The 134,355-nt window shown below is 41.0% G+C and overlaps 2 protein-coding genes, 1 long non-coding RNA gene and 1 pseudogene across 6 annotated transcripts; all 4 read left to right on the forward strand.

The window, feature by feature from the left end:
* The first annotated feature begins 2,555 nt into the window (after positions 1 to 2,555).
* On the forward strand, positions 2,556 to 3,511 carry LOC138428346 (zinc finger and BTB domain-containing protein 6-like; annotated as a pseudogene).
* Positions 3,512 to 17,734: 14,223 nt separating this feature from the next.
* Positions 17,735 to 27,599, forward strand: LOC138428186 (uncharacterized). 2 transcript variants are annotated; one of them, XR_011252318.1, is made up of 3 exons: positions 17,735 to 17,887; positions 21,336 to 21,414; positions 24,444 to 27,599. It is a non-coding gene; the product is annotated as an uncharacterized lncRNA (long non-coding RNA). The 2 variants fall into 2 exon arrangements; XR_011252317.1 differs by having other exon boundaries at positions 17,751 to 17,887; positions 24,447 to 25,640.
* A 4,086-nt stretch (positions 27,600 to 31,685) lies between these two features.
* On the forward strand, positions 31,686 to 85,717 carry ME2 (malic enzyme 2). The gene is made up of 16 exons (XM_069568587.1): positions 31,686 to 32,269; positions 42,981 to 43,100; positions 49,897 to 50,030; positions 52,623 to 52,772; positions 55,131 to 55,206; positions 56,830 to 56,991; positions 57,274 to 57,377; positions 60,122 to 60,231; positions 60,330 to 60,427; positions 60,725 to 60,838; positions 63,196 to 63,310; positions 65,675 to 65,817; positions 71,444 to 71,546; positions 80,570 to 80,640; positions 81,136 to 81,234; positions 85,303 to 85,717. Exons 2-16 carry the CDS (start codon positions 42,993 to 42,995, stop codon positions 85,468 to 85,470), a joined length of 1,755 nt encoding a protein of 584 aa, XP_069424688.1. The 5' UTR covers positions 31,686 to 32,269; positions 42,981 to 42,992; the 3' UTR covers positions 85,471 to 85,717.
* An 11,026-nt stretch (positions 85,718 to 96,743) lies between these two features.
* On the forward strand, positions 96,744 to 116,824 carry ELAC1 (elaC ribonuclease Z 1). Of its 3 annotated transcripts, none has more exons than XM_069568591.1 (5): positions 96,744 to 97,002; positions 101,659 to 102,602; positions 103,815 to 103,979; positions 110,700 to 111,167; positions 112,804 to 116,824. In XM_069568591.1, the coding sequence occupies exons 3-5, from the start codon at positions 103,823 to 103,825 to the stop codon at positions 113,268 to 113,270; spliced, it is 1,092 nt and encodes a 363-aa protein (XP_069424692.1). In that variant the 5' UTR covers positions 96,744 to 97,002; positions 101,659 to 102,602; positions 103,815 to 103,822; the 3' UTR covers positions 113,271 to 116,824. The 3 variants fall into 3 exon arrangements, with proteins under 3 accessions (XP_069424692.1, XP_069424691.1, XP_069424693.1); XM_069568592.1 differs by having other exon boundaries at positions 96,905 to 97,002; positions 101,659 to 102,413; XM_069568590.1 differs by lacking the exon at positions 101,659 to 102,602 and having other exon boundaries at positions 96,750 to 97,002.
* Positions 116,825 to 134,355: the final 17,531 nt, after the last annotated feature.

The following is a 134,355-nucleotide window of genomic DNA, read 5'->3' on the forward strand; positions in this document are numbered from 1 at the left end:
TGAAGAAGCAGAAAAGGAAAGAGAGCTGGGTTTAAAAGCCAACAGATAAGTGAAAGGGATTATGTCTAAACAAACAAGGGGCAGAGGAAGTGGGGGAGAGGGATGCAGCTGGGAACATTTTCTTTATGGAAGATACTTTGTTTCATGATCTTCTCTTCTCTCTCCTCCTGCCTTTGGAGTCCACTTGCTCAATGTGTTGACCTGCTACCAGAAAGAAGTTAGAGTTAGGCATGTATATGGGATAACTGCAGACAGGCTTGCACTCTGAGAAGCCAAGTTAATTCCTTCCCTAGAATGTAAGGACTACTCCTCTGAGAGCAATCAACTGACTGACTCAGGAATTTTTCTCCACTGCCTATGAGCAGATTCGTTCCTACAAGGAAATCACTGGAACATCTTGTTCAGCCAAATCATTTCTTCTTCAACAAAGTCCAAGCCAGTTCTCACAATGCCAGGCTGTCCCTTGCTCACCCGGGACATTGTCTGGATAAATCATCTTAGTCTGAATCAGCGGGGGGTGGGGCAGAACCTTCTGTCTTAGATAGAGGCTAATCACCCACATACCTCTGTGTGATCATCCTTGCCAACTCAGACCTATATTCATTTAACAGTAGCTTCGTTTCGACCATTGAGCCCATCAGTTCAGGTTTGGTCTTAGAGCCAGCACCTCAGACTCAAATGTCCAGAACAGAACACTTTGCCTTTTCACACATCCTTTGCTTTTCTTCCTGATTCCTCAAGCCTTGATTTAACATCACTCTCCTAGGTCAGGAAGCCTTCAGATCTATCTACTAACCAGCCCTAAAGGCTCTTTCTCTCTTGGGCCTAATCAGATGCCAGGATCTCTACCCATCTCTGCTGTAAACTCCAGGGATGAAGCCAGAGTTCCCCTCCTTATGCAAAAGTTGCCACTGAAGCCAAAATTAAGTTTAAAAAAAAAAAAGGAAAAAGAAAAAAAAATCACACCTACCATATAGCACTGGGAACTATACTCAGTATCATATAATCTACAGTGGAAAAGAATCTGAGAAGAAGTGTATATAAATATATATATATATATATACATATTTACCTGTCTATATATCTGAATCACTTTACTGTATACCTGAAACTAACACATTATAAATCAACTCAGTTCAGTCGTTCAGTCATGTCCAACTCTTTGCAAACCCATGAACTGCAGCACGCCAGGCTTCCCTGTCCATCACTAACTCCCCGAGCTTGCTCAGACTCATGTCCATTGAGTCAGTGATGTCATCCAACCGTCTCATCCTCTGTCGTCCCCTTCTCCTCCCGCCTTCAATCTTTCCCAGCATCAGGGTCTTTTCTAAGGAGTCAGTTCTTCATATCAGGTGGCCAAAATATTGCAGCTTCAGCTTCAGCATCAATTCTACCTCAAAAAAAAAAAAAAAAAAAAGATAATGACTATTTATACCATACAAAACAAGACAAAGCTTAATCAGTTTTCCTAGGAAGAGTTTTATAGCCACTCCCTGCACAAGAACACTAGCTATCTATAAATAAACTGCATAGTTTACAGCGTTCAAAAGTCACAGCCTTAGGGAGCTCCCAGGCTCTGTTTCTAGAGGCAAAGCTCACCACCCAGGCCCTTCCTCTGGCTGGATCCTCACCCCAGGAGTGGACAGGACTCACAGAATAGTTGAGCTGTCCTCTATCAAGAAGTGGTTTGCATTTCTAAGACTCTCCTGTTCCATGTCTCTGATCAAAGAGTGATCACTTTCCATTTTCTTAGGTCTATTTTCTTAGCTAACTAGTTTTAAAGTTTGGAATAATTCCTCCATCTCCCACAAAACTGCAAGCTCTATCCTCTATCCCTTCCTTTCCATTCCATCCCCATTGTCCTGGTTTAGGTTCTCTTAACATTAATAGGTTCACTAGTTTAGCTCATCCCTCTGCCCTCCTAACTGATCACTTGATCTCTGATATCATCCCAGCATGATATTTCTGAAGCACATTTTCATTCTGTGACTAGTTTCACTCCATCCAGGTATGACCTCTCCTAAAAGTTTCAGCAACTCCATTGCTTGCAGAACAAGGACAAGATTACTGAGCAAGGCTTCCACATTTGAGCCCCAATCCGGAGAAGGCAATGGCGACCCACTCCAGTACTCTTGCCTGGAAAATCCCATGGACAGAGAAGCCTGGTGGGCTGCAGTCCATGAGGTCTCGAAGAGTCGGACACGACTGAGCGACTTCACTTTCACTTTTCACTTTTCACTTTCATGCATTGGAGAAGGAAATGGCAACCCACTCCAGTGTTCTTGCCTGGAGAATCCCAGGGACAGGGGAGCCTGGTGGGCTGCCGTCTATGGGGTCGCACAGAGTCAGACACGACTGAAGTGACTTAGCAGCAGAGCTGCCACTCTTACATTCTCATAGTCTACATTCTGGCTATTGGAACAAGATCTAAGATTTCAAATCTATCTCTCTGTCTGGAATACATTTTTACTTATCAAAGTCCTAGCAATCATTTACACAAAACCTTGCACATGGGTGTTCTATAGAAACTTTATTCATAACCAGGGAATCTGGTTATGAACCAGGGCTCTGACTACGGGGTCCTTTCTCTCGTACCAGTGGGGTCATGAAATATTACTGGCTTTTAATCTGTTTTCCAGATATAAGGAAACCTCTTCCTTCAAACTCATTATGACTCACAGCAACTTGGTAAATTGTAACTTTGTAGGTAAAATCGTGAGATCATTGAAATTTCACAAGATAGTCCTGTAAACAGAGATTTCCATGTTAAAGAAGAGGAAAGCAACGTTTTACAGTCTACAGTAGAAAGCCTGACAGCAGGGAGAGAGAAGAAATGAGATCACCAGAGCTGTCTTCAGTAGACATGGGTTTTAAAGACAACGAAATTCATATCCTCCATGTGGAATCTATCAGTACTGGGGGTGTAGAAAATGGAAAGTTTTCACAGCCTTGTACCTCTTCAAAAGCAAGCATGTATGTCCCAGAAACACAGCGTTCACTGATCAATTCTACAGTTGAGAGCAGAGTGGCAGAAGTTCCTGGGAATCAAGATCAAGGCTTACTTTGTGAGAACACTGAAGGAAGTCATGGTCCAGTGAACGAGATTCAGGATCTAGAGGACGCTTTTTCCCTGAGGCACCAGTGCCCCCAGTGCCCTCGAGGGTTTCTTCACGTTGAGAACTATCTGTGCCACCTTAAGATGCATAAACTGTTCTTGTGCTTACAGTGCGGGAAAACATTCACACAAAAGAAAAGTCTCAACAGGCACATTCGAGGGCACACGGGCATACGGCCCTTTCAGTGTTCTGTGTGCCTGAAGACATTTATTGCGAAAAGCACACTTCAGGACCACTTGAATATACACAGTGGGGATCGGCCATACAAATGCCACTGTTGTGACATGGATTTCAAGCACAAATCTGCCCTCAAAAAGCATTTAACCTCTCTCCATAGCAGAAGCAGTGGTGAAAAACTAGCCAGGCATGATCTGGAAAGGCAAAACCTACTGTAACTAGAACCACACCTTGTTATGTAAGCTGTATATCATTCTGTTGGGCAAGTCTTTCTATAGAAATGCAGCATTTGACATATTGCATTTCCACCCCCATCTTTAGATCTTATGTTTGGTCTGCCTACATGTGGTATGATTTCCCTTTCACTTCTCACTTTCATGCATTGGAGAAGGAAATGGCAACCCACTCCAGTGTTCTTGCCTGGAGAATCCCAGGGACAGGGGAGCCTGGTGGGCTGCCATCTATGGGGTCACACAGAGTTGGACACGACTGAAGCAACACAGCAGCAGCAGCAGGTAAAATTGAGACATTTATCTTTTCTGTGTACCGGATCCCTCCAGAAATTGGAAACTTAGGTTCCCAGCAGCTTTAAGGTGAATAAGAAAGATCACCGCCTGACAGCTGCAGGAATCTCAAGAGATTTGGGGGAACCTGAAAAGAGATGAAGTCACCCAAATCTATAGAACCTGGAGGCAAAGCCCTTGGCATGGCTCTTGAGAGGCCTTTTAAAAGTTCAGTCTGAGCAAACAAATTAATCTTAATTTGTCTATATTTGGCAAAAAATGAAGGTAATTTTAGAGAGAAAAAGATTATGTTTCAAAGGATATTAAATTCTAGTTTTCTTAGTTGGGGTCCATATCTAAGACTCACCTCCCAGCTAATTCTTTGTTATGTTACACAATTGTAAAGTTTAATTGAATTATTAAAAGATAATTTGTTTCTAAATTTGTTTCTGAAGCTTATCACAATGATCTATCTTTGGATAAAAATCAGATGCCCCACAACCTGCAACCAGGAGATTACGCATACTGGAAAGGGCATAATTTGAAGAAATGTCTCCGTCCTACCTAAAAGGACCCTTACTGGGAGAAGGAAATGTCAACCACTCCACTGTTTTTGCCTGGAGAAACCTGTGGACAGAGAAGCCTGGCAGGCTATAGTCTATGGTGTTGCAAAAGAGTCGGTCACGACTTAGCTACTCAACAACGACTGGGTACTCTTCACTAGCTTATTATGAATTCCCAGTTAGAAAGGGCCACTGCCCTGGACTGGTCTATAGAAAGGACTGCTGACCTGAAATGACACCCATATAGTGGAAGAAGATAGCGGTAGGGAGTTGAGCCCAAAACACATACCAGGCCTGTAAGACCCATCCTCCCAACTCAATTGAACTGTTTCTCAAATGTTTGTCTCCCTGTAACATTAAGTGGTATTGCTGCTAAGTCACTTCAGTCGTGTCCAACCCTCAGCGACCCCATGGACTGCAGCCTTCCAGGCTCCTCCGTCCATGGGAGTTTCCAGGCAAGAGTGCTGGAGTGGGGTGCCATTGTCTTCTCTGTGCCTGGCGTACTTTCCTTCACCACAGCATGGTGTCAGTCAGTTGGCTTTGCTGCACCATGGGGGTAAGTGGACGCAAGTTCAATTCAGCAACAAAACTAACTCTGCATAACATCATAATCCTGGATATATGTTATCCATTTGCACAAACCCAGAGAATGTACAACCACCAAGAGTGGACCTTAATGTGAACTATGGACTATAAGTGATAATGATGTACTGACTTTGGTTCATCAGTTGCAACAAATGGACCACTCGGGGGTGGGGGGGATGTTGATCTTGAGTGTGCTGTGCAAGTATGGGGTCAGAGCATATGGAAACATTGTACCCTCCTCTCTGCTTCAGCTGTGAACTTGAAACTACTCTAAAATAAACAAAGTCTATTGAAAAAACAAACCTGAGCAATCCTTCAAGGCTCAGAAACAATGACGCTACTTTCCAAGCCTTCCTTGACGTTCACTACCTGAAAAGCTTCCTCCCTGCTCTGTGCTCACAGCACTTGCACACACCTTCTCGAGCACTCACCTGTTATTTGTGTTACAGTAACATGTTTGTTAATGGAGGTCTGCATCTAGTAACACTCATCTCTTAGATAGTTCTTTGCTGTTATGTGATATTAATGTAAAATTTAATTGAATTCTTAAAGAACACCCTAAGTTGTTTCTGAAGCTCATCTCTGTGATCTCTCTTTAGATGAAGATCAGGTGCCTCATGACCTTCAACCAGGACTGGAAAAAGACATAATTTAAGGGACTGTCTCCAACCTGGATGGAAGGACTTTTTTATCAGGAGAAACTACACTACACCAGGATGAGAAGACGGCGACATCAGAGGGAGACAGCTTCCCCAAGATGCTGGACCTGATTCATATGATCATTTATGTTTTCTTGACTTCTTAGACCTTTGCATATAAATCAAATGCTTTTCTATCATAGGACTGATTCTATGCTAGTTTTAGAAATCAATTCAATTTCTAAATTTTGTGGTTTGTGGCCAATTACCTGTGTCTAGTTCTGGGTTACCTTGGTAAATTTCTCTACTACAAGACTCTTACTGGTTGGCCCTGAGAAAATTTACTTAAAAAAAAATTATAGTCATATCACTAAATGGGATCCCCACACCGGGCCAATTAATAATGCTTGCTCTGACTCTGGCCATAAATTTGAGCTTTTTTCTATTACTCAAGCTCAATCAGAGCAACGGAAAAAGTTTCAGCAAAGGAGGAAAAAATCTCCCACAATTATGGGATGGATTTATGTAGATAACACCAGGCTATGGTAATTTAGGTTTAAAGTCTCCTCTGTGTTGGAAACAATTAAATCATACTAAGGGTAATCAGTCTAGTAACACTAGAAGACTGGGCTACGTGCCTCATAGACGGTGGTGCCAATATATAATTTCCCTGGAAGATAAAGATTCTACAGAGTAAGAATGACTAGGTCAGATGACCTGAGATATACTGGGCTACATCCACATCTACATCTACATCTAATGGACTTCTCTGGTAGCTCAGGGGTTAAAGTGTCTGCCTGGAACGTGGGAGACCCGGGTTTGATCCCTGGGTCAGGAAGATCCCCTGGAGAAGGAAATGGCAACCCACTCCAGTACTCTTGCCTGGAGAATCTCATGGAGGGAGGAGCCTGGTAGGCTACAGTCCATGGGGTTGCAAAGAGTCAGACATGACTGAGCGACTTCACTTTCACTTTCAACATGTTCTCCAAGCCAGGCTTCAGCAATATGTGAATGATGAATTTCCAGATGTTCAAGCTGGTTTTAGAAAAGGCAGAGGAACCAGAGATCAAATTGCCAACATCCTCTGGATCATGGAAAAAGCAAGAGAGTTCCAGAAAAACATCTATTTCTGCTTTATTGACTATGCCAAAGCCTTGGACTGTGTGGATCACAATAAACTGTGGAAAATTCTGAAAGAGATGGGAATACCAGACCGCCTGACCTGACTCTTGAGAAACCTATATGCAGGTCAGGAAGCAACAGTTAGAACTGGACAAGGAACAACAGACTGGTTCCAAATAGGAAAAGGAGTACATCAACGCTGTATATTGTCACCCTGCTTATTTAATTTATATGCAGAGTACATCATGAGAAACGCTGGACTGGAAGAAGCACAAGCTGGAATCAAGATTGCCAGGAGAAATATCAATAACCTCAGATATGCAGATGACATCACCCTTATGGCACAAAGTGAAGAGGAGCTAAAAAGCCTCTTGATGAAAGTAAAAGAGGAGAGTGAAAAAGTTGGCTTAAAGTTCAACATTCAGAAAACGAAGATCATGGCATCTGGTCCCGTCACTTCATGGGAAATAGATGAGGAAACAGTGGAAACAGTGTCAGACTATTTTGGGGGGCTCCAAAATCACTGCAGATGGTAACTGCAGCCATGAAATTAAAAGATGCTTACTCCTTGGAAGGAAAGTTATGACCAACCCAGATAGGATATTAAAAAGCAGAGACATTACTTTGCCAACAAAGGTCCATCTAGTCAAGGCTATGGTTTTTCCTGTGGTCATGTATGGATGTGAGAGTTGGACTGTGAAGAAAGCTGAGTGCTGAAGAATTGAATGTTTTGAGCTGTGGTGCTGGAGAAGACTCATGAGAGTCCCTTGGACTGCTAGGAGATCCAACCAGTCCATTCTAAAGGAGATCAGCCCCGGGTGTTCTTTGGAAGGAATGATGCTAAAGCTGAAACTCCAGTCCTTTGGCCACCTCATGCAAAGAGTTGACTCATTGGAAAAGACTTTAATGCTGGAAGGGATTGGGAGCAGGAGGAGAAGGGGACGACAGAGGATGAGATGGCTGGATGGCATCACCAACTCGATGGATATGAGTCTGAGTGAACTCTGGGAGTTGGTGGCGGACAGGGAGGCCTGGTATGCTGCGATTCATGGGGTCACAAAGAGTCGGACACGACTGAGAGGCTGAACTGAACTGAACATGTTCACATCCTATTTCCTCTTCCAAACCACAAACTCCAAAGGCCCAAGAAAGTACTATTGATTTTTTAAACATTTATTTGACTGCTCCAGGTCCCAGTTTCAGCAGGTGGGATCCTCGTTGCCTTATGCAAGATCCTTAGTTGAGGATCAGGATCCAGGTTCCAGACCAGGGATCTAGCTGGGACCCCTGCATTGGGAGCACCGAGTCCCAACTACTGGGCCACCAGGGAAGGCCCTGATTTTTATGTCTTTCAATGTCTAACACATTTCCTTACATAAATTTCCTTAAACACTACTTGTTAAGTCCTTTAATACACCAATGTTGAGTTTAGTCAACAACTTTGTGTGTCAATAAATAGCTCTCAGTTCAACCTACAAACACTGGGACTTTTGCCAGGAATTATGTTAATCATTTCTCATATAACTGTACTCTCAGTCCAAAGGTTGATCTATACAAAGATAAACTTAAATAATAATAAATCCAAGTACATTCCTGATAATGGTATGCTTATCTGGCATTTTACATAAGAACTGGTTCTTTTGTATTCCCCGAGTCAGAGGAGGAAAGGAAACCAGACAGATGAGGAACAAATTCAAGGTCCCAGCAAATGAGGGATGAGATTAGATTTAGAATTTTGCAAGGTTGAAGGAAAGGTTCTTGCTGAGCTCCCTGGTGTGCCAGCTGACGAAGGTGCTAATTGATAAACAAGGTGATTTGACCAGCATCTTGCACATAACACTAAAGAAAGGTATCTAGCAGGCAGACGACTGTCCCAGCAGTGCTGGACGTTCTGGGTGAGTTCTGGCCCGGCATTCAGAGGAGCTGGGTGTTAGCTGGTCCTCACCCACTGAAAGGGCTTCAGGGGACACATTTAGTCACCTGTCTGAGTCTCACTGCATCTTCAGAGAATGATGATAGCAGACTCAACATCAGATCGCTCTAATGCTGCGATCTGGAGCAATCCCTTCGCTTGATCAGATATTCTGAGTGACTTTGTTGCATCTGTGAGAAGTATGAAGGGAGACTAAAACTAACACAGTTGAAAAAAATTAACAAAGTGGGGAACAGAATAGGGAAGAAACAAAATGAGCTCCACTCATGGAGAGTCTGGAGAGCTGGGCTATAAAATCTGACCTTGATACAGGAAAGGGAAGAGGGCAGAAAATACTGGATTTCAGACTTTTATAAAACCTCCCTTATCTCATCTGATCTTCATACTAAGTACCCTAAGAGTTGTGTGAGACAAAGGGACAGTGAGCAGGTTCATCTACAGGTGAATAAAATATTTCAGGACCCCACCCCAACAATAAAGTCCATGAACAAATCTTGACAAGCCCCCTTCTGCACCTTTAGGCTCCTGTAATTTGTACTGGCTTGTTGCTGGTGCCGGCTTTACTCTGTGACTGCCTGGATTCCAGAAAGATGAAGAATCTAAAAATAACAAATTAAATATTTGCTAGACTTATGACTTGAAGTTGATTGCTTCTTCCCACTACCCTGACATGGGGACATAATGTGACAAAAGTGTTATTTTTGGAAGATAAATCAGACAACCATTAGTGAGATGGAAGAGTTCTGGAAGAGAAGGGAGACAGAACTGTGACCAGGCAGGAGTTGTGGCAATTCCTGAAGGCTAGAGAAGGCAATATAGAGAGAAGGAATTGGGTCTTGGTGATAACTGGATTATAGGAGATGAAGGAAAAATATTCAGATTCCACTGTTATCTATTGAGCATTGATTATATTTCTTATTTTACAGTTGGGTAGGTACTTTCACATGCCCATTTAATTTGCTCTTCAGAATGACCCTGCAGAAATAAGTTTTATAAGAGATATTGAGGAAATCACCAAGGTCCATGGCTAGGAAATGATAGAATTTGAATCTAGATGTCTTAACTCCAAGTTCCATGTTCTTTTCAACACATTATGGATCTATGGGACTTCCCTGGTTTTCCAGTGGTCAGGCATCTGCCTGCCAGTGCAGAGGACATGGGTTCTATCCCTGATCCCAGAAGATCCCACATGCCTCATGGCAACTAGGTCCATGTGCCACAACTACTGAGCAATCTGGAGGCCACGTGCCACAACTGCTGAGCCTGTGTGCTGTGACCACTGAAACCCACGCAGCCTAGAGCCCATTCTCAGTAACATAAGAAGCCCATGCATCGCAACTAGAGACAGCCCTCACATGCACAGAAGCAAAGATCCAGTGCAGCCAAAAATAAAATAAAATAAAATAAAATTTTATAAAAAGACATTATGGATCTAGAGAAGCAGGATTTACAGAAACAGAATAGCTGGAGGAACAGCTCACAAAAGGGACACATGCTGGGTTTGATTCTGGATCCATGAATGTGAGCCCTGGTGGGACATCCTGGAGATGTTCTGTGCTGACCTGGCTCACAGTCTTGCTTTCCATCCCCACTCACTTAAATGCAGCCCTTCCCCAGAGCCCAGGCCCCCACTGCAGCTCTTCGCCAGGTCATCCTGGATTCAGCCATTTCAAGCAACTGCTCCACCCAGTTACCCTAGCTGCTGCCCATGACTGCTGAGCCTCCCAGGTTTGCAGTTTTCTCATTCCCATTCACTTCAGTTCAGTTGCTCAGTCATGTCGAACTCTTTGAAACCCCATGGACTGCAGCATGCCAGGCTTCCCTGTCCATAACCAAAACTGAGAGCTTACTCAAACTCATGCCCATTGATTCGGCGATGCCATCCAACCATCTCATCCCCTGTCATCCCCTTCTCTTCCTGCCCTCAGTCTTTCCCAGCATTAGGATCTTTTTCCAAGGAGTCAGTTCTTTGCATCAGGTGGCCGAAGTATTGGAGTTTCAGCTTCAGCATCAGTCCTTCCAATGAATATTCAGGACTGATCTCCTTTAGGATGGACTGGTTGGATCTCCTTGCAGTCCAAGGGACTCTCAAGAGTCTTCTCCAACACCACAGTTCAAAAGCATCAATTCTTTGGTGCTCAGCTTTCTTTATAGTCCAACTCTCACATCCATACATGACCACTGGAAAAACCATAGCTTTGACTAGATGGACCTTTGTCAGCAAAGTAATGTCCTGTTACATATGCTTTGACTTTCTGGAAATGTTGGTCCCTTGATCTTTCTAATTTATTTTTCTTTTACTTTTTCTTGGTGCCTCCATCTCTTCAAATGGCCCCAGACTCCTTGGCTGATCATTTAGATCCTGCTCTTACCAGCACCTTTTATTCCCTTGCACCCTCTTCCTCTGTAGCATCTCAAACAACACTTCAAGCCTGGCTCAGTGTTACAATCTGCTTTCCTGCTTTCTTAATTACTAGAGAAAAATGTCTCAATCTTGCAGAGAACAATTACAAATCCTCCAGCTTCAGCTGGACCCTCAGCAACTACCTCAATCCTTTCCCTGCCTGGTTTCCCTGTCAACTGTTGTTGTTATTTAGTCACTAAGTTGTTTCAAACTCTTTTGTGACCCATTGGACTGTAGCCCGCCAGGCTCCTCTGTCCATGGGATTTCCCAGGCAAGAATAACTGGAGTGGGTTGTGATTTCCTTCTCCAGGGGATCTTCCTGGCCCAGAGATCAAACCCAATTCTCCTGCATTGGCAGGTGGATTTTTCACCACTGAGTCACCGAGGAAGCCCCTCCTTCTCTCTTGCCTCCTGTGTTACAGAGAAAACCTTAAGAGCGCCGTGCACGCTCTCCCTGTCACCCTCCCACCTAGAAATATATCAACACCCACTCCCTTCCTTACTGTGTTTCCTCCCATGAGAGAGAATGGACTGTCCCTTCTGCCCAAGGCCAGGCCCCAGCCTCCTCTGCTCCCTCACAAGCTACACGCCATCTCTCTTCCCCTGCCGGCTCCTTTCTTTCAGCTTCTAAACATGCTCCAGTGTCTCCTCCTAGACCTCCCCTGCCCTCACCGTCCCCTTAGCTGTTGCCCAACTTCTCCGCTGCTCACCTAGACTTCTCGAGAGTCAGTCTCCACCGCCTCACCTCACACTTGCCTCTCAACCTGCTACAGCCTGACTTTCACCTCCAACCAGCTTATAAAACAACGTTCTAAATTAAGAGTTTTTATCTTCCTGGACCTCTCTGCTCTATTCTGTGTGTGTGTGTGTGTGTGTGTGGCAAAACACTCATAAAATGTACTGTCTTACCATCTTTGCGTGTGTAGTTCAGTAGTGTTAAGTATTTGCACAATATTGTGCAAGTATTGTGCAACCATCTTGTAAAACTGAAACTCTGTAACCGTGAAACAACTCCCCATTCCCCGCAGCTTCTGGCAACCACTATTCCACTTTACTTCTTTAAATCTGACAACTCTAGAGAACATATATAAGTGTGTGTGTGTGTGTGTGTGTGACTTATTTCACTTAGCATAATGTTCTCAGAGTTCATCCATGCTATAGGATGTATTAGAATTTCCTTTCTATTTAAGGCTGAATACCATTTCATTGTGGGTTTCCCTGGTAGCTCAGACGGTAAAGAATCTGCCTGCAATCACAGGAGACCTGGCTTAAATCCCAGGGATGGGAAGATCCCCTGGAGGAGGGCATGGCAACCCACTCCAGCATTCTTGCCTGGAGAACCCCATGGACAGAGGCGCCTGGTGGGCTACAGTCCATGGGGTCGCAAAGACTTGGACATGACTGAGCAACTAAGCACAGCACAGCACACGATTTCATTGTATGGAGAGACCACGTTTTCTTGATCCATTCATCTGTTGATAGACATTTCAGTTGCTTCCACCCTAGACTACTGTTTGCTGCAAATACAGGTATAAAAATCTCTCTCTGAGACTCTGCTTCCATTCTTTCCATGCCCAGAGAAGCGGGGTTGCTAGATCAGACGATCTCCTCCATGTTTAAAGCCTGTCCTTTCCTCCTTCCTGAAGCTCTCTGCTACACTCTTTCTGTGAGACATCGTCCTTGTTCTCACATCCAGTTCTTTGTACTCTTCTTTCTCCATTTCCTTTCTGGCTCTCCCTCTGCCTGCCCTCGGGGTCTGCACCCATGGGGTCCATTCAGAAAAGCAGAAACTGCCTTTCAAAGAGAGGGTCTTTGATGCAGAAAGTCGGTTATAGAGTCAATGGAAAGTTGAGAGGATGTGAAGGGGGATGTCAAGATAGCCCAGCTCAAAAGCCACAGGAAGCCATTCCCAATCCCAGAACTGGGGAACAAAGGAGATGAGGTGAACCCTCATCATTGTTGGGGCTCAGGGTGGGCCTCCCCAAAATTTGCCACAGTGGCATATTATTTTTAATTAAAATTACTTAAGAAACAGGCTATGGGGACGTCCCTGGCGCTCCAGTGGTTAAGATCCATGCTTCCACCACTTGCGAGTTCTATCCCTGTTCGGGGGTACTACAATCCTGCCTGCTCCAAGGTGAGGCCCAAACAAGAAAGGAACAACCTATGAGAAAAAGACACCCAGGCGCTCCTCCCTAGAAGCAGGAAATGAATCTCCCCTGAGAAAGGTGCCCTCCTTGCACCTGGAAGAAGGAGACCCTCATTGCCAGAGCTGGGAATTCAGGCAGACAGGTCTGTATACACAAACCCTGTTCCTTCTTTAATGTACTACCCCGAGCCCAAACTCTGTTTCGGGTCTTCACTAATTACATACCCAAAGTCTAGGTTTCTTTGTCCTGTCAATTCTTCACAAATTTATCATTTATCTAAAAAGTTTTAAAGTGCTTTGACCATGTCTATAAGACCTCCATGTATAAATTGAACCTGTTTTTTCCCCCCCTCCTGTTAAACTGTGTTATATCCATTTTAATTATTGGGCCAGCCAAAAGTGCACAAGAAGGGTAAGGGGGAAATGTCCCCTCCCCCACATCCCCAAGGGGCGACTAGAAGTTCTCAGAAGGCCCCTTCCATGCAGTGCAGCTCGTACCCGGACCCTCACCCGGGGTGCTCAGTGCTGAGACTTGAGTGATAATAGTAACAATTAGAAGCAGGAAGAAACTCCATTCTGCCCGCTTCATGCCTCCCTGTCTCCCTGTAGTGGTCTCACTGGCAGAAGCCAGCAGGAATCCAGCTGGTAAGGGAGGCGGGGGCGGGGGCGGGGGCGGGAACCGGAACTCCCAGCTGCAGCCTCAGCAAGCAGAGTCTAGGCGGATGTGGAGCTGGAGACGTTGCGCAAATGCTGAGCCTGGGCTTCTAGCCTGGGCCCACCGTTCTCACTAAACACGCTTGAGGGGAAGCTTTTCAATTTTCCAGGAGTCAACTCTCACGTGCTGCCATGCCAAGCTAAGTTGCTACAGTCGTATCTGACTCTTTGCAACCCTATGAACCTGTAGCCGGCCAGGCTCCTCTGTCCATGGGACTCTCCAGGCAAGAATACTGGAGTGGGTTGCCATGCCCTCCTCCAGGGGCTCTTCCTGACCCAGGGATCGAACACGCATGTCTTAAGTCTCCTGCATTGACAGGGGGGTTCTTTAGCACTAGCGCTACCTGGGAAGCCACAGTAAACTCTTATGGTGACACCCAAACTTGTATCTTTCTACTGAACTCCAGACATGTTTTTTTCTTCTGTTGCCTGCTAGGAATCTCCAGTGCGGTGGCTCACAAATTGAACAGGCTACAAGCTGGACTCGTCATCTTTCCCCCTCAGCCTGCTTCTAACCCAGTGTTCTTTGTCTCTACCAGGCCCTACCTGAGCCCCTTAGCTCATCCAGAAGCCTGCAGGCTCCTCCTCTCAACAGCTTCTTTGCCTCTCAGATATCTCTTCAGATCCTCCCTCCCTTCTGCTCCGTCTCTGCTCCGTGGTACCAGTTTAGGCGCCCATTCGGTTCCCCCGGAGGATTCCATAACCTCCTCAGTGTTCTGTTTCTTCTTGCCCCACATAAACTCACACAGCTGCCTAAGTGGTCCATTCAAAACCCGTGTCTCTCCCTTCCTTTAATAAACTCTTCGGTGGCTCCCACTGTCCTTCCCTCCTCTGACTCTGCCTCCTCCCCAGCATCATCTCTTGACCCCCACCCCCACCCCATCCTGTCCCCTGCTCCGGCAATTCTGAATTGCCCCAGCTATGCTGTTTCTTGGGCTTCCCAGGTGGTGCTAGTGGCAAAGAACTGCATGCATCCCATTTCTCATCTTTCGTTTCCTCTGCCTGGAAAACCTTTCCTCCTCCATGGCCCCTTGGAGCTAATGCTGCTGCTGCTGCTAAGTCGCTTCACTTATGTCCAACTCTGTGTGACTCCGTAGACGGCAGCCCACCAGGCTCCTCCGTCCCTGGGATTCTCCAGGCAAGTATACTGGAATGGGTTGCCATTTGCTTCTCCAATGCATGCATGCATGCTAAGTTGCTTCAGTCATGTCCAACTCTGGGCAACCCCATGGACAGCAGCCCACCAGGCTCCCCCATCCACAGGACTCTCCAGGCAAGAATACTGGAGTGGGTTGCCCTTTCCTTCTCCAGGAGCTAATGCTACTCATTTAAAACTCAGGGCAAACAAACAAACTCAGGGCAGATGCCTCCCCCCGAAACCTTTCCCCAGCACTCAGAAGATGCTGGAGTTGTGAGGCATGACAAGTGGGGAGGCAGGCGGAGAGGTATCTCCATCCTCCAGTCACTAGTCCCCAGGCTGCTCCACCCTCACTGTCAGAGCCAGAGCCACCGCTGGACTCCCTGGGGGCCCAGTCCTGCTGAAGCAGGAGATGGACAGGCCTGAGGCTGAGTAGCTGCTGATGCTTCAAGATGGGACACCAGCAGGAGCCCTGGTCCTGACTGGGTGCATTCTTGTGGATTTCCCCACCTGACACATGTGCAGAGACGCCCTCATTCTAGGGGAAGTTCCTAAAGGTGGGGGAAGATGCCAACTGGAAGCCATCTTGGCTGACAGAGGCACGCTCACACCAGGGCCAAACCTGGAGATGACTGGCTAGAAAAAAACCAGAAAACTGCCCCTTTATAAGTGACCTAAGCCACCCTTATTGCGGGTAACTCACTCCAGGCTCACTTCTGTGCTCTTCCACATGTAGTTTGGTTATTTTCCACATGTACTTCGCTTCTTCCACACATACTTTGCTTCTAATAAATGCTTTTATCATTTTCATAATTTTAGTCTCTGCTGAATTCTTTCTTCAAAGAGGACAAGAGCTTGGGCTCCTGTCCACATCCCACTCTGCCTGCCCCCTAACATCCCAGCTCTTCCAGGTCTTGTTCCTCTACCTTCTTGTCAAAGCAGATTCTCCCGTGAGATTTTCTACGTACACCTCTCCCTTACCAACAACATTCAACCTCCAGACTCTAGAGTTTCTCCCTCCGACACATGTCTCAAATCTGAACCGTTCTCTAAGAACAATCTAGAAGACTGTTAATAGCCTCTCTCCTCACTGGTTCCTGCCTCCCTCAATCTCTTACTGTCTCTGTAGTCAAAATGACCTTTTCGGAGTGGGAATCTGATCTTGTCAACCCGCTGTTTAAAAGTGGTTGGTTGGTGGATCTTTGTTTTTAAACAGCAATTTGTCTTTAAAAATTTAAAGGCTAAATTATTGAACTTCAAAGTCCTGCAAATCATCTTGGGCTTGTCCTTCTCATCTCATCATCTTGGTATCAACCAAACAGTCCTCCTTCAAAGTCTCCTTCTGCTGGGTCATCAGACACCCTGAATACTCTTTCTTCACTTTGCCCGTTTTCTACTCCACTTCAGGCCTCAGCATAAATGTTTATTTCCCCAGGAAAGCCTTCACTGATTCTCTTTCATTTTGCGGGGCAGGGGGCGAAGGGGGGGAAACACTGTGTGGCATGAGGGAGCTTAGTTTCCCAACCAGGGCCAGAACCTGTGCCCCCTGCATTGGGAGCACGGAGTCAACCGCTGGACCATTAGGGAAGTCCCTTCATGGATTTCTAAGCCAGTTTATCTCCCCATCGTAAACACTCTCTGGGACTTTGTGCTTCTCTCTTTGGAGAAAATGTCTCAATCATAAAATTGTCTGACTTGTTTAATGTCTGTTTCTCCCACTTAGTAGCTGGCAAGCTCCACAGAGGCAAGGACTAGGCTTGTCTTGCAGTCTTCGTGCCTGACTTGATAACCAGCACATAGTAGGTCCTTGCTATGGTTTGTTTCTTGCTATAGTTTGTTGAATGAATGTCAGTTAATGTTTGAATTAAAATTAGTGTTTTCCTTTAACTTAATCTCTATATGAGAGGATGGATGCTCATTAAACTTATTGTGCTAATCATTTCATGATGTATGTAAGTCCAGTCCTTAGGCTGAACACCTTGAACTTACGCTATGCTGTGTGTCAACTATATCTCAGTAACACTGGAATAAAAAATAATATGACACAATTAGATGAAATTAAGGTTTCCTCACGCTCATCTCAAATGGGTTAGGTGTGTCCTCTCTGTGTTCCCATTATACATGGTTCTTGTTCAGTTGCTCAGTCATCTCCAACTCTTTGTGACCTCATGGACTGCAGCACACCAGGCTTCCTTATCCTTCCCTGTCTCCCTTAGCTTGCTCAAACTCATGTCCATTGAATCGGTGATGCCATCCAACCATCTCATCCTCTGTTGTCCCCTTTTCCTCCTGCCCTCAATCTTTCCCAGCATCAAGACTTTTTTCTAGTCTGTGGGATCACAGAGAATCAGATGTGACTTAGTGACTGAACACGCACGCAGGCACTCAAGAAAAATGTTTACTGAATGAATGGAGCCTCTTGAGGGGAAAAGAACAGGTTCAAAAGTGGGAATTCATTGTAGGACCCAGATTTGTGCATCATCTCAATGGGTTACATTTAAGATTGAGCTTTGGGGGTCAACCTTCAGAGGGGCAGGAGGGAGAGGAGATAGCAAAGGCAAGGCCAAAGATCCAGAGGATTACTGTGCCAGGGACGTTAAAAAAAAAAAAAAGAATTTCAAGAAGGAAGGACAAGTCCACTGAGTCGTATTCTGCTGAAAGAATGAGGAAGTTGAGAACTAAAAAAAAAGGGGGGGTTGAATTCCTCTAAAAAGAGGAAGTTCTGCACAGTTTTTAAAAACATTGTGGAAATGGAAGCCAGATTTATGAAAAAGAAGAAGGGAATGGTTTCCCAGGAGAGAGCAGAGACGTGGGCTGTTTCTTGAAAGGGCTTGGCATCGTGGAGGTGAGTCCAGCTCCCCTATTTGGATAAAGTAGAAGGAGCTCCAGAATACTCCTTCTCACATTTTCTCCTCGCTTCTCCTTTCTGTCTTTAGAAATACAGAATGGGTTGAATTCATGACAGAGAGTTCAATTTCCCATTTCTCGCTGTTAGAATATTGTTTATTGAATGCTATTTTCCCTGCTGGCATAAAATAACATGCTCTTCCTTCCCCAAACTTGCATAAGGACTCTGGTGACTGTTCATGTCTATTCAGAAATTGTGAATGAAATCTAAAAACATAAAGTCTTTTTTTTTTTCCACAAAAGGTGCTAACATACATTTTTCTACCAAGAAAAAAAAATTGAAAATGCTTTTTAAAAATATCTTCATGGACTCTCTAAAAAATGTATTCTAGAGCAATTTTACTCCAAGAGTAAGAATGTGGAGAATAAATTACCTTCTTAACATGTCTAACAGTATGTGCCTCTGGCAACAGGGAGAGACGTGAACAAATGCCTCTTAAGAAGGATCAGAAGATGACTAACAGGAGTTTTCTAAATTACACACCTAGGAGGCTGGGAAATCTAGCCAGGTTTCAACCTGAAAGCAACCTCTGCAACGCTAGCCCGGTAAATCTGCCTTTGAGTCATAAGGCTGAATCACCAGAGTGAGGGAAATCCCAGGCAACACTGTCCCAAGCAACGCTCAACAGGTGAAAATGGAAGGAAATTTACTGAAAGTCACGAAAGACCTTTTGACAGAGAATGTCCCAACATAACTCTGAAATTGGAGCTCTGTGAAAGAAATTGCTACAGGAGACTATTTTCCAGTAATGAGAGTTGAACTCAAATTGCCAACAGGTGGAACAAGGTTCTTAGCTGAACTCAGACAAAAACAGCCTTACTGGGAGTATGTGAACTCGGACTGAGAAAAGTTTATTCATTTTCAGTAAACTCTACCTGGAATTTAGCATTCTCTTCAATTATGGATGTAGGTAACAAACTACTAGGATTATAGAAACCATGAATTTTTGTACCACCTTCCAGCTATTGCAGGTACTATGTAACATGATTTACATTCATCATTACTAGTTATTCAGCCTATCACTATATTTTTATTTAATGCATTATAAAGTAGCATATGTATCATTATGCCAGAAATTTGAGGTTTAAAAATATTTTGTAGTTTTATTTTATTATAATTAGATCTTCAGTGACTCCATGTATTTCATTTTATGCATTAAAAAAAAAATTCAGAGGAGTCTGTAAACTTCACCAGACTCTCAGTGCTGACCATTACACACAAAGATTAAGTACCCTGGTCTAGTACTTTATGAATAAAGCTTATGGTTCATCATTTCTAGTTTCAGGCACAAAGATATGAACAAGAACCATTTGGTGCCTTAATAAGTTAGAATCCAGATATAATTTTTGCAAGTTTGTGTTGTTTAGGACTAATCATTTACTCCATGTTGCTCTGTGCAACTTAATTTTGGTTTAAGCGTAATAAAGGAAAGATGTTCTACCTCCCTTTGGATGCCTGCTAAAGTAGAATGCTCCCAATTAATTGCTGGAGCTGGTGTAGACCCTGATGTGAACCATCAGAATGGAATCAAATCTCCAGAGAGGTCCCGGGGTCCCCCAGACATTCCTAAGGCAATGAATGGCTATGTTAAGAACACCTAGACTTCCCAGGCCAGGAGTGCAGCTTGGTGCTGGTTGTGATTCATTCTGGGAAGCATTTCAGAATGCCAGTCAGTCTAAGGTCAAAGAGCACTGGAGGAGAGGCAACTAGGTTTTCTTTGTGGTTAGACCACATCTTGTTGATGTAAAAAAAAGGTGAAATATCCAGCGTAACAATGTCAGAGCTGTTTTAGGTTTCTGATATTCCATGTACCAAGCACTCACCATTTATTGCTCAGTAGGAAAACATATTGGATAATCAAACTCTCTTTATGAATTCAGGTTCTGTAGTTACCCTCTTGACCAGAGAAATCTTCAACACTTTATAGAAATATGTCCCTGTACTGCCCCCAAGAGATAGAACCGCAGAGCTAGCTTTTTATCCCATGTAGTCAGAGAAACACGAAGCCTGCCTGGTCTATTAAGGACCTGTATACAGAATTATACTCAAGATACCAGGAACACTATTTGGATAATCAAGGCAAACATTCCTAAGATTTTGTTCCTAGACATCACTCAGAGACTTTGCATGTGTTCTATTCCGTGCAAACATTTCACCTGGTGCCTAGCTCATAATTACACATCTGGAGAATTAACAAAAAAATGGCACTGCTCATGATTTAAGCATTACAAATCCTCACTATGAGAAGGAAAGACTAATTGTGTTTTCCCTGGCTCAGGAAATATTTGAAGGTATACAAAGTAACACTGGCTTATTATTCTACACTTAGAAATAATAGAAAAGCTATGATAAACCTAGGCTTCCCAGGTGGCGCTAGAGTAAAGAACTCACCTGCCAATGAAGATGTAAGAGTTGCTCATTTGATCCCAGGTGGGGTAGATCCCCTGGAGGAGGGCATGCCAACCCACTCCAGTATACTTTGCCTAGAGAATTTCATGTTCAGAGGAGTCTGGCAGGCTACAGTCTATAGGGTGGCAAAGAGTTGACGTGTCTGAAGCAACTTAGCTCACATACATTCATGACAAACCTAGACAGTGTATTGAGAAGCAGAGACGTCTCTTTGCCAACAAAGATCCATATAGTCAAAGATATGGTTTTTCCAGTAGTCATGTGTGGATGTGAGAGGTGGACCGTAAAGAAAACTGAGCACCAAAGAATTGATTCTTTTTGAACTGTCATACTGGAGAAAAATCTTGAGAGTCCCTTGTATTGCAAGGAGATCAGATCAGTCAATCCTAAAGGAAATCAACCCTGAATATTCATTTGGAAGGTCTGATGCTGGAGCTGAAGCTCCAATGCTTTGGTCACCTGATGCCAAGAGCCAACTCATCAGAAAAGACCCTGATGATGGGAAAGATTGAAAGCAAAAGAAGAATGGGCTGGCAGAGGATGAGACGGTTAGATAGCATCACTGACTCAATGCACGTGAATTTGAGCAAACTCCAGGAGATAGTGAAGGGCAGAGGAGCTTAGCAAGCTACAGTCCATGAGATTACTAAGACCCCCCATTCACAGCAACATGAGTTCACAGAATCTAGGACTTCAGGAGTCTTCTGTGCTTCTCAAATGCCAATGTGTGTGGAGCCACCCGAACCTGTTCTAACAAGCTCCCAGGTGATACCAAAGTTGCTATTCCTGGAGTCCTCCCTTAAGGGTTTATAGACAATGATGGTGCCAGAATGAGGATTTAGAATAAGTAACACCAAGCAGCCAGTTTAGGAAGATCTTAGGGGCAGCCTTAGCAAGACCGAATCACTTTGGATCACTCAGAGGGTATTTTCACAATGACAAGGACAGTAGTAAATTTTTGCCTTTCTCTTTCCAGGTTTCTTGAAAGTCCTAGAGAAAAATCAATTGTGATGCAATATCATCCATAAGCATCAAAATGCTACTTTTCCTTGGGGGTAAGGGTTCTTCTATTATTAATAAGCCTATGATATTAACCTCTCTGTTCTTCACAAAGATTTCCAGAACTTTCCTTAAAATATTTTGGTAATGAAGACACTGCTTATTATGGTATTAGTTGACTCTTTCAGACAGTCTGCAAAGTTAGATTTATTTTAATTATATAAGGAGTTGTTAGCACTTTTTTGGAGGTAATTATCATCATTAGCATGGCACTGTATTTTGGGAATAACAAAAACATTATTGTTTCTTAATGATAGTATTTACCTTCACCAAACGTTTTTATGTCTCACTCCCAGACTAGGCTAACAGATTTGTTGCTACAGTGTCTAACACAAATATCTCTTGTGTTATACTGTTTACTTTCTCTTGTATTTTTAAACAGTTTGCATTTTTAATAACCCTGATTTATTGAAGGATAACTCCCAGTGCCACAGTCAGTATTCATTATTAATACTTCCTAGTCTAAGGCAGATAGAGTTGTGTAAATCTAAATAGAGTGATTAGGACAGTCTGTTTTTGCTATAGATAATGTGCCAACCTAAAACCAATGATACTGCTCACATATATTCTCATTACAAAGAGACTGACCTTCCATAATTCTCTGGAACCTCAATAATATGGATTTCCCTTATGGAAACATGGGCTTCCCTGGTGGCTCAGACAGTAAAGAATCTGCCTGCAGACCCAAGCTAGATCCCTGGGTTGGGAAGGTCCTCTGGAGAAGGAAATGGCAACCCACTCCAGTATTCTTGCCTGGAGAATTCCATGGACAGAGGAGCCTGATGGGCTACAGTCCATGGGGTCGCAAAGAGTCAGACACGACTGAGCGACTAACACTAACGCTATGGAAACACACTGTGGTGCTGGGATGCAATCAAGCTACTCCAGAGAATGCCCTGGCAGTCCAGGGTTAGGACTCGGTGCTGTCGGTGAGGGGCCTGGGTTCATCCCTCCCTGGTTGGGGAATAAGCCGCTTGGCGTGGCCTAAAAATAAGTAAGTAAATCAAGCTGCTCTATTTCCATGGCATGTTTTTCCAAGCATTTTTCATGGGTTTGGAGAAAGTGGGCAAATGTGTATTCATCTCGAGATAACTGGCTATACAACTCCTTAAACTCTGCCTAAGGAAGAGTTTTACAGGAAAGTCATGTAGCTAGGTGTGCACTAGCAGCCTGCCCCTTTATAGCTCCTCCCGCTTCACAGGTGAACCAGCCAAACCAAAGGCAAACCCAGAGATCCCAGCCTCTATTCCCAACAGTGCAGGACTCACACAAACCAATCCCCACCCACGTCCTTCTCTATTTGTTCAGTGACGTAGCCCAATAACCTATTTCCTCCTCCTTGTTTGCTGTTGATTTGCGCCTTGGCACCATGTTTTACCTGATCATCTGCTTTGTATTTTATCCTTCCATGAAAAGCTTGTGCCTTCTTTTCAGGCTCAGCATCTCTATTTTCTGCATGACTACTGTTTTTTGGCTGCTTTGCAAATCTTGTGAGATCTCATTTCCCCTACCAGGGACTGAACCCAGGCCAAGGAAGTAAAAGCATGGAATCTTAACTGCTAGGGCCCCAGGGAACTTCCCCTCATGGCTATTTTGACAACCCTACAAGGCCTGGTGAGCCACATTCTGGGCACCCAAGAATGGTCCCTTCCTTTTTCTTAGCCCATCCAGTGGAGGACAAGGAAGAAGCCCAGAAGAAAAGTATTAGATCCACAATAGTTTCCATGGGGAATATCTGCTCCAAAAGAAACAGTGATGCATAATGCAAATAGTTTACTTTATGATCCCCTGGAGAAGGGAATGGCTACCCACTCCAGTATTCTTGCCTGGAAAATTCCACAGACAGATGGATACAGTCTATAGGGTCACAAAGAGTCAGACAGAACTGAACGACTAACACTTTCACTTTCATTTTTTTCGAACATGTATTGTTGGAGTGGATATAAAATTCGTGCAGTAAGGTGTATAAGTTATGTCATTCAAATCTGACAAATGTTTAAACATGTATACACTTGTGTAGCTCCTGTCCAGGCTGTGATAAAGAATGTTCCCTTGTGTCTCTTTTCAGCCAACCCCCCCTTAAACCTGTTTTACTGACTTCTATCACCAAAAATTTCTCCTTAAGGAATTCTCTGGAAGTCCAGTGGTTAGGACTTCACACTGTTCCCGCTGTAGGCCTGTGTCTGATCCCCAGTTGGGGAACTAAGATCCCATAAGCTGCATGGTGTGGCCAAAAAGATTTAAAAAAAAATTCTCCTTAAAAGCTAATTTCTTATAACTCATTCACTCAGTCATTTCTGTGCTCATTGCACAAAGTAAAGTGTCATGATTACGATTATCTCTCACCCACATTAAGTCTAGCTTTTTAAGTATCATAATAAGCAGTATTAAAGTAAAAAAATTATTTGCTTAACCCCAGCAAAATCAAAATTAAGAACTACACACAGCCTTTCCCTAACTTCTTGTTCCATAAGGATTGCACTTTGGGATGATACGAATGGGTGAAGTGCTTGGAGCCAGCTGTGTTTCAGAATCTAGAAACCTTGGGATTTGGGAAAACATTCCAAGGAGCATACACTGTATGTTTTACAATATCCTCAGTGGGAGCTGAGGTAGTGCCATAAAAATATTCATATTACTGAATAGAAATATATGAATACTTACAACATGTTGGGAAAACAAAGACTATAGACAGATGTGACAATTTATTTGTCACCAAATAAATTCTGACACCACCAAAGTGACAGAATCCCCTCAGATGGGAAAAAACATTTTGGGTTCTACAATTATGGATAAGAGTTAGTGAACTTGTATGTAATATATTAAAAAACTTCTCTGCTTAAATCAAGATTCGCTTTTATGTTGCATCCTCCACCAAGCCTTCTAGATAACATACGTTGAAGAAATAATTACTTCTGGGAGTATCGCTCTGTTTGCCAGATGAGATGCTACTGGATTCATGAATAAAGCCGATTAGATCTTCTAATTTACTCAGTTAAATGTTGTGGGTTTTTTTTTTTTTTAGCAGATTGGAGACAATGATGGGCTCCAAAGTGAATTTCCAAAGACCTTTGGAGACAAGCAAGGAGAAACATAAGAACAGCACCAAGAACTCCGAGTTCACTGTCATTTTCACCGTGCATGAGAGTTGTTGAATGAAACGTGTTTCCTAGTATAGAGGAAGCCGGTCAGTAGTAGGGGGCAAGAGGCTTTGTGCAGGGCGCAATGGTTACCCTCAGAAGCTTCTCACACTAGCAGCCTCTCTCTCCCATCAAACTAAGTCAGCCCTGCACGCATGACCTCTGCCTGATGACATGGACACATGCAGGAGATCTCACGCTTGAAGCTGCCTGCTCCAGAGCTATATTGGGCTTCCTTAGTAGCTCAGACAGTAGAGCATCTGCCTGCAATGCAGGAGACCCAGGTTCAATCCTTGGTTCGGGAAGATCCCCTGGAGAAGGAAATGGCAACCCATTCCCATCTTCTTGCCTGGAGAATTCCATGAACAGAGGAGCCTGGCAGGCTACAGTCCATGGTGTCGCAAAGAGTTGGACACAACTAAGCGACTAACACACAAGCACGCATGGGTGCGTGCACACACACAGCTATATTACACAATTCCATCTAATCTGATTTAGGTGATACAATGGTTATGTTGATGAAAATAATCAATAAACAATCTATGAGAAGAACGAAAAAGAACTTCATCTGAGCCAAACTGAAGACTATAGCCCAGAGACAGATTTGAGAGGCACTTGAGTTGTGTTCTGCCAGACTACAAAATGAGGGAGGCTTATAAAAGGCAAAGCCCACAAAACTGATAAGTTGTTTGTCAACAATTAGGATTGGAGCTGGCAAAAATTTAGTTTGCTTATTCAGCGAGGATTGGTTGGGGTTCAAAATGGTGACATAGTTATGGGGGAGGCGTTGAGACCATAAAGTTGCAGCTGCTAGCAGCCATTGTTTTGAGAAAGGCTGGTGGTGTCCTTGAGTCTGATTACAGTTCTGAAAACTCAGGTTCTCAGTAACGCAGGAACGTGTCTGAAACCACATCCACAATGGCCATCAGACTTTGTTCTGAATGCCTGAACCACATTTTGAGTTTTCAAATGCATTGTTTTCTTTCATGGTTATAGCATATGCGCAATGCACGTTTAATAGGCCACAAAATAGGCTGTTCTAGGTAGCATAAGGTTTAAATTAAATCAAGTTTAAGACAAAATGACTTTCTCATACCTCAGTGTGAACATTTCTTCCATCAGTAACAAAAAGGAAATATTTTTTAGAAGCTTTTCATTGTGTTTAGATCGATGTGGAAGCACGTCTGTTTAAATTTATTATAAAAGTCTTCAGAAAGGGAGTCAAATTATAATTGCCATTGCAGAAACAAAGACTGCTGGGATTTTATATTTTGGAAAACCTAGAGAAGCAGGAAAAGAATTTTAAAATGTTCATTTTGAATTAACATCTCAACATTTCAATTTATGAGGTCATAAATGCAATTAACGAAACAAAAGAAGTAATCATTTCTTTTGAGCTACTACAATGCTTTGAGCTCATTCTTTACATATTGCCTTTAAATTATTTTATACGGAAATGTTCAATTATACACAAAAGTAGAGGATATAGTATAATAAGCCCCCTTAAAGACAGGACTCAGTCTTAATAAATGGTGACATTTTGCTAACCTTGTTTCAACTATCACCATTTTTCTCCCTAGAACAATGTAAAGGAAATTCATGACATCATGATTATGTCATTTCATCCGTAAATACATACCTAACAACCAACTTCTCTTTGAATTCACCCATGTGAAAAAATGCTTTATCTCCATATTGTAAGGTAGACTCCTTGAAGACAAGCAGTGTATCTCTTCCATTCCTGTTTCCCAATTAGCTCATCTCAGAAGAAACTTTTTAAATTTAATTAATTAATTATTTTTTGGCTGCACCGGGTCTTTGGTGCTGCTCTCAGGCCTTCTCTAGTGGCAGCGAGCAGGGCCTACTCTCTGGGGGCAGTGTGCAGGCTTCTCACTGCGCAGGCTTCTCACTGCGCAGGCTTCTCTTGTGGCAGAGCACGTGCTCTAGAGCCTGCAGGCTTCAGTAGCTGTGAGGCGCAGGTCTAGTTGCCTTGAGGCATGTGGGATCTTCCTGGACCAGGGGTCGAACACATGTCCCCTGAACTGGCAGGTGGATTCCCAACCACTGGACCAACAAGGAAGTCCTCACCAGAAACCTTGATATACACACAAAATCAACTACCCTCTGAGGATTGCCATGAACACATGGCCTCAGACAGTGGTTCTTAAATTTGAGTATGTATTCAAATCAACAGAAGGACCTGGCAAAACACAGATTGCTGGTCTCCAACCACGGAGTTTCAGCTTCAGCTTGGGTCTAGGGTGGGGCTTGACTATCTGCATGTCTAACAAGTTCCCAGGTGATGATATGACCATCCAGAACCACGCTTTGAGAACTCTTTCATTAGAACAAAGAAGACGTCAATAGTCTAAACCTGCCCACTAATTATTCAAACATTAATCATATGTGAGGACTTAGAAGGAATACAGGGAGAAATGATTTTTATAAACCCCCACTTTCATAAGCTTATATTGGATGAAAAGTACTTTAAAAAGAAATACTTGCACAAGAACTATTAAGAAACACAGGAGCTGAAGTCTCACATCAGAAGATTCTTATGTAATTGGTATAGTGACAGCAATGCATTTTTTGTTTTTAAGCTCGAAGGTAATTCCAATGTGCATTTACATACTATTACACCAGGGCTCAGACTTCCCCGTGACTCAGCAGTTAAAAAAAAAACCCACCTGCAATGCAGGAGATGCAGGTTTGATCCCTGGTTGGGAAGATCCCCAGGAGGAGGGCATGGCAACCCAGTATTCTTGCCTGAAGAATCCCATGGACAGAGGATCCTGGCGAGCTATGATCCACAGGGTCACAAAGAATCAGACACGACTGAAGAGACTGAACATGCACGCACGCACGCACGCACACCGGGACTCACTGAAGAGATCAGAGTTTGAGTTATGAAAGAGATTTTAATAGTTTAAATGGGGAGAACATTCCTATTTTCCAGGCTGGGGGTAGGGGTGCCATTAGTTCCAGATGCTCTTTCTGGTCTTTCCAAGACAGTGAACTGCACATAAAAATACTCAAAAGTATTCAGAGTGTACACAGCATAATTTGTTTTTCTCTTCCACTTATTAGCGGTACCTTTGGGCAAGTCAACCTGTAACTCCTTTTGCAAAATGGGGATAATGATTATACCCACGTCATAGTGTTAAGACAATTAAGTCATTTTAATATATATACAGGGAGACTGAGAGCCACACTTAGCAGATAATAAGTGTTCAGTGAATAATTCTTTATTGGGCACCATCTACATGACTGGCAGAGAGCCTGAGTGAGAATGCTTCCCTTGCATCTGTATTCCTTTAACTTTCCAAAGCCCTTGCTTATTTTTCATCACATTTCCTCCTTTCAAGGGCCTTTGATACAGGAAGGGGGAGTTTAATTTGGTCCACCCGACAGGAGAAAGATGTTGAGTGATTTTTCAAGAGTGTGATAGATAGAATCGTGTATTCAAACCTCCCAAAGAGTACTCTTTCTTTTGTTAGAAATAAGCAAACAAAAACAAAAACAAAAAATTGAACTGAGGAATTTGTTCAACTCCTTTTTGCAGATATACCTTCCTGTATACACATACATGTTCACAGGGATCTCGACCACCTTCTATCGTTCTCAGATGATCTATAAATGGGATGTCTAATCTATCGATAATTTATGTTCTACTTGGAGTTGTATTTCTCATTCAGCTGTATTTCCAGTCAAGGACTGTCAGCTCCTAACTCCATTTTCTGAAGAGAATTCTACATTTCAGAGAGGTCCTTTCATTCTCTCCAGGAAATTCAGAAAGTAGAAAACGTAAAACAAGTTTGAGTAAGAAAGTCCTCTTTTGCAACACACCCATGCATACAGAAAGTTGACATAGCAACTAACATGTTCCTTTCATGTCACAGGTACTTGGAGATAGGTTACATAATGAAAGCATAGGAAAAAGACAGATGTAATTGGAAAACATGAGTAATCATTAACAGAGATGTAAAATCTAAAACCTTCCAAACTTTCTCTGATGGTTTCTATTAGCAAGGACCACCCCCAAAGACACAACCCCTGTAATACAATGGTTGTTATTCTGTAATACATTGTTATCCTGTAATACACTGTAATACAGTGGTTGTTATTCTGCAACCGGTGGGGAATTTTCTGTATAATTGCAAACAAATATATGGAAACTCATTCCAACACTTTAAACACAACAATCCTTTTAAGCTTTGAAAAACACTGCTCTTTTGAATTTACCTTTTTAGCCTCTATCCAACATTCTTGCTTGAACTGAGCTATTTCATCTGTAAGTGATGCTATTTTGATACAGTAATAGTTAAAGTGAGACACTAAAATGTCTCAGTTCAAAGTTAAAAGGCTAAATGCGATCACATACCACATCCCTAAGTCTCCAAAAATAATTTAAGCATACAAATTTCAAGTATAGAATTATTTTTGAATGAATTTAAAGGGCCAGTATCTAATACAGTAGGTTAGTGGCACACAAAATCAAAGCAGTAATATTGTTATTATTAATACAGTAATAAAATTTTAATATTAATACAATAGTATTAATGCAGTAGTAAAATAGCAACTTTAGATCTGGCATCCTTAATTTGACCTAATGGGAATTATGAGCTATCCTAAAGAAACAAGTATAAAATTAAAATAACATGACAAGATTTCTGTGCATTTTAACAGTAACTGTTAGATGTCATTGTTAGTCCAAACAACAGAAAACCTTATTTGAGGTGATTTATTCAGGCAGAGGTTTATTTCACAGAATAAGAAATCTGGAATAAGAATCAAGGTGGAAAGTGGCTCAGTAATACTACTGGGGATCCAGGTGCTTTGGTCCTGCCAATATACTCAGAGGCCTTCATCTTCTTGCTTTTCATCCTATGGGCCAATAATGGGTGCCAGGACTTCAAACATTTCTGGTAAGAAGTGGGATGTGAAACAAAAGGTACATGCCAATTGAGTCTTTCTTAAAAAGCCTTTCCTTCTTCTAAAAAAGCCTTTTCCAAAGTTCCATCTAACAGCTTCCATATATGTGGAAAACTCGAATAGGGTCCTCTTGGACCAGCACTGTCCGAATGAAATATAGCATAAGCCACAAACTAGAGTTGTACATGCAATTTTAAATTGTATGATATCCATGTTAAAGAAGTGAAAAGAGATGAAATTAATTTAAATAATATATTTTACTTAACCCAAAATATCCAAAATATTATTTTGACATGTGATCAATATTTTTAAAATTGAGATTTTTTTTTTCACTGTTCTGAAACTCAGTGTGTATCTTAATTTAGAGTTGCCATATTTCAAATTTTTGCTCAATAGTCATAAGGCCTATAAGTACTGTACTGGCAGGAAGCCTCAAACCATTCCCCAAAGTGACTAAGAAGAAGTGAATTGGGATGGACCAGCAAAACAGCACTGTCTGCCTCTTTGATATTAACAGATATTTCATTTAACAGATAGCTCATTTAAGGAATGAGCTGATCTCAATTTAACCAAAAGAAATCCCATCCATGATAAGCTCTCTGTAACCCTTCAAGTTGGGATGATTCTACTGTAGGACGGACTGTCTTTCAAAGACAAAATAATTTTACCTCTACTAATGAAGCATTTAAAATGACACATAATTTTTACATTTTCTGTTTTCAGCTTGAAGCAGCTTGACAGTTTCTGGCAAGCAGGGTTATCTGAGGTCATGCTTATTTTTTTAATACTTTGATTTATTTATTTTTGGCTGTGCTGGGTTTTCCTTGCTGTGTGCAGGCTTTCTCTAGTTGCAGAGCGGGCGCTACTCTGTTGCAGTGCACAGGCTTCTCATTGTGGTAGCTCCTCTTGAGGAACACAGGTGCTAAGCACTGGGGCTTTAGTAATTGCAGCAGGCAGGCTGAGTAGTTGTGGTTCACAGGCTCTAGGGAACAGACTCAGTAGCTGGGGCACATGGGCTTAGTTGCTCCAAGGCATGTGAAATCTTCCCAGAGCAGGGACAGAACCCGTGTCCCCTGCACTGGCAGGTGGGTTCTTACCCACTGCACCAGCCAGGGAAGTCCCATGTGTTTTCTAGTCTCTCTTTTCCAGCGGTGGTTACTATAGCAGCCATAGTTATCATTTATCCTCTAACTACTAGGAAATGGCAACCCACTCCAATATTCTTGTCTGGAGAATCCCATGGACAGACAAGCCTGACGGGCTACAGTCCAGGGGGTTGCAAAGAGTCAGACGTGACTTAGCCGCTAAGCACACACCGTTTCCCCAACATGCCCCACCCTTGGATGCTCAGATAGGCACGGCTGGTCCAAATTTTACCGAATCGTCAGAGTTTAGGAGGCGAGAATCCACTTTTCTCTCCTTCTGCTCAATCTTCTCTATTCTACATTACCATCACTTCATGTTCTCATTCCATCTGCCTTGCCTCTTCTTCACCCTTTACATCTTTAAAATTTTTATTACTACACTTTAAAAGCACGCAAACTCCATTACAGTAAAGCTTTTTCGGTGGCCACATTTTCTGAAATAAGGATGAAGAACTATCCTCCAATATCACAACCACGGGTGAATTATACATATGTTAAGGGAGGGTCGCGCTCTTTTCACCATGTCCATTTAGGGTGCCAGTGCTTTCTTCTGAGAGAGAATATTCGAATATCTGCTTATGGGGCTGGTGATGACAGTAAATTCCCTGCGGGTCGAAAGTTGTGCCAGCCCACGGTTGATTCATGTGAATGTCTGGCAAAACCCACTGCAATATTGTAAAGTGATTAGCCTCCGATTACAATAAATTAATTAATTAATTTAAAAAAGTTGCGTCAGTAACCATGGAGAACAGCAAAGAATTTGGCGGAAGAGCAACTCGAAGGCAGACAAAAATTGCTCAAAAACATAAAGTTGCTCCTCAAGGGCAGAGGCTTCACATTTCCCAGGGCCGCTCTCTTCCGCGTCTCCATTCTCCTGGCTGGCATCCTGCCCTTCGAATCTCTGCCTTCCTCTCCCTGCCTCCACAGGCAGTCCAGGAGCGGCCCACACGCCCAGCCTTCGTCGCTTCCCGCGTTCGGGTCCCGGTACCCGCCGACAGGTCCCACCCCACCCCATCCCCGGCCTCGCCCGCGCCTGCGCACAGCCTCTTCTCGCGCGAAGGCGCGGCCATCTCCCCGGACCTACCCCAGCGCCCGCCGCCGGGATGGGAGGTCTGCGGTTAGCCAGCCCCAGCTCTTTCCGTGGGGCGGCAGCTGTCCTCTGCGTGTCCGGACTCCTCCCACCCTACACGCCTGCGGGCTCACTCCTGGCGATCGGGCCCATAAGGGCACCCGCCAGGCCCCCAAACAGTTACCTCAGGCTACTGAACTGAACTGAACCGGGCAGAAGGAAGGTCCTTGGAGGCTGGGACGCGGGCGAGCCGGCGGCGAAGCCCCTCCCCTTAGGGCTGGCTTCCTGCCTCCGCATTGGCCCGCGCGCCCGTCAGTCTCACCCCCTTCAAGGGGCCGCGGCAGCGGTTCTCCCCGGTCCGTCTCCTCACTGCGCGGGTGTACTGGCTGCCTCGGCTCGAGTCCAGCAGAGCCGGCTGGTCGGAGCCTGAGCTGGCGCCGGCTCCCTCCGGGAAGCCTCGGGAAGGGGAGGGCCGCACTCGGCCCGAGCTGAGCATCGTCTGGGTGGCCTGCGGGGCCGCGGCCTCTCCGCCGGCAGCACCACCTGTCGCGGGGCGAGAAGCGGGGTAAGGGTTTCGCGCGGCCGCGGGCCCCCGGGGCCGGGAGTTCCGGGATGCGAGCGGGCGCCGGCCTCCTCAGCCCGGCGGGCGGAGCCGCGCGTTCGGCCCGCGAGGACCCGCTGGGCGGATGGGAGGGCGGGGTGAAGGGAAAGGAGCTCGCCGAGCCCGGGCTGAGAGCGCGGGGAGCGGCGACACCCTCTCTGACCGTGGACACCTCTTCCCTTGCGCACGGTTTAGGAACGCGACTTAACCGAGCGAGATTCGCTGGTCCAGGGCGCCCCCCTTCCCCCGGAGAAAGGCCCGGTGGCCTCCGTAGCGCGAGCATCTTTTCTACCTTTTATTCCTGCTCCCCTTAAAGACCGATTTTGTGGCTCTGTATCCCTTTGTCAAATAGTTCTCATTTTCTGCAGGGATGGATTAATGGCAGGAGTTAGACTGTGTGTGTGTGTGTGTGTGTGTGTGTGTGTGTGTGTGTGTGTGTGTGTGTGTGGATCGTTTCCTCGCTTTAAAGGAAGTTTGTCGCAGGCTAGAAAGTTCCGAGATTGGAGCGATTCTGGCCATGTGAAGTGACATCTGTGGACTAGCATTGGCAGGTGTTTCTTTGGCGCAGGTGGTATTCCGTTTTTGCTTGTGTGATGTTACACAGTGAGGTCCTGGATTTGACTTTCTTGGTTCCGAAGATAATTCTAGAAAATGTCCTTTGCCGTTTGGTGAGAAGAAGCTTAATCCAAACAACGAATCTCGACAGAAGTGCTTCCTTACAGAACACGTTCTCTCATATCTGTTTATCTTCTTAATGTTTATGGCAATCACTTCAAAACAAAACAGTTGATAGCACTGTAATTTTAGTGTTGCAGTCGGTAACAATGGAAGCACGTATTAATGTGGCACCCCACTCCAGTGCTCTCGCCTGGAAAATCCTATGGACGGAGGAGCCTGGTAGGCTGCGGTCCACGGGGTAGCTAAGAGTCGGACACGACTGAGCGGCTTCACTTTCACTTTTCACTTTCATGCACTGGAGAAGCAAGTGGCAACCCACTCCAGTGTTCTTGCCTGGAGAATCCCAGGGACGGGGGAGCCTGGTGGGCTGCCGTCTGTGGGGTGGCACAGAGTCGGACACGCCTGAAGCGACTTAGCAGCAGCAGCAGCGACCGGAGCGCTGTTTCCTGCAAGAATTACCTCAAAATAATGCCCTGAGGTGGTTATTCTTTATTATCTCCGGTTTAGAAAGGAAGGGAAGCTGGTGGCTCAATGGTAAAGAAGCTACCTGGCGATGCAGGACCGCAGGAGACACAGGTGCCATCTCTGGGTCCAGAAGATTCCCTGGAGGAGGAAATGGTAACCCACTCCAGTATTCCTTCTTGGAGAATCCCATGGACAGAGGAGCCTGGTGGACTCTTGTCCATGGGGTCACAAAGAGTCTGACGAGACTGAACATGAATGCATTACAAAGGAAAATTAGGAAGGTTAAGTAACTTGCCCAAGATCCCAGGTTTTAAGTGGCAAAGCCTGGATTCAAACTCAGGCAGTCGAACTTAATATCTTCAGCCTCCTCTTAACCTTGTAAGCTCCTTAAACATTGTTCATGTTGTAAAGCTAATTGCAGTATTGTGCTCCTAAGTTTTGATCTTTAGTTGCCAAGCTTTCTGGATATTAAAGAAGAAACAGTTGTTTCCTTGCCCCTCCCCATACACACACACACTGTAGTAGTTACACAAATGCTAGGTAAATATATATTGTGTAACTACTATAACAGTTAAGTTACATATTATATTACATGGTTTGCAGAAATAAAGGGAAAAAAGTTTAGCAATTTTCTTCTAGTAGTGGACCTTTAAATAGTCAACTTTGAGCACTGCTTTGTAACCTATATCTGATTCTTTTATGGTAGCAATAAAGACTTGAAAGTTAAGCATAGAGGGAAGAAATGTTGATATATCTTTACCATATGTTAGAGAAAATGTTGGGCTATGCTTTTGTAGAAGTTTTGCATTTTCTTGAGAATTAAAACTTCTTCCTCAATGATAGTGGTTTAGTTGATAAGTCGTGTTTGACTCTTGCAACCCTATGGATTGTAGCTTGCCAGGCTCCTTGGTCCTTGGGATTTCTCAAGCAAGAATACTGGAGTGGGTTGCCGTTTCCTTCTCCAGGACATCTTCCCAACCCAGGGATTAAACACGGGTCTCCTACATTGCAGGTGTATTCTCTACCACCTGAGCCACCAAGGAAGCCCAATAGTTATTCTTGCTCAATGCTGCTGCTGCTACTGCTAAGTCTCTTCAGTCATGTCTGACTCTGTGCGACCCCATGGACTGAAGCCGACCAGGCTCCTCCGCCCATGGGATTTTCCAGGCAAGAGTACTGGAGTGGGTTGCCATTGCCTTATCCGATTCTTGCTCAATAGTTACTCCTAAAAAAGAATTGCTTACAGGTTTCACTTTTATAAGGTGTTTATGTATAATGTTTTTGTCTTTCAATATATTTGTTATGAAAACACTTTAAAATTCATAAAGGAAATACCCATTTACCACTTGAGAATATCTTTTGTAAATTAACTCTTACTATGAAGCTGTTTGTGCATAAATTTTATTTAATTTCATATAAAAAAGTAAGCTATTTTTAAACTGCATTACATTTTATATTAAACTAAAATTATAATCTGTTTTGGTGAATTTCAGGCCAACTCAACAACCATATTTTAAAACATTGCTGTTGCTAAGTCACTTCAGTCGTGTCCAACTCTTTGTGACCCCATAGACGGCAGCCCACCAGGCTCCCCCGTCCCTGGGATTCTCCAGTCAGGAACACTGGGGGGGGGGGTTGCCATGTCCTTCTCCAATGCATGAAAGTGAAAAGTGAAAGGGAAGTTGCTCAGCCGTGTCTGACTCTTAGTGACCCCACGGACCGCAGCCTACCAGGCTCCTCCATTCATGGGATTTTCCAGGCAAGAGTACTAGAGTGGGGTGCCATCACCTTCTCCCATTTTTAAACATAAATAACACTAAAATGTGTAGTTGTTTACTAAGGATCAATATTGGAGAAAATTCACACTAAATATCAAAGTTACTCCACATTTGATTTAATGAAATGGTAATCATTTTATTAAAAGCTATTTGAAAGTAACCATTTTAATTATTATACCTGCCTATGACACCTGCCCTGATTAGTATATACAAATTTTTCAAGTTATGAAGAATATATTGATTAGGTAGATATTGTTTAGGATAACATTTGATATTTGCCTGGATCTGTATGCCATCCAAATTCTCATTCTTGACCTAATGATTTCATTTGAAATAATTGAAATAAATGTTAGCCATGATTATCCTCATAGCCTCATGTTTTTAAAGTTATATAGGGGTTCTTTTTTTTAGACAAATTTTTATTGAAATATCGTTAATATATAAACTTCATAGCTTCTTAAAATGGATTTCACTTTGGAAGATGATTCAGAAACAGCCTTTTAGAAGGCACCTTCTGACCTCCTTAGTTTATTACTACTAATAACAATAATACTTAAATAACAGAGAGCACTTAGAGGGCACTGTGATAAGCATCTTACATGGATTATGTAATTTTAATCTTAAAATGGCCCTACTTAATAGGTCCTGTTGTTTATCATCCCTATTTGACTGATGAGATAACTGCTACTCGAGATTGAGACTTAACTGTGACCTAGTCAGGATCATGGAGCTAGTAATGTCTCAGGGGCAAAGCTAGAATTTAAGTACCGTGGTTTGATCGTAGAGAGCTTACTTTCGACCACTCTGCCAGATTGCCTGGATGTGGATCTTGTTGAATGAACCAAGTGAAGTAGTCAAGCTCTTTGTGATGATGGTAAAGCTCTAAGGGGTTGATGCTACCGCTGCTGCCGTTTAGTCATTCAGTCGTAGCTGACTCTCTTCGACACCACGGACTGTAGCCTGCCAGGCTCCTCTGTCCATGGAATTCTCCAGGCAAGAATACTGGAATGGGTTGCCATTCCCTTCTCCAGGGGATCTTCCTGACCCAGGGATCAAACTTGGGTCTCCTGCACTGCAGTCAGATTCTTTACAGTCTGAGCCACCTGGGAAGCCTTGAGGACTTGATGCTATATTTCAATATCATGGTAACTGCACACAGCTGCTTAATAGGTTCCCTTCCCTTCCCTATTTTGTTGATGAGAAAAGTGAGACCTTCAAGTTAGAGGTTCCCAGACTTTTGGACTTCCTCAGCAAGTTAAAAAAAAAAAGTAGTGTGTGTGTGTTGGTGGGCAATTGGGATCAGATGTAAGATCCCCAACTTTTAATTCCATCGATGTTATGGACCTTTTTTAGAACTACTACAATCTACCATCCCCATCGTTGTTTTGTTTTTTTTTTTTAACCACCAAAAAGGGAGGAAGATAATTATAACGTGAAAACAGACAATAAATTTAGTGTCATGAAAAACTATATTGTCCTAGTTTTTCTCATTTGGTTATAGGTCAGTGAAAAATGTGTTCCAGACTGATGCCAATTCAGAGACCATTTGAGAATGCTTGGGTGACACAGTGATTCCAGATTGGTAATTAGCTGAGTCCAGATTCAGACTGACTGCTGAGCTTATGCTCACTGCACCTGGTCGTGAGGAGGAGAGAGGGTATGCTCAGTTGTGTCCACCTCTTTGCAACCGCATGGGCTGTACCCGCCCAGGCTCCTCTGTCCATGAAATTTTCCCGGTAAGAATACTGGAGCAGGTTGCCATTTCCTACTTAAGGGGATCTTCCTGACCCAGGGTCTCCAGCCTTGTCAAGTGAATTCTTGACCACTGCACCATGACTTCTCTCCGACTGAGGTCTCCATTTCATTGAACTTCTGCTTTCTACCCCGAGCTGGGGAGCTGGGGAGAGGAATCTTGAGCAGTCAGTGACCTAGCAGTTTCAGTCCCAGTTGGGTTTAGAAATACTACCCAGAGTGTGAACTCACGGCCGACCCCCAACCCCCTGCAAGGCAAGGTGAATGACACACCAGAGGAAGAAACCACAGGCATACCTCAACATCCAGGAAACTCTCGAGTAGTAAGCAGCTTGATTTTTCATATTTCTTCAAAATGGGAAGCCCCACCTTCTTTTGTTTCCTGTTTTTGCTTAACTCATTTTTACAGTTCTTTCACCCTATCTTATAATATGAGGAGTTCCCCTTTTTATCTTGTTGCCTCCAGCTGGTATTAAGCCTACTGTCTGTCTCTCTGTCTCCTTAGTCCTTGGTTCTATTTTTGGCAGAAATGGGATTTTCTCCTTAAATTGTTTTTTGATTGATGCCTACTTGTTTTAAAGACATTATTAAAGTTACTTTTATTTTTTGTTTTACTCTCTGTCACTTAGTAATAAAGTAATAATTTGAGTGCTATGACGCCACTCTGTAAGTCTTTAATACTTTTCTGCATCTGTTCTCTCGTTTGATCATTACAGTTATCTATGAGGTAGATTTGACAGGTAGTCTTTGTTTTACAGAATAAATTCAGTATTTGATGGAAGCAAATTTATAGCCAGGAACTGAAGATAGAAGACTTTATGTCGGAATGTTGATCTCCAGTCCTGAAGGGAAACTGTTGTTTCTTCCTGCTCGCAGGCGCAGCTCTTTTGGCCACCAAGTGTGTTTTTCCCCACGCCCAGTTCTCCCCTTCTAGGCGGACACTGCCTGGGTGTGCTTCAGCTGTTCTCCCCTTCTAGGCGGACACTGCCTGGGTGTGCTTCAGCTGTTCTCCCCTTCTAGGCGGACACTGCCTGGGTGTGCTTCAGCTGTTCTCCCCTTCTAGGCGGACACTGCCTGGGTGTGCTTCAGCTGTTCTCCCCTTCTAGGCGGACACTGCCTGGGTGTGCTTCAGCTGTTCTCCCCTTCTAGGCGGACACTGCCTGGGTGTGCTTCAGCTGTTCTCCCCTTCTAGGCGGACACTGCCTGGGTGTGCTTCAGCTGTTCTCCCCTTCTAGGCGGACACTGCCTGGGTGTGCTTCAGCTGTTCTCCCCTTCTAGGCGGACACTGCCTGGGTGTGCTTCAGCTGTTCTCCCCTTCTAGGCGGACACTGCCTGGGTGTGCTTCAGCTGTTCTCCCCTTCTAGGCGGACACTGCCTGGGTGTGCTTCAGCTGTTCTCCCCTTCTAGGCGGACACTGCCTGGGTGTGCTTCAGCTGTTCTCCCCTTCTAGGCGGACACTGCCTGGGTGTGCTTCAGCTGTTCTCCCCTTCTAGGCGGACACTGCCTGGGTGTGCTTCAGCTGTTCTCCCCTTCTAGGCGGACACTGCCTGGGTGTGCTTCAGCTGTTCTCCCCTTCTAGGCGGACACTGCCTGGGTGTGCTTCAGCTGTTCTCCCCTTCTAGGCGGACATTGCCTGGGTTTGCTTCAGCTGAATTCTGACACTCTCTACCTGGAGATAGCTTCCAAGCCCACAAGTTAAGGACTCACTTCAGAAAGATTGCCCTCACTTCAGATGCCAATCAAAAGTCCCAGGTTTTGACTCATACTTCTGACCAACTGGCTGTAGATCAGGGCTTCCCACACCCCCCTCCTCGGGTTAGATAGTCTACTCTCCTGGCTCACAGAACTCAGAGAGACACTTATTTGCAATTACTGGTGTATTATAAAGGGATACATCATAGGAACAGATGGATGGAAAAGATACATAGGTCTGGGGATTGCTTTGCGGCTGGATTCAGGAGGGCATGGTGCTTCTTTGTCCTCTGGGCTTGTCAACCCCCGACACCTAGATGTGTTCACCAAGCTGAATGCTCATCACCTATCCTTGTTCAAAAGTCTTTATGGATCTTTATCTCTATTGGTCCCACCCCTTTTCCCTAGGGACCTGGAGTGGTACTGCAAAGTTTCCACTCTAATAATTACTTGATCTTTCTGGTGATCAGCTCTGCTCTGAGGTTATGCAGTGGGCTCATCCTAAGTGAGTTCAGTAGCATAAACTCATGTATGGTCAAAAGGGTCTCCCTATGAATAGCAAAAGATACTTCTGTCACTCAAAATTTCAGTGACCCTTAGGAGCTCTGTGCCAAGAACGGGACCAAGACCAAATATATTTTATTATACTTGTGGTATGACAAAATGTTGCTTTTTTTTTTTCAGATAGTCTTTGAGTTTAAAAAGTTTTTCGAACTCTATTTTAGATTTGCCTACATTATCACTAGACTACAATACTAATACAGTCTTTTGGTACCAAAGTTTTAATTGTGATAAATAATGCTTTCTCCCCTGGAAGACCCATTGAAACATGAACAGCACTACAGTTTCAATTTCTGTCTTTTCAAAGTTTATTTTGAAATAATTTGAAAGACTTGGTTGTATACATTATATTTCATTATACTTCATTAATTCTTCACTGTGTATTTTTAGAACAGGAATACCTCTAAATATGGTTATCGAACTCAGAAAGTTTTAAATTATACAATACTTATAAAGTTATAGTAGATATTCCAGTTATGCCAGTTATCCCCAGTCATGTCTTTGACAGCATTTTTTGGGATCAGATTTTGCATTTAGGTGTCTTGTCTTTTTAGTCCTCTTTGAATTGCAGTTGTTACTTAGTGTTTTTCATGACATGAACATTTTTGAAGAAAACTCGTCAGTGATTTTATGGTATGTCTCTCGTGATTTTTTAAATTATCGTTATTGAAATATATTTGACATAGAACACTGTGAAAGTTTAAGAGGTACAACATATTAATCTGATACATTTATATATTGTAATTATTGCCATTGTACTGATAATTAGCACCTCTGCATGTTACATAATTATAATTTATTTTCAGTGATTGGAATAATTAAGCTCTAGTCTCTTTGCAAGTTTGATTGTAATACAGTATTGTTGCCTCTGTTCACCAGGCATTAGATCTCTAGGACTTCTCTCTTACGACTCTTGTTGGAAGAGTCCGACGTCTGTACCTTTAAACAACATCTGTCCTGTCCCTTACCCTCATTCCCATCTCTCATGATTCTTGATCATTTAGATTGCTTGTTTCTGCAGCCATATTTAGATGCCACATTTATATAAAATATCCAGAATAGGCAGACTCGATACAGAAGGCAGATTGGTGGTTGCAGGCACTGGGGTAGTGGGGCACACCGCTTAACGGGTGTGGTGTTTCCTTCTGGGATGATAAAAATGTTTAGGAACTAGATAGAGGTGGTTGTGCAACTTCTAAATCCCTCTGAATTGTTCATTTGATGTGATGTGAATTTCTGCTCCATAAAAATCAACTTAAAATCCTAATGTAGATGATTTTGCTGCACCCCCATATACAGCCTGGATTTCTCCACAAGGAGAAATTCCATTAAAAGCTGTTGCATGAAGGTTTCCCTGGTGGCTCAGTGATAAAGAATCTGCCTGCCAATACAAGAGACACAGGTTTGATCCCTAGTCTGGGAAGATCCCACACGCTGCAGGGCAGCTCAGCCCATATGCCATAACTATCGAGCCTGTGCTGTAGAGCCCAGGAGCCGGAAGTGCTGAAGCCCGAACCCTCTAGAGCCTGTGATTTGCAACAGGAGAAACTGCCGCAGAGAGAAAGAAGCCCATGCACTGCACCTGGAGGGTAGCCCCCGCCCGCCGTAGCCAGAGAGAAGCCTGCGCAGCGGTGAAGACCAGCACAGCAAAAGAAATAAAATCATGTTAAAAAGCTGCTGTATGATAATTGCGATGGTTTGTGATAATTAGAGACATGAGCATTGTAAATTGGTTTTTAGTGGAAGAATTGATACACAGAAGAATCTATTATATATTCTCATCAGTAAATATTTAAGATTTAATGTCTTATGTAGTTTTCCATTTTGAAAAATTCCCATAATGTTTGTGATGAATGTGAAAGGACAAAAACATGTTTTCTAGCCAATTTGCATCATTTTAAAATAGTAATAGGTTTTCTAAAAACAAAAAAACATTTTAGTACATTGATTGTAAATATTGACTTTATTAGTACCTTAAAATTTGAAGTCTAAATTAAGAATTGGATAGTTTCTCTTCCTCTGAATGTATATATTCCAGGCTTTTTTCTATTATTTACTTTTCTACTTTCAACCTAAACTCTCCCACACCTGTTTACATTGAACTTCAGTTCAGTTCAGTCGCTCAGTCGTGTCCGACTCTTTGCGACCCTATGAATCACAGCACGCCAGGCCTCCCTGTCCATCACCAACTCCCCGACCTCACCCAAACTCATGTCCGTCGAGTCGGTGATGCCATTCAGCCATCTCATCCTCCGTCATCCCCTTCTCCTTCTGCCCTCAATCTTTCTTAGCATCAGGGTTTTTTCCAATGAGTCAACTCTTTGCATGAGGTGGCCAAAGTATTGGAGTTTCAGCTTCAGCATCAGTCCTTCCAATGAACACCCAGCACTGATCGCATTTAGAATGGACTGGTTGGATCTTCTTGCAGTCCAAGGGACTCTCAAGAGTCCTCTCCAACACCACAGGTCAAAAGCATCAATTCTTCAGTGCTCAGGTCTCTTTCAGAATTTTCCACAGTTTATTGTGATCCACACAGTCAAAGGCTTTGGCATAGTCAATAACGCAGAAATAGATGTTTTTCTGGAACTCTCTTGCTTTTTCCATGATCCAGTGGATGTTGGCAGTTTGATCTCTGGTTCCTCTGCCTTTTCTAAAACCAGCTTGAACATCTGGAAGTTCACGGTTCATGTATTGCTGAAGCCTGGCTTGGAGAATTTTGAGCATTACTTCACTAGCATGTGAGATGAGTGCAATTGTGCGGTAGTTTGAGCATTCTTTGGCATTGCCCTTCTTTGGAATTGGAATGAAAACTGACCTTTTCCAGTCCTGTGGCCACTGCTGAGTTTTCCAAATTTGCTGGCATATTGAGTGCAGCACTTTCACAGCATCATCTCTCAGGATTTGAAATAGCTCAACTGGAAGTAGTGATGCTTTCTAAGGCCCACTTGCCTTCACATTCCAGGATGTCTGGCTCTAGATGAGTGATCACACTATCATGATTATCTGGATCGTGAAGATCTTTTTTGTACAGTTCTTCTGTGTTTTCTTGCCATCTCTTCTTAATATCTTCTGCTTCTGTTAGGTCCAGACCATTTCTGTCCTTTATCGAGCCCATCTTTCTATGAAATGTTCCCTTGGTAGCTCTAATTTTCTTGAAGAGATCTCTAGTCTTTCCCATTCAGTTGTTTTCCTCTATTCCTTTGCATTGATCACTGAGGAAGGCTTTCTTATCTCTTCTTGCTATTCTTTGGAACTCTGCATTCAGATGCTCATATCTTTCCTTTTCTCCTTTGCTTTTCGCTTCGCTTCTTTTCACAGCTATTTGTAAGCCCTCCTCAGACAGCCATTTTGCTTTTTTGCATTTCTTTTCCGTGGGGATGGTCTTGTTCCCTGAACTTACTTCCATGTAAACATTCGGTGTTTAGATATTTCTTACCCTGCCATACTTGTGTGAATTACAGAAAGGGTAAATATTTGGCTCACTGTAGTAGGTAATGTGTAGACAGTAGCAATGATTATTGTCATCGAAGGACTTCAACTCTTGTCAGAAAAAAATAAATCTTTGCCTTCACACTGTTGCTTACTCTTTTATAATCCCTTCTATCTATAGAAACATAAACGTATTTTGAAAAACTTTTTCATTTGTGGAAAATGAAGCTTTTTAAATCTGCTTTTGAAAAGTTGTCCCTGATATACCTACAGTTCTATAATAGGTTTCTCATTATCTTTATTTGCTTTGTTTTTCCCAGGTGAGAAGAAAGATGCTGTCCAGGTTTAAAATAGTCGCCACTCCTTGTACTCTGGCATGCCGCCATTTGCACACAAAAGAGAAAGGCAAGCCACTTATGCTGAACCCAAGAACCAACAAGGTTAGTAACATTAACAGTATTATACGTTTTCTCTCTTCCTGGTAAAGGTTTGATACATTTTAGACAGATATAGTATGAAAGATTTGTATTGTGTGGCTTTATATTGAACCTGTTTGGAAGTGGGTGGGTTTTTTATTTTCCTTTGTGAACTTTTCTCTTTTCAGGGTTGCTTTATACCTTCCAAATTTCACCCTCTCAATTTCTACCACCCAGAAAGAGTTGGCTTTATTTCCTAGTTCTAGCTTAAAAAAAAAAAAATCCAAGAATAACAGATTGGTCAAGACTTTTGGCCAGATGTAGCATATTTAGATTGACTTCATTTAGTCATTTTATTGCTTTTATAAATAAATGAATAAATGTTCTATAATTTCCTAACCCCGATGGATCATTCATTCTCACTGCACTTGGAGGGCAAGAAATAGAAGAGGCCTTTTCTTTTCCTCCTGCTGTGCTTACCTGCATGATGAAGAGGCTAGTTAAGGGATTTTTATCAATATTGGGTCTGAAGGAAGATAACTCAGGATCAGCTGAAGGGGGTGTAACACAGGAGGGCATTGTTGTGTCCACGAGCAGAAGACAGGTTTGGTAAAACGAGTGGCGATGGGAAACAGAAAAGAGTAGAAAGGCAGCTGAGAGGAAGGTGGTTTCTGCATTCAGGGCATCCGTTTCAGACTATGTCACGTTCACTTACTAACACCAGGCCAGCAAGTTTAAGAATTTTATCAACTTTTATCATAAATGCTCAATACGTAAAACTATTTCTTTAATAATCATTTTGATTTCTCCTGCGCATTATAAATAAAATGGTTCTGAGTGTCCCTTAAATCTAGGGACAGATTTAAGGTAGGAGATAGGCAGTAAAACCTTGTATGGCCAACTCATTTATCTTTAGCAATAGGATAAGCATTTTAAAATGAACTACACAGTTCATTTGGAGAAGGAAATGGCAACCCACTCCAGTGTTCTTGCCTGGAGAAACCCAGGGACGGGGGGTCGCACAGAGTCGGATACAACTGAAGCGACTTAGCAGCACACAGTTCATTTAAAACTACATAAAAACTCAGGGGTTTTAACCCCTTTACATTTCCCAGTCTTAGATAAAATCTTATAAGGAGGAACATGACACACAAAGGATTTAGTGATTTGACTTTTTTTTTTTTTTCATTCTAAAGATTCAACAATTTTATAAGGTCTTTTTCAAAGAACCAACTTTTGGTTTAATTTTTAATTTTTTAGTTACTTTTTCTGTTTTCTATTTATTTTCACTCTAATGTTTATTATCTCCTTCCTTTTTGCTTCAGGTATAGTTTGTTCTCCTCCCCTGCCACCCAGTTTCTTAAAGTGAAAGATTAAATAATTGATTTGAGATCATTCTGCTTCTTTCCGCTACACCTACAGCTACAAATTTCCCTCTTAAAATTATTTTCACTCTATCTTATAAGGTTTGGTGTGTGTGTTTTAATTCATCTTAGTTCAGTTCAGTCTAGTCGCTCAGTCGTGTCCGACTCTCTGCAACCCCATGAATCGCAGCACACCAGGCCTCCCTGTCCATCACCAAGTCCCGGAGTTCACTAAGATTCACATCCATCGAGTCAGTGATGCCATCCAGCCATCTCATCCTCTGTCATCCCCTTCTCCTCCTGCCCCCAATCCCTCCCAGCATCAGAGTCTTTCCCAATGAGTCAACTCTTCGCATGAGGTGGCCAAAGTACTGGAGTTTCAGCTTTAGCATCATTCCTTCCAAAGAAATCCCAGGGCTGACCTCCTTCAGAAAAGATTGGTTGGATCTCCTTCCAGGTATATTCTAATTTGCCTGTGCTTTCTTCTCTGCCCAGTTGGTTTTTTTAGAAGTGTGTTAAGATTCCCCAAATATCCGTTTATTTTTAATTTAATAAAAATAATCTTGCTACATTGTGGTTGGAGATCATGCTTTGGAAGACTTAAAACCTTTTAAATTTATTGAGACTTGTTGTATGGCCTGACAAAGGGTCTGTCCTGGAGAATATTCCTTGTACAGATGAAAAGAATGTGTATTCTGCTTCTGATGATGGAGCATCTGCTGTGTCTAGTTGGTTTATGGTGCTCTTCAAGTCTTCCTTTTCCTTGTTTTTCTGTCTAGTTGTCTTCTCCATTATTGAAACTGAGATATTGACATTTTCAGCTTGTTGGATTATCTTTCTCCCTAATTCTGTCAGTTTTGTGTCATGTATTTTGGCCCTCTTTTGTTGTCTAACGAAGTATGTTTATATACTTAATGGAGTGTATCTTCTTAACTGGAGTGACCCTTTCAGCAAAAGGTCCTCCTCTAGAAATGTTTGTTTCAAAGTCTATCTTCTCTGTTACCAACATGCCTCTTCCAGCTCTGCTTTGGTTACTATTGGCATCCTGAATCTTTTTCCATTCTTTTACTTTACACCTATTTGTATCTTTGAATCAACATGTGTCTCTTGTAGTCAGCATGTAATTGGATCATGTTATTTTATCAGTTCTGCCAGCCCTGTTAATTTTAGAATTTCATCCATCTACATTAATATAATGTCTAGTAGGGTATGATTTATGTCTGCTATTTTGCTATTTGTTTTAAAAGTCTTATGTGGTTTCTGTTCCTCTTTGTCTTCCATTGTTCCCTTCACTTGTGTTAAATATTTTCCATTATACTATTTAAATTCCCTTGTCTTTTACTGCCTATTTCTGAGTTATTTTCTCAGTGGTTTGCCCTGGGGACTACAGTTACCATCTTTATCACAGTCTAGTTCAGTTTGATATGAGTTTAATTAAATAGTTCACCAGAATTTTGCTCCTGTAGAGGTCTGTCTCCTTTTGTGCTGCTTTTTCGTACAAATTATATTTTATACATTGCATGACTGTCAACACAGATTTGTAGTTATTATCTTATGTAATTGTCTTTTAAATTGAGTAAGAGGAAGAAACCTACAAAAAATATATTTATACTGTTTTTTATATTATGTAGTCATCTTATCCATGTTCTTTATTTCTTTGCATGGATTTGAGTTACTATCTAGTGTCTTCCATTTAGACCTGAAGGATTCCCTTCAGTATTTCTTGTGAGACAGGTCTGTTAACAATGGAGTCTCTGTTTTTATTTATCTGGGAATGTCTTAATTTCTTCATTTTTGAAAGATGGTTTTCTAGAATTGGGAAGTTCCTGGTTGTCCGTTGATTTTTCCTTCAGCACTGCCTCTGGCTTCCATGGTTTCTGTTACTCTTTGTGAGAATCCCCTGTATGTGATGAGTCACTTCTCTTCGCTTTCAGATTTCTCCTTTTGTCTTTGGCTTTTGACAGTTTGAATAGGATGTGTCTGGGGTAGAGCTCTTTGTGTTTTTCTTGATTAAAGCTATTGGGCTTCTTGAATGTGTGGATTAATGCTTCTCATAAAATTTGGGAAGTTTTTGGCCATTATTTTTTCAAGTATTCTTTATCCTTTTCTCTCCTCACCTTTGGTACTCCTGTTATGTATATGTTGGCACTCTTGATGGTATCTTTCAGGTCTGTTCATATTTATTCCTTATTTTTCCTTTCTCAGACTGGATTATCTCAGTTGAGCCATGTTTAATGATTTTTTTTTCTTCCGCCACTCAAATCTGCTTGTTGAACCTCTTTAATGAAATTTTTATTTCAGTTGTATATCAATTTGAGAATTTGGTTCCTTTTTATAGCTTCTCTGCTTATCAATATTCTCTGGTTAGTGGGATGTTATTCTCATACTTCCCGTAGTTTGTGAGACAATGGTGTTTTTTAGTTTTTTTTAATATGTTTAGAGTAACTAACTTTTTTCTTTTTTTATTAGTTGAAGTATAATTGATTTACAATATTTCAGGCGTATAGCAAAGTAATTCATGTTATGCATACATATATACACTTTTTCAAACTCTTTTTCCTTATATGTCCCTGTGCTATACAGTATGTCCTTGTTGTTTATCTACTTCATATATAGTAGTGTGTTAATGCCAACTTATCCCTCCCCTAGAACAACTAATTAAAAATCTTAGTCTAGTAAGTACAGTATTTGGACTTCCTTGGGGGCAATTTCAATTAACTGCCCTTTTTTCTTATATACGAGTCAGACTTCGTGTGTTTTTTGTTTGTTTGCCTTTATGATTTTTTGTTGAAATAGTCATTCCTCCCAGGGTTTGTAGTGTTGCTGTTGTCTATTTAGTATCATTTCTGAATTCTTTCTTCTTGTTATATTTGCCTACTGAAATCTCTGCTTTGTTAACTTAGTAATCAGCGAATGATTAATCCGAAACTTAAATACCTGGAACCATTCTTTGCCAAGGAGCTCTGTGTATCTGTGGGGGTGTGCCTTTAATTTTCTTTCTTGCATTCTCAGTTGTGTCTGACCCTCTGCAACCACATGGACTGTAGCCTTCCAGGCTTCTCTGTCTGTGGGACTTTATTAAGGCAAGGAGAGGGTACCCCAAGGAGACTTCTCCAGGGATTTTCCCAACCCAGGGATGAAACCAGTGTCTCTTGCATCTCCTGCATTGGCAGACAGATTCTTTACCACTTGAGTGACCTGGGAAGCCTGGAGCGTGCCTTTAGTACTCAGCTAAGCAGTTTACAGAGCTTCCCAGGTGGCGCTGGTGGTGAAGAACTCACCTGCCAATGCAGGAGACAAGCAGGTTCGATCCCTGGATTGGGAGGATCCCCTGGAGAAGGGCATGGCAACCCACTCCAATATTCTTGCCTGGAGAATCCCATGGACAGAGGAGCCTGGTGGGCTACAGTCCGTGGGGGTCACAAAGAATTGGATACCATTGAGGTGACTTAGCACAGCGCAGAAGCAGTTTACAACTATGTGTCAGCCTTCACTTCCTGCTTACACAGAGCCTCAAGGCTAGCCAGAGGTCTCCCAAGTCTTTCCTGGACATGCTTACAGCTACGCATATGACCCTCTAAGTTCTTAAGAATATGTCTCAGCTTTGCAAAGTTCCCCCTGAACTTTTCAGTGTTCCTTTTCAGTTTTTTGGTTAACCTGCTGTTTGCCCCAGATGTCATCTACTGCCTTGGGGAGATGCTATGTTAAATAATTACCTCTGATTGTTTACAACAAACTGTTCTGGGGGCCGGGGGAGAAGGCTGTTCCCACTGCCTGAGCAAGTCAGGTCAAATAAAGACAGCCTTGCAGATAGGGTCTTCAGGTCAAACGACAGTTACCCGGATACTGGGCTTTAGAAGAATCTGCGACCCTTCCTGCCTTTCTCTAGTGACAGCCAAGCTCTAATTTTCAAAGTGACTGCTTCAGTGTCTGCTTTTTCAAGGTTACTGTGGAGCTGGGGAGGGGAGAATAGGAAGAAGGAAAGTTAAAATGCCATGAAGCTTTCTGTTCTTACTGAAATTTAGCAGTTTTTCTTGAATAAATGCTCTCCGATTGCTGAAACCTTTGGTTAATTTCCAGACTTCTGAACTTTTGACCAGGGTTCTTATTGCTTTTACGGAGGAAAAGAGATGTCACTGATATCTCTTCGATAACAAAAAATTTAACCCATAGCTAAATACCAGAAATTGAAAAAGAGTTTATTACATAGGTTAATTTTTCTTAAGTATCATTTCTTCTTCCCTCCTCCCTCTGTTCAACCTCATTCCTGTCTAGTCATGGTAGCCTCTCAAGTTTGGTTTGTATTCTTTCAAGCTGCCTGTTGCTTTCATTTTTAATGTGTGCGTGCATCCGTATATAACATGTAGTTTATGGGGATTTTCTAAACATAATAATAGGGAGTTTGTTTTGATTTTCAAGTTAACTTTTTTTCCTAACTGTGTATCTGGCATGTTTTTCCACTATACACTTAAAGGTATATGTTTAGCTGTATGGAAGTGTCATAGGTTCATAATTCTTCCATAATTGATGGGCTTTTAGTTTGTAGTAGATAAGATAACTAGAAACAGTGCTACAACTAATCTCTTCGTATGTACCTCTTTGTTTATGAATATTTCTCTAAAATAACTAGGTAGAAGTAGAATTGCTATATGTGCATTCAAGATAGGGAAGCAATCTTAAGTGTCCATCAACAGATGAATGGATAAATAAGATACACACACACACACACACACACACACAGACACACACACAAACAATGGAATAGCACACAGCCATAAGAAAAGAATGAAATTCTGCCATTTGCAACAGTATGGATTGACCTAGAGTATTATGCTTAGTGAAGTAAGTCAGGCAAAGACAAATACTGTATGATATCACTTATGTGTGGAATCTAAAAAATGAAACAGTTAAATAGGTATAACAAAACAGAAGCAGACTCACACTGAGGACAAATTAGTGGTTACCAGTAAGGAGAGGAAGGGAGAGGCACAAGGTAGGGACAGAGAATTAAGAGATGCAACTGCTTTGTATAAAATAAATAAGCTACAAGGATATATTGTACAACACAGGGAAATATAGTCATTGTTTTGTAATAATTTTAAATGGAGTTCAAAGAAATTGAATCACTACGTTGTATACCAGACACTAACATATTGTAAGTCAATTATACTTCAGTTAAAAAAATAAAATATGTGCATTAAAAAAAATCTAAGAATACTTTAAAATTGGCTTTCAAAAAGCCTAGAGCAATTTATGTTGCCAGCAGTGGTATGAGAGTAATTCTTTTACTATATTCTCAGCAGTACTAGATATAATCAGTCTTACAAATTTTTGAAAGTCGGGGCCAAAATGTAATCTGGCTGATCTTTTTATGTTTAAATTACATTTGGTAGGTTACATTACATTTGCTACCCCTATAATTAATCATTTTTAATTTTTAATTTTTTCCTTTTTAGGGGATGGCGTTCACATTGCAGGAAAGACAAATGCTTGGTCTTCAAGGACTTCTACCTCCCAAAATAGAGACACAAGATATTCAAGCCTTACGGTTCCATAGAAACGTGAAAAAGTTGAATGGCCCTTTGGAAAAGTGAGAATTGATTAGATGTTTAGTTTTTTTTTAATTGATGTTTTGATCCAAAAATTGAGAGTACTATTATGATGGCATGAGAAATAAGTCTCATAATGAAACTTGTATTTTAGTTGATTCGTTTTATAATGATTATATTTCCTTCACTTCAGTGAATAATTCCCTTATTTTCACTGTAGTAAAACTCAGCAGGAATCAGTTTTTTATAGTTAAAATCACAGGGCTTTAAGGTTTGAATTGAATGGTAGAAGCAGAGACACCCATTCTGTTCAGCTTTTATTGATCACCTACTTTTTGTGCTGTTGCTAGCCACTGAGGATATAAAGGGAGTAATAGATAGGGTGGCCATATAATATATCATCCAGTCCAGGACACTTTGGGGAGTGAAAAAGAGGTAAATGAAGCTGTCCCAGGCAAACTGGAATGTATGGCCACCCTGGTAACTCACGGCCTGCCCTCTAGGAGCTCATCTGTGGAGAGTTACGCTGTGACTGCCATTGTAGCTATGCTGCAGTGTGCAGGACGGCGAGGAAGAGGGGCGTGCAGAGTCCATCCTGAAAGCATGAGGAGGGGTGCCTTCTGCAGCCTGGGAAAGCACTTCCTGGAGGAAGTGATGCTTTAGTTGAATTTGAAACGGTGTGTTACAGGGAGCAGGCAAAATGAGAAAGAAGGGCAGGGTATTTTGGGTAAAAGGATCAGTCTGACTACAGGACTAAAATATTCATTTGGTTTGTAAAGTGTAGGGGATTATTGGATACTGGTGACAAGTGAGACTGGTTTCTTTGACATTATGGGGCGTAATGTCAAGTGAGTGAGTGAGAGTGATGAGTGAGAGACTACACACATACACATACATACACACGTGTGTGCTGTGCTCAGTCACTCAGTCATGTCCAATTCTTTGTGTGACCCCATGGACTGTAGCCCACCAGGCTCCTCTGTTCATAGGATTATCTAGGCAAGAATCCTGGGTAGCCATTCCTTCTCCAGAGGAATCTTCCCAACCCCAGTCTACATTGCTGGAATCTTTACCATCCAAGCCACTGGGAAAGCGCACATATGTACGTACGTACATATGTACATGTGTGTATAGTCTCTGACTCATCACAGAGGGGAGAGAAAGTCAAAAAGTTGCGTGAGGGTCACAGAGGGAATAGGGTGTTACGGGACCTGAAAATCAGAAAATCTAAAATGTATGTATGTGTGGTGGGGGATGGGAATGACCAAAAAGACCGCAGAGAGTGCGCCACCTCAGCTGCATTTGGAGAGCATGAGTAAAGAGGACTCTGCCTGGGTAGAGGGTGTTCCAGGCAGCAGGTGCGTCGTCGTGTGCTGCAGTGCCAAGGTGAGAGTTCTGGTGCGTTTAAGAAACTAAAGCAAGTTCAGTACAAACAAAGACAAGGCTGGAAAGTAGTCAGGGAAGTCTACTTAACTGTTTTAAGAGCTTAAGGCTAATAAACTGGTGTTTGAAAGCCATTCAAGGAGAAGAGAACTGATCAGAGGTATGTTTTTAAGAGAATAGATTGGAGCAGGGGAACAAAGTTGTGTGTATAGAGACTTGTTAGAAAGGGACGAAACAACTCTGTGAAAGGTATTTAGCAGATAGTCTTTGTAGGGCCTGTGGATTTATTAGGTTGGGGTGGGGGAAGGTGGGAGAGGAAGAATTCAGGAATGGACTCCAGATGGATTCCCATTTGACCAGATGGTAGCAGGAGGAGGAACAAATGAGGGGAAAAAACGAGTCTACTTTATATTTAATTCAAGGTGGTAACTGATTTTTCAGCCCAACATCTCCCTGTTTTCTAAACTTTATTCTTTAAAAGCTGTTATTTATAGGTTTTTATGACTTAACCATTGCCTCCTTCATGCTACTTCTGTGCACTGTAATAGAGTTAAAATGCTTCTAAGTCTCCTGGATTATAAACCCCATGAGAACAGGGGCACTTCTTACATCTCTGGAGTTTACAATCGTGCCTGGCACATATTTAGTATTTAGTGAATATTTGAATGAATGCCACTTTATTTTGTTTTCTTGTTTACATGTCAATCATCTTGAAGATTAGCTCCTTAAGGGTGAGGTGGTGGTTTAGTCTCTCAGTCGTGGCTGACTCTGCGATCCCTTAGACTGTAGCCCACCAGGCTCCTCTGTCCCTGGGATTCTCCAGGCAGGAATACTAGAGTGGGTTGCCATATCCTTCTCAAGGGGAATCTTCCCAACCCAGGGATTGAACCCAGGTCTCCTGCATTGCAGGCAGATTATTTACCGGCTGAATTATAAGGGAAGCCCCTAAGGGTGGGGGCCTCTTGGTAATTTTTACATTTCCAGTGCCTGGTTCAGAGCCTGACTCACAGTAAGGGCTCAGTAAATGTTAGCTGTTGCTTCTGATTCTTTTCATCATCATCATCATCATCATCATCATCTACCATTTAAGTACATCTTTAGTTTTTAGTCCTGGGTATTACATAAGGATATATAGGGTTTTGTTTTCCAGGGGGAGGGGATCCTCAATTGTACATGTTTAGATTTCATTTCAAAGGCTAAAATGTTTAATGCTGGCTGATGTAGACATTATTTACTGTGTTCAATTTCAGATACATCTATATAATGGGAATACAAGAAAGAAATGAGAAATTGTTTTACAGAATACTGCAAGATGATATTGAAACTCTAATGCCAATTGTATATACACCAACAGTTGGTCTTGCCTGCTCCCAGTATGGACACATCTTTAGAAGACCTAAGTAAGGCTTATTTTAAAAATGTTTTTGCAAATTACTGTTATATAGGAAAAAAATCACAGCACCGATTACATTTCTATTTTTTATGTTGCAGTCTTATCCAAACACAGTTCCCTTCCTCACAAAAACTTAATTTGGACAGAAAGGGATTCATAAAAATGTAATGTGTCATATTCTTTATTTTGTGGAAATAGCATCATTCATTCCTAACCTTCTTTAAGGTTTGATTGTTAGAGGAATTGTGCATTTTTGAACCGAAAAAAAAGTATTCTCCATTTTGGTAACATATTCTGCAGAATAATCATAAAACTTTTTGACAGTCTGGCTGACTAAGAGAGTAAATCTCATTTTTTATCAGCTTTATTTCTATTGCTTGTTCATTTTTATGATCTTACACAAATTTTAATTTCACATAGTTCAAGCACCTCCAAATATTTTAAGTGGAAAGGATGCTGGGGTGAGCGTTGGCTTAAGCCTTTGAGTAAGTAAGTTACTTTATCCCTCTGAATCCATTTATCATAAAATAGGGATTCCAGTACCTTTCAAAGAGCTGCTGAGAAGGTCAGATGAGGAAACTGATGTGATGTTCTTTATAAACTTATAAGTGTTGTATAAGTGCTATTTTTACTTAATTTGAGTTTTCTTGTCTTATTCCTCTAACCTGTAGTCGTTTCCCACCATCCTTATATCTTTCCAATGTCCTGCTTACATACTGATACAAATGTAGAAATCCAGACACGCGTTGACAGCATTTGTCCTCAGTCCCTTCTCATCTAGTCTAGTGGCTCTCAAACTTTAACGTGCATATGGGAACATCTGTGGGACCTGCTTAAAGTGTTGATCCTTGCCAACTTTTCCTCTCCTTCCTATTCCTAAGATTCTGATGAAACAGAAAGGTCTGGAGGTCCGGATTGTAATGAACACTGTCGGTGATGGTGTTGCAGGTATTCCCCGGAAGACACTTCTGAGAACACTGTCTGTTCTGTGCTATCAGTTAATGTGTCTAAGCATTTCTGTGATATGGCCCAGCTGTTCAGCTCTTTTATAGTTTCATTTTCACTTAGAGAAGTAGTATTTCTCAGTTCAGACTAAAAGATAAAGGGAAAACAAAAGGATCCCGATGCCCTGCTCCCCTCCACCGTACACACAGAGGTTCTGATTCCTTTAGTGTAGAGTTGGGCCCAGGTACTGCTGTTTCATTAAAGCTCCTTTGTTGTGCACCAGAATTAAGAACTCACATGAAATATAAAGAGCTTTTGGATGAGGGCAGATACTGTGTATCATTTATGTAGTGACAGTGGGTTTTTTCTTTTTTTTTTTTACATAGGAGATAGTTGGTAAGTCTTGGTTGGTTAACTCCAGGCCAGTTAAATCAGAATCTTTGGGGTAGAACCCTGGCATTTTTAAAAAGCTCATCAGATGATTCTACTGTACTAGGCAGCTATGGTTGAGAAACTGTTTAAACTGCTTTGAGCTAGGATAGTAATGCCAGAGTTAAGATGTCAATGAGAAGAATGGATAAACAAGGTCCTACTATATCACCAAGGGAACTATATTTAGTGTTTTGTGATAAGCCATAATGGAAAACAATATCAAAAAGAATGTGTGTATATATATATATTTATATACCTGAATCACTGATGTACAGCAGAAATTAATACAATATTGTGAATCAGCTATACTTCAATAAAACAAAATTTTTTTAAAAAGATATCAGTGAGAAAGTTAAATATAAGAACTTATTGGCCCTCATCTCTACTTGCCCTCTTGTCCAGAACCTATGTTTCTTTCTCTCTCTTCTTTCCCTTCTCTCTTCCTTTTTTGAAACCTGGGATAATTATCTCAATTGGATAACAATATACTGTATTTAGAATAACTTTTTCCTTTTTCCTAATGCTTCAAGGATGTATTTTTTTATTTGAAATTACTGTAGTTTTCTTCTCTCCCTTCCTGCTTCTTCAGATTTCAAACTTCCAGTGACTTTTAACAGTAGTTTACTTAGTGGTTTCATGTTCTGGTGCACTGATGGGATGTCTTTATATTGATTTTTGGAGATATTTTATGGAGGTATATTGAGTTTATTTGAGCAGGAGATATGGATACATTTCTTCTGGGGTAAAATGATTGCATCATTTAATAAGGATCTTTGTTGCAGCTACTATGTGAGCAATGCAATTACAGCTTCAAGTAGCTGAAAATATTTGAAAATAAACCAGTGTCACTTAGCTAAATCTGCTTGGAAACTACACTGTGTCTTGTTGTTTTTATTAAAATATCTAAATATTCCAATTATGAACAAAAACTTAGGAAAAAAAAACAAAAACTGTTGTGAAATGCAAAGGTGTTTTTGTTCTGTTGCAGGGGATTATTTATTTCAATCTCAGACAGAGGTCATGTTAGATCAATTGTGGATAACTGGCCAGAAAATCATGTTAAGGTACTAATAGCACAACCTTCCTTTCACAATGTTTTTTCTTTCTATGTAAGTTACCTCTCAATTTCCAAGAACAGTTTTTTTCATTGTTGCTCTGTCTTACTTTATACTTACATACATGCAGATTTAGTGCTCTGAGAAAATCATGATGGTCTTTACAAAAGGGGTATAGAGTTTGCCGTGGGAAAGCAGTTGGAGTGAGTAAGGTGAGCCTGCTCACTTCAGTACCACTGGTACCTCCTGCCTTCAATTAACATTGTTCTAGGTAAAGAAAATACATTAAAATGCCCTAAAAACTTCTATTCTGGTGGGTGATGAGGAGGATTCATTATGTCTTCTTGTAAATCCAAGGTAGATTTAGATCCTTAATCAATCTGGCTGTCTTTCACAAAACAAAAACTAAAGACTTGTTTAAGATCTTTTGGTAGGCTTTCGTGTTTGTTATAGGCAGTAATCTTGCTTGCCTTTGTTGCTTGTCTTCCTCACCAAAATAATCTTTGAATTATCATTTGTTCAAAGAGCCTAGAAAAATTCGGTCAGATCATTAAGTTCATAGTATCATCTTAAAACTTTGTAGGTATATTTTTTATTTTAGAGTTTTTTCTCCATTGCTGAGGTTTTTCTTGTTTGGCTTCAGTTGTTGTTTGGAGTAGCATGTGATTTCTAAATTCCAAATGGCAACCCACTCCAGTATTCTTGCCTGGAGAATCCCATGGACAGAGAAGCCTGGTGGGCTACAGCCCATAGGGTCGCAAAGAGTCAGACACGACTGAGCGACTTCACTTATTTATTTTTCTCTTAGGATTAATCCTTATCAGAAGTTTGTTCCTCCCTCCCCTGTTTAGTCATTGTGAACATATTAAGTTGATCCTCTAGTCAGGGGGCTTCTCTGGTGACTCAGACAATAAAGAATCTACCTGCAATGCAGGAGGTCCAGGTTCTTTCCCTGGAGAAGGACATGGCAAACCACTCCAGATTCTTGCCTGGAGAATTCCAAGGACAGAGGAGCCTGGTGGGCTATAGTCCATGGGGTTGCAAAGAGTCGGACGCGACTGAGCAACTAACACTTAACACTTTCTAGTCAGAAGCATTCTACTCCTAAACCAAAGACAGGGAAATCAAATCTAGTTAATTCTCCTTTTTACATCTAGAAATCCTAGAATTTTAAATATTCTTGGGTGGTTTATTTTGAAAGTTAGTTAAACAATTTTATTTTTTAAAGTGAGAGTGAAAATATGTGAAGAAAATATTTTTTTTAATTTATTTTTTATCTTAGTAGCTTTTCTGAGATATGATGCACAGACAGTGCAGTTCACCAGCTTAAAATGTAAATTCAGTAATTTGTAGTATATTTGGAGTTGTGCAGCCATCATAACTTAGAAGACTTTCATCACAGCTCCCTCATCCCCACCCGCCAGAAAAGCCCTGTACCCATTAGTGGTCATTCCCTTTCCCCAGCCCTAGACAACCACTAATGTACTTTCTTTCTCTGTAGATTTACGTATTCATGTGAATGGAATAATAGAATACGTGCTATTTTGTGATGAAGAGAGTCTTTTTTAAAAATGCTTTTGTTTAGTGCTCCATTTTGGACAACTTTTAATTGGTATTTTTTTTGTGATTAAGGCTGTCGTGGTGACTGATGGAGAGAGAATTCTAGGTCTTGGAGATCTGGGTGTCTACGGAATGGGAATTCCAGTAGGAAAACTTTGTTTGTATACAGCTTGTGCGGGAATACGGCCTGATAGATGTCTGCCTGTGTGTATTGACGTAGGAACTGATAATCCAGTGAGTAAAATTACTTTCCCTCTCTGATCCTTGTCCCACAGTTTTATTGCATCCCTCTTTTAAAGATAAGAAGAGAAAATTCTGTGATTAGATGTTAGCCTCTGTCTTAAACTTCTTTTAATATCTATATGAATAAAAATAGATTAATACCATTAAAAGTTTTTTTGAAGAAGAGCAATATAGTTTTTATAATTTTTATACTTTACAGTTTCTGTTTTACGAATATGTTTCAATTGGTTATGTAAAAAAAACTTTCACATTTATGTTTGTTCTGTTTTATAGGCCCTCTTAAAGGATCCATTTTATATGGGTTTATATCAGAAAAGAGATCGATCACAGCGTTATGATGACCTAATTGATGAGTTTATGAAGGCCATTACTGACAGGTATTTTTTCTAAAGTTTGAGTATATGAAAGCATCTTAAAAAAAAAAAAGAACCACTGTTTTGTTTTCCTTTATTTCTTGCGAAGATAGAGGAGATTAAACATTTGAGAACTTTGGTTCTTTCCTGCCCGGTGCTGATGCGCGGTAAGGCTCTCTGCTTTGCTTTCCTCAGTTATCTGGCATCCTGAGCACACTGAAATCTTGAAGTCTGCACTCACTGCTCCTAAGTAATACCTTCACTGTGCAGTTCTTTCAACCCTCAGCATCCAGGCTCACTTCACCATTCCAGTGAAATTCTTGTGCAGCTTTCATATTTTAAATTTTGGTCTTCTCTCTCCTCCTGTCTGCAGCATCTGACCAGGTTTTCCACCGCTACATCCTTGACATTCTCTCTTCTCTTGAACTAAGACTCTCCTGACTTAGTCTTTCTGCAACCGTATTTGTTTCCTTTGTCATCTCCACTGATTTTTATCTTGTTCTCTTCTGTTAAATGTGGGTGAGTATATAGTTCTTTTCTCTTTTGAGTCATGTAGCCTGTGACTTTTATGCTTGTGGCTCTCAGCCCATGAAAACCTATCTCTGTAGTCCCACCTTCCTCTGAGGTTTGCATTTCCAATAGCTGGAATCTTCCCTCTGGAGGTTTTGTTGCTATCTCCTTCCCTTTCTAAATTGCCTGAAAGTGAAAGTGAAGTTGTTCAGTCATGTCCACTCTTTGCAACCCCATAGACTGTAGCCTACCAGGCTCCTCTGTCCATGGGCTTTTCCAGGCAAGAGTACCGGAGTGGATTACTGTTTCCTTCTCCAGGGGATCTTCCCTACTCAGGGATCGAACCCGGACTCCCGCACTGCAGATAGACGCTTTACCTGTCGCCTATCTTCAATAAATCTAGCCTCTGTTAATGGTAGTAGCATGCACCCTCCTCACCAAACCTCTGATCTTGGTCTAATCTTTGACTCTTTCTTCTCTTCTGTCAACCCCATATAGTGTCATTCAGTCCTCACATCCAGTTGGTACTACCCGTACAAGCCTCAGAAATACATCTTTTCTCTTCCATTGTCACAGCCTCTTTGCAGGTCCTCATGTCTCTTTTGGACTCTTCAGAATCTTCCTCCAGCCTCTCTCCTCTCTGTTTCCCCTCCACCTTACCACCAGATTAGTCTTTTAAAAACATACTGTTTGTTATGTTATTCTTTTGCTTAATTTCCTATTGCTCAAGGGTAAAGTCCAAACTTTTTATCATCTAGTCCTGTGCTACTTTTTTTTTTTCCCCCTGGCTGAGATGGTGATGAACAGGGAGGCCTGGCATGCTGCGATTCATGGGGTCGCAAAGAGTCAGACACGACTGAGCGACTGAACTGAACTGAACTGAACAAGGGTAAAGTCCAAACTTTTTATCATCTAGCCCTTTGCCACCTTTTTTTTTTTTCCTGGCCGCCCCTGATGGCATACAGGATCTTAGTTCTCCATCCAGGGCTCAGACCTGTGCCGCTTGCAATGGAAGCATGAAATCTTAAACACTGGACTGCCTGGGAAGCTTCCCTGCCCTACCTTTTAGATTATGATCTAAAATTAATGATCCATGGATGATCGTAAAAATTAACTCCTTTACAGAGTCAAAGTTGTTGCCATATCTAAAACTAAACTTTCTACCATCCCAGACATTGCCACCTCTTCCCCTTCCCCTTTTTAGTCATCCAGGCTGCCTTGGCATTTCAACAGCTTTTCCCTCTTCCCAGGTGTGGTCCTCATCAAGTTCTGCTTGTTCATTCTGATGTCTCATAATTATCCCTTTCGCTTCCTGTGGCTTCTGCTTCACCTCTTCTTGTCTTCATGCCTCAGTACCTTCCTGATTATTTTCCCTTCTTTCTCATCTCTCTGTGCATTTGATATGTGCTATGCCTCACTGGCAGCTTTATCCTTCCTCCAGGGAGTCTTAGATGAATTTTTCCCTTCTCAAGCCTTCGGTGATTCCACATCAGACACAGAAAAAAGTTCCCTTCCCCAGTTTTTCTTTCCGAATTCTCCCTTATCTGGCTCCAACCTCCCTTAACCAACTTCTCCCTTATACTTTCATATAAACCCTGAAATATGTAGCCAGATTTGAAAATTCAGGGACAGCCAAATAGACCTTGTATTTCTTCCTACCACTTTACTTTCTGTTGTGTTTTGGGACCCAAATAAAGTTCCACCTCCTTTCATGCCTCCCCATACTTCATCTCACCAAGATGACTGATAGCTTTTTTTGAAAGCCAGTGAACTCATACAGCAGTTTTTTTAAAAACTGCTTATTTAATAAATATTTTACTGTATTGCTGTTTAACTGTGAATGTAATGAAAATTCACGTATCAAATACATACTTTTTGAAACTCAGAGACAGAAATCTTTTCCTTTTTAGGAAGTTATTTGTGCATATATGTGCTGGGCACCCTCCTGAAAGTGAAAAGTGAAAGTAACTCAGTCGTGTCCACTCTGCAGCTGCATGGACTATGCAGTCTTTCTTTGGCACTTGGAAATAGTTTGTACAGATTAGTATCCCTTTGGTCCATCATGGTGCTACATTTTTTTTAACCATCCCATAAATTTTTCTGAATGAATAATAGATTTTTCTATATGTTGAGTCTAGTCTTTCAGACACTCTAAAAATTGTTAGTGTGGCCTTAAGTGAACTAACTTAGTATATTATTTTTAAAATGTTTAAGAGTGTTATTTCATCACAACCATAACGGGCTTTGCTGTGTTTTAGATATGGACAGAACACACTTATTCAGTTTGAAGACTTTGGAAATCATAATGCATTCAGGTTCTTGAGAAAATACCGAGAAAAATACTGTACCTTCAATGATGATATTCAAGGTAAAGCAAAAAACAAACACTTAGGTTTTCTATTCCTCCTTAAAACCTTTTTTGTAGTGTGCTGTTTCTCACTGCACCGTGCTTTACTTTTCTCGCAGGGACGGCTGCGGTTGCTCTGGCAGGTCTGCTTGCAGCACAGAGAGTCATTGGGAAGCCGGTCTCAGATCACAGAATCTTATTTCTTGGAGCAGGAGAGGTAAGTTTCTGTGAGCTTTTAAGATTGAAAACCAGCACTCTGCTTTAGACTGGAAAATGGGGCATAATGAACTCCTAATTTTGTTGAGATAGAGGGCATAAATTCAAGATCTCTGTTATGAAATAGATAATTTAAAATCTTTGGAAAGAATATCACAAAGAATCAAGTTTTGTGTGCTTCATAAGGGAAGAAGAAACCCAGTGTTTCTCATACCATATAATTCTCATGTATAAAGTAACTTATAATATCGCATCACACTCTAATCTTTGTTTTTGAAATTTCTGTTTTGTTGGACAGGCTGCTCTTGGAATTGCAAATCTGATAGTTATGGCTATGGTTGAAAATGGCCTCTCAGAAGAAGAGGCACGGAAGAAAATTTGGATGGTTGACAAGTTTGGTTTATTATTTAAGGTAAGGTATTCTCAAACTTGGAGAAGCAAAAGTATGTTGTTATAGTGATATTTTTAGAGTTCTCTTTTCATATTCAAATCATAATGTCTATGCTGGCACCAGAGTTACTCTTTCTTGCTTTGTTTTCTGACTCCTGACTCTTCTAAACCTATTGGCTTTTAATGGGAAGTCAGAAGTTCCTAATTAAATTGTTAGCAGGACATCTGATAATTTGAACAGAAATCCTTTAACTCTTTGGAGATCACAGTCTCTTGTAGCAATCTGATAGAAATATATGGACCTTTTCCCTAGAAAAGGCATGTATTCCTGAGGTGAAATGATGGATGATAGGTTTATCCCAGGTCAGCTTGGTATCCTTTGTTCCTGCCCACCTTCCTATCATTGATTGCCATTTCTAGTAACTTAAGAAATGCCTTGTATCTTATACTGTGTAACACATCAAAGAATAGGTAAACTCTTTCATAGCTGAGCTTATGCAGTACACAATGCTGTTATATTTTTGTGGTGTTTATTGATATATATAAACTACTTGTCATTTACATCTTTGGAGCAAGCTTGTATCATTTACTTTGCTCTAGCTCCTGAAATCTTTTCTTAGTTAGTATCAGTATTCTGTTAGTACAAAAAATGAAATAAAAAATATGAATGAAAAATCTTGAATGTTTAAATTTTAAGTAATTTTTTAAGTATTTAAAAAATGTACCACACATTGTGATTAACTTACTTAACCTTTTTTTTTTTCAATCTCATTTGATCTTATAAAAAAGTTTTTCAAATTTTACAAATGAGGGAAGAGGTTTATAAAGGTCAGGTCATTTTTCCAAGCTTGTAAGTCATGGAGGTGTGATTCCACCCAAGTAGCCTGACTGTGAATCCTATGCTGTTAGTCATTCAACTGTGCCTCCTCCCAGAGCTATAACTGCCATATTTACTTGTATGACAGATACAAGGATTATTGAGACCTTGTACCTGGAAGACCATTGGAGAGTGCATATATTTTTGCTAGTATACATGAGTCTGGTGCTTCTGTTTGTGATGTTTGTTTTCATAAATGTTTTGATTCTTTACCGTGTTTGCAGTAATCAAGTCTAGGGTGAATGTATGTGCATCTGCGAGGTCAGGGTATGTTTTTCCTTTAGCATGAGTTTTAGGCTTTGTATCTCTTCTTGTGACCCAAAACACTACCCTCTTTGTTGAGACTTTGAGAGTTTCTGATTGAAGCCCTCATGGAAGAGATGTGGTCTTCTTGGGAGCAAGCATGTGAAGCCACTGTTCTGAGAACCTGGATCTATTGAGGCTGTCTTTCAGTCTTTTAGTTAATTCCCCAGCCAACTGATGATGGAGTTTTGCTTTTCTGGGCCCCTGCTGGTCCTCACCTGGGGCTTGTCTGGAACTCTGATATTAAAAATCACCTTTGCTGGGGAGGTCTTCTCTTTTGCCGAAATAAGGATATGGATTTGCCATCCTGGTTGGTTTTTGCATTCAGCATGTTTTTGTTTGCTTTAAACGATTGAGAAATTCATCACTGTTCTAACGTGTCAGTGGTACATCTCCCATACTTGTGACACTACTAAGGAGTTTATTTTTAATGGGTTTTGACCTGGGATTTGGTGAGGAAAGCATATTACTCATTCAGCTATCTTAAACCAGAATTCCCTTTCCTCTTGTTTCTGAACTTTTGGTAGTATAAGTCTATAATATCTATCTGAAAATTTGAAATCCCTGAATTTTTCCTGAAATTCCTTTGGTAATAAATCTGACAGACCTGAAATTACGTACTAACTTTAGTAGCAAGACCAAAGATGATATTTCTAATTTTCACCTTTTGTACTTGATGTGACTGTTCATAACTTCGGTTCAATTGTGGAGTGCCCACTGAGAGGGTGTTTGTGATAAATTACACACTCTAGTATTCTTGCCTGGAGAATCCATGGACAGAGGAGGTTGGTGGGCTACAGTCTATGGGATTGCAGAGTCAGACATGACTGAGCAACTAGCACTTGTAATATATTATCCTAAGACATTTCTGAAATATGAAATTCTAAGCTCTAAAATGCACCTAGCCCACATAAGGAATTGTATGCCTTTGTGCCTTGTTAGATTTAGGAAGACTTCACAGAGTAAATGAGTTTTTGAAAGGGATTAGAAATTTTTGGTAATAATGGAATTCGATGCATGTTTTATTTTTGGGTTTTGGGGCAATATGAAGAAAGAATTGGAAGATAACGAGTTGAAGAGAAATGTAAATGAAAATGAAACATTATTCCTGTAGTAACAATATGTGACTTATAATGATGTCTTTCCAAATAATCCTCAATAAACATTTACTAAAAAATGTATTTTATTTAAAAATTCAGGGGCGGAAAGCTACAGTAGAAAATCATCAGGAACCATTTGCTCACTCAGCTCCAGAGAGCCTACCTGATACTTTCGAAGAGGCAGTAAATATACTTAAGCCTTCAGCTATAATTGGTGAGTAAAGTTGTTGCTAAGTCATTCTGTTACTTACCTGAATAATGCCAGGCCTAACTTGCATGCAGGATTACTCAAAGTGAAATGACATATTTCACTTAGCTTTCAGCATATATGTTTCTATGATAGCTTTGTTTTTTAAATTGATCTTCATTGGAGTATAGTGGCTTCTGCTGTACAGCAAAGTGAATCAGCTATATGTATGCCTATATTCCCCCTCTTTTTGGATTTCCTTCCCGTTTAGGTCACTATAGATGTGATAGCTTTTTTTTTAACTGAAGTATACTTGATGTGCAATATCATATAAGTGACAGCTGTTCAGTGTAGCGATTCACAAATTTTAAAGGTTATGCTCCATTCATAGTTATTAAAAATGTTAGATGTGTTCCCTGTGTTGCATGCGATAGCTTTTAGGTACAGTGTGTACAGTTCTGTTAACAGATGTTGCTTGTACTTTTAACTTCTAGAAGCTGTGTGATTGCTCATGCTTTGCTTTTAGAGTTGGTATGACTGGTGGGCTCAAAACCTGAAAAAGACCAAGGTTATTTGACAGACTGTACCAAGAAAATCCTATGCAGAGTCAAAGATTTTCATTGACAACAAAGCTGAAAGCTTTTGGTATGTTTTAAGAGTCAGGCATTTAATAGCTGTCATCAGACTGTAACATGGCATTAACAGAAAATGTAGAGTCTTTAAAAGAGGGACTATTTTATTCCCTGTACAGCTATAAGATTAGAATGTATCATTTTTCTTGTATTTTACCAATTTCATGGAGGAGCCCTATGGAATTTTAAATAGTAAACTGTTTTAAGTCACGAACAGTCTTTATGGTTAAGAAAAGGTATCTGTATTAGGTTCTTTACTGATTGAGACTCACAATTTTTTAGGGTGGGAAGTAATCTTTAAGATTGTGAGTGCATTTCTCTCAGAACTCAATTGTTTGTTTTTTTAGTCTCTAAGTCATGTCCGATTCTTTTGTGACCCCCATAAGTCTATAGCTCGCCAGGCTCCTCTGTCTATAGGATTTCCCAGGCAAGAATACTGGGGTGAGTTGACTCAATATAGAAACCTAAGAATCTGTCCATTGACTCCGGCCCTGGAGGATGAAGGAAATAAGAAAATAATGTTTCATTCTCTTAGAACTCATGGATTCCTAAAAATGTGTCCATATACCTCATGTGACCACATGGGAAAACACTGAGTATACATTCCTTTTTTACGTGAGAAAAACAAGCACAGAGTTGTTAAACAACTTTCTCAAGATTTTGTGAGTATTTCATATAGCCAGAAGTGACAGAGGAAGTACTAAAATTCTGGTCTCCAGTATTTCTCTTTATTACATGTCAGTTTATAAAACGGAATTTAAAATTTCTTTGACTGTTGAATGTAAGTCTTTTCATTGGATGAGCTCCGTAAGCGTTCAGCTGAGGCATTCCTTGTCTCCCCCAGTTCCCACTCTGGGCTGAGTCTTCTTTCAGTGCCTCTGTTCGCTGCGCACTGAGCGCCTGGGACCGGTTTTCTGGTTTTCTGTTTACTCTGTTGTGTTCTCGCTCAACTCGTAAGCTGCCTGCATTATACTCACCTTTATATCCCAGTGACCTACCTACAGTGTCTGAGACATTGTTGGAGCTTACTAAAAGTTCATTAAACTGATCTCTATCAAGAAAGTGGATGACTATAGTCAAGAAGATCTTTTTTTCCCTTCTACACTCCTATTATTTTGTAATGAGTACCACAGAGTTTAACAAGTTAACATTTAGACATTCAAGTTTTTCATTTAAAAAAGAATTTTAATTGTGGTCAAACATATATAACTTAGAATTTGCCATCATACCCATTTAAAAGTATACAGTGAGGTAGTGCTAAATGCATTCACATTGTACAGCCAGTTTGCAGAACTCTTGCCCTTTTAAAACTGAAGCTCTGTGCTTATTAGACAACAGTTACGTGATGGAGGTAGTCTTTTTCTTTTTTTCCCTGTTGCACCATGTAGCATGCAGAATCTTCGTTCCCTGACCAGGGATCAAACCTGTGCCCCCTGCATTGGGAGCACAGAATCCTAATCACTGGACTGTCAGGGAGTTCCCTGGAGGTTGTCTTATATTCTTTTTTTTTTTTTTTTTTTTGCTCTCAATTTACTATGTCTGGGGTAGATAATAAATATTTCAGTAGAAATTTTAGTGTTTTTATTGTTTCTCTTTTCAGATGTAAGATTGGAATTATCTTAACAATGCAAAATCTTATCTTTGTAATGGGAGTTTACCTGTGCTTTTGTTATGTTAAAGCTATTGTAGAAATGCTGTTGATGGGAATGCTATATTTTACTTGTAATGTAGTTGTTTTTTCCCCCCCCCTTTATGATAGGAGTTGCAGGAGCTGGCCGACTTTTCACTCCTGGTGTAATCAAAGCAATGGCTGAAATCAATGAAAGGCCTATAATATTTGCATTAAGTAATCCTACGGCACAGGCGGAGTGCACAGCTGAAGAAGCATACACACTTACAGAGGTATTAATAACAATATGAAATGGTTATGTCTATGATTTTCCCTCTAGTAAGGAGAGTTTAAATTTTAGTTCTTCTGAATTCTTTGCCGCTGCCACTGGTTTATATTCCGTTACAAGTATCAACTTATATACCATTGGAACAGTTAGATTTTTCCCTTCCTGTTCCATAGGGATATAGTTGTAATCTCCACAATGTAATCCCTTTCTGTATTGTTCTTGCAAGTGACCTTTAAGAGTCTCTAGGAAGTGGGTTTTTTCCTTTTTAATTTGGTTGCAATATTGTGTTAGTTTCAAGTATACAGCAAAGTGATTTGGGTTTGTTTGTTTGTTTCAGTTTTTTGTATTCTTTTCCATTATAGGTTTTTACAAGATATCAAATGTAGTTCCCTTTGCTATACAGTAAATCCTTACTGTTCAGGAAGTGATTTTTAAAACCTTGCTTAACAGTGATATATAGCAGTAATTATTGAGTCATGCCCTTAAGAATAATTCATATGTCTTAATTTTTAGTGTTCTGTCTCTATTAAAAGTTGTCTTATTATGGAAAACTTGAAGTATATACAAAAGTAGAAAGAATGATATAATTTAACTCCCATGTACCAATGTTTTTGTTATTTAGTTGCTAAGTCATATCTAAATCCTTTGTGACCCCATGGACTGTAGACAGCCAGGCTCCTCTGTCCATGGGATTTTCCAGGCAAGAATACTGGAGTGGGTTCCCTTCTCCAGGGGATCTTCCCGAGCTAGGGATTGAACCCAGGTCTCCTGCATTGTAGGTGGATTCTTTAGCGGTGAACCACTGGGGAATCCCATCATGTATGAATATTCTGCTTCAGAAGTGGTCAGCTTATTGCCAGTCTTGTTTCTTTGAGATCCTGCTCACCTTAGATTAGGAAGCCAGCCTCAGGTGTATCATTTTATTATTAATATTACAGTACATCTCTCAAAAGTTAAGAATTCTTAAAAAAAAATCACAGTATCATTCGATACCTAAAATTTATTTTTTTTGATTTTGATTATTTCTTTATTTTTGGTTGTGTTGGGTCTTCATTGCAGCTCATGGGCTTTCTCTGGTTGCGGCAAATGGGGGCTACTTGCAGTGTGCGGGCTTCTCATTGCTGTGACCTCATGTGGAGCGCAGGCTCTAGGTGTATAGACTATCACACTTCACAGTTTTAGCAATTTTTGAATGTTTATTTGATGCTTTTGTATAGCTCTTGGTTCTCTACTAAAATTTTGTCTTGTCATTTATTTGATGCTTTTGTATAGCTCTTGGTTCTCTAATAAAATTTTGTCTGTCATTTAATTTCTTGAATATATGAATTATAATTAAAGTAATTTCTGATAGTAACAAATATCTTGCTCTCTATCAGTCCATTTCTATTATGTATTTTGTTTTCTTCTTGGTTACCCAGTTCTTGTCTTCGTAAGCCAACTTTTGCTTTTCACTTCCTTGTTGAGTGCTAGGTAGTGCAAATAAAGAACTGTAGCAATAATTTGAGGCTCGAGATGAAGTTAGCTTCCTCCACAGGAACTTTACCTATCCTTCTGGAGGCTGTTTGTCTGGGGTGGTGGTGGTTGGTGGTTTAGTCACTAAGTCATGTCTGGTTCTTTGTGACCCCCTGGGCTGTTGCCTATCAGGCTCCTCTGTCATGGGATTCTCCAGGCAAGAGTACTGGAGTGTAGCCATTTCCTTCTCCAGGAGACCTTCCCGACCCAGGGACTGAACATGTCTCCTGTGTCTCCTGCTTGGTAGGCAGATTCTTTACCACCAAGTCACCTGGGAAGCCCTCTTTTCTGGGGTAACTCCCCTTAGTTCATCAGGATGTAGTCCATGAGAGCCCTCATCTGTTTTCACAGTTAACCTTTTCTCTGGAGTATACGTCAAAAACCCTGGAGTATTTATTGGTACGCCACCCACACCCCTAGTGGTCTCTAAACTTTACTTTTTTTTTTTAATCATCATGGGACTCATGACGCTTCTGCTCTTCAGGCTCTCAGCCACAGATTTTCCTTTTGAAATCACTCACCTGAAGGAGGAGAGCTTCCAGTGTTGAGTTTGAATGTGTTTCTCCTCTTTTTTTGAATCTTGACCATCTCTACCTCCAAGCCCTCCCTATCTGGGTAGCACTCCTACTTCCTTGAAACATCTGTTTAATATATTTTAGAGTTTTTCTCAGTGTTACCAAAGGGAGAATTGGTGTGAAGCAACCTAGAAGACTGTTCCCAAAGTAGAACTCTGTCAGAACTTTCTGAACTTCATATTCATGCTCTTGATATATTTAGCATTATTTTTCTCATTGTTATAAATTTTATTTTGACACATATATTCTTTCAAAATTCCTTCTGAGTCTGTATTGCCATTTTGGTTCAGTTCATTTGCTCAGTTGCGTCTGACTCTTTGCGACCCCATGGACTGCAGTATGCCAGGCTTTCCTGTCCATCACCAACTCCCGGAGTTTACCCAAACTCATGTCCATCAAGTCGGTGATGCCATCCAACCATCTTATCCTCTATCGTCTCCTTCTCCTCCTGCCTTCAATCTTTCCCAGTATCAGGGTCTTTTCCAATGAGTCAGCTCTTCGCATCAGGTGGCCAAAGTATTGGAGTTTCAGCTTTAGCATCAGTCTTTCCAATGAATATTCAGGACTGATTTCCTTTAGGATGGACTGGTTTGATCTCCTTGCAGTCCAAGGGGACTCTCAAGAGTCTTCTCCAACACCACAATTCAAAAGCATCAATTCTTTGGTGCTCAGCTTTCGTTATAGTCCAACTCTCACATCCATACATGACTACTGGAAAAACCATAGCCTTGACTAGACAGACCTTTGTTGGCAAAGTAATGTCTCTCCTTTTTCTAGATTGGTCGTAACTTTTCTTCCAAGGAGCAAGCGTCTTTTAATTTCATGGCTGCAGTCACCATCTGCAGTGATTTTGGAGCCCCCAAAAATGAAGCCTGTCACTGTTTCCATTGTTCCCCCGTCTATTTCCCATAAAGTGATGGGACCGGATGCCATGATCTTCATTTTTTGAATGTTGAGTTTTAAGCCAGCTTTTTACTCTCCTGTTTCACTTTAATCAAAACTAAAGGTTATCCCCTAAATTATCAATTAGTCTTATACAATGCCTATTTGATATGTATACTACATGTATTATGGGCCTTGGCATTTCCAAAATATAAAAAACTTAAATCTTAAATGTTTTGGGCGATAGTATATCAGTAGAAGACTGTTCAAACATTTAAGAATTTTATTTTTTAAGATGTACACTGAATGAGTTACAACTCCCCAAGGAGACTGGTTTGATATAGTCTGTTCCGACTATAGTTCTCAGTTGCAAATTTTTACATAATTTTTTCCTTAGTGTTACATAAAATAATGATATAAATATATATATTTGTAGTTACTGTTTAAATGTTTAGTGCCCGTTTGTTTTTGGTGGAGGGATGTTTTGGTGTTACTCTAACTCCCTCTGCTGCTGAGTGAGAAAAATTCCTAAAAAAAAGTTTTTCATATTTTATTGGTCAGTTGCTCCTAGAACAAAAAACTTCTACTGAACATGGACTTCAGAATGAGAATTCTGTTAATAAGTTCCTGCCACTATAGGTTGATTATGAAAGAAGAATTTTAAAAAGATGGCCTGGAGAAGATGAATTGCAGTTGAATCTTGCCATTCTAGAGAAGATGCCCAAGATCTTTCTAAATCTCCAAATTTACTGATGCCATGAGGACATAACATTTTTCCCATGAAGAGCTATATTTTACAGCCCACTTTATAAATCTATTAAAATTAATGGTGGCACAAAGATAACCTATATTATACACATTATGGTAACACACATGGCATTAGCCATGAACTAACCCTTAATCTGGCTTCCCTGTGGCTCAGCTGGTAAAGGATCCACCTGCAATGTGGGAGACCTGGGTTCGATCACTGGGTTAGGAAGATGAACTGAAGAAAGGAAAAGCTACCCACTCCAGTATTCTGGCCTGGAGAATTCCATAGACTGTATAGTCCATGGGGTCACAAAGAGTTGGACACAACTAAGCGACTTTCACAACCTAAATCTTCAAAGAAAAAGGTTTTTGTCACCAATAAAGCTATGCTTAGAACAGGTAGAGAATGGGAATAGCTATAGCTGTCTGGATTTGTAGGTCCAAGACAGTCACCTGGGCCCACCACTGGCATAGTTGACTTGTTTCTGTACCTAAACCTGAGATCATTTTGAAACTGCAAGTATGTCTTGTAAAAGTAATCATTACTATACATAGTAGATCTTCACATTGTCCAAAGGGTCAAATTCTTGAGTACTAAATCCACTAGGGTCTACTGTCTTTGAGAGGACACTCACTCTGGGTATAAGACACATCTTGTGTGTGCTCCTGCTCAGTCATGTCTGACTCTTTGCAACCCCGTGGACTGTAGCCCACTAGGCCCCTCTGTCCATGGAATTTCCCAGGCAAGAATATTGGAATGGGGTGCCATTCCCTCCTCCAGGGAAATCGTCCCAACCCAGGGATTCAACCCACGTCTCTTGCACCTCTTGCATTGGCAGGTGGCTTCTTTACCACTGTGCCACCTGGGAAGCCCGATACACATCTTTTGATGTAGGGAGAAGCAGACAAAGCGTTATCTAGACACTTAGTGTATTATGGACTTCCCTGGTGGCTCAGTCGGTAAAGCATCTGCCTACAATGCAGGAGACCAGGTTCGATCCCTAAATTGGGAAGATTCCTTGGAGAGGAAAATGGCAACCTACTCCAGTATTCTTGCCTGGAAAATCCCATGGACGGAGGAGCCTGGTAGGCTATAGTCCGTGGGGTCACAAAGAGTCAGACATGACTGAGTGGCTTCACTTTCACTTTTAATGTATTACATGACATTCCAGAGCACAGTACTAAAATCGATGGATACAACAATTTTGGAGACTTCCTTTTCTTTAGAAGACAACACGCCATATTTTTTTGGAGTGACTGGTTATACCATATGCCTTTTTTATAAACTGGGGGGCACTGTAGCATAATAGAAAAACCATGTGTTTTAGAGTTATGAAAATCTGGGTTCAAGTTTAATGGCTACAGTTGTGGTGCATTACTTTTTACAAAGTATTTGGAAATTTTTAAGCCTTAGCTTTCTGAGATTTTTTAAAAAAATGCGTATTAGTGAAATGAGATGATGGTAATCTTATAAGCCTTTGTGTGGGTTAAATTAACTGAGTTAACACATATAAAGCACCTGGTACAGAGCCAAAAACACAGATGTACAGTAAATGGTAGTGATATAATTTTTGATGTTTCCCTCTCACTCACAGATGTTTATAGTAGTCTTTATTTATTATTAAGGATGATATTTTCTTGCCATCTACATTTTTAAAGTTTTAAAGGAAAGAGGATTGTCAGGTTTTAAATTTATTAATGGACATTTTTCAACTTTATTTGAATGTATGCTGTGCATAAAACAAACCTCATTCCAACAAGAATTTTAATAAAAGGATTGTGTTCTAAAGTAAATTGTGCCTTTTGCAGGTAATATGTTGGTCTGCTACAGAGTTTAATTTTATTTTCATTCACCTCAATTTTCTAGTCTACATAAAGTGACAAAATTGAGGTTATTTCATTTCTCAACAGGGAAGGTGTTTGTTTGCCAGTGGCAGTCCGTTTGAGCCAGTGAAACTCAGTGATGGGCAAGTCTTTACACCAGGCCAAGGAAACAATGTATATATTTTTCCAGGTAAGTGCCATCATTGTGTTAGAGTAATCATTTGTTACAGTAAAATTCTTCTTGAAATTCTTTAGAAATTAATATTTGAAAACCAACAGCATTTATGGGATTTTGCTATAACTGTACAGGAAAAGTCAAGGAATTCAGCAAATCCGTTGTGCTCTATTTCCCCTGAAAATTTATTTAATCATACTGTTCATTAAATTTGTTTTTGTTGTAGAAATAAAATAGTACATGGTTCATAAAAATGCAAAAGGAACAGAATGTTAAAAAATTAATTAACCAAGAAAGAAAAAAAAAATTAATTAACCCTCTTTACTGATACCCCTTATCATACTTGATACCTCCTTATCATACTTGCATATTTATCATGACTGGCACACGTGTCTCCCCTTATCTTGATTCTTCCAACTCTAGACTGATAAATGTGAACTTCCAACTATGACATCTAAGTTACAGTCCACACATACCTCCTATTACCTTCCTTTCTCTCTCAATTTCTGTTACTACTTTTAGTTTTCCTAGTCGTCAGCTTTATCTCCACATAATGAACTTAAAAGAGCTTTTGTAAGCAATTTAAGATAGTTTTTATTAGCTTGCCACAGTGAAAAATGAAAAAAAAAAATCTGGTATTTAGCTTCCTTATCTCTCTCTCTCTCTCTCTTTTTTTTTAATATAACAGTTGATGTCCTAGTAGCCTCTTTTATTTATGTATTTATTTATTTATTTTTTCTTGGAGAAAACTTTATTTTTTTTTCTTTCTTTTTTTAAAAAATTTTACTTTACAGTACTGTATTGGTTTTGCCATACATTGACATGAATCTGCCACGGGTGTACATGAGTTCCCAATCCTGAACTCCCCTCCCATCTCCCTCCCCATATCATCTCTCTGGGTCATCCCAGTGCACCAGCCCCAAGCATCCTGTATCCTGTATCGAACCTAGACTGGTGATTCGTTTCTTACATGATAGTATAGATGTTTCAGTGTCATTCTCCCAAGTCATCCCACCTTCTCCCTCTCCCACAGAGTCCAAAAGTCTGTTCTATACATCTGTGTCTCTTTTGCTGTCTCGCATACAAGGTTATCATTACCATCTTTCTAAATTCCATATATATGTGTTAGTATACTGTGTTGGTGTTTTTCTTTCTGGCTTACTTCACTCTGTATAATCGGCTCCAGTTTCATCCACCTCATTAGAATGGATTCAAATGTATTCTTTCTGATGGCTGAGTAATACTCCATTGTGTATATGTACCACAGCTTTCTTATCCATTCGTCTGCTGATGGACATCTTTTATCTCTTATTTCATCTCTCAGCTATCATTGGTTAATATTTCTGTTGTAGAGAAATTCTTGAAATTTACACTGTATTTTGTTGTTTTCCATGTTTTATCTTTGGATTGATTCTGAAATTAACTTATTATATGTTATTCATGTCTAAACAAGAGTGTGGTTTGATATACAGTAGAACATGCAATTCTATATCACAAAATTTTTGACATTCAAAGTCTTTTAAGTGTCAGGTGTAATGAATCCTCCTTTAATTTCTCGCTTGCTTTCTTCATTTCATCTAATCCTACCCCACAGTAAATCATTTCTGTGGTGGTTCTCTTGCCCATGTACACTGTTCCTTTCTATTCCTTTGCTGATATTAGCCTGAGCTATTTAAATTCCACTTGGTTTTCTTTTAAATTCCTTTGTTGTTGTTGTTCAGTTGCTCAGTTGTGTCCTACTCTTTTGTGATCCCATGGACTGTAGCCTACCAGGCTCCTCTGTCCATGGAATTTCCCAGACGGGAATACTGGAGTTGATTGCCATTTCCTTCCCTATGGAATACATCTTTGAATAAGTTTTTGTTTTTAATAAAGCATGAATGAAAACTGAGTTTTTATGTATATGCAATGTCTTTATTTTTTTCTCTCGGTTGGTTGGGTAAAGATTTGCAGATTCAAAGTCTTCTTTTTAGTTGTGCCATGTGGCTAGCTGGGTTTTAGTTTCCTTCCCCAACCAGGGATCGAACCCAGGGCCCCAGCAGTGAGAGCACTGACTACTAACCACTGGACTGCCAGGAAATTCCCTCAAAGTCATTTTGTCAGACCTTTGGAAACATTTCTCCATTCACTTTTAGTGGCCAGTGTTGCTGACAGAAAACCTGGTGTTGATGAGATTCTCATTCTGTTATACATACTGGTTTTGTGTCCCTGAAAATGTTTCAGTGTTGTCTTTATCTTTAGGATTTCTGAAAGATTAGTAAAATGCATTCAGGTTTGGGCTTTATTTCCATTTATCATGCATGTCTGCAAGTGGGCCAATTCACTATATCTTCTTTTCCAAAGGATTTTTTTTTCCTGTTTTTATTTTCCCCCATTAATTTCCTTCCATTATTTGTTTTTTCCTTATGGAACTTGGGTTAGATGACCATGGTCAGATCTCTCTGTTGTCCTTGACTTGTAAATTTTATTCATATTTTAGCCTCTTGTCTTTTTTGTTCTGTAATATGGGGGATTTCTCTGGTGTTGATTCATTCATCTGTATCTATTTTGTTTTTTAACACTTCTAGTATATGTTTTGTTTCAACAGTCTTCTTTCTTTTTATTATGGAAAATTTCAAGCTTATACGAAAATAGAGGGAAGAATGAAGTCCCATGTTACCTTCTCCCACCTTTTGGCAGTTATCAACTGGTAGCTGATATATTTAATCTATATTCCCACCCATTCCACCTTCACTGGGTTATTTTAAAGCAAATCAGAGACATCATATAATTTCATTAATAAGTACTTCCGTATGTGTCACTAAAAAAGTGAAAACATTTTTTTACTTAAACATAACCATAGTACTGGTCACATCAAAGAAAATAAATGATAATTGCTTAATAGCATATCAACTCAGTAGGGTAAAATATTTTTTTTATTCCCAGTAACCTTTTATTCATAGAATAACTCTTTAATGGCCACTTTCTTTTTAAAGCTAGCAATGTCCTTTCAGATCTCTTCCTAGAGTTAGTAACATTCTTTTAAATATTTCTTCTTTTGTGTTGTTTTATTTTCCAGCAATTTCTGGTGATCCTTTGTTTATTTGTTTAATGAAAGAATCACACAGAGTAAAACAGTGGCTTGGCATGAATTTCCTTTGTACTTGTGTCTTTCTCCTTGTGGGCCTCTCCTTGAGGAACTGCAGCTAGCTGTAAGATTTTATGACAGGTAGAGCTATAGCATGTAAAGGCTGGCATCAAGGCAGCATGTTATTATAACTCTTGTTAAAATAAAGATTTGGAACCTATGAATATCCTGGTGCTCTTTCCTCTTTTTCACCCACGTAGTTGTGGTTGTCTTAGAGTTCCACTCTGCTTGTCTCTTGAGAGATAGCATCTGTAACAGAAATTCTCCCATCGTTGACTGTCTCTTTCTAGAACTTGATAATGTTCAAAATCAGTCTGTCCCATCCAACATTGTTTCTCTAGCATAAAGCCTTAAAAACATAAATACTTTTCTGTTGACTTACCAAAGCCATTTTTAATATTGCATTTGACCAATAGAGCACTTGACAGTTGATTACTATAACAGTTCCCTGTCCTAACTTAACAATAACAGTTATTAGGACTGTAAATGTAGACCTAAAAATGACTTGGTAGCAGAGGTTAAAATGGATTTAAAAACAAGATTGGCCAAAAGAATGTTCATGAAGCAAGTAAAAACTTAAGGCTCTGTTAGAGTTGTGTGCTCTAGTAGTTATAATTGGATGAACAACAGAAATAAAACCTGAAAAGGGACTGAGGTTTCCTAATGAGGAAAAAGTGGCCGAGAAGTAAAGGTGTCCTTCTCAGCGAGCGAGGACAAGAGTTGGAGTCTGGCGCCTGTGGAGGGTGGGCTGCTAGTGAACCATCTCCTTCTCTGGCTGAAACCCTGAAGGACTGTACTTTGGAGTGTGCGGATAGTATACCTTTGAAGTTACCTGTAAAACCTCAAGCGTTTGTCTTGGCCTGCCAGTGTGCAGAAGTGCTCAGCAGAAACAGACAAAAATCTTCTGTGGTACAAGACAACAGTATCCTGCTCCTCAAGTTACTCTTACAAATAAATCTTCAAATTGAACCCCAGTTAAGAAATAAAAAAGAAATGAGGCACATGAAGAGACAAGACAAACATAAGCCAAAAGAAAACAATAGATAACCCTCTGGAACTCTACATATCAGACAAGTGCTCTGAAACAAATAACTTATTATGTTTGAGATAAAAGCATTCAGCCAAGTAACACTAAATTCTAGAATTGAAAAATACAATAAGTTAACTCAGTTAATGAGGCTAATAGAGATTAGACCAAAGAAAATTAATAAACTGGAAGATAGACCAGAAGAAACAATCAAGAGACAAAAATATATATATAATATATTAATTATATTAATTAACATATTAATTGAGGTACATTTAATTGAGGTCCAGAGGAAGCTGAGAGTAAGAATGAAGACGAGGCAATATTTACAGGCTTCATGGCTGAGAATTTCTTAGACCTGACAAAGGACGTCAGTACACAATGTTCAGGAAGCTTGGTGAAACCCGCATCTAGGGACATCATCATGAGGCTTCAGAAAATGACGACAGAGAGAAGAGCATGCAGCCTGAACAAAAAGGTCTCCTTCAAAGGGACAACTGCTAGACCAGCAGCTGACTCAACAGCAGCCAGATGTCGGAAGGCAGTGCAGCGATTTGTGTGAGTGGCTTTTACAAAATACTTGTTAAGCTCAACTCGTTACACAGTGTAAAGATCTTTCAAGAGTGAAAACAATGAAGATTTTTTAGAAGGAAAAAAAGGTTTCACCATCTGTCTGCAGACATGTAAAAATGTAGAATAAATTGTAAAGAGTATTCCTTAGACAAAGGAAATGTAATTCCAGCTAGAAGTGCAGAGATTTAGGAAAGAATGAAGAGTAAAAAAGCTGTGATTATTTCAGTTAAACAAAAGGAATGTCGTATATATAGGGGAAAGCAATAATGATATATGGGATTTTGAAAAATACGTAGACAAAATACACAATAATAAGAGCTTGTTGGTTACATAGAGTTAAACTGTTAAGGAGATACTTCCATTGCCTGGCAGGAGGGTAAATTAAAAATTAGCATGAAACTTTTAATCAGGATGTATGTTACAAATTTGAGGATAACCACTAGAAAGCTAGGAGAAACTTCCAAGCTATGATAAGAGAATATGAGGGGAGAAAGTGAAATGATTTTTTTTTCTAATTCCAAAGGCAAGAAAGAAGAAAGGGAACATGAAATAGACAAAACAATATAAGAAGACAATAGATCTTGCCCCAAGAAATTTCAAGGAGAGAAAAGAAAAAAGGAGGGAAAGAAATTATCAAAGACTGTTAACATTTCCCCAGATCCAGATTTCCAGATGGGGAGGGCCCACCTACCACGTGCCAGATATGGTGGGTGAGAGTAACATACCTCAAGGCACATCACTGTGAAATTACAGAACATTAGATACAAAAGAAAAAAAAAAAGATCCTACGTAATTCCAGAGATGCAAAAAAAAAAAGATAATCACAGGAAAAGGATCTGGAATCACATTGTCACCAGACTTGTCAACAACAATGCTGGAAGCTGGAAAGTACTGAAATAACATGTCACAATTCTGAAGGAAAATTACTTCCAAACTAGCATTCTAAACGCAGACAAACTATCAAATAAGTGGAAGGTAGTAAAAGTGTGTGTGTGCATGTGTGTTGAGGGACCAGTGGGGGCTCTTCAAAAATGCAAGGTTTAAAAAAATCTATCTCCCATGTACTGTTCTTTAGAAAACACTGGAGAGTATAGCCTACAAAAAAAAAAGAAGAAGAAGAAGAACAAAAATACTAGGAAAGAAGTGAGATGTAGGAAATGGACTCAACTTAGAAGCAAAGGGAATCTGTATGAAGATGAAGAGTTTCCAGGAATAGCACCGTATCTAGGATGGAGAGCAACAAGGCCAGATTGGAGCTTCAGCAGATTTTTTCTGGGGATGAAATGAGAGAAATGTGAGGTTGTTGAAATTGCTAGGTGATTGAGACAACTAAATGAATGAGTGTCTCAGCATGAAAATTTTAAGTACTCAAAAATCAAAGGAAAAGCAAAAAGACAGTAACTTCAGGGGAAATAACGTTATGTAGAAGAGGAAAAGTTAAGATACAGTGTTAATACATGGCCTGACTGTTAATAGCACTTATGAAGAAAGTCATAATAATATAAACACTGAATATTGATTCAACCAAAATTATGTTCTAACTCTATTGGGAAGAAGGCTGGAAATGTGCCAGAAAGCTAAATATTTCTTTGCCACAGGAACGAGTCCGTGATCTCCAAAACTAAAAGGCAAATCAGAAGAAATAGAGGCAAGCTGTGTGAGAGAGAAATGTTATTAGGTTAGTGAGAAAGCAATTGTGGTTTTGGACCATGGATTTTAAGTCATTGTAACTAGGTTCATCATGACTTCCCTGATGGCTCAGCAGTAAATTATCCTCCTGCAATTCAGCAGACACAGGTTCAAGCCCTGGGTCAGGAAGATACCCTGGAGAAGGAAATGGCAATCCACTCCAGTGTTCTCGCCAAGAGAATCCCATGGACAAAGGAGCCTGGCGGGTCACAAAGAGCCGGACACGACTGAGCGCACATGCACATAACTAGACTCAAATACATATTTATTAATCAAAATAGAAACCACTACAGTGAACACATTTTTGCCGATGAGAAATTTGTTTATTCTTGTAGCATAAGAATCCGTGCTTTCAGATTTGACGAACTCTCAGAAAGCATTTTCTGCATCCTGCTGATTATGGAAGCTGGTTTTCTCTGCAAAAAGTTGTTGAAATGCTTGAAGAAGTGGTAATTAGTTGAGAAGAGGTCAAGAGAATACGGTGGATGAGGCAAAACTTTATAGCCCAATTCATTCAATTTTCGAAGCATTGTCTGTATGACGTGCAATTGGGCATTGTGAGAAAAATTGGGCCCATTCTGTTGACCAAGACTGGTTGCAGACATTGCAGTTTTTGGTGCATCTCATTCATTTGCTGAGCATACTTTTCAGATGTAATGGTTTCACCAGGATTTAGAATCCTATAGTAGCAGCAGCAGCAGCAGCAGTGGATCATCAGACCACCAAACACTGACCATAACCTTTTTTTGGTGCAAGTTTGGCTTTGGGAAATGCTTTGGAGCTTCTTCTCTATCCAAGCACGGAACTGGTTATCGCCTGTTGTATCAGTTCAGTTCAGTCGCTCAGTTGTGTCCGACTCTTTGCAATCCCATGAATCGCAGCACACCAGGCCTCCCTGTCTATCACCAACTCCCGGAGTTCACTCAAACTCACGTCCATTGAGTAGGTGAGGCCATCCAACTATCTCATCTCTGTCGTCCCCTTCTCCTCCTGCCCTCAGTCTTTCCCAACAGCAGGGTCTTTTCCAGTGAGTCAGCTCTTCACATCAGGTGGCCAGAATATTGGAGTTTTTCAGCTTCAACATCAGTCTTTCCAATGAACACCCAGGACTGATCTCCTTTAGGATGGACTGGTTGGATCTTCTTGCAGTCCAAGGGACTCTCAAGAGTCTTCTCCAACACCACAGTTCAAAAGCATCAATTCTTCAGTGCTCAGCTTTCTTTACAGTCCAACTCTCACATCCATACATGACTACTGGAAAAACCATAGCCTTGACTAGATGGACCTTTGTTGGCAAAGTAATGTCTCTGCTTTTCAATATGCTGTCTAGGTTGGTCATAACTTTCCTTCCAAGGAGTAAGCATCTTTTAATTTCATGGCTACAGTCACCATCTACAGTGACTTTGGAGCCCCCCAAAATAAAGTCAGCCACTGTTTCCACCATCTATTTGCCATGAAGTGATGGGACCGGATGCCATGATCTTCGTTTTCTGAATGTTGAGCTTTAAGCCAACTTTTTCACTCTCTTTCACTTTCATCAAGAGGCTCTTTAGTTCTTCACTTTCTGCCATAAAATCCACTTTTTGTGACACATCACAATCCAATCAAGAACTGGCTTGTTGTTGTTACGTAGAATAAGAAAGTGACACTTCCAAATGACTGGTTTTTTTTTTTTTTCATTTTCAGTCAGCTCAGGAGGAACCCACTTACTGAGCTTTTGCATCTTTCCAGTTTGCTTCAAATGCTAAACGACCGTAGAATGGTCGATGTTGAGTTCTTCGGCAACTTCTTGTGTAGTTATGAGAGGATCGCCTTCAATGATTGCTCTCAGTTGGTTGTTGTCAACTTCTAGTGGCTGGCCACTATGCTTCTCATTTTCAAGGCTCTCGTCTCCGTTGCAACATTTCTTGAACTGCCACTGCACTGTACATTCGTTAGCAGTTCCTGGGCCAAATGTATTGTTGATGTTGTGAGTTGTCTCCACTGCTTTACAGTCCATTTTGAACTCAAATAAAAAAATCACTTGAATTTGCTTTTTGTATAACACCATTTCTGTAGTTTGAAATAAATATAAAATAAACAGCACGTAATAAGTCATTAGCAAAAAAAAAGCAAAAAATGTACATTAAAACGATATATATAACATGACCACATTTATTTAAGAATGTATTCCAATATCAAATGGCAAAATTCAACAATGCAAGACTGCAGTTACTTTTGCACCAAACTAATTAAAATAATCAGCTAAGAGAATTAAAAATAGTCACCTCTGTAGAGCAAGAAATAGAGGATTAGAGATGGACTGGGAATTAAAATGTTTTTGTAACAACTGTTGATGACTTATATACATTTGTGAATTTGATAAATGTGAAAACTAAATTGCAAAAAGCCACTTGATATTTCTAAGATTATTTTTTCTAGTAAATGAGAATTGTAATAGTCAGAGATCATTTGATTTTAGTGCTCAGATTTCTGTTTTCTCTTGGCTGCTTTGTTTTTTCAGAGAGGTTGTTTGGGGGAGGGATGCCTTACCATTAATTTGGTTTAAATCTAGGAATTTTTTTCACTCCTTTCATAATTTGAAGTGACCTTACTAAAAAAACTATTTTAAATGTATTTCAGGTGTGGCTTTAGCTGTTATTCTCTGTAACACCCGGCATATTAGTGACCATGTGTTCCTGGAAGCTGCAAAGGTAAGTGTTTTAAATATTGTTTGGTTATTTTTATAAAGGATGAATTATAAAAATGAATGGATCTTAAAAACAGAATGAGTTAAATTTGCCTTATGAATGAAAAGGAAATGACTCATCCGTTGTTTTTTTGATATACCTTCTTCTACATAAAATTAGTTTACCATGATTTTTCATGTGTTTAATTTTTCAGTTTTAATTGCAAGCTGTGAATCCTTGCATATATACTCTACCTGTATTATACATACTGAAGGTTACGTAATTGTGACAGCACAGATAAAATGTCTTTAAATATGATTAAAAGTCTTTAAATAAATCTAAATATTTACTGTTTAGTGCAAAGCAGTTTTAATTCCTGCAGTGGATTAAGCGTATTCCTGCTAGAATCGAGACTACCAGAGAATTATTCTCTGTTCCCCAACCCTTTTCCCATTTCATTAGTCCTTATTACTCTCTTATTTAAGCAAACAAAAATGAAATTCTTTTCTCTCTTTTCAGGCTCTGACAAGTCAGTTAACAGATAAAGAGCTGGCTCAGGGGAGACTTTACCCACCACTTTCTAATATTCAGGAAGTTTCTATTAACATTGCTATTAAAGTAAGTAATAATTTATACCTCTTCACAGAAATTTTAGTGGTGTTTTTACAGAACTAACACAGGTTTGAGAAAACTTGGGAACATTTAGAGAGTGCAAACAAGAAATTTTAGGTTGCTCATATTCTTACTACCAGAATGTAACTCTCCTTTGATGCCTTCTAGTCTTTTTTTTTTCTTCCCACAAACATATAAAATGCACACATGTGTAGTCACCTGTGCCTGTTTTTAAAACTGATTCCTCACTGCATTTTTTCCACTTAATATATTCTAAGTATAGTATGTAAATCAATAATAATTCTTAGGAACACTAATATTTGTGGAATTCTCTTTGTTGTAAGATCATAATTTGTTTAACCATTTATTGGTTTGGGGGGACATTTAAGCATCTTCTGTTTCATTAGAAATAATATTATAGTGAATATCCTTAGATAATATTTTAGTGAACATCCTCAGATAATATTACAGTGAACATCCTCAGATAATATTATAGTGACCATCCTTAGATAATATTACAATGAACATCCTTAAATAAGTCTTTATATGCATTTGTGATCATTTTTTCTTTAGGTAAATTTCTTATCATAAGAACAAAAGGATTGACATGTTAAGGCTTCTGATAAACATTGCCAAATGATTTTTCAGAAAAAAAGTATTGATTTATACTGCCCTGTTAGGTAGGAATGTATTCTGCCAATACTGAGAATTATTTTTTTAATTACACATGTTATTTTCATTTAAAGCATTCACTTTATTAAATTGAAGAATATTTTTGTTTTTATTGAACAATAGTATTCTTTCTGTACTTGTCTTCTGCTTCCTAACAGTAGGCTCTTTAAACAGTAAGGGTAATGATCCTTTTGTTTTCTGTGCTGTAGGTATTTTCCCCTTTGTCATTTATTTTAACTTAATGCCATTTTTCACATTTTCTTTAATGGAATGATCTGTTTACTTTATGGATTGTTTTCTTACCTCCTGTGGATGTTGATGCTTTCTTCCTCTCCAAAGTCATAAATGTCTACCTGTATTTTCTAATAACATAAAACTTCTTAATCCCTCTGAGATTTTAGTGTATGATATGAGACAGAGAAACATTCTTTCCTGAAAAGTTAACCAGTTGTCTCAGCACCAACTGACTGGGAATGCTACTCTTGTTAACATAGAAACAAACATTGGTTCCTTTACTAGGAGTCTGTTGTGACCATATTTGCCTATTATTAGGCACTGTTTTCGTTTAATAATGTTTGCTATTTGATACTACACATTATACATATGAAACCATCATTACAGGATTTTCTTTCTATTCTGGCCTTTTTATTCTTTTGGATGAATTTTTGAATTCAAAACCCTTCAAACTGAGACTATGTCATATTTATAAATTGGTGGAATTGAGTCTGTCTGTATTGACTCTTCCCTACTCAATATCTGTCTCTCCATTTATGAAGGTTTTAGTCTAAGTTTTTCAATGTAATTTTGTTGTTTTCTTCATTGAAATGTGGCATGTTTCCTATTACTTATTTTCATAAATATTCAAAATTTTCATTATCCTTTAAAATAACATTTTCCCTTTCCATATATATTTCCTCATTGGTCATTTCTAATATACAGGGAAGGTATTTATTTGATAACAGGGTTCTTTGTTGAACTAAGTTAATTCTTTTGGAATTGTTGAGTTGTGAATTATCTGAAAATGACTTTTTAAATTTATATAACTCACTTTTTCCGTATTTTACTAAGTTACTTGCTATGTAAGAGCAGTTTTAAACAATTGAGTTGATAAGGGCACACATCCTTGTATTTTAATAAGGATTGAAATAAGTACTTTTAAAATCTTTTTGAAGAAGTAGGCTTATGTTCCTACTATTTACTAAGATTTTCTTTTTTATTTTTGGCTGCTCTGCATGGCTTGTGGGATCTCAGCACCCCAACCAGGGAGTGAACCCGGGCCTCAGTTCCACTAGGCCACTGGGAAACTCCCAAGATTTTCATAAATATCAGGATTAGATATAGAATTTATCAACTGCACTTTCAACTTAAATGCTGATGATCATAACATTTTACCCCTTTGAGTATTAATGTTATTATTGTATTAATGCTTATAAAATAAGCAAAGATTGGAAATTGATAAAGAATGATATGCCTAAGAAATAATCAATTCAGTTGACCTGGAGTCTAGAATATAGTTAGGAAAAAGGCATTAGTAAGATTTGAAATTAAGACTGGCTGTACAGATACACAAATGCCAGATTTAGGACTCTGAATACTATTGTAAAACAACTGAAGAACTTAGAGCCCAGCATTTAGATGAGTAGAGTTCAACTTTAGAATGTTATAGGTGGGACAGATTTTGGAAGATACCAGTCAATTAGATTACTAGCATGTCCACATGAAAGGTAATATATAAGGAAAAAGAAGATCTGTGCTTGGGGGGGTATGGGAGCAGAACCCCCAGGATTGTGTCTCTTCCCCCTCTTCCTCCTGTGTCCTAAAGTTTTCCTTTTTAGGAGCCAAGGGATCAGGAGAGTAGACAGTGCTTTGTGTCTGTCCCCCAACACTACCCAGAGCCACCAGGCAGCTCCACATAGCCACTGGTCACCTGCTGGATATCTGTGCAACCAAGGAGGGCTTGATCTCAGGCCCTGCCCCCAGTCTTTCCTGTGGACACAGACGTGTTTCCTACAATAGACTAGACAATATGGGTGACCCTTGAACAATGTGAAAGTTAGCTGCTGACTCTCTGCGCAGCTGAAAATCTACATATTACCTTACTGTTGGTCCTCAGGGTCTGAGGTTCTGCATCCACAAATTCAATCAACTGGGAATCATGTGGTATATGTTTAGTAAACGAAATTCACATATAAGTGGACCTGTGCAGTGCAAACCCTTGTTGTTTGAGGTCAACTGAATGTGACACATTTTCCATCACAAAATATCATGAGAGTGAGCTCCTAAGACCAAGGATTACCTTTAATAACCATCATTTTTCCTTAAATATTCCTTTTAGAAAACTGAAAGAACTAATAGTAATCATCATTTAGAATGAAAATTAGAGGAGGAGACATAATTGTTTGAAGAAAATTTTTTTCTATCATTTATCACTACATTTTTTAAAATTAGACCATAACTTGAGAACTTAACTATATGATAGACACTGTGCTACCCTGTGAGGAAGCTTTTTCATTCTGCGTCATTTTACAACATAACCAAGACTCAGAGGGTTTATCTTCACCACCAGTCACGGTGTGTGGCTTGCTACAAAGATCAGAAATTCATTCAAGCCAGTGTAGGTGGGAAGTACCTAACCTAACTTTTTAGGGTGGTCTGTGGTCTAGTCTCAGAATGCTCTGCGCTTGAAACATATTTCTCACTTTTAAATACCCTGGGCAAGTTACTTAAACTCCTCAGACTTTGTTGTTCTCATGTATAAAATGAGAAGAATAATAATAGTACTTACAGGATTCTTGTGAGGGTTAAATGAGATACGCATGTAAAGCACATAAAAACATGCCTGACACTCAGTGATGGTGGTGCTGAGTTATTACCGTTTATAGGTTCCAGCCCTTACTTTACTTGACCTTACAGTTCTAGTGTCCAGCACTGGTTTGTAATAATTTCTGTGTCCTTTTATCGAAATTATAGAGCAAAAACACCTGGCTCACTTGGGTTAGAGTTTCACCGTAGCCCCGTCAGCTGTGACCAGGAAGTAGAATCTCCTACACACATCTCAGCAGGGCTGCGGGAAAGGACACAGGCAGGGCAGGCTGCCCAAGCAGGTCTGCTGGACCCGTACACGGTGAAGTGGAAAGTTACTGCAGTGTCAAGGAACTGTTGATATTTCAGGGCGAGGGGAACTTTAAAGTCACTTTAAAACATATCAAACTTATGGTGAGAGTGCAGATATTTTTAATCTTCTAATAGTTTCTGAATGTTTTAAAGTGAGTCCATGTTATTTTTTCTTTTGGAAAAAAAAAAAAACCATCCTTCCAAATTCATTACTTTGTGTTTTAATAATACCTTTTCTTTTAAATAGGTTAATACTGAGAGCCATGCAGTAATCTTATTATTTTTCAGGTTACAGAATACCTGTACGCTAATAAAATGGCTTTCCGATACCCAGAACCTGAGGACAAGGCCAAATACATTAGAGAAAGAATATGGCGGAGCGAGTACGATTCCCTGCTGCCCGATGTGTATGAGTGGCCAGAGGCTGCGGCGCACCCTCCCCCGATAACAGAATAGAAGCACACCACAGACACTTTCCATGCTTCAGGGAGCTCCTTTTTTCAGACAGAAACAGATAGTGTTCTTAACTTCATGCTTTTTTCTGTTATTTTTGCCCATGAACCTACGCTTCTGCGCCAGGGCGGATGAGTTGCCTGCTCTGTTAACGCCCACCTGCACCGTGCTATCAAATGACCATAATAATTTTATTCTCGTTTGTAGCTCATGTCATATCAGCAATATTAAAAATGTTCTTGTGAATGTCTTCACTTGCGCTCTTGTTCACTCTTAGCAAAAGATTTGCTAGTTACTACTACAGCTAAAAATCTCTCCTCCAGTTCTTGTAGGGCTACTAAAATAGAAATTTACTTCTGTGGATATGAGTACAGAATTTTGAGAAGAAGCAAAATTTAACCAAATTCTAAGGACAAGTTGTCAGTATCTAAAAATATCCTTTTATATCTGCTTTATTTGACCTTCATCCTCTGAAATGCTTTTCCAGTAGACAGATACAGAAAAATCTACCCTATTATTTATTTTCTGGGACTAAACTGAAGCTTAATTATAAAGTGAAACAGGAACTATTGCTGCCTTTAGACAAATTAGTCATTGTTTTCAACAGTGTGTGAAAGTCACAGTATAATATTGTCAAATAAAGGTAATATCTTAAATTTAATTGCTTTAATTATGCTATTTTTATTGCATAACTAGAAATTTAGGTTAGCTTATTATGAAAAACACATTTTCATTTTCTCCTGGATGATTCTAAAGAACGAGGTATAGGTAGACCTCATAAATTATGGTTTTTGACATGTGATTTTTAACAAATTGACCATGTGTTTCCCATCCAAATGAGTCACATTTAGACTCATCTACGTGAATCTATACCCTTATTCCAGTAGTGATGGTCTTTATTGAGATAATTTTGGAATGTTCCTATTACACATTCCTTTAAATATCATTAGTACTAATAACTAACTCCTTCTCCATTGAAGATGGATTTAATTTTTTGAAATCACCAAAATTAATTTAGAGCTAAGTGGGAGTGAATAGGTGTTTAGACCAGTAAATGTCATTTTTAGTCCCAGTAACATGGGTAATAACTACCTAGTGAAAAATCGATTTTCTTATGTGGGTTACACATTGGAGAGTTCTAAAAGAAAATCCCAAACATTTTGAGAAGTAGTCTTGCTATATATAACGGTAACATAGTTGCTTTGGGGCAACAAACAAAACTTTAAAATGCCCATTCTACAAGATGAACTATAAAAAAATTATTCATAGCTGCATATCAATGTGCACATTATTTGAAGTTTCCCTCCACAGTCCTTGATACGTTAGATGTGATATTCTGGAGTGTGATAAAAGGGCTTCATTTTTATGTTCCTGTTTCCTTTTACAAAACTAATAGGTAAAGACTAATTGATTCATAGTAATTTTGAATATAATTCAATGTTTTAAGAATGCTCAAAATGGCATTGCCATTTGGCGTATGGAAAAATGCAGTTGCTTAAATATACTTAACAGATGAGTAAAATCAGAGGTATGCTTTATCTGTTTGGTAAAATAAACAATCAGATCACTGTTTGTTTTCCTCAATTGAAGATGAAAGGCTTATGGTTTTCATGTTACCTTTGCCAAAATCATCCGCAAAAATACTCTGTGAACTCTTGATTTTAGTTTAACATTACAAGTAAAATAATTACAAACCTGTTTTTTCACTCAATTCTTCTTGAAGATAGGAAAATGCAAAATTAAAGTAATTTTACTCAGATGTTTGCTTATTCAAATGTGTCTAATACAGTATACATGGAAATATTTTAAGGAAAAAACAATGCTAAATGGCATATAGCCTGCTTATTTAAATAAGACAGAATAAAAGCTGCCTACTCTCATTATGTGTTATTTACCAACCAGAATTTCAACATGTAACAATTTTTGTATGTAAATTAAAATGTTTTATTATTTAAGCTAAGAATACAGGCAGGAACTGTCATAATGGTGGTAGGGGGAGGGGTGGCATCATGGCAACAAATTGGAAAAGAAACAACATTTGAACCTAACAGCAACGGACAGTTATTTTCGTTCTTTTGAAGAAATTCTGTAGATCAGGCTATCAAATTATTTAGTAGGGAAAAGTGAGAATGCATGTTTTTCTAATCTGGAACGACCTGTACTGTGAAACAAATTGGATAGCCAGTGAGGGTAAAGGTTTATTGACTATAATGGGAAAAGTATCAAAGATTTTAGTTAAAAAGATTTTTAAGGGATGGATTCTTAACCAGGAGTGGCCACCAAATTACTGTAAAGTTTTAGAATGCAGATGCCTCTGGCCCCTCCTCTAAGGGCCCCACACCACCAGCACCAGGAGCTGGGTGGTTGTGGAGAGCTAACCGACCCTCCTGCTGATGCAGCAGGCCTGAGATGGAGCCTGAGATTCTGCACTTGGGATAATCTCCCAGGGGTGCCCATGCTGCTGTGGAGGACGTGTGTGTGACACTGCTCCGGAGGCCTGAGTGTAGTGTGTGTTTAAGTGCTCAGACAGTATAGGCTCCCTCTGGAAAAGAAAACTGAAATTCTGTTCTTAGACCAAATTTATTTCATCTGCTTTTGTTATGTATGACCTATATAGGATGTTCATAAGAACAAAAATAAAAAACTTTTAAACAGCTTCTTCTGAAAATACGTAATTAGAACATTGTTCAGTTCTCAATTAGATTAATATACTTTGTTAAGTAAAACCTAGCAACTAGTTTTTCACTTATAAAAGATTATCAAGTCAATATTTGTTCTCTTATTATTATTTGTCTTATGATATAACTTACCCTATCTCTTGTCTTTTCTTTCTCTAAATTATCAGCCTCTGGAAAAATAAGATTCCACATTTTCCTTTGCAAAGGAGTTGCTAATGAATTAAGACCAAAGCATAATAGTTATTGAGGGGCATGGAGCATTATTTACTCTCAGGTTACTGAGAAGGCCCAAGGGGGCTGGCAGGGTAGTGGGAAAACTCTTGCCTTAGGAAAAACACTTCCTCTAGATGCTGCTGTTTCCCAAGTCCATTCAGTATCCCTCAGAAATAACCTCTTCAAGCCTGCAGCAGCTCCAGGGTTCCGTTAAATTCACCGAATCAGAATCAGCTCTGCCGAGCATACAGAATACTGGAGAACATTAATATAAAGCTCAAAGCTCTACTGGGGTTCCACTTAAAGGGACCGTCCTAATGAAGTAGCACCAATACCATATTTCCAGCCAAGATAGGTACACGTGTATTGCTGACTTTATAGAAAATGGCAGAGATACTCCTTGTCTACTTCGGCTCTCAACCGATGTATGACTGGCATTTCGATGTTCATCCAGATTTTAAAAAGATCAGTCCTCCACAGACAAGCTAAATAACACATAATATTTAAAATGATCAAAACAGTTTTACTACAGAAACCTTACCCCTCATCTGAAATCAAGATGTTTTAATAGAAGTGGAGAAAAAGCTCAGTGCTTTGTTCTGAATTTTATAAATTCAACTGGGCCTAATTAGGACAGGATTCTTATTGCATAATTCCCTTAATCCTTGCCAGGAGTTACTCAGATAAACCAGTGATTAGATTTTAAAACAATCATTGTTTTCCTTACATGGATACGGAAGACAGTGCCTCTCAAGGAGAAAAAGGTCTGGAAGTGTGTGCATAGTTCAGTGACATAAAATACACAAATTTAAGTCACGTGACTTGGATGCTTTGCATCTTTCTGTAACAGCTTTTTGCCAGTAAACTGACTCTTTGATGTGGCTATTTAATTAACCCTATTTTTCCCAAATAAAGATGTATTTGCTACTTTGCTTTATGGGAAATTACCCCTACAATCAGCACACTTTTAAAAGGTTTAAGACGAAGGGGAAATTAATGGGTATTTATTCCCCCCGGTTTTCAGTATGTCCTTTTATGTTCTGGGAAACTGTTCTCCTTGACTTTCCTAATTTTAAGTGTCGTTCTAGCAAATCGTTGATTCCTACATAGTCACTGAATTATCACCAACACATCAGGTATGTTCAGTTAGCAAATGATGGTAAACTAAATTTTATGGATAGCACCTAGTCTGCTGGGCATTGTTCTAAGCGTCTTACATGAGGCAGCATACTTAATCCTCATGACCACCTTCTGTCACTAGCCTCTTTCTCAGAGAAGGACACAGATGCACAGAGAGGTTAAAAGATTTGGCCAAGGTCTCTGCTGGTAAGAGGCAGAGCTGTGCCTCACCTTAGCCCTTAGTGGGGAAGAGGGGCCTCTGTGACAGGTGATTTTACCTGGATCTTAAATACCTTACTTTTAAGAATCTTATTTCAAGTGAAAAATTTTCACCTATTCTTAGGTCCTTTTTAATGTGTTTTACTGGTTCATGTGATTTTTTTTTTTTTACTTTGTTCCCATTTATAATTCAAATACAGTATAAACCTATTTAATCCATTAGTCTTAAGCATTTTAAGTACTGAATGTAAACAATAGATTTGGTTTTGAATTTGATAAATTACACCAAAACTTCCAGCTCACTAACATCTTTTGATTTGGTAATCTTCAAAAATTACCACAAGAGGGCTTCCTTGTGGCTCAGCTGTTAAAGAATCTGCCCTCTATGCGGGAGACCTGGGTTTGATCCCTGGGTTGGGAAGATCCCCTGGAGAAGGGAATAGCTACCCACTCCCAGTATTCTGGCCTGGAGAATTCCATGGACTGTATAGCTCATGGGGTTGCAAAGAGTCGGACACGACCGAGTGACTCATTTTCACTCACATTTTCAGCTGCCAATCTTCAAAAAACCACCAACCGCTATCACTGTTTCAGTAGCACTTAAACACTTTGTATCTTGTTTTAACTTTCTTTTTAAAATTATAGTTGCTTAACAATGCTGTGTTGGTTTCTGCTGTACTACACTTTGTATCTTGACATCTGCCAATGTCAACATGAATTGGGAATTGTAAGATGTATTTTTAATGATATCTATTATATGCATGTCTATAACTTCTTCCATTAAAATGTCATAATGGAAAATATTGATAGTAGCATCAGATGTATGTGGAATAAGGAATTTAGGAATTTCCGAAGACTATTTTAGTTACATATTTGACACAATAACATTTCTGCCTAATGTTTTATTAAACTTTGACTAATCACCTTTAAAATTAACTGAAATTAAAACTTTTTGCAATTGATTTTGTATTTCCTTTGGTAACATGTGAAGCATTCATTATTGACTTGAAGGGAGTTGCATGTAGCAAAAGTCATTGCTTACCTTTTCTCACCTTTGTATTTGGAATAAGCAGTGTTGTAATAGCCTATGGAAATACCAGTTTAAGGGGAAAGCCTTGTGTAGAGTGTATTATACCAGAGACATATTCCAGATGCTTCCAAGAGTCAGTCTAAAAACTTCCTAATGGTATGGACTATTTTTTCTCATTTGTGATATATAAGTTCTACTGAGATGTGTGTATTTTCTTTTTTTAATGGAAGTATATAGTTCATTACAATGTTGTGTTAGCTTCAGGTATACAGCACAATGATTCAGTTACATATATATATATATATATTCTTTTTCAGATTCTTTTCCCTTAGAGGTTATGACAAGATATTGAATATAGTTCCCTGTGCTATACAGTAGGTCCTTGTTGGTTATCTATTTTACATATAGTAATGTGTATATGTTAATCTAAAACTCTGAGATGTGTGTATTTTCTTAATAAAATTTTGCTATGTATCAAAAATGTGTTATGATCTTGTTTTTAAAGGCGGCTGTAAGGTATTATCTTAAAACACGTGCACTTGGTATTAAACCTTAAACGCACTCCAAAATACTTGCTCCCCTGAGAATATGCTGTTAGACCTAGTGATTCTGCTCATCTTTTCATTTCCTTCTGTTTGTTTCCTTACCCTCTTTCTCTCCTTATTCTGTTTAATCAGAGGAGTGAAGGAATGATTTCTCACCTCTTGCCCCACCACATACACCTCCCCAGACCTTAGTGTTAGAATGCTAAAGCAGAAAGACTGTTGATTCCGTGATTAAGGGAGAAGATGGCATTAGAGCTCATACTTACTGAATGCTTCTTCAAGCCAGGCGCTGTCCTAAGTACCTGATACTTTTTTACTCATTCACAACAACCTTCTGAAGTGTTGATATTTCCCCCATTTTACAGATGTAGGATCTGAGGGGGTCACATAGCTACTAAAATACAAAGCCACGATTCAGAGCTCTTGTGACATGTTTGTGACAGAAACTCCAATCCCGTTTAGACTCGCCTCCTCCTCTTAAGCACAGCCCGCCCTATGCAGCAGGGCAGCAGAACATCATAGTCCTGCTGTCTCACTGAGTCAGAATCACTAACTTCAAGACAGCCTCAATGCTCCTGGCATATCCCGGTCCGGTAACTCCGGTACCTTGCCTGTTGTCAGATCCCTGATGTTCTCCTGCATCCTAGCTCTCAAGACAGCCTTGCTTCAATCTCACAGAGAAATGGGACGATCAGAAGAAGGTGTCCCCATGCTCCCTTTCCCCTCATCTCTCCAGGAACCTTGAGAAAGTGAAAAGCAGCAGCTCCCGACTTCCAGGAGCTGACCTGATACTAGGAACTCATGGCTGAGCTCTCCTGAGCTCTCCTGAGCTCTCTGTTGAATGGGATACACACTCTGATACCCAGAGTTCCCCCGTGACTGTCCTCGCGGCAGTGAGTGATGGATATCTCCCAGGACATTGACAAGGCGACTCTGACCACAATGGATTAAGACAAAAACAAGGTCACTCCAATATCACATCTTGTTCAGTCACTCAGTTGTGTACAACTCTTTGTGACCCCATGAACTGCAGCATGTCAAGCCTCCCTGTCCATCACTAACTCCCAGAGTTACCCAAACTCATGTCCATTGAGTTGGCGATGCCATCCAACCGTCTCATTCTCTGTTGTCCCCTTCTCCTCTTGCCCTCAGTCTCTCCCAGCATCAGGGTCTTCTTCAATGAGATGGTTCTTCGCATCAGGTGGCCAAAGTATTGGAGGTTCACCTTCAGCACCAGTCCTTCCAATGAATATTCAGGGTTGATTTCCTTTAGGATGGACTGATTTAATGTCCTTGTAGTCCAAGGGACTATCAAGAGTCTTCTCCAACACAGTTCAAAAGCATCAATTCTTTGGTGCTCAGCTTTCCTTATGGTCCAACTCTCACAACCATACATGACTATTGGGAAAATCATAGCATTAACAATACGGACTTTTGTTGGCAAAATGATGCCTCTGCTTTTTAATACACTGTCTAGGTTTGTCATAGCTTGTCTTCCAAGGAGCAAGCGTCTTTTACCTTTGTAGCTGCAGTCACCATCTGCTTTGATTTTGGAGCCCAAGAAAATGAAATCTGACACCATGTAGACCATCACATCTACACATGGGCAAAACCTGAGTATCATCCAAACCACAGAAATGACCTTCCTCTGCACCCAGAGTGATCCTTTGGTTAAAAACTAATAAACAGGGGTTTCTCTGGTGGTCCAGTGGTTAAGACTTCAAGCTCCCAATCCAGGAGGCCCAGGTCTGAGCCCTGGTCTAGGAACTAGACCCAGCATGCCACAACTAAGACCTGGCACAGCTAAATAAATAAGAAAAAATGCATATATATTTAAAAACATTTATCACATTTTAGAATTTGTTGTTCAGTCACTAAGTCATATCCAACTCTTTGTGACCCCATGGACTGCAACATGCCAGGCTCCTGTGTCCTCTACTATCTTTGCTCAAATTCAAGTCCATTGAGTTGGTGATACTATCTAACCATCTCATCCTCTCCCACCCTCTTCTCCTTTTGTCTTCAATCTTTCCCAGCATCAGGGTCTTTTCCAATGAGTCAGCTCTTTGCATCAGGTGGCTGAAGTATTGGAGCTTTCAGCTTCAGTATCAGTCCTCCCATGAATATTCAGGGTTGATTTCCTTTAGGATGGACTGGTTTGATGTTCTTGCAGCCCAAGGGGACTCTCAAGAGTCTTCTCCAGCACCACAATTCGAAAGCATCAATTCTTCAGCGCTCAGCCTTCTCTAGGGTCCAACACTTTCTCAACAGCCATTTTTCACCTTTCAGAACAGCTATCATCAAAAAAATCTCAAACAACAAATGTTAGCAACAGTGTAGAGAAAAAGGAACCCTCCTACACTGTTGGTGGGAATGTAAATTAGTGCAACCACTGTGGAAAACACTAAGAAATGTTGTGAGAAAACAGAGTTTTCTCAAAAAACTAAATAATCAATTACACTCCTGGTATTGATCCAAAGTAAAGTTAAAATGTTAATTAAAAAGATACATGTGTTCCTTCAATTAAAAAATTTAAAAAAAGACACATGTACTTGTGTTCACAGTAGTATTGAGAAATCTCCATATTGCTTTCCACAGTGGCTGCATCAATTTACAGTTGCCAAGATATGTAAGCAACCTACATGTCCATCAACAGATGAACACACAGAGAAGATGCGGTATATACATGGTGGAATATTTGTTGTCGTTTAGTGTCTGACTCTTGTGACCCCATGGACTGCAGCCTGCCAGGCTCTTATGTCCATAGGATTTCCCAGGTAAGTATACTGGAATGGGTTGTGATTTCCTTCTCCAAGAGATCTTCCTGACCTCAGGTTCGAACCTGCATCTGCTGTATCGGCCAGCGGTTTCTTTACCACTGAGCTACCAGGGAAGTGCCACTGAACCATAAAAAGAGACGAAATTTTGTGTTTGCAACATGGATCGACTTGGAGGGCATCATGGTAAGTGAAAATATCAGAAAAGACAAGTAATGTATGATATCACACGTTGAATGTAAAACCATAAACTAGTGAATATGGCAAAGAAGAAACAGAACTCACATATATAGAAAACTATTAGTTACCATTAGAGAGAGGGGATGGAGAAGGAGTGAGCTAGGGATAACAGATTAAGATAACTATGTATAAAATAAGTTACAAGGATATATTGTATAACACAGGGAACAAAGCCAGTATTTTATAATAACTAAATGGTTAATTAAGGGCTAGGTTACATTTGGAGGGGCAGGGTTGTAGGTGAAAAAAACTGGACATAATAACTATTGAAGATGAATGATGATTCTATATAGAAGTTCATTAAACATTTTCTCAATTTTTGTGTATGTTAAAAATTTCCCATAAGGTTTTTAAAAGGAACATAAAGCACTGTCTAGAATTCTCTAAAGCTATAATAACCTCTGAGAAAAGGGGTTGTAAGAAATCTTGATTGGGGTGGGCATAGGGGATGGTAGGTTTAAGCCAGGAACCTCTAGAATGGGCAGATCTATTGGGGGTACCACTACAGGGAACCCCTAGCTGAGTTGTGGTCAAAACCTAGTTGTAGAATGTGTCTTCCTGAGCACTTAGCCAGGCAAGTGTCAGGATAAATAACGTTCAATGTCTGGTTTTTAAAATTTTGCTAAACCAGTCCCCGCTTGAACAAATCCACCTTATTTCCTTATTTTTTCATTTCCAGGAGATTAATCCAAGTCTCAACCTCCCCTCAAGACCCAGCTCAAGTCTAACCACCCACTGCTTTTTTTTTTTTTTTTTTTACAAGGCAGTGGGGTCTTAGTTCCCCGACCAGGGATTGAATTCACCCCTGGCACTGAAAGTGCAGAGTCTTAATCACTGGACTGCCAGGGAATTCCCTAACCCTTCCTTAATTTAATGATCTCCCTATTTTTGTCACTCTCTTTGGTTTCTCCTTTGCCTTCTCATTTTGTTAGTGACTTTCTGCTACTTTTTCCAACCTTGGTGTATGCTCCTAAAACCAGGAACCATGACATATATTCAAAATTCATTATCATAGTCGGATTCTCCCTTCACAAAGGCGGAGCTTAAGTAATATTTGCATAAATAAAAGCTTTGCTGCTAAGTCACTTCAGTCATGTCTGACTCTGTGCGACCCAATGGACGGCAGCCCACCAGACTCCCCCATCCCTGGGATTCTCCGGGCAAGAACACTGGAGTGGGTTGCCATTTCCTTCTCCAATGCATTAAAGTGAAAAGAGAAAGTGCAGTCACTCAGTCTTGTCAGACCCTCAGTGATCCCATGGACTGCAGCCTACCAGGCTCCTCTGTCCATGGGATTTTCCAGGCAAGAGTACTGGAGTGGGGTGCCATTGCCTTCTCTGAAATAAAAGCTTTGAAGAGGCCCAAAAGTAAATGATCCCACTCTCTGGTAGTGTTAAAAACCCTCCATCCACAGCACTTCTAACCCTGTTATGAGACTGCTGGATACTTTGACCACCTCCAGCATGTAAGCAAAAATCAGTACATCTGACACTACGCAAGAGTGTGAAGCTTTGAAAGCTGGAGTTCGACCTGAATCAGTTTTTCCACTTGGGCCACGTGCAGTTTCAGCCGGGGCTCCTCACCCCACGTGTCCAGGAGGCGATGCTGTGGCTGTGCGCTCCGCTCAGCAAGTGAAAAACACCCGCGACCCTGCTGCGGGTACAGCACCCGCAGCTGCGGATTTTTCAGGAGACATTCCGCGGTATCCCTGGAAGTGCAAAATGGAATTGAAAGAAGACTTGGGATCTAGAGTAAGTTCTACTATGCACTCTGATTCCAAGGCACCGCACGCTTCAGTTTTTAGTGCTTGAGATAGATTTATCCCCATAAAATCACAGACTTTACACAGATAAGCCAAAGCAAAGCATCTGGGAGAACACTCTTGTTTGAAAACGTTCAGTTCAGTTCAGTCGCTCGGTCGTGTCTGACTGAGCACGCCATGGACTGCAGCACGCCAGGCCTCCCTGTCCATCACCGACTCCCGGGGTTTACCCCAACTCATGTCCATTGAGTCAGTGATGCCATCCAGCCATCTCATCCTCTGTCGTCACCTTCTCCTCCCGCCTTAAGACTGTCCCAGCATCAGGGTCTTTTTAAATGAGTCAGCTCCTCGTATCAGGTGGCCAAAGTATTGGAGTTTCAGCTTCAACATCAGTCCTTCCAATGAACACTCAGGACTGATCTCCTTTAGGATGAACTGGTTGGATCTCCTTGCTATCCAAGGGACTTCCAAAAGTCTTCTCCAACACCACAGTTCAAAAGCATCAACGTTACACGGCAAAAAAAAAAAAAAAAAAAAGGCCATACAGTAGGGACTTCTCTGGCGGTCCAAGTAGTTAAGACCTTGGGCTTCAAGGGCAGGGGATGAGGGTCTGATCGCTGGTTGCAGAACTAAGATCCCACATGCCCCCAAGCAGTGGCCAAAAAATAAAAATAAAAAAGCAACCCACACAGCGGGCATTTTTCACTTCAGGCGCTCTGGTCCTCCCGGGATACCGCAGCCGTCTTAGGGGCCTTCCCACTCGCCGCGGGACAGAGCGGCGGACCGGCAGCCCAGCCTCACGCCGGGGTCGCGCTCCGCGGAGAACCACCGAGCGCGGACCTCCGGCGCCTCCTAGAGCGGTGGGTCGCGGGCTCGGCCGGCGGCGCACTTCCGCCCGCGCGCGTCGCCGCCCCGCGGACGGCCGGGCCTCGCCGCGGGCCTCGGGGAGTGGGTGAGTGGGGCAGGGCGCGCCCGAGGTGGGGGACGGGCCGGGGTCTGCGCCACCGAGGCCTCCCCCGCGCCCGCCAAAGCGGTCGAGCGCTCGGCGACCCGCGGAGTCGCGGGCTGGGCCGGAAGCCAAGGACCCGAGCCGGAGAGCTGGGACGCGCCTTGTCCACCCACCGCCCCTCATCGCGCCTGCTTACCCCGACCTGCGGGCCGAGGACACCCTGCCCCGCGCCTCTGCCGCCTCCCACCCTCCTTTTGCTCGATAGGCGTGCAGGAGCTGCTGGGGCCTGCCGGCTGTCGGAGACCCGGCCTCTGGCCACGGCTGGCTAGGCCTTGGCCTCGCAAAGGCCACTGTCTGTGCAGAGGGCCTCGGCCCTTTCATCTCTGAAATGGAGGATGACAGGATCTGCCCTGCCTGCACCGCTTGGGTGGATTGCAGGCTTGGCACCGCCTCTGCCTGAAAACTCCTTCGGAGCCCGACAGTCTTTAAAATCTTCCGGGGAGCTTCCCCAGTGCTGAGAACCCCAGAACCGCCGGGGCGATTGTAGTCTGCAGCCAGGACTGAGAACCACTAACCCAGAGTGTCAAGTGGGCTACTGAGCTCGATCATGTGTTGTGTTCTCGCTAGGAATGTGTACTATGAGAAAGCAAACGGCTGAGTTTTGTTTTGTTTTGTTGTCCAAGAAGACAAGACCCAAAACCTGGTTTGCTTACTTATTTCCTAGTGGTGCATAACGCGCACCAGTGATTAAATTTCTGGTTACTTCCCGACCTAGTGGAAGAGTTGGTTATTTGGCTTGCTTTTAAGCTTTTTATTATGGAAACTTTCAAATCTATACAAAAACAGAATCGTGTACAGAATGTACCAACTCATGTACTAATCGCTAATCGATCTAGTTTCATCTGGCACCCTCACCCCCACTGGATTATTTTAAAGCAAATCAAAATGTACCATTTCATCCATTAAATACTGGCTTATGTTTATACAACACAGTAACTCCTTGACCCTAACACCATTATCAGTCTCATGAGAATCTTCTGTTACTATCTGGTGAAGTTTGCATTTCCCCTGTTCTCTCATTTTTTCCCCCCTCCCATCATCTGATTGGCCAAATCAGGATTCAAACAAGTTAGACTTGTTACATTTGTTTGATGGCTCATATCTCTTTGTCTCCTCTCTCTTGATTATTATTTTTCCTAGTATTTAGGTTGTTGAAAAAGTCAAGTCATTTGTCCTGTAATGTTTCTTACATACTGAATTTTGCTTTTTCCTTCCCTGTGGTGTGCTCTCATAAACTGGTGTTTAGAAGACAGCCTTTTCCAGATACAGGTTATGTTTTTTGGCAAGAAAACCTCGGTTACTGTGTGCTTCATATTGTGTCACAGCAGGAGTTGGATTAGGTCTTGTCTCTGGTGTTAAGATTGATCACTGGCTCTTTTCCATACAAATTGTATTGCAGGGTGACTGATTGATCAGGGAATTACAGAACGATACTGATAACTACAGACTGAACGAGAGAATATCACCTTTTGACAACCCCTAATGAAATAATGGTTCCTGGAAAGGATCATTAATGGCTGCTAACATCAGATAAAGAGAGACAGCCAGACAGAGTGTGCTCCCTGGTAGAACTTACCAATACCACTTGTTACATATACTTAGATGATGGATGGGGGATAAAGAGGAAACAGGATTGACCTTGAGTTGATAATTGTTGAAGCTCAGTGTGACAGTACATTATACTAATCTCTCTCCTTTTGTGTGTTTTTGAAATTTTGCATAACAAAAGTTTTTGGGTTTTTGTTTTTTTTAAATTGTTGACTAGTGAGTTCAGGTCAGCCTGATCCATCCATTATAGTTCTCCACTAGCCTTTCACTAACTGGTTCTCAAAACTGACTGCATGTTAGGATCACAGGGGAAGAATTTTTCTTATTCAGTTCTAAAACACATGTCTCGTGGAATTTCCTGTTGATAGTTCTGGGATGGAGCCCAATGGTTGATATGTTTTAAAAGATCTCCACCCCACAACCCACACAGCAGGTGGATGGTACATCTCTCCACCCCGCACATGAGTTTTTAGGTTATTGCTAGTGACCTTTCTATGCCTTACTCCACATTTTCACTTCCAAGACTTCCTCTGATAAGTCTATAGTTTAATTTGCAAAGGCTTTCTGATTGGACTGCAGTTTGCAAGAGCCAGAAGAGTAAAGAGAATACAGAAACTCTGTATACTGGGAGATTAGTACTCCAGGATTCTGTACCACTGGCTTAGATCTACTATCAGTTACACATGCGAAGTGTTTATATTCTATGACACCTTCTGCATTTATTACCTTAAATTTTTGACTTTCTGTATTCTCTTTACTCTCCTGGCTCTTGCAAACTGCAGTCCAATCAGAAAGCCTTTGCAAATTAACCTATAGAGTTATCAGAGGAAGTCTTGATCTTGGAAGTGAAAATGTGGAGTAAGGCATAGAAAGGTCACTAGCAATAACCTAAAGACTCATGTGCGGGGTGGAGAGATGTACCACCCACCTGCTGTGTGGGTTGTGGGGCGGGGGCAGGGAGCTGACTGTACCCCCAGTGGACGGGGAGGTGAGGGGACACATAGTCAGAAAAGCATGTTTAGCTTTATGACACATTATTTTTTAAGTCATGAAGTAAATTAAATGCAAAATAAAGTCAAATAGGTAAATAAAATGCTGCTTATTGCAACCAAAAACAATTCAAGGATTTTTTAAAAAAGTTAATTTCCACCACCATCATTTTAATCACCCCCGGGATAACCACTGTAGCAGTACGGTGTGTATCTTTCCTCACCAGACTATCTCTGTCTTGTAAAACATAGATATTTGGGCATTGTTATAAAAATGAGATTATACCATAGCCATCTGTAACTTTTCTCATTGTCATCCCTTCAGTGCAGGAGCTACAGACCTGGCTGGACTGTAGAACAGATGGTTCACGGTATGAATGTACAATAAAATACTCAGTTGTTTCCATATTGATATTTATCTATCTGTATATTCAGATGGTTTCCAAATTTTAGCCACTTTAAAAGTTTCACAGTAAATATCACTGTACATAGATCCTTTATTTCTGTAAGGTAGATTCCCCATAATGGGATTGCTGGATTAAAGTACGTTGCTCGTTTTTGTTGGTAATATGTGTTGCCAGGTTACTCTCCCAAAACATAATAGCAGTTCATGCTTCTACCACTGGTAAAATGTAGGTACCCATTTTTCCTTGTCTGGGTTACCACTGGATAGCATTAATATTTGCCAGCCGATGTGTGGCAAATGATGGCTCTTTTTTCTTTAATTTGCATTTCCTCTCACTACTGGAGGACTGAGAGTTTTCCTGCTTACTGGCCCTTTGGATTTCTTTTGTGAATTTCCTGTGTATATTCATTGTTTTTGTTTTCTATTCTGTACTTTTCTTTTTTAATGCATTTGCTTGAACCATTTCTTAGGGGCATTAACCGATTATCAAACAGTACAGTTTTTTCCAAATTTTTTTTTTTCTGGCGGGGGGAGGTCCTTTGACATTAAGAGTCTTTTGATATATGAAAATTTTTATGTAGCAAAAATGTCTTTTTAAAAGCTTTGTGTTTCATGTCATGCCAGTAAGGGATTTTCATCCCCAAATTTGTATACATATTCTAATTTTTTTGAACACTCTTTTGGACCTGAAATGTCCAAATTTAAATGTGAAACATTTAAATTTCTAAATCATGTGGAATGTATTTTTATATATGATGCAAGATAAGAATCTTGCTTGACTTTTTCTGAGAAAATAACCAGTTATGTCAGTGTCATTCATTTTAAAAAGCCACCCTTTTTACATTTCTGTTATATATTGATTTCTGTGTATACCTGGGTTTATTTCCAGACTATCCCTTCTCTTACTTACAACTTTATGTTTGTGGCCAATAATATATCTTTCCATTGTGCGTGATTAGTGTCATGTTGCTACCTAGAAAAGTACATCACTACTCACTGCTTTGTGTACTTTTCTTGCCCATTCTCAGACGTACTTTTTTTCTTTCATGTGATCTTTGGGTTATGTTTGTTCCAAGACGAATCACACTGGAAATCTGATAGAATTTGTGTTAAATATACATGCCTTAATTATGGAAAGATAGGCATTTCTGTGATAGTAAATCTCCTATCAGAGAAGCTAATGTGTTTCTCTCTTTGAGTCTTTTAGGGCCTGTTCCTTTCTTGTTAACTTTATTTCTAGTATAATACTTTTTTTTCTCTTGTGACTGAGAGTTTTTTTTTTCATTTTTGCAAAGACTGAGAAAAGTTTTTGATAGGTTTCTTTCCCCCTGTAGATATACATTTATCCAGCTCTCTGTCAAGTTTTCCTGTTTTAGTAATTTTTCTTAAACTTACATGTTTGTTTCCTTCCTTGCCATCCATGTGGATGATCTGTAATTGGTTATATATAACTTTGCAAATAGATGGGGAGACAGTGGAAGCTGACTTTATTTTTTGGGGGCTCCCAAATCACTGCAGATGGTGACCGCAGCCATGAAATTAAAAGAGGCTTACTCCTTGGAAGGAAAGTTATGACCAACCTAGACAGCATATTAAAAAGCAGAGACATTACTTTGCCAACAAAGGTCCATCTAGTCAAGGCTATCATTTTTTCAGTTGTCAGGTATGGATGTGAGAGTTGGACTGTAAAGAAAGCTGAGCACTGAAGAATTGATGCTTTTGAACTGTGGTGTTGGAGAAGACTCTTGAGAGTCCCTTGGACAGCAAGGAGATCAAACCAGTCCATCCTAAAGGAGATCAGTCCTGAGTGTTCATTGGAAGGGCTGATGTTGAAGCTGAAACTCCAATACTTTGGCCACCTGATGTGAAGAACTGACTCATTTGAAAATACCCTGATGCTGGGAAAGATTGAAGGCAGGAGGAGAAGGTGACGACAGAGGATGAGATGGTTGGATGGCATCACCGACTCAATGGACATGAGTTTGAGCAAGCTCTGGGAGTTGGTGATGGACAGGGAAGCCTGGCGTGCTGCAATCCATGGGGTCGTGAAGAGTCAGACACAACTGAGCGACTGAACCGAACTGAACTGAAGTTTGAGTTTATTTTACTTGATGCATATCTCCTGTCACAGAACTGTATCAGAGGGGTTTCCCTGGTGGCCCAGTAGTTAGGAATCTGCCTTGCAGTGCCTGGGGCACCGCAGTGAGAAGCCTGCACACCAAATGAAGAGTGGCCCCCACTTGCTGCAGATAGAGAAAGCCTGAGTGCAGCAGTGAAGACCTACTGCAGCCGAAAAAAAATAAATCAATAAATCTTTAATAAAAGGAACTGTATTTAGAGATGGATATGCCCAAAAATAGTGAAAGGAGAAAGAGAGATCAGGAGTTGGCAGAAATCTACACACTCAACAGGTTGTTGCTGATCACTTGTGAGAGCAGAAGCCTGAGCGCTAACCCCTCACGGAGCCGCTTGTCAGGGGAGCGAGACCTTCCCTCAGCGCTACTGTGTGTGTTACTCGCATTACTGTCGAGCGTTGTAGCGCTTTGTTGTGGTTTCTGATGGTTCAGAGAAAGGGCTGCTTACCAGAGAGAGATCGCTTGGTGAGCATAATTAAGTTCTCTCTCTTGCCCAGAACCTCGCTAGAGTTGTTTATTGTTTATTAGAAGGATTTTCAAAAAAATTAATCAGCAGGAAGTACAGAGTCCTCATATACCCACTCCTCATCATCCCCCCCCCCATCAGTTTCCGCTAATGTTGACATCTTACATTAGTGTGGTACAACAGTGATGAGCCAATATGATACGCAGTTTACATTAGGGCTCATTCGCGTTTTGTGTTGTATATACTACTGTGGGTTTTGACCAATGTATGATGACATGTGTGTGTCTTTACTGTATCATACAGAATAGTTTTACTGCCCTAAAACCCCATCCCTCCCTCCCTTCCCCCGCAAACCACTGTCTTTTTACTGTCCCCATAGTTTTGCCTTTTCCAGAGTGTCGTGTGGTTGGAATTCAACTACAGTTTGGTTTTATATATATGCACATATATATAATTTTCTGTTTGTTTTTGGTTGCGCTGGGTCTTCGTTGCTGCACAGGCTTTTCTCTAGTTGAAGCGAGCAGGTTGCAGCTGCTGTGCACAAGCTTCTCATTCTGATGGCTTCTCTTTTTTCCATTCCCGGGCTCTAAAACACAGGCTCAATAGTTGTGGTGCACAAGCTTAGTTGCTCCACAGCACATGGGATCTTCCCAGACCAGGGCCTAAACCTGTGTCTCCTGCATTGGCAAGTGGATTCTTTACTACCAAGCCACCAGGGAGGGCTTCCCAGGTGGCTCAGATGGTAAAGAATCCACCTCAGTGCAGGAGACCTGGGTTCTATCCCTGGGTCAGGAAGATCCCCTGGAGAAGGGCATAGCAACCCACTCCAGTATTCTTGCCTGGAGAATTCCATGGACAGAGGAGCCTATGGGGTCACAAAGAGTTGGACACAGCTGAGTGACTAACACTTTCAGTTTCACCAGGGAAGCCCTCCACTGTAGTTTTTAATTAACTGAGTTTGGCTTTTTTTTTTTTTTTTAATTTATTTTTATTTGCGTCAGCAGTCATACAAGGTTTGGTAATTTGTAGCTTTAACTGATTAAGAGTTACTAAAATCTTTCTTTAGATTTCTGTGGAAAACTATGAGAGAACAGGAATCCACACTGTTCTCAATATATAGAAGTTAGATAACCGTGAAACTCACAAGAACCTGTTTTCGGTGATTTTGAGCAGTCATGTGTGATCATCCCGAAGTGATCTTCTCGTTGCAGGGTGGAAGATGTCTATGGATGTGACATTTCTGGGGACAGGTGCAGCTTACCCATCCCCGACCCGGGGTGCCTCCGCGCTGGTCCTGCGGTGTGAAGGCGAGTGCTGGCTCTTTGACTGTGGGGAGGGAACCCAGACACAGCTTATGAAGAGCCAACTTAAAGCAGGTGAGTGTGCGTTCTAGTTTCTAATTAGGGCTGTGTCTTGCTCGTCTTCGTTTTCTTGGCTCTCCTTGGGCCTTCTAATCAGAAGCAACCCCATCAGTTGCACTGAAATTTCAGTGCTGGAGCCCTGGCAAGACTTGGAAGGCGTTCAGGCATCTGGCCACACCCAGATGCCTAGATGAGCTAGCTGAGTGACTGCCCAGCTTACTTCCTCCTTCTCCTTCCCTCCTTTCAGTCCTTCACTTTTCATTCTTCCTGTAAATTGAAGAGCAGGGATCTACATAGGCTTAGGGCATGGAGGATGGAGTGGGGTACATCGGACACATTAAAAAGACACTGCTCAAGCACGGGAACGTACTTACTTCCCCCAGGAGATGGGTGTAAGTATCATGAGAGGGCAGTAGGTGTTCTGAGGAGTGAGCTGTTCTTTTCCGCTTGGGGTCATCAGAGAAGACATCTGAGGGGGGTGATCTGTGAGCTGTTGAAGGAGGCGGCAGGGCTCCCTGGGCTGGGGAGAAGAAGGGCATGAGGGAACAGAGCGAGCCTTGCCCCAGGCCCACTGAAGGGTCCAGTGTTCACAGAGCCTTGGCCCAGAGTCAGGTAGACCAGGATTCCAGTCCCAGCTGTGTTTCTGCTTATCACCTTAGAAGATCAGCAAGCTTAAGCTTTTCTTTTCTCATCTTTAAAATGGGGTTAAAACCCCCCTATCAGGGCTTTTCTGATGGCTCAGCTGGTAAAGAATCTGCCTGCAATGCAGGAGACCCCGGTTCAATTCCTGGATTGGGAAGATCCACTGGAGAAGAGATAGGCTACCCACTCCAGTATTCTTGGGCTTCCCTTCTGGCTCAGCTGGTAAAGAATCTGCTTGCAATGCAGGAGACCTGAGTTCGATCCCTGGGTTGGGAAGATCCCCTGGAGAAGGGAAAGGCTGCCTACTCCAGTATTCTGGCCTGGAGAATTCCATGGACTGTATAGTCCACGGGGTCGCAAAGAGTTGGCACGACCGAGTGACTCACTTCTCTTAAAACCTCCACTTAAAAGGAGTGATGTAAGAATTGTATATAATAATCCCTTCTCTGTGTGGTTGTCTCCTTCTCATCAGTTAAATCTCAACCCAAATGTTGTCTCCTCAGAGGCTTTCCCTAAACCTCTTGGGTTAAGTAATTTCTCCCTTACCCCAGGCATTCTCCTGCTTTGTGCTGTTTCTGCTGACCCTTTAGCATCACCAGTGTCTAAATTATGTCATTTAGGTAGTTGTTTCTGTGTTCACCGTGTGTCTCCCTGTACGACTGGGCTCAGTGAGCATGTGCACACCTGGCAGATGCCTAGTAATAGCTATTAATGCATGAGTAAGATGTTCAGCACTTAGTACAGGGCCTCTCACTTGTTAGATCTTGATAAATGGCAGTTATTGAAATTATTCCTGTGGGTCATCACAGTACCTGGCATTTAATGACTAAAAGAAAGATAGCTGTAGCATCCAAGGATCCCTTGGTCTAGTGGTGGAAACTGACTGCAGACAGTCATGGTGTGATGTGATAAGTAAGAATAAAGAGGTGTTTTCTAGCTACTTTTGAAGCACAAAGGAGGAGGACACTAACTGTATCTGTGTGTTCAGAGAAAGCGACTCAGAGACAGAGAGAGGATATAAGAGATGAATAGAAGTTTCTCTGGGAGGAGAAGCAGGGATGGATATTCAGGGAGCAGATGACAGAGTGAGCAGGAAGTAAGGGAGTTTCCAGAGACATGACATGTTTGGGGAATCCTAAGCCATCCAGCACTCTGAGTACTTGACTGCAGAGATGAGAGACAAGAATGCTTAAAGTGAGGGCCGGCTGTGAAGACTTCTGTGGTATTCTAAGGTATCTGGACGTTATTTTTTAGTCTGTTGTCAACAAGGAATCATTAAATAACCTTTTAAACCAAGAAATGACATGGTCTGATTTGTGTTTTAGGACAGTTTTCCAATAGCAAATGTATTGGGGAAGAGAGTATCATCGGGAGAGTGGCATCAGGCCCAAAGCAGTTGCATTCACCTGGTGAGAGAGAGAAGATGAAGATGCTGGAGCAGAAAGCAGGAATAAGGATGAATTAGAGAGACTCAAAGAGAGCTGTGTAGAGCCAGCAGGAGATGTGACTGAGTGAGTGTCTTAGGATGTGAAGAAGTACAGGATCACTCCAAGTTATAGGTGGTGATGTCCCAGACCTAGACAGAGTTAGATAGAGAGTTAGGAAGAGAACTGTTGGAGGAAGGAACCAGGCGTACCACTTGGGACAGGTGTACACAGTTCAGCCCTAATTACATACTGTCATATGTTGAAACCCTGTGGTCAGAGCAGTGCTATGCTTTACTTCCCTGGGATCACACAAGGGTTCCTTTCTCGAGACCTGGCAGGGTAGGCACACCCCAGAGTGGTGGCTGAAATATTTAGAGAGTAGGGGTTGAGGTGGCAGGGTGAATAAAATAGAAACAAGTGGCTGTTGTATTAAGAGGTTTGGGTGTAGGGATAAGTCTCCAGTTTTTACTCAGTACCTGTGTCAGTTACCTAATGCTGCATGACGGATTAAAAATTTAGTGGGTTACTTGCATTTATTATCTCATCGTTTCTGTGGGTCAGGGACTTCAGGCCAGGCTTAGCTGGATTCTCTCTTTCAGGGTCTCTGTAGGCCGCAGCCCAGGTAGAGGAAGAATGGATTTCAGAGCTCACTCAGGTTGTTGGCAGAATCCTTCCAGGTGTTGAATGAAGGCTGCCGCGGCAACTCGAGGCCTGCTGTAGGTCCTGGTCATGGGGGTTTCTGCTGCAGGCTAGCTTGCTTCCTTTTACTGCCTGGAAGGGAGAAAGAGACTTAAGAGCAAGTCTGCCAGCAAGATGGACTCTTAGAACATAATCGCATTGCATCCTTGTGCCGTGTTTCACTGGTTAGAAGCAAGTGCCCAGTCCCACCCACACTCAAGGGAAGGAATTATAGAGGGATGTGGGCAGCTGGAGGCAGGGGCCATGGGTACTGCCCTAACTCTATTTGCCTTAATACCTTTCTCTCATGTTTTATATTTTACAATTATTTTTCAACAGATCACAAAGCTCAAGCTTTTTAAAATAAAAGCTTAGCCAAAAAATAATAATACTAAAATAAAATCTAAAGGGAACCTTTACCTTACTAAATTTTTATTGATTTAAAAAAAAGAATTCCTGGCCTCAGGGAGGAGATGATATGGTAATCCCTGAACATCAGCTAAGACACTCTAGCACTTCTAAAGCCCCAATCTCAACCTGGAATCCTCAATACATCTTGGTTTCTCTCAGTAACCAAATATGGACCCATCACTGTTGGAGTCTTTGAAACCCTTTTAGCTTATACTACCTCCTGGGTAATATTTTCTGGGTTTCATAAGGAAGTACTTTCTGTCTGTCTAAATATACTTCTTTCAACTTTCCATGGTCCTGATATCCAAGCATCTGATTAAAAAGTGTGGGTTTGTCATATCTTTTTTTTTTTTTCATAATTTTAAAGGTGAGCTTAAGCTTTTTCCCCCCCTCAAAAATAATTACAAAAAAGTATTATACAAGTATAATTTTAAAATGATTATAATAAGTATACTTGCTCATTGTAAAAGTTTAAACAAAGCAGGAAAATATAAATAAGAAAATCCCAAATCTCTCTCTCTGGTCAGTGAATTTCCTGTATATATAGTTATGGTAATGGTGCAGGTATATTTGTGTGTGTGTTTGTATATAATTTTGCATAAATGCTATCAAACTATATTTGATATGGCTTTTTTTTTTTCAACTGAATAGTATGTGTGTTGTAGACGTTTTCCTACAGCAGTAAATATCAGTGCATCCTTCCTTTGGGTGTAGAGGATGTTTAGTCTTCTACTCCTCTGTGGATGGCATTTTCCCTGGTAATTTTCGTGTTCTTAAGTGAAAGGGAACTCATGCATTTTTCTTTTTTCATTTGATAGCTTCCTCTTACCTTTGATAATTGTGGTTGCCATTCCTTCTCCCACTGAAATCAAGTTTCTTAAAAAATGAAATGTTTGTCTTCCATGAAACTGTGATAACTGTGGAAAGTTACTTTCTCTTACCTAACATGTCTCACTTGCTTTGAGTTCACTGATCGTTTGGTATTCAGCTTTGGCTGTGCTTTGCAGTAAATAGGGAGAGGCCCGGAAAGTCTGACTTGGCAGTTTTGAGGTCAGTGTGAGACCAGGACTCAACAACTGATGTAGTTCTTTTGTCTGCTGATTCTTTAGGTCCCACTTGGGAGGGTGGGGGGCTGTTGGCAGCCCAGATAGCAGAAAGGGGGAAATGAAAGGGTTCCAGAAGTCCAAAAACAGCAAAAACAAAGACTACACCAAGACAACAGAAAGGAGTATGTTGGGGAAACTTCTAGTGTGCCTCCTGGGAATTCTCGAGGTTCAAGATCAGCCCCTACCTGGTCCATTGCTCTCTGCTACAGTACCTGGCTTGATGTAGTAACACTGAGAAGACTCGCTTGGAGCACACTGTTACCTGGATGTCACAGGACAGATCCCATCACAATAAACTGTTCCTGTTCTTTTATGGTATCAAGTGTTTGAAGTAGGTGGGCCATGAGCTTGGACTGGAAGCAGCTGTTGTATTAAAAATATGTTAATTGTGATTGTTACTTTCAAAGGGCTTTGTGGTGCATCTCTGAAAACGCTGATGTGGCATCCTGCCACGCACCAGGAGTAAATTCAGCTTGTTGTTCAGTCGCTCAGTCGTGTCTGACTGTTTTGAGACCCCGTGGACTGTAAGCCCGGCGGGTGTTTCAGTCCATGGGATTCTCCAGGCAAGAATACCAGAGTGGGTTGCCATGCCCTCCCCCAGGGGATATTCCCGACCTAGGAATCGAACCTGCATCTCCTATTGTGGCAGGCAGATTTTTTACCACTGGGCCACCAGGAAAACCCATACAGTTTACCATTGGCTAAATCAAGTTACAGCCTACATCAATATGCATTGGAAGAGCTGCTGTATTAGTTCAGACTGAAAGGAAGGGGTGGACCCACGTGCCTTTATGTCACACCATGGGGGGTTTACCCTTGCACTCCAGCATCTGTTGCCTGCCTCTTCCTCCTTGGTCCTTCACCTCACTCCCTTTCTCCCTACCTCCTCCCTCTTCCCTGTCTTCTCCTCCCTCATCCCCCTTGCTTTTTCCTGCTTCTCCTTCTGTCTCATCCAGGCAAGCAGGCTCTGGCTTGGTTAGTTAGTCTTTGGCCAGTGTGGAGTCCTTAAAAGGCAATTTTGGTTTCAGGCACTGATCCAGTCCGTTGAAGCCAAAGGAACGTTTGTTAGCATGCTTGGAGTACATACTTGCTGTTCTCAGAGGGAGCAGCAGGGGGCAGTGTAACTGCCAGATACTTTCACATGAGGCCTAGCTGATAAACTTAGTTCAGTTCAGTTCAGTCGCTCAGTCATGTCTGACTCTTTGCGACCCCATGAATTGCAGCACGCCAGGCCTCCCTGTCCATCACCAACTCCCGGAGTTTACCCAAACTCATATCCATCGAGTCAGTGATGCCATCCAGCCATCTCATCCTCTGTCGTCCCCTTCTCCTCCTGCCCCCAATCCCTCCCAGCATCAGAGTCTTTTCCAATGAATCAACTCTTCGCATGAGGTGGCCAAAGTACTGGAGTTTTAGCTTTAGCATCAGTCCTTCCAAAGAACACCCAGGGCTGATCTTCTTCAGAATGGACTGGTTGGATCTCCTTGCAGTCCAAGGGACTCTCAAGAGTCTTCTCCAACACCACAGTTCAAAAGCATCAATTCTTCAGCGCTCAGCTTTCTTCACAGTCCAACTCCCACATCCATACATGACCACAGGAAAAACCATAGCCTTGACTAGATGAACCTTCGTCGGCAAAGTAATGTCTCTGCTTTTGAATATGCTATCTAGGTTGGTCATAACTTTTCTTCCAAGAAGTAAGTGTCTTTTAATTTCATGGCTGCAGTCACCATCTGCAGTGATTTTGGAGCCCCCAAAAATAAAGTCTGACACTGTTTCCCCATCTTTTTCCCATGGAGTGATGGGACCGGATGCCATGATCTTCATTTTCTGAATGTTGAGCTTTAAGTCAACTTTTTGACTCTCCACTTTCACTTTCATCAAGAGGCTTTTTAGTTCCTCTTCACTTTCTGCCATAAGGGTGGTGTCATCTGCATATCTGAGGTTATTGATATTTCTCCCGGCAGTCTTGATTCCAGCTTGTGTTTCTTCCAGTGAATCATTTTGGTACCCGTTTTCCTTTTCTCTTTTTTCCAGTAAGAGGACGTATAGGAAAATATTCTTAAAACTGTAACACTGTATAATTTGAAGATTTTTATGGGCTTCCCTGGTGGCTCAGAGGTTAAAGAGTCTGCCTGCAATGCAGGAGACCTGGGTTCGATCCCTGGGTCGGGAAGATCCCCTGGAGAAGGAAACGGCAACCCACTCCAGTATTCTTGCCTGGAGACTCCCATGGATGGAGGAGCCTGGTGGGCTACAGTCCACAGGGTTGCAAAGAGTCAGACACGACTAAGCGATTTCACTTTCACTTTATGAAAAAAGTTATATCTTATTAAAACCTTCCAGTGAAATAATACTTGTCTTTCTTGCTTCTGGAATCATGTAGAAAAATACATGCATGTTTCAAGTAGCTTTGTGTGGGTTTTATTTCTGAAAAATTCAAAAATCTGTTTCTCTGCTTCAATCAAAAGGGAGAATTACCAAGATCTTTATCACGCATCTTCATGGAGACCATTTCTTTGGCCTTCCTGGCCTCCTCTGCACAATCAGCCTGCAGAGTGGGTCCATGGTCACCAAACAGCCCATCGAAATCTATGGCCCTGTGGGGCTTCGGGACTTTATCTGCCGAACCATGGACCTCTCTCACACGGAGCTGGTCTTCCCTTACGTGGTCCATGAGCTGGTGCCTACAGCAGATCAGTGTCCTACGGAAGAACTGAAAGAATCTGTGCAGGTGAATAAAACAGACAGCCCTCCCCAAGAGGGAGAAGGACGAACCATCATGTTAGACTCAGAAGAAAGCTCATACCTCCTGGTTGATGACGAACAGTTTGTTGTGAAAGCGTTTCGCCTCTTTCATCGAATACCCTCCTTTGGATTTTCCGTCGTGGAGAAGAAACGCCCAGGTAAACTCAACGCGCAGAAACTGAAGGACCTGGGTGAGTGAGTGCTTGTTTTCTCCTTTCTCCTCAGTTGAGTTGCCATGAGCTGAAGCAGGTGGAAGTGTCATAGGAACCTTCCTTTCTTGCCTCCCAGGCCTAATGCTTAAATTTTCTCCACGTACTTCCTTTTCCTGAAGTTTGTTTATTAAGGGAAATCTTTAGGGCCAGAAGACGCTATTCAGAGCAATAAAAAGTATGTATTTGAAGTCTCTCTTCAGCTCTTTAGAGGCACATTCTTGATCTGTCTTGTCTTCAGGTTTTACTCTCTTGGTTGGTGGGGTGATGGTGGATGTCTCAGGCCTAGGCTTTTATTTTCTCACGTCATCTTTTTGAAGTACATTTGAGTGGCATCTTTGGTCAGATACTTTTCACCGTAGTTCTTAACCATGCAACTGCAACCAGCTGCTTTCTGAGTTTTCCTTCATTATTGACTTGGCCTAGGCAGTCAATTTTGATTAAGTTATTAATAATTTGGTGTTTGGAACACTGCCTCAACCGATTTTATTTATTTATTTTTTTGACTGTGCCGGGTCTTCGTTGTAGCACATGGGGTCTAGTTTCCTGGGGAACGAACCCAGGCCTCCCGCATTGGGAGCATGGAGTCTTAGCCACTGAACCACCAGGGAAGCCCCTCAACCAGCCTTATATACCTGGGTTCATCGCACTTGGAAGCAAGCATTCAAAGCTTGGCTTGGGGCCCATCTAAGGCCTCGTACCTTGTCCATGCTAGGCCGTCACATGCCCAGGGCCTTCAGCACGTCTCCCAAAGCAGCGCCAGGCACATCATCCCTCTAGTGTCTCCACCTTCCTTGCCATGCCGACCATAGAACCTGTGAAAAGCGTGGCAGTGGTTTTCCATGTGTTCTTTTTCTTTATTTGCACAATCTCTTCTTTCTTCCCCAACTAAAACAAAGCACTAAGTAATGAGGAAAACTGCCTTAGACCAAAGATTTTTTTAATATCTACAAACCTGTGAAAATAGCAGTGTGTTGTGAAACTGTAAACATGATCCATGTTGGAATTAGTGAATACACTCTGTTTGTACGTATTGCCCAGAGTGATCATCAGGTGTTATTCTCGATTAATATGAGATTTAAGCCCAGTTTGGTAAGCATGGAACTGCCTCTGTTTAAAACGAAGATTGATTATGCATAACTACCTGAAATTCTCCTTGATGTTGTGATCCAAACAATCCCCTCTAACAGTTTTTTTTATTACGTTAATCAGTTTGTTGGTAACGTGTCATTTAAATGGGCTCTTTAATTTTACCTGAAGATGAGCTTATTAAATACAGCACTCAAAAACTGTTATTCCCATGCACAGCAGAGGATCACAGCTGTTACCTTGACTATAATAAAGTTTTACGGGGACTTAAGAGCTTAAACTTAACTGAAACGTGTGCTTGGAAATATTTTAAGTACTTGGACATTGCTAATATCAATAGCCAACAATGAACTTTTAAAAAATGTATAAATATCCCAGTTTCCCACAAGTAATAAAATATTTATAACTATTATGAAAAGAATTGGATGCCTTTTCCATTTGCTATTTGCAGTGCTGTTGAAACAGACGCTCTTTAACAAGTCATAAATTCCATTCCCATGATGTGATGGTATCTGCCTCCATCTTTTAGGTGTTCCACCAGGTCCTGCCTATGGGAAGCTGAAAAACGGAATTTCTGTTGTTCTGGAAAATGGAGTTACAATTTCTCCCCAAGATGTCTTAAAGAAGCCTATTGTTGGAAGAAAAATCTGTATTTTGGGTGACTGTTCTGGGGTTGTGGATGACGGAGGAGTAAAGCTGTGCTTTGAAGCAGACCTGTTGATCCACGAAGCGACCCTGGATGACACCCAGATGGACAAAGCGAAGGAGCACGGCCACAGCACGCCGCAGATGGCGGCGACGTTTGCAAAGCTGTGCCGAGCAAAGAGGCTGGTTCTGACTCACTTCAGTCAGAGGTACAAACCAGTTGCCTTGGCCAGAGAAGGAGAAGCAGATGGGATTGTAGAACTTAAAAAGCAAGCTGAATCAGTATTAGACCTCCAAGAAGTGACTCTCGCAGAAGATTTCATGGTGATCAGCATTCCGATCAAGAAGTGAAACCAGTATTCCTGAATGCATTCTGATGTGTCTGTAAATATGTTATTGAACCAACAGTCAAATTTGGTTTCTTTTTGTTGTGGTGGTGGTGGTGGTGATCGTAGTTTTGGTCTAAAATTATTTGAGTCCTCATAATCCTGGAAAGGATGGAGCTGCATTGCTGAACTAACTCAGCATTGAGAGGGAGCAAGCTTTTTTATAATAAATCACTTTAAAAAGAATGAAACCAGCATCCTTCTTAAAGTCCAGAGTTGACAAAATGATAGGCTATTCAGGTATACATGCTTTGTGGTTGCTGCCTCAGAGATTAGCCAATGCACCATGCAATCCTGGGCTTAGCTTCTATCTAGCTTTATTGCTGTTGTTGGCAAAGTTTGCAGGACTTGGCCCTCCTGGCTAACAATGGTATTTTGGCAGTTTGTGTTAAATCTGTTCATGTTATTAACAAAAGAGAAATGTAATGAGATATTGGATATGCAGAATTGAAGCTGGCATGTTAAATCTTGAATTCTTTGCTAGAAGACTGAAGGCAGGGTCAGGGTAGGTGTTTGGCCTTCAATTAATATTTTATTAAACTTTCCAGTTTGCTCTAAACCCAGGGTTCTCAGAGGTGATACTGCTCCCTTAGATGGAATTTTGAAGCTGTGGGATGTTTCTTGTCAAAACTAGGAGGGGTTACTACCAGCAGTTAGTCAGTACAGGGCAGGATGCTAGATTGTAGAGAATTTTGGTCAGTCCTAAACAATGAAGAATTATCTCATCCCACAATGCATATTGCAGGTCTGTTGAAATACACATCAAACTAAAACTTAGACTCCTGCTGTGAACATACTTGATAAAAATTAAGTGACATAGGGGGCATGAACCACTGGTCTCCTTGCATGGCCCTGCAATAAACCTTTCTCTGCTCAAAAAGAAAAAAAAGAAATAGTGATGTAATGAGCTGAACTACGAGGTAAGTCAAATTCTGCAACAAATCCTAAAAAGCTAGCTAAGTGAATATATTGGAATGTCACATCAAACATTATTTGTCAGAAATGAGCTATGGGCTGGAGCTTGTGAATCTGGAGGTTAAAAAATGACTCTATGTCCAACTTGGGTTTAATTTACGTGTTCTGATAAATAATTATTTGAGCACCATTTTAGTAAAATGTTCTTTCTAGAATAGCTTTTCCTGCTGAGTTGCCTTCCACCTCCCTTCTGTCTGTCATGGGGTATCTCTGACTCATTTGCCCACAGTATTTCTCAAAATGTATTACATGGAAAGGTGGTCTCAAGTACTGATTCAGTCAAAACAGTTCCCTAATCAAACTGGTTTGGGGAACCCTGTATACTGTGGGTCCCCCTGGCAGAGCTGTAATGCCCACCAGTGTATTACAATAGCATTGCTTCAGTGATCACCAGCCAGGCTGGGATGCCAGAAAGACCTGATTTCAGAGTCCTATTCCCTCTGTGCTCTGAAGCACGGTCCTTAGATCTGCTGATCTTTAGCTTGCTCATCTCTAAAAGTGAGAAAAATAATAGTAAGACCTACCTCTAGGAGTGCTGTAAAGATTAAATAATGACAGTGTATAAAAGGAGCATAGCACATTGCTTCAAGGCACGAAGTCCTAAAGTACAGAGGCTTGTCAACTGAACCCCTTTCTAAAGTCATATTTCACCATATACTATCTGTTAACATCTTAAGAACCTAGAGAGTTTTATAGTATACTTATTCAGAAATACTGTCATGGTGTGTAGTATACTACTGGATTCCTCTGGTCCTGGGGCTTTTCTAGTAAAAATTGACTACCGGAGGGGTCTGGAACCCCTGAAATAGTGATGGTCTAGTTACTCAAGATCTCAGTCATTCTGAAGCAGCCTCCAGAATGGGCTGATTCAGCCCTACTTTAGGCTCCTGGCCTGCCAGAGTACCAAAGTGGACCAGAACTAACGCATATCTTGATTTCTGAACTCAAGTCAAACCAGCATTTATTAACCTACTGTGTGCCGAATGGGCTTCCCTGGTTGCTCAGCAGTTAAGAATCCGCCGCAGGAGATACAAATTCAATCCCTGGGGTTGGGAAGATCCCCTGGAGGAGGGCATGGCAACCCATTCCAGTATTCTTGCTTGGAGAATCCCATGGACAGAGGAACCTGGCGGGTTACAGTCCACAGGGCCGCAAAGATTTGGGCACGACTGAAGCGATTTAGCACATGTGCATTCAACGTGTGCCCAAACCTGTACAAGAGGGAATGGCTAGTACTAGTACCTCTGATGCTTGGAGCTCTGGTGTGTAAAGATTGTAGTTTGGTCACCTCTACATTCTTGGAAATACCCACCCATACTATGCCCTCAGAAATGTATATTGAATGAAACAAGATCACAAAATTTAAGACCTAAAGTTCAGAGCCTGTGACTAGCGCATTTTACTGCTGGGTTTGTCCAAAACTGTAACTGCCTGATTGGTGGTATTCCATTTACTGTGTTGGGAGTAAATGAATACAAGACAAAATTTTAAGCTCGCTGTCTCAGTGGTAGAGACTAACAGGAAAACTCAAAGTGAATATGCAGTTCTTTCAGATCTTTCTGATCTTACAGCCTATCACTCAGTTTTGCTGTTTCTGAGCGTTACTAGATAGCTGACTTGAGCTGTGCCATTAGAATCAGGCTCTATTAATATGTGTGGGCTAAGCCCTCAGAGAACACAGGAAGGTGGAACAAATTGATGTGTTGGATTAAGTGTGGGGTATCAGTTCATGGCGAGAATTCTTTCTTGGACCCTCTTCTGGCCTAGAATTTGTTCTTAATACTAGGACACATTCTAAGAATTTGTGGAGCTAGAATTGAGTGAATTTTTTTTTTTCCTGTTAGGCCGGGCCATGCAGCTTGAGGGATCTTAGTTCCCCACTCAGGGATTGAGCCAGAGCCACGGCTGTGAAAATGCCCAGTTCTAACCCCTGGCCTGCCAGGGAGTTCCCAAGGGTGAACCTTAAGTTGGACTTCCCAGAGCCTATAATTTGTTCATGGTTATATGACTCTCGAGGGGATTAGAATATGTGTTGTGCCCCAAACTTATTTGATCACTGAATCCTCTTTTTGCCAAGGAGCATCTTATAACACGGAGAGATGGTGTTCCTTAATACTACTGAAAGTATTAATAGTCACTGACTATGTCCATCACTGACTCGATGGACATGAGTTTGAGCAGGCTCTGGGAGTTGGTGATGGACAGGGAAGCCTAGCGTGCTGCAGTCCATGGGGTCGCAAAGAGTCGGACACGACTGAGCAACTGAACTGAATACGTTGAAAAGCATTTTATTTATATTTTTTACCTGCAACTTTATTGAGGTAGTATGTTCCATGTCTACACCAAATATAGTATTTTCTTTGTCTTAAGCCAACTTTCCAATTGTCAGAAATTCATACTCCTGCTTATTTAGATTAAAAAGTAGGCACTTTTCTTTTTCTCAAAAGGTATTTAGACTTGCCCAAATAGACCCCAGATCATCTCTGTTTTCAAATACTCATGCTTCATTAGTATACTTTTAATAAACTTTTAAACATGAAAGCAGCATATGTTCAGTGATTTTTTTTTTTAAGGTTCAAGAAAATAAAATGACTACTCATAATTCTGCTGGGGGCTTCCCAGGTGGTACAGTTGGCAGGAGATGGAAGAGATGTGGGTTCGGTCCCTGGATCAGGAAGATCCCTGGAGAAGGAAATGGCAACACATTCCAGTATTCTTGCCTGGAGAATCCCATGGACAGAGGAGCCTGGTGGGCTACAGTCCATGGGGTCGCAAAGAGTCAGACACAACTGAGCGACTGAGCATGTTCACACTCATAGTTCCAGCAATCCAGAAAGCTACTGCTTTAGTCCAGTGAGTGATCCTGAAACTGAAATGTGAGTCAGCATCACTCAAGGTGACACACAGGCGGACAAGTGTGCATAGGTAGACACAGATCCGTGGGTTCTAATTCCAAAGACTAACAGTATGTCTGGGGTAGAACCTAAGAATCTGCATTTTTAATAAACCTCCCTAGGTGATTCTGAAGTATGTGAGTGGTAGGCCACACGCAGAGAAAAAGCTGTGTTTAGGCACTTAGAAAATCTGAGGTGTACATAAAGATATTTTATGTATTTAAACATGCTTATAGATGTATGTATATTACACACACATATTTTTACGTGTAGGTTGACCTCAACTGTTTTTCTCATTTAACAAGAGCATTTTCCCACAGCATTAACTGTTCTTTGACAGCATGAATTTAATGATTTTTAGATTGTCCTATTCTATAGATGTAATATATATTTTCATACTTTTGAGGCATTTGAGGTTGTTTTCCATTGTTATAAATAATACTGTCATGAATGAGGCATAAATCTTTGTTTCTCTGAGTATTTCCTTAGCATTGATTTCTCTGGAGGTCAAAACATCTATTTTTCTGGACTCTGGTCAAGAATCTCTCACTTGTTTTCTAGCTCACACTGCGCAGCTGCAGGAGAGAGGCCTCTTTCGCTGCTCCATTGATAGATGATATTGAATATCTTAGATTAATAACCTTTCTAACACTTCTCTTCCCAGACATTTGTCTTATAAAGATTATTTTTGCCTGCTAATGATAACAGTTTTATTATGTCTTGCAACTAGCACATATAATTCAACTGTAATTTCCTTGAATATTCTTATGTTACCTTAAAAATGCAATTCTTACTTAAAAGGTAAAAATCCTTACTGCTTCAAATATGTTCAAGATAGATGTACAGTGAAGGTGATTTTGTCTTCACAAAGTTATATATTATGGTGGAATATATTGATCCTGTCCTCACTGATTGATGGATTTTTTAGGTACTGAATGAGTCAGAATATTGGTGTTTTGTTTTATTTTTCACGTGGGAAAAATAAAAAGGAAATGCTGGTGATGCTCACTCTTCGGCAGGACAAGGATAGAATTTGAGGGGGCTGTGGTGGGATGTGAGGTAAGATTGAGGAATTCTTTTAAACAGTGTTTAAAAACTAAAAAATAAATAGTACATTAACCACACTACATTTTTAAAGGGGGTGGGGTGCGGGATGATAGTGAATACCAGATGAATGGTTAAGAGTGGAAGAAGGGATCCTCAGCAAGGGGTATGGGAGGAACAGTGACGAGGACTGTCTTATACAAGCCTAATGGCACTTGTGGCTTCCCTGGTGGCTCAGACGGTAAAGAATCCGCCTGCAATGCTGGAGACTGGGTTCAGTCCCTGAGTCCTCAAGATCCCCTGGAGAAGGGAATGGCTACCCACTCCAGTATTCTTGCCTGGAAAATCCCATGGACAGAGGAGCTTGGCGGGCTACAGTCCATGAGATTGCAAAGAATCGGACACGACTGAGCAACTAACATATGCAGTATTTTGAACTATTTGTGTTTTGTGTGTGTTGTACATGTTCATTTAGTTAAAAAATTACATTAAAATACCTACACAACAATGACGTCCTGCTCCAAATAAGTATGTCAGCTGGGGTTTCCTTATGGGTGCTCCAGGCAGTTAACAGTTCCTTTCAAGACTTTTTAACATTCCAATCCATTCCCCATACTGCAAGAGGTTTCTTCAAAACGCAAACTTGAACCTAGTACCCAGATCTGAATGACCTTGCCCTGCCCCCCTTTCCAAGCTAATCTTATTCCGCTTATTTTTGCAGCCCCAGCCATGTGGGCCTTTTAGTCCTTTGTCAGAGGTTTCTGTTGTTGCCCAGTCTTGGCACAGACTGCTCTCTGGGCCTGGACCCTGCTCCCTGGGCCTGGACCTTGCTCCCTGGGCCTGGAATGCTGTCTCCTCTCCCCAGGTTAACCCTTCCTGAGCCTTCTGCTCACAGCTCTGCAGCCATATCCTCCTGGAAGCCTTCCCAGACTTCTCCTCTAGGTAGCATGTGACTGCACCCCACATTCCTGTTGCTTGTCACTTTGTATTCTCATTTTGTTCCTGTGAATATCCAATTGATGTTTCTCTTTCCCTCCAGCACTGTAAGCTTCACAAGAGCAAAGCTGTGTCTGCCTGTGCTTCCCTTTGGGCCCCAGCTGCTAGGTCAGTGCCTGGAATATATTAGGCACTCAATAAACAGTGGTGATTGGTTCCATTTTCTTTGCCTTCCTATTCTATAAGATGCAATACTGTATTCTCCTAGGGATTTTCCTCATTAATATTAAAAACAAAAAAGCAAAAATCCTCACCCTTCATCTCTATGATGAAGGGTGCCTATAACCTTCATGATGGTTGTTTAGTCGCTAAGTGAAGTGAAGCCGCTCAGTTGTGCCCGACTCTTTGCGACCCCATGGATAGTAGCCGGCACCAAGCTCCTTCATCCATGGGATTTTCAAGGCAAAAAGTACTGGAGTGGGTTGCCATTTCCTTCTCCAGGGAATCTTCCCACCCCAGGGATCGAACCCGGGTCTCTCACATTGTAGACAGACACTTTACCGTCTGAGCCACCAGACACTTTACTATCTGAGCCACCAGGGAAGTCCTAAGTCATATCCAGTTCTTGCAACCCCATGGACTGTAGCCCATCAGGCCCTTCTGTCCATGGGATTCTCTAGGCAAGAATTCTGGAGTGGGTTGCCATTTCCTTCTCCAGGGGATCCTCCCAACTCTGAGATAGAGCCTGTGTCTCCAAATGAGACAAATTTTTATAAAAACTAATTTTAAAGCTTTAGCTTGGTGTCCTAAGGAATGCAGGCAGATACCTAGAATCGGAAAGGGCTGGAAAAAGGAGTTTCTCTGTCTAAGAAAGTGGGATGTTGGCTTTCACTATGCATAAGTGTTATAGCCACGTGTTCCGGGAAACAGACTCACTCAGAAGGACAATGCAGATAGTGGAGTGCAGTTTATTACACCAGCGGGCCCAAGGCAGAGTCTCCTCTTAGCCAAGGACCTGGACCAGTTTTTGTGAAAACTTTATACCTAAGTGTACGTGCCCAAACCCACCTTTCCAAATTCCCTGAAACTAGTCTGAACAAAGGAAAAGAAAGATACAATCAAAGTTAAGCCGTGATTCAGATGCCTTAAGCCTAGGTAGTTAACAGTGGACAATTAGCAATAGGCCTGTGGTCATACCCCAATAAGCATGATTCTATTCGGTTACACAGATAATTAGGGTTTTCTTTTAGGGGATGGGAGAGTCTAGGTATGAGCCCTAGGGCTCTTCCTTCCAGGGTCCTGCCTTTCCAGTTGGTGTGTCGTTTCCATAGATACTGGGCATACAGCTCAAAGTCCACAGTCCAGCCCTAGATGGAGTCCTGCTTTCAAGATGGAGCCTGTTCTGTCTGTTTCCTCCTTTGTAAGAAAGTCAGGAAATAAAGAATGAGAGGAGAAGGCCAAGCAAGCCCGTGCAGGAGTCTGGAGCCCCGTGCAGGGTAGGGAAACGGTGGTGTCTGATGTTCAATCTTACAGTGGCTGTGTGGATTGAAAGTAAGTCCCTCTATTTCCCTCAAATTTTCTTTGAAGTCTGCTGGACACATAGGATTTCGGGATCTCTCCTCAACCCTTGAGACCACCAAACAAGAAGAGGTTCTGAACTCCATCACTGGGTTGACCTGGGTGGAAAATGGACAGCAGGAGTGAAAGAATGAGACAGCCCCAAACTGATATGGTTCAGAGCTGTGGAGTCAGGTGGCCACAAGGACCTGTCTCCCAGGAAGTTTCAGGAGTCCGTAAGGAGGGCACTGACCCTATGTCACCCACCAAATGGGGAGCTAATAAGGGCAGAGTAACTCTAGGTGACGTCTGGACACAGATATTTATGTGCCCTTGACATATTTTTAAGGATTAAAAAGCTGTCATTCAGGATAAGGAAGTTGAAGGGGGTGCCTAAGTTTATCCAAAGTAACAAATATTTCCACTCCAAAATAAAGCTAGCTGAGAATCACTGTCTCTCTGATGTCAGCATGCTAATTATACTCAGCAGACATGGCAGGTACAAAGATTAAATTCGCTCATGAAAAAGTAAAAGGGGAAAGGCGAAGGATCAAGTTTCCCTGCTATATAAATCCCCCTGTAACTGACAAACTTGTGCAGGCAGCCTCAGGTGGAGCAAAGGCACACTGAGCTCGGTGTCACGGAATGAAACCACGGCTATTTTGTCTAGCTCATTGTTGTGGCTGCCGATAGGCCTGTCTGAATGACGCCGTATCTCCATCTCAAACATCCTGGACTGGAGCTGACCTTGTAGACATACCCATGTCTGGGGCAGCGACCCAGATGCTGTTCCTGACTGGCTTACAAAGGGGCTTGTATGGAACACATCATCATACAGCGAGTAGACACTGGAGCGTGACTGATTCCGTCCCTCACATGTCTACACTGAGAGGCAGTATAGCCTACTGCGCTAATCTTCAAACAAGCCCTATCTGTGCCCCTGAATAGCTGCAAAGACTTTTCTAAGGATATACAGGCATGCATTCATATGAAATGTTTCCTAAAATCAATCTCCCTGAGAACTAGCATAGGCAAAGTGTCTTATTGGTTCCATCATACCATGCTCCAGGATACCAAAGAAGGGGATAATTGAAATACTGGTATTGGGGTGAAAACATGGATGATTAGGTAATAAATTCTTTTCAAGTTGGATAGTTTCCAATACGTTACTTTGACAAACTTGAAGGAGGATCTAACCAAGTTCAGATCAAAGAGTACTCTGTCCAATAATAGATTTTAATTGCTTTCTTGAGATATAATTCACATACCATAAAATTCAATGGATTTTCACATAGTCATGGAGCCAGGCAACTACCACCACTATCAGTTTTAGAACACTTACTTTATCCCCAAAAGAAACTATAGTGACTTCCCTGGTGGTCCAGTGGTTAAGACTCCGAGCTCCGAATGCAGGGGGCACAGGTTCCATCCCTGGTTGGAGAACTAAGATCCTGAATGCCATGTGTGCTGTGCCAGCCAAAAAAGGGAAAAAGAAACTCTGTACCCTTTGGCAGTCACTCTCACTTTCATCCCAAACCCCAGTCTTAAGCTGCTTTCTACCTACTAATGTACTTTCTGTCTTTATGAAAGAAAGAGAAAGTGCAATTGGCAATTGTTAGTTGCTCAGTCGTGTCTGAATCTTTGTGATCCCATGGATGATAGCCCGCCAGGCTCCTCTGCCCATGGAGTTCTCCAGGCAAGAATACTGGAGTGGGTAGTCATCCCCTTCTCCAGGGAATCTTCCTGACCCAGGGACTGAACCGGGGTCTCCCACATTGCAGGTAGATTCTTTACTTTCTGAGCCACCAGGGAATTTATCTATTCTGTACTTTTCATACAAATTGGATCATATAGTATGTGGTCCTTTGTGACTGGCGTTTTCCACTTAATGTTCTCAAGATGTTTCCATGTTGTAACTTAGATCACTAGTTCCTCCTTTTTATGGCCAAATAACATGTTATTGTATGGACATACCAAATTTTATTTATCCATCAGTCAATCCAATAATAGATTATAAAAGTATTTGTTTACAATATGCCTATAAAAGAATGCAAAAGGAGACATTGCTACAGATCTTTTAATAAGTCAAAAGAAGATAATATAAATAACTTTAATTTTAAATAAAATTACTAAAACAATTTCCTTAAAAACACAACTTTCTATGACTGATTGACAAGAAAAAAGTATAGGACTATTCATGTTTTCTATTTATTAAGGAAATTGAATTTGTAAGTAAACCCTCCTTACAAAAACAACAAACAAAACTCCAGGCCCAGATGGTTTCTCTAGTGAATCAGTCTAAACAATTAAAGAAGAAATATACCTTTCTTCCACAGACACTTCCAGAAAATAGAAACAGAGGGAACACTTCCCAGCTCATTTTATAGGATCAGCATAGCCTTGATGCCAAAACTTAAGGACAGGAAAATCACAGGCTAATTTCTCTCACAAATACCCCAAAGAAAATAGCTAGTTGAATCCAGTGACATAGAAAAAGAATAAAACATTTTGATAAAGGGAATTTTGTTTAACACTTGAAAATCAATGTTATTCACTATGTTAACAAAATAAATGGGGGAAAGTGGTAAAATAATCTACATAGGTGCAAATTTTTCTTTGATAAAATTGATTACTCATGTGTTAATATAATAAGGACATTTAGTATATTAAGAACAGGAGGGGACTTCTCTGGTGGTCCAGAGCTTGAAAATCTACATGCCAATGCAAGTTTGATTCCTCCTCTGGGAAGATTCCATCTGCCTCAGGGCAACTAAGCCAGTGTGCTGCACTTACTGAGCCCACGAGCTGCAGCTCCTGAGCCTGCATGCCTTGGGCCTATGCTCTGCAACGAGAGGGGCCACCAGAATGAGACACCTGGGCCCTGCACCTGGAGAGTAGCCCCCTCTCCCTGCAACCAGAGAAAGCCTGAGTGCAGCAGCGAGGACCCTGTGCAACCAAAAATAAACACAGACTTTAAAAAACAGAAAATCAACTTTATTTCTATGTTTCAGCAATAAACAGACTGAAAATTTTTAACGTAACACCATTTGCAGGAACATTGAAACCATCAAAAAGCTAGGAATAAATCTAATGAGAGGTGTGTGAAACTCCTCCATTGAAAACTACAAAACATTGATATTTATTAAAGAAGACTCAAATACACAGAATGGCATACCATCTTAATGAATTTGGAAGATTCAGTATTGGAAAGATGTCATTTATTCCTAAATTTAACTGTAATAATTCCAGTCAAAAGCTCCGCAGCATTTTATGTGGATATATATATGATGGAATTGATAAGTTATTTCTGAAGTCTATATGGACATGCAGAGGACCAAAAATAGTGATAAAAATCTTGAAAGAAGAAAGAAAATTTAAGACTTAACACTAGCAGATATCAAGATTTATTGTAAAATTGCAATCATTAAGACAATGTGATATTGCTTTACAGAGGACAAATCAACCAAAGGAGTATTAATAGTATAAAGCCCAGCAAAAAAAAAAAAACTCACATATACAGTCATTTTACTCATGACAAATATGTAATTCCTATGCAATGGGGAGAGGATTGTCTTCTCAATAAATGGAGAGTCAATCAGATATCTGTAATGAAAAATAGTTCCCTTTGATGCTTACCTTAAAACACTCTACACGAAAATCAATTACAGATGGATTTTATATATAAATGTGAAGACAGCATAGAATAGCTCCTTGACCTGGGAAAAACAAAGATTTCTTAAACAGAATACAAGTACTAAGAAGAAAGGAAAAGATTGTTAAACTGGACCTTGAAATTAGGAACTTATAATTATAAACAATACTATCAAAAAAGTGAAAAGGCAAGCCACGGAGTGATAGAATATATTTACTGATACCTGTAGCTGATAAGGACTTCCTTGGTGGCTCAGATGGTAAAGCGTCAGTCTACAATGTGGGAGACCTGGGTTCCATCCCTGGGTTGGGAAGATTCCCTGGAGGAGGAAATGGCAACCTACTCCAGTACTCTTGCCTAGAAAATCCCATGGACGGAGGAGCCTGGAGCTACTGTCCATGGGGTCACAAAGAGTCGGACACGACTGAGCAATTTCACTTTCACATTCATAGCTGATAAAGGATTTGGATCTAGGATTTAATAGAGGTTGTATATTGCTACATAACAAATTACCCCCAAGCATTGTTATTTAGTATCTCACAGTTTGGTAGGTCAGGAATCTGAGCGCAGCTCAGCTACGTGCTCCTGATTCTAGATCTCTCATGGGGTTGTAATCAAGCTGCCAGTTAGAGTTGCGGGTTCATCTAAAGACAGCTGACGGGGTCCATAGTTCCTACACAAGGAAGCTTGTCAGCAGACCTTTGTCCCCTGCCTCGTGGGCCTCCCCACGGGCTGCCTCATGACAGAGCAGCTGGTTCCGTACAGGGCAAGCAACCTAAGAGAAAGTAAGCAATCAACACAGAAGCATGGTCTTTTTTACAATTCAGCCTTGAAGATGATATCCTATTACTTCTTCCATATTCTATTCAGTAGAAGCAAATCAGTTAAATCCACACTCAAGTGAAAGGCATTACATAGGGCAAAAATAACAGGAGGCAGGGGTCACTGTGGGGGGCCATCTTAGAGGCTGCCTATCACAACAATACATTATGAAACTCTTTAAAGCCTTGTCTTAGACAGAGGTTATATGGATATGTTTCTGGTGTGAAAATAATCGAGCTATTCAGTTGTGACTTGGGCATTTTTCTGTATGTAGGTTATACATTAATGAAAATTTGACCTAAGAACATTTTTGAATTATATGTCAACTATCTCCAATAAAGGTGGCAAAAAAAAAAAAAAGAGAGAGAACATTTTTGTTGAAAAACTCAGGCAGAATTCTAAAGACTCTTATTCTCTGGCTATGTAGTCTAGCTCCAAACTTAGGCTAAAATGGATTTTGCAGATAGAATTAAAGTCCCAAGTCAGTGGATTGTAAAGTACATATAAAAACTTTTTGTTACAGAAAAATATGATAGTGTGATCAATAAAAGTATGAAAAAAGGAAAGAATACTATCAATAAAGGGAAGTAGAATGGAAAACAAGTGAGGGAGAAAAGGAAGAATGAAGTATTTCACAGGGAGGACCACTACTGGTGTAGAAGATTGGAATACAGACTCTGAAATCAGACTGTAGTGTGGGCTTGGATAAATTATTTCATCTCTCTTTGGTCCTAGTTTCTTCATCTGCGAATCTGAAATAGTAATAGGATTGCCATGAATAAACTGTTATTAAGATGAAATGATTTAACATAGATAAACAATTAGAACTCAAAGGGTTACATATAAGTTATCACAGTGAAACCTCCAATCTGAGCCCGGGGTGTTCCCTTATCATTCACTTCAGTCTTAATTCCCAAAGAGTTTGGAAATTGCCCTCCGAGTGCTTCACCAGCCCAGACGGTGGCAAGGAAGTGCCAACAACCCCCTAGTTTGGGAAGGTTGGGGCCACGGCACGTTGCTTTGGACCTGTTTAGGCCACGAGCCGTATGTGCTAGTGAGTACCTGAAATGTGACTAGTCCAAAATGACTAGTCCATTTTGTCTGAAAATATTCCCTGGATTTCAGACAAAATGAGAAAAAGAATGTAAAATATTTCAATCATTTTGATTATGTGTTGAAATGATATTTTGGAGATATTATGTTAAATATAAATAAAGTACATTATTAAAGTTAATTTCACTTGTCTCTTTCCACTGTTTTGTGTGTGTAGGGGCTTCCCTCGTAGCTCAATCAGTAAAGAATCTGCCTGCGAAGAAGGAGACCACCTGCAGCACAGGAGATCTGGGTCAGGAAGTTCCCCTGGAGAAGGAAATGGCAACCCACTCCAGTATTCTTGCCTGGGAAATCCCATAGACAGAGGAGCCTGGCGGGCCAAAGTCCATGGGGTTGCAAAGAGTCAGACATGACTTAGCAACTAAGCCATAGCCACAATAAGCAATTTCAAATGACACATGTGGTGCTCATTGTATCTCAACTGGAAAGTGCTTCTTCACACAGTCTGCCTCAAGGTCAGCAGTCAGAGTGATCCTTTAGAAAGATAGTTCAGGTCACATCACTACTCTGCTTAACAATTCCCAGTAATACTGCATCTCACTTAAGAGTAAATGTCAAAATCTCAGCCAAGGTCGACTAGGTCCTTAGTGACCAGCTTTACCCATTGCCACCCCCAATCCCTCTGGTCTCGGGTTGGACCCAGGTTTTGCTGAACCTGAAGCTTCCACCATAGGTGAACAGGAGGGAAGGTCAAGAGGGACTTGGGTCTTCAATAAGGAAAATAATACAAACTACAAATATAAAACTAAGTACAGAGTTGTGAGCTAATTTAGAGTGAGAGAATAAATCTCATCAGTAAGCCCCTCTCCTTTGATATTCCTTTAGACAATTTATCAGACACATGTACACAGAAATGCTTCCAGATTGCAGCCTGACTCACCACCCCACCTAAAACTCCCCACAACTCCAAAATCCCCCACAAGAGCAGAGGTCCAGGCAAGTGTTATTGGCCTCACGGTAAAGGGCGCTCTACTCCAATCTCATCTCCTCATATCTGCCACTCTCTCTGCCTCCTTGCTGTTCCTCACACCAAGCGTGTGTCCACCTTAGGGCTCCTCCATTTGCTGTTTCCTGAGCCTGAAACATTCCATCACCAACTGCCCTTGGAGCTTGCCCTCTTATATCCGTCCGGTCTCTGGTCAGACGTCATCTCATCCGAGCAGCCTGGCCCCACGCCGCTCTCCTCACTTCCTCTTCTCGTCACCGTACTTTGTCTCCAAAATACTATCACCAACTGACATAGTATGTGTGTGCGTGTTTATTTGTTATCAGTCTCTCTCCTTTAGAAAGGAAAATCCAAGAGAACAGAAACTGTTTCTGATAGGTATACCGAGCACCAAGAAGAGAGCCTGGTCCTTGATAGACACTCAAACAATTTTGTGGAATGAATGAACATATATAAATTGAATGACAGGGAAGCCCTATCATTTTTCAATATGAAATCATTTCTTCAAGGACATAATTGACTCTGCACGCCCAACCCATATCCTCAATCATCACTGGTGGTGGCAGTGGTTTAGTCACTAAGTCATGTCTGCCTCTTGTGAACCCATGGATTGTACCCTGCCAAGCTCCTCTGTCCATGGGATTTCCCAAGCAAGAATACTGGAGTGGGTTGCCATTTCCTTCTCCAGGGGATCTTCCCAACCCAGGAATGGAACCCAGGTCTCCTGCATTGCAGGCAGATTCTTTATTGTCTGAGTCTCCAGGAAAGCCCCTCAATCATCATTACTTAGGACCTACTAGGTACATGGCAGCTTTTGTTTTTTTTTTGTCTACCTGGCATGCTTCCTACTCACATCATCCTACTCCAAGTACTACATTCAGCGTCTACTTGGCAGCCTACTCCCCAGCATCCAAGGATAAGCACACACCCTAGGTCTGGCCAATGGGAGTGCTCCAGAATGATTGGTCAGGGGTGAGTTCGTGACCTGAGCTCAGCCAATCAGAGTCTTCCTCAAGATTGCTCCTACTGGAGCTGAGGGAGAGGAAGTAAAGAAGCCCCGACTGCTGTGTCTCTTAGTTCTGCTAGAAGGCTGTGAAGTCAGGGCCCTGGATGCTATATTCTCTCCCCAGGCAGAGAAGAGATGGGTTGAAAGGACGTGAGCTCCGGCAGCCTGGAGTCCTGGGTGATCCTCTGCTTCCTGCAGCTCTCACTTTCCTCTGTCTTCAGCCCACAAGCTCCCCCAGCATCCTTCCAACACATTTCTTTCTGCTTTAACAAATGCCAGTTGGGCTCTGTCACTCACAATTAAACCTCCTCAATAACACAGTGCATCAGGCACTGGGCTGCTGGCTGAGGATGCAACCATGATTTGGACACTATACGTGTCCTCAAGAGGCTTACAGCTTCCAGAGAGAGACAAGGAGGGAAAACAACTTGCAAAGAAGTACAAACATCGTGGGATTGGAACGCACCAGAATTCAAGGCTTGGACACATCTTTCATGACCTTGGTCAGATCCTTAAGTTCTTATGATGATTTTATGTTCAAAGCAATGTAGGTATCTAAGATAATAAAGCCCATGATCAAATCAATAAATACCACCCGAGCTCCTACTATATGCAAGCTCAGCGTTGAGTGCTGCAATACAGGCTTAGAAAGCACTCAAAGAGGGTTAGGAAGGAGCACTTGCAAAAACAATCAAGCATGTAGAGTAGAGGAGGTTCAGGAAGAAGGGGATATACGTATACCTATGGCTGGTTCATGGTGATGTATGGCAGAAACCAGCACAATATTGGAAAGTAATTATCCTTCAGTTAAAAATAAATTAGTTTAAAAATATATATATAATAAATATGAAGTGAAGTCATAGGATGTTTTATTCCTTCCTATCTGTGTGTTTGCAAAAGACCAGTTTAGCATGGTGGCTAAGAGTATAATCTTTAGAATCTTCGCTCTGTCTCTAGCATGCAACCCTGGGCAAAGACACTTTGTTTCTCTGAGATTCAGTGTCCTCCTCTGTAAACTGGATAATATAACAGTGTATATCTCATAGGTTGTTAGGAAGATTAAATGGGTTAACATGAGTAAAACACTAAGAATACTACCTGGCATATACTAAGTCCTCAAAAAATGCTAGCAAACAATAATATATGTAAACAATATAGATTATAAACTCCTGAAAAGCAGAAGCTGTGGAATTCTTTGTGCTCTACTAACATGTAGAGCCCACTCAAGATTCTTCCACCACTTTAGCTCAGCAATATTAATTTATTAGCAGATGCAGGCATCGTCTTGCTTATTGGTTTCTCCATCTGCTCGAAATTTATTACTAAATAAAAACAGTTGTGGGGTGGAGGAGATTTTAGACATCTCTGGTCCAAATCCATTGGGCTTTTGTTTTGTTCAAAAGCTGTAATCTAGAGGGAATTTAGAAGCATCTGCTGAAGACTGTTTTTAGGCATATTTTGCAGAAATTTGTAGCATCTACTTATATTGTTATGTGCAACCATACTTGGAATCTTCAACCATTTACATATGGTAATATCCTAACTGATGTTCTAAATGTGATGGTACTCTATGTATGAGCCTGCATATAGTTCCTAACTCTTTATAAGCTATGGGTGTTGAGTTGATTTATGAGAAGCTATACATTTTTTCACTCTTAGAATAGTTACAATTCTACAATCCCAGGTTTGAATATAGATGTCCAGGAGTAGGGTCCCGAGATTAAACTTCACATTTGTTTGGTGCATAACAATATCTTATGTCCGTATTATACCTTGTTTAATGGTTACAGTCACTCAGTGAAGTAGGCAATAGGGGAGTATCATTTTATAGATGAAGAAATTCGAACCAAGAGGTGTTAACTGCCTAAGTTTGTTACTTAGCAATTCACTTTTCCACTTTTAGAAGTAGAATAGTCACAATTCTACAATCCCAGGTTTACCAAGTGGTAACAAGTGGCAGAGCCAAGACTGTGTTGTTTTCTAACCACCAGCCAGTGCCCTTTTCTACTCTGCTGGCAGAGGGAAAAGTTAGGAATTCTTCCACCAAGTTTTACAGCCAACTGTACAAAGGACCTGGCAGTACTTGCAAAGAGTGGTCTGTGTGTGAGCCTTTAGTAAATCCTGGGCTTCCTCTGGTTAGCCCCAATAGGTCCCAGCCCCTTGACAACAAGGATTTATCCCAGGCAAATGTTGCAGATAACTGTTTTTGTTGGTTTGTTTGTTTTGTTTTGAAAGATTATTTTTTAATGTGGACCATTTTTAAAGTTTTTACTGAATTTGTTACAATAATGCTTCTATTACACGTTTTGGTTTTTTTAGCCATGAAGCACATGGGATCCTAGCTCCATGAAAGTGAAAGTGAAAGTCTCTCATTGTGTCTGACTCTCTGCTACCGAATGGACTATACAGTCCCTGGAATTCTCCAGACGAGAACACTGGAGAGGGTAGCTGTTCCCTTCTTCAGGGGATCTTCCCAACCCAGGGATCGAATCCAGGTCTCCCACATTGCAGGTGGATTGTTTACCAGCTGAGCCATCAGGGAAGCCCCCTAGCTCCCTGACCAGGGATCAAACCTACACCTCCTGCATTGAAACCAAAGTCTTAACCATTGGACCACCAGGGAAGTCCCAACAGTATTTAACTGCATCTGCTATAACTGATGGAGAAGGAAATGGCAGCCCACTCCAGTATTCTTGCCTAGAGAATCCCAGGGATGGGGGAGCCTGGTGGGCTGCCGTTTATGGGGTCGCACAGAGTTGGACACGACTGAAGCGACTTAGCAGCAGCAGCAGCTATAACTGAGGAACTCTGGAATTGAAAGATCAAAAACAATCATCAAAGAAATAACTTGAAAAAAAAAAAGAAATAACTTGAATCATGGTGGAGAATCTTCTAGTCAAGTACTCAACCTCTCTGCTCCTCACTTTAAGCTAAAGCAGCCCATAAACCCCCACATAATGCAGCAGCAGAAGATATTTTTGGAAACAGAACTTTTGAACAAAAGCAGTCATAGTTTTGCAGAGTCTGTTTTCATTAAAAGAGAGAGCCATCACAGTAGAATTTTTTTGTCACTAAATAGATGGGAGGCAGCAGGGTTAGAAGGAGAAAGAGGGACTTCCCTGGTGGTCCAGCGGTTAAGAATCTGCCTTGCAATGCAGTGGATGGGATTTGGGTTTTATCCCTGGTTGGGGAACTAAGATTCCACATGCACAGAGTCGGACACGACTGAAGCGACTTAGCAGCAGCAGGAGTAACTAAGCCCATGAGTCACAACCAGAGAGTCTGTGCACTGCAACGAAGGGTCTCATGACGCAATGAAGATCCTGTGTACTGCAACTAACACTCAATGCCGCGAAACAAGTTAATTAATTAACTAAAAAAAAAAAAGAAATAGAAAAAGAAGTAGCCTGAACCTACAGTTGATGGGGTCTGACCCTATGTGGTTTATGATGTAAAGGGGTTAGCAAGAATGGTAGAGACAGAATGACTGAAGTCTCCATGCAATTACCATGTGAATTCTGACCAGATGAGTGTAAACTGGCGTAGACCAGTGCAGAGCATTTGATGCGAGATGTGGAAATGGGTGAAGAGAAAGCCAGACCACGTAGAGGATCTATTACATACAATAACCCCCTTTTTAGAGAAAATGTTCCTACTCCCTAATTTCCAATAATATTCTTCCACATTTCCTTCTACTGGTGTTATAATATTGCTTTTCAAAGTTAGGACTTTAATCTCCTTAAGGTATTTTTTAATACCTATGTTGTGAGATGGAAGTTGATTTTTCTTCTTAAAGTGAGGCAACTCTCCCAACTGTGCACTGAATAATTCACTGAATTCCCGCCGAGGAGTGATGTCTCAGTCCCCTTTGTTATCAAGGTTTTGCTTCTGACCTCCTTTGGTTCACTGCTCTACTTGCTGTTCTTACGTCAGCACTGTCCTGATGATTCTAGCTTTTCAGTATATCCCGTTTTTTTGGAAGGGCACATACCCCTTCTGCCATTCTTTTGAGAAGTGTCTTAACAATCGACAGATGTGCTTTTCCCACAAATAGTTTAGAATCAGATTCTCTTCAACGAGGATTTTGATGCAATTACATTTAATTTGTAGATTAATTATTGTGAGAATTACTATTTTTACAATGTTAAGCCCTTCTACCAACAAACATAAAATACGCTCTCGATTATTCAGGTTTTCTTTTATGCGTTTTAATAGGCTTTTACTTTTTTTTTTTGGCTTTTACATTTTTAATCCAGATACAGTCATCCTTCAGTATTCACAGAGACTGATTTTAGAAGCCCCTCAGATAGCAGAACTGCAGCTGTTCAAGGTTCTTATATCAAATGACGTAGTATTTGCATACAACCTATATGCATCCTCCTGTATACTTTTAATTCTTTCTAAATTACTTATAATACCTAATACCATGTCAAAGTTATGTAAATAGTTGCCAGCATGTGGCAAATTCAAGTTTTGTATTTTGGATCCTTCTGAACTTTTTTTCCCAAGTATTTTTGATCCAGAGTTGGTTGAATCAGAGGAAGTGGAACCCATATTTCATGTGCATTCAACATTTTTTTTTTTTTTAGTTCTACTAGTTTATCGTTACCAACCCATCTCCCTCCACCTTCTTGCATGCATGCTCAGTTGTGTAACCCCATGGACTGCAGCCCGCCAGGCTCCTCTGTCCATGGACTTTTTCAGGCAAGGATATTGGAGTGGGTTGCCATTTCCTTCTCCAGGTCAACATATGTTTAATTTCAACATATGCTATAGTTTCATGGCTATTAAATGTAGTATCTTATTTACTGGGTTTTGAAGGTGTATGGGAATACTATTGATTTTTGTATATTACCTTGCTATCTAGCAACCTTCCTGAACTTTGGTGGTGGTTTAGTTACTAAGTCGTGTCCGACTCTTGCGAGCCCATGGACTGTAGCCGACCAGGTTCCACTGTGCATAGGATTTTCCAGGCAAGAATACTGGAGTAAGTTCCCATATCCTTCTCCAGGAGATCTTCCTGACCCAGAGATCGAATCAGGGTCTCCTGCACTTCATTTGAGCTATGAGTGAAAGTGAACTTTATTTAGATCTAATAATTTGTTAATTCTCTTGGGTTTTCCAGATAAATGCAAATGACATTTAAATGACAAAAACAACTTCTCTCTTTTCATCCAGTTCTTAGTCTCTCTCTTTCGCATGGCAATGTATTGGTAGTCCTCTATTATAAACCAGAGAGGGCAATGGCACCCCACTCCAGTACTCTTGCCTGGAAAATCCCATGGATGGAGGAGTCTGGTGGGCTGCAGTCCATGGGGTTTCTAGGAGTTGGACATGACTGAGTGACTTCACTTTCACTTTCATGTATTGGAGAAGGAAATGGCAACCCACTCCAATATTCTTGCCTGGAGAATCCCAGGGATGGGGGAGCCTGGTGCGTTGCTCCGGGATTGTAGAGAGTCGGACACGACTGAGGCAGCTTAGCAGCAGCAGCTATGATAAACGGCAGTGGTGGTAGCAGATTTCTCTGTTTTCTTTCTGAATTAAAAGAGATCAGTCTAAGGGCTCACTGTGTATAGTCTCTGACTTCCAGATCCTCTTTTAAAGAGCTGCTTGATTAGGTCAGACTCACATAGGATAATCGCTCTTGATATATTTAAAGTCAACTGATTAGGAACTATAATTATATCCACCAAATCCTTTCCTATCCTATCCCTTAGCTATAATAAAACCTAATCACAAGAACTGCATCTTGTCAAAGTCACAGGTCCTGCCCATGCTTAAGAGAAAGCAATTATACAAAGGCTTGTCCCAATGGGAATCATCTTAGAATTCTGCCTACCACATACTTTCAGTTCAAATTCAGGACTACCTAACTTCTTCCATCTTCCACCGTTACCTCTTTTCTGAATGTCAAAATCTCAGCTGTCAGTAACACCAATACACTTATTTCCTTTATCTTGCAATACACACTAACAGTCTCAGAATGATAATAAAACCAAAACTCCACCACCAATGTGATTCTAAAAAAAATTTTAAGGACTTACTTGGTGGTCCAATGGTTAAAGCTGTGCTTCCAATGAAGGGGGAGTGTGTTCCATCCCT

The sequence above is a fragment of the Ovis canadensis genome, chromosome 23 (genome assembly GCF_042477335.2).
Source record: "Ovis canadensis isolate MfBH-ARS-UI-01 breed Bighorn chromosome 23, ARS-UI_OviCan_v2, whole genome shotgun sequence".
NCBI classification, from domain to species: domain Eukaryota; kingdom Metazoa; phylum Chordata; class Mammalia; order Artiodactyla; family Bovidae; genus Ovis; species Ovis canadensis.

Bases quoted from the DNA above. Each gene is read 5' to 3' on its own strand.
- ME2 (XM_069568587.1), top strand. From the start codon at position 42,993: ATGCTGTCCAGGTTTAAAATAGTCGCCACTCCTTGTACTCTGGCATGC. The intron at 57,378-60,121 runs GTATTTTTTCTA...GCTGTGTTTTAG, and splicing joins ATGAAGGCCATTACTGACAG to ATATGGACAGAACACACTTA. The intron at 60,839-63,195 runs GTAAGGTATTCT...TTAAAAATTCAG, and splicing joins AGTTTGGTTTATTATTTAAG to GGGCGGAAAGCTACAGTAGA.
- ELAC1 (XM_069568591.1), top strand. From the start codon at position 103,823: ATGTCTATGGATGTGACATTTCTGGGGACAGGTGCAGCTTACCCATCC. The intron at 103,980-110,699 runs GTGAGTGTGCGT...TTCAATCAAAAG, and splicing joins GAAGAGCCAACTTAAAGCAG to GGAGAATTACCAAGATCTTT. The intron at 111,168-112,803 runs GTGAGTGAGTGC...TCCATCTTTTAG, and splicing joins GCAGAAACTGAAGGACCTGG to GTGTTCCACCAGGTCCTGCC.